Source organism: Amblyomma maculatum, chromosome 6 (assembly GCF_055883805.1).
Source record: "Amblyomma maculatum isolate TAMU_Amacu chromosome 6, ASM5588380v1, whole genome shotgun sequence".
Taxonomy (NCBI): Eukaryota; Metazoa; Arthropoda; class Arachnida; order Ixodida; family Ixodidae; genus Amblyomma; species Amblyomma maculatum.
This window is the reverse complement of record NC_139349.1, coordinates 111358764-111482286: the sequence shown is the minus strand read 5'-3', so window position 1 is coordinate 111482286 and position 123523 is coordinate 111358764. Positions and strand designations below refer to the sequence as shown.

The 123523-nt window shown below is 44.3% G+C and overlaps 3 protein-coding genes and 1 long non-coding RNA gene across 7 annotated transcripts; 1 reads left to right on the top strand and 3 right to left on the bottom strand.

Annotated features, from left to right (window-relative positions):
- The first annotated feature begins 1525 nt into the window (after positions 1-1525).
- Positions 1526-39722, top strand: Esyt2 (extended synaptotagmin-like protein 2). 4 transcript variants are annotated; one of them, XM_084607310.1, is made up of 23 exons: positions 1526-2282; positions 4581-4622; positions 6454-6591; positions 10766-10842; positions 13252-13318; positions 14190-14279; positions 15245-15300; positions 15426-15546; positions 16922-17021; positions 18769-18839; positions 19103-19188; positions 19639-19687; positions 20189-20278; positions 21706-21795; positions 27534-27695; positions 28599-28771; positions 29104-29169; positions 30488-30614; positions 31977-32080; positions 32761-32856; positions 37071-37205; positions 38366-38524; positions 39644-39722. In XM_084607310.1, the coding sequence occupies exons 1-23, from the start codon at positions 1890-1892 to the stop codon at positions 39666-39668; spliced, it is 2517 nt and encodes an 838-aa protein (XP_084463436.1). In that variant the 5' UTR covers positions 1526-1889; the 3' UTR covers positions 39669-39722. The 4 variants fall into 4 exon arrangements, with proteins under 4 accessions (XP_084463436.1, XP_084463434.1, XP_084463438.1 ...); XM_084607308.1 differs by having other exon boundaries at positions 31962-32080; XM_084607312.1 differs by lacking the exon at positions 29104-29169 and adding an exon at positions 25198-25257 and having other exon boundaries at positions 31962-32080.
- A 10451-nt stretch (positions 39723-50173) lies between these two features.
- On the bottom strand, positions 50174-66240 carry LOC146186583 (mitochondrial import receptor subunit TOM70-like). Its single transcript, XM_084607313.1, has 11 exons — positions 65816-66240; positions 65388-65561; positions 65194-65320; positions 63540-63649; positions 63146-63285; positions 60198-60405; positions 57842-58009; positions 57232-57423; positions 55950-56047; positions 52617-52739; positions 50174-51748 (listed from the first exon to the last, which is right to left on the bottom strand). The coding sequence occupies exons 1-11, from the start codon at positions 66056-66058 to the stop codon at positions 51589-51591; spliced, it is 1743 nt and encodes a 580-aa protein (XP_084463439.1). The 5' UTR covers positions 66059-66240; the 3' UTR covers positions 50174-51588.
- A 10431-nt stretch (positions 66241-76671) lies between these two features.
- On the bottom strand, positions 76672-78585 carry LOC146186582 (uncharacterized). The gene is made up of 4 exons (XR_014707863.1): positions 78335-78585; positions 78164-78266; positions 76853-76894; positions 76672-76757 (listed from the first exon to the last, which is right to left on the bottom strand). It is a non-coding gene; the product is annotated as an uncharacterized LOC146186582 (long non-coding RNA).
- A 17045-nt stretch (positions 78586-95630) lies between these two features.
- Positions 95631-106477, bottom strand: LOC146186581 (uncharacterized). Its single transcript, XM_084608065.1, has 4 exons — positions 106145-106477; positions 102842-103167; positions 98439-98590; positions 95631-95952 (listed from the first exon to the last, which is right to left on the bottom strand). Exons 1-4 carry the CDS (start codon positions 106475-106477, stop codon positions 95768-95770), a joined length of 996 nt encoding a protein of 331 aa, XP_084464191.1. The 3' UTR covers positions 95631-95767.
- Positions 106478-123523: the final 17046 nt, after the last annotated feature.

Below are 123523 nucleotides of genomic sequence, written 5' to 3'. Positions count from 1 at the left end.
GAGTAAAAGAACCGCGACGAAAAATCGCGACTTTGGCCGATAAGCTAACACGCAGAGAATTCACAGCGCCAGGCTACGCAGACGACGGTTCTAATTCAAAACGAGCGGAGTCGTAACGGTTGCAGCGGTTCACGCGAGGACAAAGCCACGCAGCGCAGTCGGCGGCGCCGTCAGTGCGAGGAGAAAATTTAGGCGCGAAAGAGAAGTCCTCCTCCCAGCTTTTTCTTTCCTTTCCTCCTTTCGCCCCCGCTTGGGAGAATTAGACGGGACGGAAGTGCCCCTGAGTTTCCGCGGCCTGATATAACCCCTACCACACTTGTAATTAACGAACAAGAATTTAGAAATTGAAGAAGAAGGCATGGCTGTTTGAGTTAGGCATGATAGTTCGCTGCTTTAGCGCCGTCTGGTCGCGTTGTCTGCTTCCTCCATGTGCGGTGGGACCACTTTACTTCATTCGGTTACAACCCGCGTAGCCCATAGTGAAGTCATATGGTGGAACGACCAACCAGTCAACGTAAGGGCAGTGTTCTGGATAAGGGTCTTTGGTTCTTTTAGAGAGCTTATGAGCAGAATTACTGCACCATACAAATATGCGATCGTCAGTTTCGGTTTTGCTGCGCATGTGTTCAATGTTTTTTTTTTTTGTTTTTTTTTTTGCGTAGTCGTCTTCAGCATGTGCCGGCTTACAAAAAAAAAAATGTTTTGCAATTAATTCATTCATTCATAAACCTTTATTTATGAGGATGACCTACACCATGCATTCATTCCTTTAGAATGATCCTTTAGAATGAATGAGTGCATGGTGTAGGTCATGGAGGAAAGAAAACTTAGGAGAGGCCCTGACGTCATTTTTTTGACGCCGGCGCGGCCGCGCCGCGACCGGACGCTGCAACGTGTCTCCTCCTCCTTTACCCTCCGCATTTTCCTTCTCCGCGACGCTCACATACCTAGGGCCCTTAGCAACGCTGTTGCTAGTGGCCCGAGTTTTCATAGCAACAGTGTCGCCGTTGCTAATGGCCCGACTTGCCTAACCCTACATTTTGACGTCACTTCCGCCACACTTTCTCCAATGCATTGGGAATGGCAAGGTGGCAAGGCCAAGGGCCGCCCCGCCCCTCCTAAGTTGTTTCCTTCCTCCATGGCGTAGGATCCTCATGAATAAAGGTTTATGAATGAATGAATGAATGAATGAATTGCAAAACATTTTTTTTTGCATCCAGCACACGCTGAAGACGACTACGCAAAAAAAAAAAAAAAAAAAACAGCAACAACCATGGGATTTATTCATTCATTCAAAAACCTTTATTCAGAAGGATGACCTGATATTCTAGTTCATTTTTGCATTCATAGGTAGCGCCACTATTGGTAACGTTTTCTTTTATTTACGAGGAAATATGATAAATGTTTTTGTAAAGAACTGTCTTGATCTAAAACTATAGTTCAAAATATAAAATAGGTCTAACCTTGCTATTTTAGCATAAAAAAAAAGGGAGCATTTTTTATGTTTGTTTTGCTAGCTCTTCGCTAGGTTCACCATCCATCGCATATTCGGACGCATGTCGCCGCGCATGTCGTCTGCGCCGTGAGGGTTGAGAAGCACTTCGTAGCCTTGCGCGTTTATTCCACGATCAGTGTTCACAGCTGGCTCCATAACTTTAGATATAGACAGCCTTGTATGTCATAGCCTTTTATTATCACTGTTTCATGCGAAAAATCGTGCCACCGCCCGTAAACAAGGCCGAGGTTGCGCATTACTCAGGTGTGATCGAGGTGTGTACTATCATCAAGCGCGCGCCTATCGAAGGTGTGGCCGTAAGCTAGCATCAGGCATCTGATTTCTGTGCCTGTGACTCCAGTGAACGAAGTCGTCGGCGAATACAGCATTAACCATGGAATCGTCGGCACCGTCCCAAGAAGCATCCCATAAATCAACCGTCGAACCTCTCTTGCCTCAACAGGACTCGCAGGAACGTCCTCCTACTCCTCCGGTGCTGCAAGAGCGACCCGCATCGAAGCCGCAAGAACCGGCGAAACAAGCTCGCGAAATATTGCGGACTACGCTGGGATCGCTCGTGTACAAATTCGCCAAGGGTATCCTGATCGCGGGGAGCCTGTACCTTATGGGCTGGCTGAACCTGAGCCCTGCGTGGCTCCTCATAGGGGTAGGCTCTTACGTTGCGCAGAAAAATTACATCGAGCAGAAGCGGATCCGAAGCGGCATCATCAGTGCACCACAGGAGAAGGCCAGCATCCTAGCCACGATCGAAGACCTGCCCGCATGGGTGAGTCAGTCTTGCTATTATTGCATGCATGCCTGCTTGCGTGCACCGTGCTGTCAGTATTCAGGGCTGTGCCGGTGGGTGTGTTTGTATGCGGTGATGCAAGGGAAAACCTGCGGGCGGCCGAGAGACAGATTGATGCTGCGTCGACAATAGCATGCTCTCTGCTCGTCTGTCATATCCGCTAGCCGACGTTACCAGACTCGTTGTTTATATGTAGCACTGCGATGCTTGCTATGTGCACCTGACTAAGCGCACAATGAGCGTTTTGAGCAGTTGTGTGCATTTATGCATTTATGTTTATTTGTGTTTCTCTGCATTCTTTATGGTAGTTCGATCAGATCAGTGAGCTGTGCTTCATTGCAGAAAACTGCAGTTTTTTTAGGTATGTAGTAAAATAGCTTGCATAACATTTAATTCTGAATCTGGAAGTGTTTGCGATGGCACATAATGCTGAGTAGTGTCAATGATTAAATACCCTTTATTGCCATTCTGCAGTCAATCATCAGTGTACAGAGCAAAAGTTGAAACCATATTTCAAGGAAGGAAAGATTGTCTCGTATATAAATTTCAGTATTTTCCAATACCTGCAGAACAGCCCCCATCAACTGTATTAGCTTTCTTGGTTTTATCATTGTTGGGCCTTTTGAATTTCACATGAATGAAGAAACACACCTTCCAATTATATCTTATTAGAGATAATGTTTGACAACAAGAATCTAACAGGCAATCTGTATTTGACACCATAATGCTTTCAGTTTCGAACTTTCTGATCAGGGTCTGAAACTTACTGCCTCATATTCTGTGCAGCATCTGAATTCAGTAAGTTTCTATGCATTTGGGCAGGTCTTTCTTAAGGCATATCTTTTACTTCCACAAGCGCTGTATATCTATGCAAAGTTGGATGGGTACGTAGGACCTTATTTCATGGTAAATGGTATCGACATGATATATCACAGCCCTCATAGTCATAGCTGAAAAATCCTGCATCTATGTCTGTAAGACTGTTGTAACTTTGTTAGACTGCTATTCAGATGGAATAGAGAGGGGTATGTCCTGAATGGCCAGGTGATATAGATATACCTGGTGAGCCCTATGATACCATAAAGACCATACCCTATGGTACCATAGGGTGTGATCCTGCAATACAGATAGGGCAGGCACTCTCAATGGATGTGGGCTACAGTATAGCAGTTGCTATGGCCCCTTTTCAATGCAATTCAATAAGTATGTATGAGGTAACACAGATTTATCTCCCATGATTTACCATGTTGGTGGCAAGTCGCAGACTTGACCCTGTTAGACAACATATTTTGCACGCACAGAATCAAGAAAAAATTTGAGAAAATCTCGAATACAACATATTCATCATATACTTCTATCAATTTGTACTCTGAGTGTGTTAAGTAGGTCCTCTTCAATTCAATTGCACAAAATTGAAATGAACCCTTCAGGTTCAAATTATCAAGACTCGGGTGCATGAGGCTTTTTGGTAGGAAAGGCCGCTTCTAATCTAGGCATGCCCTATCAAATCTGTCGTTTAAACACGCGGTCAATCCAGTGTAGTAGTGTTCTTGTGGTTTCCAGCTCACATGCATGTTCTGTTCGCTCTTTACATTCTCTTTGTATTAACTCTGCCTTCATTGCATAAACTTGGTTGTTATAAGCTGCCTAAATGTGACCTGCAATAGGTGGTTATTATTCAAGAGGTGAGATCATCTTTATATCCATGTCCAGTTCATACAACCATTATATTTCAGTTGTGAGATTTTCTTGCGGAAATAAAAAACGATTGCTGTGAATGCTAATACGGGTCTATCTTTTGCTACTTGGTACAGCACAGTACAAATGCAACTGACTGCAGAATGCTTTGCTGCAGTCTGGTGCTCCCAGTCTAATATTTAGAAATAGTTGCATTAGTGTAATGTTGTCTGTATCATTCATTTCTTGATGCATGCATCAGATGATTCATTGTGTTTGTGAGCTCCCTTGTTTTGCAAATTTTTGCAGCTTACTGTCCACTTGCTAGCATTTCAGGGGTAGCCACTCTGCCTCTGTGATTTAACTTCCTGTGCATAGACCGTGAATTGTTTCAGAATATAGGTGTCACCTTGCTCTTTCTTATGATGCAAATTAAGTTATTGTATAAGATTGTAAAAGGCCTTAAACCCACACTTTTGAGAGTGTGGCTCTTAAGGTACCAAGTCATAGCTGCAGTGTTTATGACAAGCAAGCTTTACTGCAATCCACGCATCATGCATCAGGTATTTTCATTAATTGATATGACACTCTGTTTTTCAGGTGTTCTTCCCCGACACGGAGCGAGCTGAATGGGTCAACAAGGTTAGTGCGAGCCACATAACACTTAGAAACTTTAACTTGGTTGCAGGTTGCAGCGTTAAATCATTTTTTCGAAGAGTGCTGTGTTTTTTAATGTCACACTTCAACCTTTTTTTTCTTGCTTTTGCATCAGCAACTGTTTTTTCCAACTCTAGTGAGAAAAACTGTTAAAGAACAAATATTTCCACTGTAGCCAACACTACTCTTGGTTTGTTACAGTTATGGCTAAACCAGTGGCTGTATGAATAAATTAAGGTAAAATTTTGAATTGTGGTACAGGTGTTCTTTAGGTTAGGCTGTTTGGGCAGCATGCTTGCACTGAATATTTTTTCATGGTTTGTACAAATTAGTTAATTTTTAACTGATCAGAACTTGGTACTTTGTTTTATGGGGCCGCTTATAATAAGATCACTTTCTAATATACCGCTGGTACTCCAACTATCTATGAAAAATGTCACGTGTGATGTTCTTAACATTTAGATATCCATTTAATTTAGTCTCAGTTTGGGTAGCAGTTTAATGAATTAGTTTGTTCTAATTGCATAACAGCACTAGATGTGCATATGAAGTCTCTCTCTGCATGCATAGCAGTGTATACTGCTTTCAGTTTCTGCTGTGGAACTATGTCGTACAATGTCTCTGAGACTGCAGTGCCAACATAAGGTGTATTATACAAGCTCCATTTTTTTTTTCTTGGCACAGAGTAAATAATGAAAATTGCCCTCTAATGGACGCACAAATTTTCTGCTATAATTTTTTTTTTTTTTGAGGATAGCGTAATGGCAATGGCATTCGGCTTCTGTGCCCAAGGACACATGATCGAACCCCAGCCTTGTCAGCCTGTTTTCATTGAGGCAAAATGTGAAAATTTCTGTGTGCTGTGTGATATTGGCACATGTTAAAAAAGATATCCAGGTGGTAAAAAGAAATGCTGGTTCTTAATTACCATTATGCAATGGCAGTGTGTTAGCCTGAGTCCTTTTCCCTTGCCTAATTGCGTTTCTTAAGCTTCTTATCTTCGCATATTTTTTATATACTTATCCATTCATGTCTTTGCTTGTTAAAGGTCCTTTGCTAAACTTTGCTGAGCAGCTTTGTTGAGCACTGTGCTGAGTGTTGGTCATTTCTATTTTTGCTGTGTCATTCATAACCATTTTAATTTTCTCTGAGCCACACTCTGGCTTCTTCTTTCCATTGCCTATGGTACCCGCCAACTATGGCAGGGTGATGTTCACAGCACTAGACAATAGCTTTTTTTCACGATGAGGCTTCTAAAGCTGACACGTTAAAATTAATCCAGCCCCCCTCACCCCCCCCCCCCCCCACCCATCCCTCGAGAGCGAATGACAGCAAATGACTCAGCAAAAATGAAAAGGACTATGAACGACTCCCCAAAGTTGCTCAACAGTTTGTTCTGCAAAGTTGAGCAAAGAACCTTTAATGGACAAAAAATAGATTGTGGTCTGTGCAAGGAAATATGAAGGAAAAGTGAGAAGTGGAAAAGAAGCAATTAATACCATGAGGCCTAATGCCAACACATTAATTGCCTTCATAAGTTTTTGGCCTGTGCTCACCATCTCCCCATTTTCCTTATTCTTTTTGTTTCGGTTTTGTAACTGCTTTTGACGGTATATCTTTGCGATTACAGCATTTAAAGCATCCACTTGTTTTATGAGAACATCAGCCTTTGTCTCACAGATTTCTTTCAGCTTTGACTTCCCACTGGCACGTGTGCGCCGCATAAAGTTGCACAGTAAATGAGTGTCATTTTCATATCCCATGCCTCTGGGAAGAAAAATGTAGAGTAAATTTGCCAAACGTTTTACTTCCCTAGATCTTGTGCCAGCTTTGGCCATTTGTTGGGCACTACGTGAAGGACCTGATTCTCGAGACTATTGAGCCGAGCGTGCGCTCTTCTCTCCCTGCATATCTGAGCAGCTTCAAGTTTGAGAAGATTGATCTGGGCGATGTGGTAAGTTTTTCTCATTAAACTGGCTTCTGGCTGTCATGACAGTTTTCATACCATTCAAACATACATGCCTAGGTCTCTCGCCAAATGGTCCTTTGTCATATACTACTTGTGTGCAAGGATCACATCTCCATTCACTAGTGGTGTCTCTCATAGGCTGAGTTGCTTTGGAACATTAAACCCCATGAACCAACCAACCGTTCACTATTAGTCCTCATTAGGTCAGGCAACCCTGTTTTCTTTTAATAATGCCTAAGCATTGTATGGCTATGCAGGCCTGTTTCGCATGGGTGACTGTCGGAGCTGTAAAAGAGGAACGAGTCGGTATATCGAAGAAAGAATGGTACCATCGGATAGAGCATCAAGGAAAGGTGTGCAGGTGACAAAATGGTTGATGGGGGTGATTAGGTAATTAACTAGAGCCAATTAAGTGTTTAATTGCGAACCAAGATGGCCACCAGTCAACTTCCGGTACATCGGGTGCCCTTTGTCGAACACAACCAGCATTTCGTTGAACGCATCAAAGTTCACCGGCATTCTATAATTGGTTTACAGGAAAGGAAAAGTGCAGTATCTGTCACTCGCAGAATCCCACTGACGCATCTCGTAGGCAACACAGCAAAGCTCAGGCTTACGCATTTCTTCAGTTCAGATCCTCCAGTGATCTTGGCAAATTTTTTGAACATTCTTTTCTTTCATTCACTATTACATACTCCCTTTATGCAGTAATGCTATTTATACTTTCTTGCTCTTTTTACAGTTCCTTGCCTTTGTAATAGATAGAATGCTAGCTAAGTAAAATCGTAACCTTCTTCCTTTAAGCATCAGCATACTCCCTTTATGCCCTGAAGCAATAAAATTTACCTAGGAAAAACATGCTTTCTTGTTTTTTTACACTTTCTTGCTCTTTTTACAGTTGATTGCCTTTTTTTAGCATAGAGAATGCTGTCTAAGTCAAGCTGCAACCTTCCTCCTTTGAGCTTCAATGGAATTAGGTTTGAGATTCTAAAGTGCGAAAACTGTAGACACATCACACACCTCCTGCGATCCAGTGCAAAGGTGAATGGTGCTTTGGGTGTGTGTATAGCAAATTGGATGGTAGGTATTATATTGAAGGAACCGATTGCACTCTATAGCAGGAATTGTAAAAGGCATGGTTGCTTTTGCCATTTGCTAATTATCATTTGTGCCATTAGGGCTTCAGAAAAAAATATTTCACCTAATCTTAACTGTAGTATCAGTTTTGTCAAAACATTTTTTGTCAATGAAGTGCAGATATATTCGTTCCGTGAGATGTATACACAGCCTGGTCACAGAAGACAAGACTAAAAGCATGTTGTTTTGTGTGCATTGTGATTGGTGCACAGATTGCTCCAGATAAATAGTGGGAAATGATAAGGGCACTGCAGATAACTGCTACTGCAGAGGGTTTTCAGCATTACCACTGTCGAGCGTACAGGGACTCTTGGGGTTCACCAATTCTGTTGCGATATTTCACGAGTACTGTTGAACAATGAGATGTAATTTATTCAAGTCAGAAATGTATGCGCTAAGTGATGAAATCCCCACTTAAATGTAAGATTTAACATATCAGTATTGTAAAAACATTTTAATGATTTGCAGTTAACGTAGTATTATTTGAGTCTTGTTTGAATAGGTCAGCTGATGCAATATTAATAGTGAAGGTCTGGGTGTATCATGTTGTCAGAGCTATTTTTTAATTATAAATATCCTAGCAAACACTAGTTCAAATTTTTTTAGCTTCAGATATAGAGTGACCTGATCTGTGGGGACTTGTCTGCAATTTCATGAAGGGCAGCCTTTTTTCAATCATCGTGCTTGATCATTTGGGCAGTCATGTATTGTTAAGAGGTCACTCTTTTGTGTTGGAGCAGTTCTCCTCTGGTTTTAAAGGAACCTGGACATGCAGGCTTATTGATGCTTATTTTCAGGAAGAAACTCATTATCGAGGTGCATTTCAGAAACCAGCATGCACTAGCAAATGCTTTTAACTTTTATCTCACCACTATGCTAAGAGCAGTTATTTTGCCATGCTCGACAGCTTTTCGATTGTGTGCAACCAAAGGTATTTAGTCGATTCTTTTCTTTTAATTTTTATTCTTATGACTCTTCCTAGCAGCTGCTGGCCTTGACACCTCCTTCCCATTGTGTTGGGGCTGTGTAAATAATATCGCCCACCTGCTTGTGCCGACTGACTCTGAATTTGTTTGTTGAGGTAAATTATGCAAACGTGCTGCACTTGTTGGTGCCCTCCTTGTTAACTTTTATGGCTGGGACGGCTCCATTTCTTTTTTATTAAAATTTCTCACTGCAGTTCAAACGAGCATGTGAACAGGGGAGAAATGTAGGAATGCTAGTTTACAGATGTGGGGCTGTGAGTGTGATTACCACGTGTTTAGTTATACTTAGCTTTTATTGAACTCACTGTTGATGTCAGCTGGTGGTGTCACGTCATTAGTTGCAGACCTGTGTCAATATACTATGGTACTTCTTGCTTTGACAAAATTTTAAGATATTGGGTTTGCAAATAATAAGCAGTCAAAATTTGCATTGTTTGGTTTAGCGGTAACTACAAGGGTTGGAATGAAAAGATTCATACCTGAATGTTGATGGCTCCTGTCTATGGCTTCCCTTTCTATGCGTACATGCATTTTTCTTTTCACTTAACTAGTAATAACTACGAACCCCTTCATTTCTACCTCTATTATCTCACACATATTCATTAGGCCACAGTTATGAGTTACCACATTCTGGAGACACACCAGACATAGATATAAAGCTCTGCTTTAACCCATTCGTACAACACACCTGCTTGGCATAAGGGCAGCATGTCTGATATGGCATCCAAGTGTTCCAGCGGGTTCGATTCCCATCTCACCCTCCCATCTCAAAGGACATACCCAAATTGTCAGCTCCAGTCAACTTGCTATTATGTGGTCTTATGACGTCACACAACGAGCTGACCAATCAGTGCTGGCCATGCAACTTACCAACTATAACCTGCCAGAGGCATGCTTGTGATTTTTTATTCACAGCACGAATACTGCCAGATTTCCTGTTGAATGACGCCTTTAACACTATTGCATTAATATAGTATAGCTCTCCATCACTGTAAAATATCTATCGGCAGGTGTCTGTGAGAAAGGTAATGGCCTTCCACTTCTGAGACTCTGAAGGAGTCGTGATGGTGTCTACCACCAGAAATGCCAAACGGTCGATGCCAAGCTTTACTCACACCTTACTGAAAGAGTTGAGAGCAGCCATTGGCAGGAAAAATCAAAAGCTGGAGCCCAGTGTCATTTTCTACTGAGACAACGCACCCTGTCACAAAGCACACTCTTCCCTAGAAGCAGCCAATGCTTCTGGTTTTGAACTAATACTGCATCCACTGTATTCACCTCACTTTATACCACCAGATTTTCACTTGTTTCGTGGTGTGAAGGAAAGCCTGAATGGAAAGCATTTTCCAAATTATGATGCAGCTGTTGATATATAGTGCAACTCCTAGGAGGGATTCCTTAAAAAGTTTGACTTGTGCCAAAGGGTGTATGCCTCGTACGCTCGTCTTCTTTGTTGACACTTAGCTTGTAGTTTTGTTTTGCAAGTGTGAGTCCACCAAATAAATTTTTAGTGGTTTCTTTTCAAGCTCGCCAACTTTTCATTTTAGGCACAATATTGTGACAGTATAACAGATATGTGAATTAGGTGAGAAAAGCATAACATTGTTTCTATGGTGTTATGCTCTTATGACAGCAACAATCTCTGTCAAGCCGAAGAATTTTTGTTGTACTGTTATTTTTTTTATATATGTGTCATAAGAGGTCAACTAGTGCTTGCACGGGGAATAGGTGGAAGCAGGAGGCACAGGACCGGGTTAATTGGAGGTTTGTGAGCGGGCTCTTCGCCCCTGCAGTGGGTGCAGGCAGGCCTGTGATGGCTGCAAATGCGATTTGATCACCTTTACAAATATTGGATTTTACGATGAAATTTTAAAAGTTGTTTCGAATTGTTTCTCGTCCATTTTTGCTTAAATGCCGCATCCTGTCCCAGCTTGCAGTGCATGCTTTTAGAGGAGGTTCTACACATTTGGTTGGATTGAAGCACAGATGTAAAGCACGTAATCTGTATGTAATCCCTCCATTTTTGTACTTTACAGCCTCCTAGGATTGGAGGGGTGAAAGTGTACAAGGAGAATGTGTCCAGAAATGAAATCATCATGGACATGGAGCTGTTGTAAGCTTCTTTGCTGTTGCATCATAAGCGCAAAGTGTGGAATGGTAGCGTTCTGAACATTTTAAGTGACAGATTTAATGCAACCAAAGTGAACTTTGTGTGATATGTTTGCCGCTATGGTTGCCACACACACAAAAAAAATTAAAGCTGTGAGTGTAGATTAAGCAGAGTACAGACTCTATGTGTTAAATGGTTGAGTAGTGCATGGATGCAGCTGCGGAATCTAGCAGTGATGATGAATATTAATGCTGTAGATTTTATTTGCTTAGAAAGGTGTAGTTTTAGCATAGAACTCCAAAGCATTTTATGCTTGCACTTGCTCTGAGCTGCAATACAGACTGGAACCTTTTGCATTTTTTTTTTCTTTTTTTCTGTGGAACGAATACTGTGTGTCAGGCTACCTGATCAGTTGCATAATGCCAGGTGCCTGTCAGCTAGATGCATGGTCAGAAACCCAGATGGCCTACGAGACTGTTTTCATATTTTTGTGTTGACGTGATGGAAATCGTGGCATTGTTTGCTCATGCAGAGCAAGAGTTATTTCTGATTTAACTTAGGCATTCTAAAAGCATATATGCATTCGGGGTTGGTGCTTGGAGGCTGACAAGAAAACTTGAAAAAGCATAGAGGATGGTTCATTAGTGTAGTGATGAAAAGAAAAAGCAGTAATGCGAGGTTAAGAGACAGAATGGGATTGACATGAATCAGAAATCAACTGTGATTTGGTGATGCTACATCTAAATTGAAAATAAATAAATAGAATTAGGCTGACAGTGCAAAGTGTGGAACAGATGATCAGCAGTCTGTCAGAGTAAAGAAAAAGCAGAAGTTTGGTTAGCATGGCTCACGAAAGACGGGAGTTATTAGGGGTCACTGGAGAAGCCTCTTTTTTGTGTGTGTTAGGCTTTATGGTAGTTGGCAACTAAGGCCATCATGGCTGGGGGTTCAGTCGTAATCCGCAAATCTGCGCATACCTGCTAAAGTTTAGGGCTCACACACTAAATACTAAATGGTGTATATTTACATTGAAGCGCTCACACGGGTCATTTGCTGGACAAGCGCTAGGAAAATGCAAGGTTAGGCTCGGGAGTCAGTTGCAGTTGCTCGCGCTTGGCTGTGGAGGAGGCGAGGCAGAGATGGTGGGGGCTCGGATGCTATGCACAAGCTAGTGAAGCCCATTCGAATTGCTTTGGGTTTTGCAATGATGGGACTGAAGTGGCGACGATGCATTCTTTCGTGCGCTGGTCGTGGCCAGATTGAACTTAGTTTTGCAAAAATGCTTTACCAGCTGAAAATAATTAAGTCTGTCTAACACGCGCATATAACTGTAGTCAAGAGTTGAAAAAGTTTTGTCTGCTCCTATAGTGTCGCAAGGTGTGCTCTTGTGTCAGCGTATGCTTGTTTGATTTTCCTTTTAGTTTTTGGACTGAAAGAGCGATGGGCGATAGCTCAGCAATCGGCAACACAATGCTAACCCCTCCCCCTTTTCGATGTGCACATGGTGGAAGGGAACGTTGGACATGTACCTTTTTTTTTATGTGGGAGTGCTTGTTGCTTAAACGAGCTAACTCTCATAATGTACGAATAATGCTTCTGATTGTATGCTTAAATAATACAGCATGAGCCCATCAATTTCGGCCTCTTCGACAATCTCTAGACAGAAGCACAAAACAAGTCTAAGGATCACTAAGGGTGCATATTATAGGGAAGGCTTCTCAAAGAAAAAAGACAGTATGTAAATAAAGTCATTTCAGTGAAGAAAGAAAAAAGCTCTCAGTGACCACATTCCACAGCATGCATGCAAGAGTGCAGCCGACACCACGGATAGCAGACGGCATTTGGATGAGATGTTGTTTTGATGTCAGCGGCCAATGGTTGCCATACCAGGAAGCTCCTTTCGATTTAATAGAAAAACTTCATTTTAAAAATATCTACCACACCGAATAAGCTCAAATTTCAAGGAATTATAATTTAAGGTATGTGGAGTGAAATGCAATAATCAGTTTATGCTCAAATGTTAGCTGTAATGGCCCCTTTAAGGACTCTGTGCCCCTGTAACCGTCCCTTCACTGCTAAGAAAAACTGTTACCTAGTGTAGTGCAATTGGTTGTGTCATATCCGCCGAACATTGCCTCAGGATGTGCAGACAGGTTGAAAGGTTTTATATGACTGTACAAGCGCATGAATTAAGGTGATGATGTAATCACTAGGAAATTCAAGAGTGGTTGCCTTAAAGCTAAGGTTTGGTAAGCTTTGAGAGTTCGAATCTTGTCACTCCCACTACCTGTCTTCATGCTTATCACAGATTTGAGACCAATGATGCGTGCTGGTGACACTGATTGTTATATGCCTAAAGCAGATCCATGTATAAGGGATATGCATTTGTTTTTTGTTTTGCTTTCCTTGCAGCTACTCAGGTGACTGCAAGTTCAGCATCAAGGTGAAAGGGTTCAAAGCTGGAATTCGCAACCTTCAGGTACACATGCATACAGCCACTTACGGCCGTATTCAACCGGTTTACTTACCATAAGTAATTTAGAATCTACTTTTGTTTGTGAAACACACATTTTTGATGACATAGGAATAAATATTTTAGAGCAAACTTACATAGTTTTGCTGGTGATGAGTAAAACATCGTAAGACTTGTGTGTGGGTTAGTTGGTGGCGCGATTCGCTGAACTGCAGTTCAGAAAACCACAGCCTGGTTTAATAACTATGCATGGTTCTAGCTACAGTAACATGTTTCCTGAAGCAGTATATTCACATATATGTTTATACTGCAGTGTATGGAGAACAGCAGTTTTGTCATTTTGTTGTGCACAGGGATATTCCCAGCTGTATAACAGAGCTTAGAAATCTTTCTTTCTTTGCTTACATTTTTTAACAGTCTGTCCTCAAGCCTAGCTGAATTGCATATTCAGGCAATTTCAGTAGTTGAAATGGCTGTTTGGCTGCTCTGGCTCACTTATAACCACTCCTGGTTGCACTTTGCAGTAGGAATGGACCGTGTAGATGCTATACGTTGGTATCTTTCAATAGTTGTTCAGTGTCTGAGGCAACCGTTTGCTGGAATCTTTCTTTGCTTGGAATCTTTGCATTGCCATGCTTCTGTTTTTTAATCTCACTTTGAAGAGTTTATTATTCAGATCTACCAGAAGCATAATTTCTGTAGTTAGTTGTATTCGTTTAAATATACGTTTTAGTATGCGATATAGGCAGCAAATATTCATTCTACATTTGCTTTGACAAACTGTGCTAGCCTCTTGATGCCAAATATTTATGAAGTGACAAAATGGTCCTTTACTCAAGCCTAAGCATCCTTATAATTTTTTCTCCATGCCTCCCAGATACATGGCCACTTGCGAGTTGTGATGCGGCCCCTCACCAAGCAGATACCCCTGGTCGGTGGTGTCACCGTCTTTTTCCTCAGACCTCCCGTGAGTAGAAAACAAAAAGGAAAGAAATAGATCCGCGTTTTAACCCTTGTTGCTGCCGTCTGTCCATATGCACCTGCATAGGATTTCTGCCACGCTTTCTTTGCTTGTTGCCTGTTCATACCCGTTATTTCTAGTAAAGCTGGCAAGACACGTTGCTCTCTTGGCGAGTGCATTCTTGATCAACAAATTATGAACATGACTTTGAGACTCGAGGCTACATGCTGGATAGAGCACTCAAACCATACTCGGCAGAAAAATTTATGGATGGGCTCTGATTGTGTCAGCAACAGTTTGATATGGTTTATCTGAAGGCGTGGACATGTAAACTGGAGAAGAAAAAAAAGTTGCTATTCACTGGACTCCTTTAGAAAAAAATCAAACAGCCACCTTTCCACTGACCATGAGTGCTGATTTGTTGCTGCATTGGCTTCATTTATAGAAAACAAATTAGTGATTGAAACTGGTCATACGAAGAAACAGGATTGATCTGATGCCTGTTCAAGGCATGCATGCATGCCGAGAACATAGATTACGCATGGTGAGATGTCGATTTTACATATGCGTTAAGAAATGCCAGGTGCATCTTGTGCAAGGAAATTAATTAATTAATTGGAATTAATTAATGCTGTCTGTAGCATCAAGACCCTGTGCTGGATGCTGCACATGGATTGAAAGTGAAAGCCTCTCTGAAAGTGAGATCTCAGAATGTGAAAACAGCGTGAATAGCACGAATCACATTAAAAATGAGCATGTTAAACGGAAATGAACAGAAAATGCATCAAAAGATTAGGCCATGATAACAGCACTGTAAAGAGCCAGAAAATATATTTAAGAAGGATATAGTGATTAGTAGTGTTACTTTCATGCCATCCCTGATTTATCACGCACATTTTCGGCACTCGTTTTGTGAGCCTTTAACTGGCCGGAGATTCTTAATGGGCGCTTTGTATTGGTGCCCATTGCAGGCTATTGATTTCACCTTGACCAACCTAGGACAAGTCCTTGAAGTTCCCGGCCTCAAGTGAGCCTTTCCCACTTTGCCTTATACATAACATGCAGCCATAGTTATTGCACCTTACTTTTGGTACATTTTACTGAATCAGTATGCTCACCCCAAGTGGCACATGTGCCTTTCTTGTTTCCCAGTGACCTCCTCAAGAAGGCAGTTTCAGACCAGGTGGCAGCCATGATGGTGCTTCCAAACAAGCACTCGATAAAACTCCAAGAGCATGTTTCAACCCAGTCACTGCGGTACTCTCTGCCCTGTGTAAGCTGCCAGAACTTTGCTTGATATTTTTTTCCCATTGGAATGCTCAAGCTGACGTGAAGTCTTAATGTATTTGTTACCGCCAAAGGCTGCACATTTAGATTTTTTTAAACAAAAATGATTTGTTAAATTCAGTCATATGCAGTATCTTTTTTATTTATGTGACTTATCTTCAGCAGAATATCATTGACACATTCTCAGTTCTTATGATTTCCCAATTCATATGTTCAATATGTGGACTGTAAAAATTTCCTATAAAGTTGCACAGTGAAATCTGCGCGTTCAAAATTTCCACTCATTGTGGTAGTGTAATATGTTCAGCGATCAACCGCGCATGTTCCAACACACGAGCGAGCCGAGTCCGGGAGCACGCAGCTGAAAAGCTAAATAAAAAATGCGGCGCTCACCCACTGTGATTAGCTTCTCTGTAGTGCCTTAGGGCGGGGGAAAGGGGGGGGGGAGCTAACGTAACAAGGCTCTTCTCGTTGAGATGCAGCGTGGAGAGGCGCAGTGATTTCTTCGCAATACCTGACGGCCATTGCGCGAAGCATTGAGAACAACTATGCACTTACATACTACGAGGCCAGATTCGGGGAAGGCAGCGTAAAGATAAAAATACAAGAATCGGTCGGCGCAGTGAATTCTCCACGGTGCATTGGTGTGAAGGGGCAAAGCACCCGGTAACCACGATTTCAATTGTCATTGCCATCGAGGTACCGGATGGGTTGCAAATCTCTTCCACACCAAGAACAATGCAAATGCGAACTGAATGTTATGAGAATTAAAACAGATGTCTTCATCTCTCTAGAAAGGAAGTGCTACATTTTTATGAAGTAAAAGTGTTAATAAATGCTTCTGTACCGAATTCAGCAGTTACATTTTTCAGAATCATGCAGTTCGGATTATACATTTTCCCGCGTAGTACATTTTCCACTGGTATTTCTTTTAAAAAAAAACATATTGACGGGGTTTTTGTGTATATAAGTGATTACCCTAGAGGACGGTATCTTTTGATCCGAGTTTTTTTCTGCAGAGTACAAGCTTGTGGGCTCTACTTGTTTTTAGTAGGATAAATGAGAATATTTGCTTGAAAAAACAACATTTTAGTGGCTACCGCACAAGGAAGACTCGCACAGAAAGAAGGGGGACAGGACACGCGTGCCACATTAAAAGTGTGGTTCAATAGCGACATGCAGTGTGCTCCCTGCACAAACACTCGTCGCTATATAGTCAGAAGATAACACTGCGAATGCTTTTAGCTTGCTTGCGATTTTGTTAACCATGAGCGTAAAAGAAAGGAGGCCTAAGAAAACATGATCAGTGTTGCCTTCGTATGTGCAGTTTTAAATTTTACAACATGATTTCATGCGCACAGGGCGTCCTTCGTATTGAGGTCGTGGCAGCAAAGGACTTGATCAAGGCAGATGTTGGTATGCTGGGCCTGGGAAAATCAGATCCTTACGCCATTATCACCAGTGAGTAAACAGTTTCTGGATTTATTTTTCTTCTTTTTCTTTCTTTATACCTCTCATGCCCCAGGTATGGAATATTATACGAAGGGCTGGTAAAGCGTACAGCATGCAGATATTTCTGATTTTCTTGGTTTCCTGCCATTTTAGTTTCGAGATGTCCTGTCAGTAGAATATGTCACAGCGGCAGATTTTAGACTGGTACATACTATGTCAACATTTTTTGGGAAAAAAAAGTGCTCCTTTTTTTTAATGACAGGATTGTTTTCGATAGCTGCATTCTTTGGCTTGTATGCTCATCTTTCACCCCACAAATATGAAAAAAAAATTGCTATTTACTGAGTGGAGACGAAAGGCGTGAGGGTACTTGGGCCTTTCAGCTCAATTGTGCTGTGAGGGGAAGTGTAAAAAAGAGAGGAAAAGCGCATCACTACGGTACTCATAGTGGGGGGGAGGGGATGATTGCAAGATTTTTTTTTTAGCCTTTTTACTTTTGTCTTGTTACCGGGCTGTCTGACCAATTAACAGAGGCTTACAGTCATTGATACTTAGGAAAGCACAAGAAAATTGTCTGGATTAAAATTCTAATGTGAGAGCCATTTTCGTGCATAGATGATTTGATAGAGAAATGGGTTTCACACCAGCAGTGAGGTCTGAACTCACAAACTGTACCTGGTCATGTGCTGTGCTCTACCAGTTGGACAGCAGCCGCTGTCTTGGCTGCCTTCTCCTCTAGCTTTCTGAGCACATATGTGCATGTGTGTGTGTAATGCAGTCATGAGGGTGTTTACGAGCAGCCTGCTAGCCTCAAAAAGTTTTTGGTACTGTTTGCTTGGCTACCACTTGTGTTGCCTTTGAATTCCTTACCCTCCTTTGTTGCTTCCACATGATGCATGTAAAGGGGGCAGACATCAAACTTTCTTTATGCACTGATTCTTTGAAATTAGGTTCAAGACATTAGCAGCCAAGTGAAATTTAGCCTGTATTTGTTAAATAATTTATAATCAAATTTTTTCTGTCATGATGTTTTGGTTTCAGTTTCAATAACCAAACGTTGGTTGTGACGTCAGAGTTGACTTCGGGTCATGGAAGGCATGAAAAACTGTGGTATCATAGCTGCTTGTTCATTGGCTGTCACGTTAGCTCTTTGAGCAGGCTGGTTGAAGAAAAACTATGAAGCAAGGGATTGTGTTGCGGTTTTTTTGGGCCTCACGTGACCTGCAGTCTTCTTTGACATCATAGTCACTGTTTGGTTGGTGAAAGTGGAATTAAAGCAACGTGAGAAGAAATTATAAATTATTTACTTGGCACAGAGAAGTACCACATGATATTTTATGTAAACAAGTGTCTTATGAATTATTCCAGATGAAAAAAAAAGTTCACATCCAAAAATTTGATATCTATACTGCTGTGTCTAAATCTAACATCACCATTTCCTTTCTTTTTTTGTGTAAAAGATTCAGTTAAAAAAAAAAAAAAAAAAGATTCAGCTTGTGATTGTGGGTTTGTAGCTGAGTAATGTGCCTGGCTTGCCTGTAGCCATGCCATCGTCAAGCATGCTTTTAGAGCAAAGGAGGGGAGTTAGAGCCTCAGATACTGGAAAATAAAGAGCGCAATACCTTCTGACTCGATGCACACATGTCGAGGCATTTCTGATGAACAAAATTCTCTGAGTGCTTTTCTTTTCTATATTTATTACTGCTATCCTTTTGCATTATCATTGCACATAATGTTTTCATGTTTCTGCTTTCAGTTGGTGCCCATGAATTCCGAACACAGGTCATTCCCAACACTGTGAATCCCAAGTGGAACTACTACTGCGAGGCAAGTCTGTGAGTTTGGTAGAGTGGTTAACAGCTAGCTTAATTCTCAGGCACAGTGAAGAAGATGCAAACAGGGAACGAGCACAAACACTGTCCTCATTGATGTTTTCGGCAATACCTTTTGTTGTCCTGTTTGCGTGCTGCCCACTGCATTTGAGATAGCATGCACCAACAGGCCCAGTTAACCACGCTTCCCTTCATTGCAACAACCCTAGTGTGAGTAGCTGCTTTTATTTGGACTGATGATGAGATCTGTCGTTTCAGACTGTTGTCTACCAGATTCCTGGAGCAAGCTTGGATATTGAAGTGATGGATGAGGACCAAAGTAGCAAGGATGACTTCCTGGGCAGGTGTGAAAAAGTTTCGGGCTAGAAATATAATTCTGTGGGTTCTTGACTTTAAGCTGTGAACCTGACTGGACCAAAGCAGTGAAATTGAATTTCCTGTGGCTCTGTGTCCTGTTCGGTGGAAACGGCATGCATTGCATGGTTAAGCTACAGAGAAGCACAGGTATGGGAGTTTCTGAAGAAATGTTCCTGTAATGTCAGTTACGACAGAACAGTGTTTTCTTTACATGACTTCAGGTGCAACATAACTGACTACAAGCATGTAACTACTGGCTACTGAAAGTCAGCAATGGAATAAATTGAGATCATGGGAGACCTTACAGGTCTTGACCTAGCAGGCTTTATGTTATACAAGGAAGAATGATGTGTTGTAGGCGTTTTTGGCTAATATGCTTTGCGATTTGCTGGAAGCCGTGGAAGAGCTGACTGAGTGGGCTGCTGATGTCTCTCCAGGGTGTCTGTTGCTGTTAGCGACATCGAGAGCCAAGGCCAAGGAGACATGGCAAGTGTTTACCACTCCTTGACCTCTTATTATGTTTGCTCCATGTGACGCTATTTCATTCTACTTTCAAACCTGGGCATACTGAATGTGAAATGGATCCTGACAGGTATCGTGGAAGTAAATGTCTTGTCACTATATGCATATTTAAACGATATGAGATTGTATGTACAATCTTACACTTTCTGTTGACTGGTATGGCTTGATCTCTTCTCGTATACTGATGTTTGAGATTAAAAATTATATTTCATTAAAAAACCGCAACATGTAAAAACAAATTAAAAAATTGTTGGTTTTGCAATTATGCTTTTAATATATATATTTTTTTTTACTAGCTAACAAGGTAAATTCTTTCAGGTAAATGCCATCTTGACTGAAGCTCTGCCTAGTCTGCAGCTCTTCTTTTTTTGCCTTCATGACAGCAATGTGACCATAATCCTGTGCAAGTGTTCTGATGAAATGTCATGTGAGATTGTGGATGATGGTCTGCTGTTTTGAGTGCAGTGGTTGACCCTGAACGACACCAAGTCGGGCAAGATCCACCTGCGGACGACCTGGCTCAGCTTATCAAGCAATACGGACGACCTGGCTTTGGTTAGCTTCCTTCTCCTTTGGTCACCCTTTTAAGTGTAATGCGGTAAACTGGCACTGTGTGATTTCTTTTTGTTGTGGCTACCACCCTCTTTCCTTGCTCCTATTGTTCTTATGTGTCCATTCACTCAGTCCAGTAAAATCTTGTTAATTCACCCTTGTTAATTTGAAAATTCTGATAATTCGAACAAAGACCGTGGTCCCAGCCGGCTCCCAACTAAATCTCTGCCATCGGGCGCTCATTAATTCAAACACGGGCTGGCTGGCTCCATTAAATTCGAGCAGGGGATTACGACAGGGGATCACGTGCGTTCAGCGATCACCGATATAGACCTCTTCGAACCTGAATTGTATAGAACAGCAAAGCAGCACGAAACCCTGTCAGTTCCTAAAAGCAGACTAGAGATGCATGGTCATGCATGGCTCACTGATTTCTGCTGGGGGCATTGGAGCACGCTGCTTGGCTTGGGTTTGTTAACCGGCACAAATTCTTTCCTACGGCAGACTTTCTCAACACTGACTAAAATTGCCATCTTTTTTTTTTTTCTTTTTAGTTGATATTTATTGCCTCAGGGCATCAGTAAAGTATGAGATGAAGGATGAATAAATGATTAAATGAATGGAAAAAGGTGCTTGACTGGCTGATACATTCTAAAGCTGTGCTTGATGTCTCCTGAATTCTGGAGAAAACATTCAAGCAACAAACAGCGAAATTTGCTGACTAACCAGTGCAACTTACTCATTCAGCGCTTTGACATTGAAAAATTCTTGAGCATAGAATTTAAGAAACAGACATGATCTGTTCCAAACATAGTGTCAGTGATTTGTCTGCAGAAGATACTGTGCAGACACTGCCATTTTTATTATACTGCCGTATAGCCACCAAAAATACTCGAGTATTCCTATATGGGAGAGGCCTTCGCCCTGCAGTGGGTATAATCAGGCTGATGATGATGATGATGATGATTCCTGGCATAATATACAAGCCTTCAGTCCAGATTAAAATTGCTGCCATTGTTTTAAGTATTGGCTGACTATGTTGGACTGAAGGTAAATTGCTTGGACAAATTATAGCATGGTCCTAGCAACAAGCCGATAAATTGCTGCTTAACTTTCACTGCTCAGCTTGCGCGCACGCGCGAGCTAATCGGTGAGTGTGCGTGTGTGTGTGTGCATGTGCGCGTGCCAAAGATAGAAAAGTAAGTCTTTTGTGTTGTTGTAGGAATTCAGCAGGCTGTTTTCCGTTACATAACCATGTGGATGTGTTTTGATCACATGTTTTGGCAGATTTTCAAGGCGAAATTTGGATTTTTGGAAAAGTGAAGTCATGGAGCTGCAGCATTTGGCTGCTTTGTTGTGCTGCTACATTGTATCTGCATGCAGCTTTTAAGTGCAACCATTGATTTGTTGCTCTTTTCACCTTTCTGCAGCAAATGGAAGAAGTCAGGGCCATCTCAACAAAGACGCCTCTGTCATCGGCTGTGCTAATTGTATTCCTTGATTCAGCAAAGCATCTTCCGGTCAGTATGCTTATAGCATTCATCAGCATCTTTGAAAAATCACACACAGTGAAGTGGGTAATATAGCATTACAGGATATTCAGCAGTGGTCCCACCCTCGCCATCTGTAATTAACTTCAGTTAAGCAGCATGTAAATCTGCAAAAGGACTTCTGTTCATGCATGCATTGTTACAGTAGTTGCCCTCAGTGGGGCCCTGAGAACAAAGTGAAGTTGACCTGTATTGGTAGATCATTTCATTCTGATTACAAATAGAGTGCGCTCGCTAAGAAATTAATCACTTCCGATTACATGTTACAGTGCAATAGCATAGTCCCTCCCAGTAGAAATCTATGCCATGGAGACAACCATTGTGTGATCCGCTTCCATAGGCACCCTTGCATGTGTTGTTTAATGGGTTCTACATCTGACCAATGACTGGTGGAGTTCGCAACTTACAGTTGAGTTGTAGCTCTCGCGCAGATTCGAACGCAATCATTCCTGCACTTGTGCAAATAATTTGAATGCGCACGATTTTCGCCTTATACTGGTATGACAGTGACCACAATACCAGGAAAGCACGTCAATGGGCCCTTCATGCTACTGCATAAAAGCGGAGATTTTATAAGCTGGGAGAGGTCCATGGTTGAAATACAGGCATTGTTACCATCTGCCATTTTCACAAGAAAACTGCTGCGATGTCAGCATAGTTCTTTTTTCTCATGGATTTTTGAGGGTAGGCTTCAGTGCTATCCTCTTCTAATCTCTGATTGTGGAGCCCCTTTCAGTCTCTTACTGTCACTAGTTTGAATCAAGTTGTGACAAAAAAAAAAGTGGTCCATTTCGGTATTCATTTTTTTTTTCTTGGCAACAGAAGCATACCTTCCTGCCTGACAAACTTAACAGCAAAGAGCCACAGTATTGAGATTTCTCAAATTTGAGAATTGAATAGTGTTGTTCTCAGTGCCCCTTTAACTTGCTGTGGAGGAAAGCAGCAGGCACTTAGTTTTCCCATATGGTTTAGAGCATGCCTGCTGTTTTGAAAAATAACATGGGCAAGCTTTCAGTGATAACTGCATGAAAGGTCACAAGGGTCGCTAAGTGCAGGAAATGCGTGCGGCTTCAGTTCAGGCTGTCATAACACTGGGTGAGTAAGTAGTACGTTTTACTTAGTTATCTAGTAACATCTTATTGTCTTATAAAAGACCAAGCAGATGGATAGTATGCTTTTTAGTCTGCTGCTCATCCAGCGGAGTGGCAGGTAGCCTGTCACTGAAATTTTTTACTTTATTTTATTTATTTTATTTTAGTGGTTGTGGCTTTGTTTTGTGCATGTTTTGCTGAATTTCCATGTTGAGTCCTAAATGCTACCTTCATCCTGTGTGCATGTGCAACAATTATCTAGTAGTGTGATCTGTGATTCATTAGACAGATTTGTGCGTAGATGACTGCATTCATGCATGAAAATTGACGGTGTGACTCAGCCAATACCATTGTGATGCTTGCTATGTCATTCTCAAGAATCTGTTGCTGCAAATCATGTCAACCTACTACTGTATCATTTATTGCATGCTTTTTCAATGTTAATAATACATTATTGCCCATTGCATAATTTGTGATAGGCTCATATGTAAAGTTGCATGAGCTGGCAGATGACTTATCACAATAGTTCTTGCTTATCATAGTACATACTTATTGCAATGAAAGAAAAATTATAACATTCAACTCATGTTAGCTACAGTACCGGTTTCAATGTTATAATTTATGTTTCTAAATTTACTTGGCACATCAGTAGCTTATGTCTGTATTGTGACATTTACTTCTAGATCCGGTCTGCATATACTTGCACCTCGTATTGTCTGCTCATTTGTGGTATGCAGTCAAGCCCACTTATAATGACTACACTTATAATGTACGCTCACCTATTAGGAATGACGTTGCTACTATGGCCAAAACATGTACAATGACAGTGACACTGCGTCTCAGATAAAATGAACTGTGGCCGCTTGACTCAGAACAAAGGAGACGGCGTCATGAGCTCATCTCTAAAGGAAAAAAAAAGGATACTTCTAGAGCCAATGCAGAGACCGAAAAGCACCTAAATCTCTGTGTTTTCTGTCCCCCTCAGAAAAAAAAAGATATATAAGGGACGACCCCAGAAAAACTAAAAAAAATTCGGAATTAAAATAGCATATAACCGCCAGCAAAATGTGTCAACGGCTACACAGTCAAGGAGCGTAATGGGCAACATTGAAAAGGGGCAACGTTGAAATGGGCAACGTGAAAATAAAGGTACTACTGCACTAAGTCGGTGATTGACAACTGGGAGTGATTTGGGAAATTTGAAGGTCAGTTGTGGCATGTCATCATAAATACTCCATGATAAAGTCTACTTACGGACAGAACTGAATTATTGAACTAATTAACGCTGCTTTTTTGTGGGGGATTATATATTTGGCTGTAGCATGGGAGTCCGCTTACGATGACCCTTGGACACAATTGTAGCCTGCATGGCCGTCAAGTTTATCCTGTAGGGGCTCAGATGCATATACACAACAGTAATAATTTACTCTATACGGTGTGCAGTCATACTTTAATATATTACAGTAAGCACTAAAGTAGGGACTTATAAAACCGAACCAGGTAGTTCTAAATATTTGCTAGTCACACTTTATTTCAGTTGGGTTTTTCTCTAATGGAATGACAGAATCAGTTATGCACGATCCGTCGTCATAAAAGTCAGGGCAAAGCAATTTTTGTTTGAACGCACTCTTTGCAAATTATAAATGCATCTGCACAAACATTTGAGTTTGTACAACATGCAGGAGTATGCAGGCTGCTTGAAATTCCACCTCACCTTTTTTATCGTCACTAAGGTACGAGGGCAAGCATGCATGTTTGTGTACTGAGATGCGAGTTTCACATCACTTGTTCAACGAACGCTTGTAAATTTCTTTTTCATGGCCATAGTTAGTTACTAGTTAGTCACTTTTTGTGGCTGCATTTATAGCAAACAGTGGATGCATTTGGCCTAGTGGTTATTCCATTATATAGTGATGTTATATTAGTGCAGCACAAATTACTAACTCAGCATTGCACAGCATTCGTAATTTATCCAGCAACTGGTGATGAGCAAAAAGTGCATGAAAACTGTGCATAAAGGCATTGGGCAACTTTACTATTATTATTATTATTTTTATCAGAACACAGTAGTGTCCTGTCACATGTGTAACCTTGTGTGCAGTTGCGTAGTGTCCTGTAGTTTAGTAGCGTCTTTGCTTGTGCCCGACTTGACGTTTCTGTCACTTAACTGTGCCTGTTGACTTTTGCACTGGTGTTGTGCGTTTTCTGTTCACTTCAGTGTGACAGACAAGACTCCCGCTTGTGACAGCAGTGTTTGTGAATAACTGTCTTGGCCCTGCAGAGTGTCAGTTTGATCCCTTCCAACCCTACTTACCCGAGGAATCGGTTTGCCAAGACTCGTGTAAGTGCATGTCCAGGAAGTGAGTAAAGTCGTGTGAGGAGAGTAATGCGTGCTTTGTGTTGACGTTGTTGTGGTGCTTGTTGCGTGGGGTCGCTGCCGCTGTAGCGTGGTGAAAGCCTTGCAGCATCTTGTGTCGTATTGTGCCTGAGGTTGAGTGGTGTTGCTGTTGCCTGGTGCTGGCAGTATGGCTCAGGTGGGATGATAAACACTGCTTCTCAATGTGTTTCATACTTTTCATTTTGCTTACTCTTATTCACCTGTCTTCTTTTTATACATATGTATCATCTTTTGTTGTTGTTCTTTTTTTACTTGTTCGGTTTTCGAGAGAGTCAGGCAGTTTGGCAAGCATATTTTGGGGCCCAGAAGCTAACTTTATAGCATCCCCGAAGCATTGCTTTCGTGCTAACTGCATGTGCCTGTATGCTATTTTTAGTTGTTTCTTCTTTTTACTAGCCTATTGTTTCTGTTTTTAAACACGAGCATAAGTGTCATGTACCTCGCTACTAACTCCTCATGTACAGTGATCGTGGCCGTTATTGTAAGTGCAAGATTCCCTGACAGAGCTCGAGGCATTTATCTAGGCATTCAAGTAGAGGGAAAACTGTTGTAATGGCTTTTATTTACTGTGCTACTTTGCTGAAAAAGGATGCAGTACTGCTTGGATGAATGGTGAACTGTGAAAGAATCAGAATGGTGTGGATCTTGAACTGTAATTAATTTACATGTTAATTCGGCCAAGCAGGTTATATATATATTGTGACTTCTAATTTTCTTCCTGCAAGACATTTGATGCCATCTAGTGCCCTTTGCACGCGCAGTGCAACTAAGTCATCAGTGCAGAGGTAAATTAATAAGTTAGGCAGAGGGATGAGCTGCAAAGATCAATCAGCCAAATTGTCTCATGGCTGAGCACTGCAACGTATAAGAGCTTAACGCAGTAATTTGACTTTGTGGCAATAGTTATAAGCTTGTGTATTTGTAGAATCAATGCAAGCAGAGGCATACATCTTTGCTGTTTGGCTACTCTACCATAGCTAAAAGAAGAAAAAAAAAAAAACTAAGCTATTATACTTGTTCTTTGGTCGTGGCTCTGGATCACAGTGCTAGCAAGCTGCTTTGAAAAAGTTTTGTATATAAAAGGGGTGTGACTTCATTGTAGGTAGATGCATGTAAATGTCAATAACAGGCTAAGTGAGAAATCCTAACCAGTATTAAGTGGTCAAACTAGTTTATGGAACAACTTTCATAGGGTTCTATCTCAAACCAGTTGATACCAATTGGAAATAATTCAGAATTTCTCTATAAACCAGTTCAACCAGTTCGGATTTTGAGTAGTATGCTTTTCATTCATGGCTGCATATGATATGTTACTCTGGTCTATCAGCATGTTGAAGCTTCTGAGCTTTAAAGAGGTGCTGAAGCAGCTGACTCATTGGCATTTACGCTTTTTTTTTTTTTCTGTACCAAGGAAACTTTAAAGCTGTTATGATTATGTCACCCGTACTGAATTTAGAAAATCTCATGCAATCTCCCCTCACAGTAATGCAGATCAAAGAATCCTGCCATCTAAAGTTTTTTTAGTAAGCGCACACAGGTCACTCTATGCATATTCAGGGCACCTATGAGACCTTGCTGTGGCACTCAAGAGTTTAGGCTGTTTACAGACTGTGCAAAATAAAAAGGATGGCCCTGCTTGCTATCTAGTGTTTCGGAGCTCTTTGGAAACGCAATATGGATAGAACTCAGCTGCTCTTCATGAATTTAATGACATCTCTGGTCACTGTCTAAGATGGGCTGTGTGCCTTTGGGGAATTAGAGGTCAGGGCTATTAGGATTTTGCCATCACCATCACTGGCTGAGTTAAGTCCAGGGCAGAACTAAGATCTCTGCCATTGACCTCGCACAACCCATGTCAGGCAGCAGCCATGGTCACTGTATCCAAGAAATATTCTAAACCTCATATTTGTTTCCAATGCAATTCTTTGCTGCCTTCGGCTAAACTTTTCCACCCTTGGTCACCACTCTGACAGCCTAGTTGGCCATCCGCTTTGTATTCTGTACATCTCCAAGTCCTTTTCTCCTTCCTAACGTTATCATGCCACCAGCTTGTTTCTATTCAGTCTTAACCATGCTTATCTCTTACTGTCCTTCATCGTTACTCCTGTCCTGCGATGATGATCTGTGGCACGTTCGTGTGTGGCATTGCAGTGCATTATTACAAACTGAAATGACTTGACCACCTCCTCTCCTGGTCTTGGTGGTGGCCTTGGGTGCAGAATGCTACCAAGGCAGCTGGCGAGCCCAGCCCCCAGGTGCAGCTTGCGATTGGCCACCAGGAGCGCTGGAGCTCTATCAAGCACAGCACCAACGACCCTGTCTGGGAGGAGATCTTCTACCTGCTGCTCAGCAACCCTGAGGTCCAGGAGATGGAGGTCAAGGTAAGCCATAGCTTTGGAGCTCTGTGCATCATCTCCTCCACTTTGACGTGCCTGATGGCCTTGAATGTAGCCTTGCCATGTGGAAGTTTTTATATGAAGCATATACGGCTCTTTCGGTCGTAAGGCTGTCAAAAGTGCTCAGAATGCGGCAGTAAAAATGGAGATTTGTAGTTGATCAATACTTGCTAGGCAGTGGAGGGGAAGTGTAATGGGCAATTGATAGTTAATACTAAAGCCATAATTGAATAATAATTGTTTATAATTAAAAACTAAATAATGAAAAAATTGAATACAAAGTAAAATATAGAAGTAATAAAAAATGGTTAATATTTAAAATAACAGAAACAAGAAGTGCTGAATTATTGTATTATATATATAGTCTGTCGTAGCTAAAAAAAATAGGAGAAGCAAACAAATGCGCACTATCGCTTCTAAGGCGAAGCTTAAATGTCCTCCTAATCTTTTTTTCACTAATTTTATTTAGTTCCATTCGTGACACTAGCCGTTGATTGGAAGATGCTTGGTCAATGTGCTTGTGTTGTTATTGTACTCACCAAAAAGCAATCTTGGAGCCAAACAAGGCCAGGAGAAAGGAAGCTGGGAGAGGTTGGGTGCCCTCACGGGCTCACATTTGTGTGACCATCCCTTGTGCTTAGCCTTGCGCCTCGCATTAACTATCCCAAATCAAACTGAAAGAGAGTTCTTGGGAAAGGATTGTTTTTGTTTGCTGTCATTTAGCGTCCATGCATGCAGCAGAGCATAATTCACTGAAAGAGGGGCAGGGGGCTGTTGGGACCCAGCACGGACATTCTGCATGGGCTGTGCATTTTTTGTGTATGTAATCATTATTGCATCGTCACCTTCATTGCCATTTGTACAGCCACCTTTCGGTCTTCCTCACAGGTGCTTGACAACAAGTTTGGGCAGGTGTTGGGCCACTTGAGCTTCCGACTGTCGCGCCTCCTGAAAGAAGAAGGGCTCAAAGTTGACGAGCCCCTCATCCTGCTGGGCACAGGGCACCAGGCAAAGCTGCTCATGACCTTGCAGCTGCGCATCCTTGTCAGCAACAAGCGCAGGTACCTCAGGCTGCTGCAGCATGCATTCATTCCATTAACCCTGAGCCAGTGCGAACGATGGCTGCTGCTCGTGCTGCTGCATACAAAGTATGGCTCCAGAGCACCTTTATCCCCCCCCCTACTAAATCCTGCACCAGTGTTCGCAGCTTCTGCTGTGCTCGAATGGCTTCTGTTGCTTCTTCAAAAGTAACACATTGCCAGTAGCCAGTTTACTCGGGCGAAAAAATAAAAAAAGTGTGTTCATCCTTTGAAAAGAATGTAGAAAGGTGCAGAGTGGTGACATATGATCGGACGAACATGAGGAGCATCAGAACCTCTGTGCTGCCTTCCAGCACGCCAGCAGAGCCAGTAGAAGAGGGAGAAGATGAGAGGCAAAGAAACGGCAGCGTCAACAAAAGGTATTTCTGTGCCCCTTTAAAGAAAGCAGCTGCTGGGTTTCGTGACGCTCTTTTGTAGTAGTTTTATTGCCACATACAATTTGATTATTTTAATACAATGCCATTTAGAAGCCTCATTGGATAAATATGTGGAGATGATCACATAATTTCCAAGATCGAAAATAACATCACAAGACCAGAAGTGGCGGCTCTACGCTCTTGTGTACCTTCACTGCGTCCACTACTAGACACCTTGGGGAAAACATCTAACCACCAGCTAGGTGACCCAAAGAGATGTCTGGTTTTGTGTAGTCCGACATGTAGGGTTCTATAAGTACGATCCCATAAAAGAATGACATGCCAATTCATGTAAGGGCATCAACAGCTTGTAACGCTATTGTGTCGCCAGCGCATAAAGTGATTAGGGGTGCCTGCAATGTTTCTGATTGACCGGCAAGATATCTTAGCAATAAATTTGTTAATTGTTAGGGTGAGGACATTAGGCTGTTTGGCACTAAATCTAAAAACTGAAGCTGCATTCAGGGTGTGTTTTGTAGAATGATGTGTGCTCACATTTTTATAGTATGAGATTGCAAAAATAAATTGCACGAAGTCGTGGAGTGATCCCACTGTGTGACATCACTGACAAATAATATCACCTGTTTGATAAGTGTGAGTGGCAGTGCCCGAAATTTAGCCTGTTGCATTAATCGTCTTGTGTTTGTATCATGTGTTTCCAGTTCTCATCATTAGCTACCAAGTAAGCCATTGTAAAGTGTAGCTATATAATACCTAATAGAAGTCAGTTGTTTGTTTCATGTTACAATTTTCATGTGACTTCTCATGCCTCATGTAGTGTTAAGTCAGGTCATCCAAAGTGCTGTAGCAAAGACAATGTGAAAAAAAAATTAAACTCTAGGTTGGCTGTATAGTAGACGGGATGACATGATTGATGGTTGCTTTTTTGTTGACCACTAGTTAACATGATGACATATTCTGTGGGCAACTGCCTGCTGCACTTGACTGGTGCAGAATTTTAAACTGCTGTTTATTGTCTCGAACAAGTGAGACATTGATGGCATCAATGATCCTTGATGTCGCGTATAATGTGCAATGTAGCTCGGTGCATACATTATGTGACGTAGCAAATGATTTGAAAGCATCCCATGCTGGTGTTTTAAATTGACCATAAATATTTGATTAGCCATGCAGTTTACTGGAAAAGGCTGCTGACAGTGGTTTGATGTGGAGAGGGAAGGTTGTGCCGTTGAATGTGGCGAAATGCAGTAGTTGACTGTGATATATACTGAGCAAATTGATGCTATGTTTGGTGTAACAGGACATCCACCTCGGAGCCAATGACCTGGCCAAACCGTGGCAGCGTGCGAATTCCAGAGCGCGAGAATGCTGCTCTGTCAGACAGGCCATCTGGCGACGAACGGACCAGTCCCCAGTCTCCACGCAAGGTGATAGCTGCTTGCTCTTTTCAGCCAGTGGAGCTGATGCATACTCTGCGCAGATATTCTCTCTATGCCTTTTTCTTTTATCATCAAATAATGGCAGTTTCCCGTTCAGACTTCCAAGCAACCTTCAGCATGGCTTTCGTCATTGATTCAGTGCCATCACACAATTGGCTGAATTTTTATATCTCCCACTTCCATTCTCTTGATTGGGGTTAATGGTTGGACTTTAGATTCATCGCCTTATTGAAGGCATTTGTCTGTGTCCCTGACTGAAAACTCTTGTAAAAGTTTAACTTATGTAGAAGCCTCGCTCTTGTTTGCTCATTGTCTTGTGTTCTTTCCCATTGGTCACTGTAAGTATATTTAAGTTTAACGGAATCATCAGTCATTCCACAGGATTTGGTTCTGGATCTAATTATAAGCAGAGGTCTACTGCTTCATGTAGTTACAGTCATATGCATGCATGGTGACGATTTTGCACTTTGTGGTACAGTTGAATTAACTCTGGGTAAGAACAAGTCTTCCTCAAACTTCGTAACGAATGTGCTACATGCCAAATGAACATTAATTTCTCCCAAACTTGTCACATCATTCTCCAGGAATGCTTTTAATTTCTTGTTAACATATTCATTCAAAGTATGTTACCTAAGAAAGAATTTTCACAATCTGCGATGTGTAGCGCTTATGTTTTTTTTTTTTTTTCATTTGCTTATGCTTTGTAGTATTTCGTATGGTGTTAATTAGTATGATTGTGCTTTGTATTTTTTTATCCCCTCATGCCGTAATCTGATCTGGGGCTGTAGTACGTGAAAAGATAAAGTACTAAACAGACATGCTTTGACTGAAGTAACTGTTGCATATTTTTTCTTAGAGCAATTTACATCTCATGGTCAATAGTTGCTGGGCTCTGACAGCACACCAGCATTTTGGATATGGTCTACTATGAAGCTGATGCCATTTAAAATGGAGAAAGTGCTGCACACCATTACCACTTTATTTTTTATATTTTGCTTTTGCTCTGGAACTGAGCACTACCCTAGATTACATAAATACTATGCTCCAGAGAGGCAGCAGGTGTGAACAGTGGTGCCATTTAAATTAGAAAGCCGCAGAATTACTAGTATAAGTGCATTGTCCATGGTGCGAGGGCTTCTTCAGTTATGACCGACGATTGCAATTTGTACTGTTTTATATCCTCCAGTAATCACTGTTTAAAACAACCCTTGGCCCAGAGTTTTATGAGAACGGGAATGATGGAACTGATGGTTCCCTGAGTGAGAAAATGTGTAAAGAATGTTCGAGTTGTGCATGGCTACATAGACAAGCACGGCCGCTTCCTGCATGGTGCAGCCACAACCGCAACAGGTGCCATCACTGGATGAGGTGGTACACTCGACGGTGACACCCATCTTGGACAGCATGGCCATGGGAGAGAAACCACTTGAAGCTGGCCACAGAGACCCCCAGAGGTCAGCACAACTTTTCGTTTATACTGTACAGCCAAACTTTGAGGCTTGGCAATTATCTTCATTGTATACACGGTTGATTGTATTGATCTTGTTTGATGCCTTCTCATCACATGTTTAGTCATAATCAGCTTATTTGGCTCGTTGATCTGCAAGCAGTAATGTTCTCTGAAGTAAAATACATTAGTAAAGTTATGTGTGATCAAGCTTCGACTTACAATGATGGTATGCCATACTTGATGCCTTCTATGGCCTGAATGACCTCAGTGATGCCCTTTTGCTTCCTACTGTCAGTCTTCATCTGTGTTTCCCTCATATGACAGATAGACGCTTTTTTTCTTTTTATCACCTGATAGGCTGCGTAAAAAGCATACCTACTTAATCGTAAGAAAGCAAAACGCCAATCTCCTGTTCATAACAGCTGTCAGAAATTTCCAAGAAATATTTACAACTAACACTCAGGGGCATGTTTAATTGGCAGATCTGGCCTGGTTCAGTCCGCTTCTGCAGTGCGCAATGTCTTCTGTGCTTCTACATTTTGTATGCTTTGAGTATAGATTGCATTTCTTTTTCTGTGTTATGATTTAAAGGTCAGAGAGTTGCCATTAAGCGGGCGTGTCAGTCAATGAGAAAATTATTGTCAGACTTGCTCAAATCCATTCTGACTCAATCCTTTTTCACAGGGAGGTGTTGGGAGACCCGGGTGCTGGCAAGATACAACTGACGCTTCGTTACAGTGCTCAAAGGAGCCGCATGATGGTAGTTGTGCACAGAGCAGTGTAAGTGCATTTCCTGCCAATCTGCATAACACTTGCATTTGTACGCTGCTGTTTCCTCTACTGTGGGGTTAAAATGAGTAGGTTAGGCCAAACATAGCTCATGCCTTGTTGTAATATAACAACAGTAGTCAAAAGATACATTATTTCGGCGGCCCTCAAAATGCTACTGAGAAAATGAAGCTGAGCTTGGCAGCAGTAGCAGCAGTGGTAAGATGCCCAACTACTGTGCCGGAGTACCCGGGCAGGGTGTCTAGCAACTGGGGAAACCGGGAATTATCAGAGAAATTTATTGTACCGGGAAAAATCAGGAAAATGTCAGGGAAACCATCAAAAGTTTCGCCAAGTCAGGGAAAATGGCACGATATATTCTGCGGTGCATTTTCATTTTAAGCTGGCGCACAGCAAGTATGGTATTCATGCAGACTTTTTTTGTGTGTATGTGTGGGCTGAGCGCGCGGCCGCGCCGCAAGGCGAGGCACGATATATTACTTTGACGCCAGCGCATGGCTGAGCTGTCACAGTAGAAAAACCAGTATGCACGTGAGTTGGGTACTGAATAAAATATGCGGAAGCACTACGTGAAAGTAGTACGCGACAAAAAGCAGGAATAATCGCGCCGGCAGCGGCTAGCAGCGTGAAAGCGACCGACGAGCTGAGCTACAGCTGAGGTCCTTTGTGACACTCCAGCGGTTGACCACTCAAGTCTTCACGATCTCGCCACAGGTTCCGCGCTTCGTGTGCACGATAAAATTGCTTAACACTTTCGTGTCCACAATCACAAACTCGGTACCGGCATCGCATTCCGCGCTAACGCCGAGGTGAAACTTGCATTGGATCGTGGACTTAACCTGACAGAACGGACTTCTGCCATAGAGTAGTACGCGGCGGCGGCTTCAACTGGCAGTTCCTGGCCCTACGGGACTGGGACGGTAGGTCAACGCCGCTTGCGGCGGGGGCTAGCCAGCCACCGAATTCTTATCTGTTGTAGGCCGTCATTGCATCCGCCACCGCTTAGGTGGTGAACGACGGCTGTTGTTGCGGCGCGTATTTTTCTCCCTCTTCTTTTCCTTTCTTCTCTATTTTCTCTTCTGTCCGCACAAGGCAGTGGAGGTGGCTCAGCTACAGAGCCAGTAGCAGGCGCATGGATTTTCTTTTCCTTCTTTCTACAGCCACAACAACAACAACTCAGTGTACCGTGATCTGGGATGCAATTCGCGCTGTAATTTGGACCCGCGGTGTCGTTATCGGGCAGTGTGGTTGATGTTTTTTGCACATCTAACAAGTCTGTCGGCTGTAACTCAGGTCCTGACGGCACACTTGTGACCGGCGTCTTCTCGTTTTTGTTCCACGCCCGTTTCTTACGGCTTACAAAGGTTCATTGCGTGCACTGTTGCAATCTACTATTTTCGCGCATCTCGATCGCAAAGAAAAACTCTGCACAAAGCTGTGCATCGCGAAACACGAGCGCAAATGGAAACGTGCATGAAGCAGTGGCCAAGGCGGCGAACGCAAGACAGCAAGAAAAACAAATGACGCGCCAATCATGCCAGCCAATGGGAGACGCGTGAGAGCTAATCAGAGACCATAGCGCAAATTGCGCACAAAGAAAAGTTTTAAACCAAGCCCAAGATGGCGGTGATCTGCCGGCTGCAACTCCCACGGCGCGGGGGAATTTTGACCAAAATTCCTCTTTCCGGGGGCATTTCGTGGCTGCCATGACGTTTTGAAAGCTGATTTTATCGCATTTCTTGACCGAATTCAGCTTTGATAATTCGAATACAGGTGCTCAAAAGGGTAAATGTTCAGTGTTTTTTTCGAAATCGATTTTTGAACATTTTCGACCGAACTCTACGGCTGTTATTTTTAAGAATTTTCTCTACTGCAAGTCTTCAACTAATTTTATTTTCCTGCTCATTGTGTGTTTATCAACAATCTGAAAGTTTGCAACTTAGATGCAGTTTTTTTTAATGGCCGCGCGGCTACTATTATACACATAGGCACGGCCGGTCTCAGCGCGCTCTCCCTCGAGTCTGGCCGAGGCGCCCTATATACACCCTAATTTTGACCAATCAAAACTGCCGTTTTTTGATACATGGGGCCTATAGGAAATTTCGCAACTGTTAGTATCAAAGAGCTCTGCTGAGGCTGCCATCAGTGCGCTTTTAATTTTCAGTAAACTTGCGATGTTTTTACTTGCCATTAAAACTAATAACAGCCTTTCACTATTGTAAATTCGAGAATATGATGAATAAATAGCTTCTTATTGGGAATTATTCGTCTATGCTCATTATCATCAGCAGCTACATTTTTGAGCCTCTTCACTCGTCAGGGAATTTGACTTGAAATAATCAGGGAAAACCTGGAAAAGTCGGGGATTTTGGAAATAGTAGTCTGCTAGACACCTTGCCGGGTGCGATCCCGACTGCCGGCGGCTGTGTTTCGATGAAGGCGAAATGAAGTGGCTTCTGTGTGCTGTGCGATGTCAGTGCACTTTAAAGATCCCCAGGTGGTCGAAAATAATCCGGAGCCCTCCACTATCGCACCCCTTTCTCTCTTTTCACTTTCAATCCCACCTTCCTCCCTTCCCTTACGGTGTGCTTCAGATGTCCACAGAACAAGTGTGACAGATATTGCACCTTTCGTCTCCTGTGAACCAATTATTATTATTATTGACAGCAGAATACTAATACATGCATACTACTGTCAAATGGATCAGACTGCTTGCCTTTCTCCTTTCTCTAGCATATTCAGTTAAAGTGACAGGGAACTTTTAAGACACGGTGCCCAGAGCACTTGTAACAATCGCAGATATCACAGAAACTGGCTAACATTCCTAATACCGTTCCAGAAAATTCTGGCAGCTTTTCACTTAGCGAAGCTACTGATAATGCTATATGCCACCTGCATTAACAAAAGAACCTTTGGGCCCTGCCACTATGATTCAGAGGTCAGGATGATGAACTCCTGAGCTTGGAAATCCGGCCTTGAGGTGATATGCAGAGTGTTTGTGTAGTGTGCGATGGTGGTGCATGTTAAAGAACCCCAGGTGATCAAAATTATCCAGAGCCCTCCACTATGGTGTCTCTCATACCCTGAGTCATTTTGGGATTTTTATAAGTTTATGTTAAAGCCGTGGAGTGAAAGTATATGGCATGGGGAACCATCGGTCGGCACTGCTGAGGCAGACAGCCACGTAACCTTGCATAAAAAGAAAAGAAAAGGTGTTGAGTGATGCATTGACTACTCCAGCCGAACTGTGCCACCATTGTTGTGTCACGAGCCAAAGAGAATATGTCAGAAGAAGAGCCACAAGGGGCTCTACGCTGCTCGTTCGTGGCTCTTCTTTCTCTTCTTGTGAGAAAAATAAAGTATGCTTTGTAATTGCACAGACATTACAAAAATCTCTCAAATTCTTTGCTTCAAGAACGCTTAAACAGCTGCGCTCAAAATTTGCGTCAGAGAGTATCGTAATAGTCATTAGAATTTTTCTGGCTGCTAGATTTCAGCAGCAAACAAATGGCCCCCAGTTACTCGTGACACCGTCACGTTACATCACAAGGCAGAGTCCCCAGTCCTGTATATTGTTGTTCCGAAGCCATGGTGGATTCCCACTCATTGACTAAGGCAAAAGCACTGTCAAAAGAAAGGCCGAGAAGAATGCCCCTTTCTGAGCATACTGCTTGTCACTGTTATCATGTGCTATTTTTAAGGCCTCGCTCTCTTCAAAAAATTGGTTGGCAGGTTTTGTGACATCACGGGACAACATGACATGGCCAGTTTGGCTTCTGCCAGCTCGGGCTACTCCTGCGAGGTGGGAGTCAAGCCCAGGACCCTTGGATCCCAAGTCACACTGCCCTTAGATCATGCAGGGAACGCTCGTACGCCTTGTTTTAAAACAGTGGTTTTTATGTATATCTGGTGGTCGTACACACAATATGGTAACTTGCCACTGTATGCTAAATAGTATGTGTGAGATGACAGAGGCACAGATTAAGGCATTAGTGAATAAGCGAGTAGCAAAAATGTATGTACGCAAACTAGGACCCTCAGTAGCTATTAACACTCTCGCGTCGCACCCTTAAAAGCAGCGCTTAAATGTTCCTGTAATTTATTTCCTTTTTTTATTTTTAACATTATTTTTCTTTGCGTGTTGTGTATGACTAGACCAAAATAGAGCTATGTTTTTGGAAAGCTGATATCCCATACCATTTTAGGAATTTGGTGCACAAAGAAGGTGAAGACCTGCCCGACCCGTATGTCAAACTACAGCTGCTGCCCGACCGATCTAAGGAAAACAAGCGCAAAACGCAGGTCTGCAGGAACACATGCAACCCTGTCTTTGATGAAACGTAAGCACCCTGCCTACCCTTGTCATTGACAATCTCTATCTGACTGTGCGAGTCACTGTCAGCATAGTAGTGTCATTGAGTTGTGTGAGTAATCTTTAATAATCAATGGAGCTGGCACGAAGGCCTGTTCAAGGGAGAGGGGTACTAGTAGGGTCAGGGAAGTCACAATTTGGCATCAATGCCTGCCTCACGTGCAAACTCCTGTGGGTAGGGCCCGAGCGTCGTCGTTGCTCGGTGTTGTATAAGCACTAAATGTGGTGATGTGGCCTGGAAGGTGTGTTTTTCTGGTGTCGTGGTAACCAGGGCAGTCCCACAACATGTATTGCACCGTTGGGCGGGCGTCTATGTGGTGGTAAATGAGATTGAAGGTTCAATAACTTGATGCTCATTACTTCAGTGGAGTCTGTTTCTTCATTTGTTTTCAAACACATTTCCGGGCCCCTTTGAGTTTGTATTTGTATTATTGAGAATTGACTGTAGTGTGTGTTTAGTAATGCTGGACTTCAAGACTTGTACTGGTTTACAGTGCATGAAGGAAACAAGGTTTCTCATGTGTCCATTGTTTTCATTACCATAGCAACCATAGCACAGTTTCACAGACCTTTATGATGATACTGGTTTTCTTTGTACTAATTGGTTAACTGCTTTAGGTATATAAGTTTTAATGTGGTTCGCTACAACTCTACCTTAAAGAAATGTGGTTAATTGTATAATAGCATGGGAACCATTAGTGGCACTGATGATGGCTGTCTTGTACAAGCATTGGTAATTGACTTGCCAAGCTCCCAGGGTGTCGCAGATGTCTCTACACTGCATTTTTGCATCAATAGGCTTCAGTGGACTAAAGACCTGCTGCTTTTCTTTTAGGTAACTAAAAGCATAAAATATTCCAGCTTGAGGTAATGCAAGCTTACTGAATTTGCAACAGCCATGATGTCTATCACCGTTGTTGACAGTAAAGCTGAACCTGTTGCATGAAAGAGCCCTCTTAATGGCCGCTGTGGCCACATACTGTCCCTGTGGATTGCTGAATTTCGTTATTCCTCTTGATACAATTACCTGCCTCCATTAAAGCATGATTAATCCTAATGCACTGTTAGCTTAGTCCTTCCTAGTTCTTTTTGTATGGTTACTTCTTTTCTCCTTCATGCGCACACCAGAATGGAGTATGAAGCTGCACTGTCGGACCTTGAAGGCAGCATACTACAGGTGCTGGTCAACTCCAAAAGTGGCTCATCCATGTTTTCACGAGGCAAGACACTGGGACGCACTCAGGTCAGCTTGGCGAACTTGGACCTCACCAAGGCACTCACAGACTGGTATGTTGTACAGCTACCTTCTTGATCCCATCTCCTATCTCTCTGCTTCATGCATGCATCTGGAAGATGGTTAATTCGATGCAAAAGTTGGCTAAGTGCACAGTCAGTCTTTTTTGTCATCAACATTACATGAAATAATTTATGGGGAGGTTTGCATTTAGAAATGCCATATTTAATCGAATGTAGCTTTTCAAGATTTGTGTCTCTCAAAGTCTGCCTTCGCATTATAATCGAATACTGCTATTTGGTTGGCCTAAAGCAGCGCCGGAGTGCAGCCATATTGAATCTGTCACCACTCTGAGGTGCGAAAAGCACTGCATTCTTTTGGGGACATGAGCGCTTTACAGTTTTACTGCTTTTTAATGTGCTGAGAGGTATTCAGTCATAGGATCGCCCAAGCCAAGCATTGGAATTTCATACGCCATTGCTTTAATTGGCTAAGCTGTTCCATGACATCATTAAGATTAATGATATCATTAGCCATTGCCACAGCAACTTACACTCTCATAGCAACCACCTCCTAGATCGCTGCCTAAAAAATACCAGCATGTATCTGGCATGCAGTAGCTGGCAGGGGACAAGGCCAGGCACTGATTGGTTGGCAGGCTGTGGGACGTCACAATATTAGATTTCATGGTCAAGTGGAATGATCTGCCAGCTCAGGCAGCTCCTTCCTTATGGAAGGGTGAGATGAGAATCAAATACTGCTGGGCATCGTGTTGCTATTGCTTTGATTGGCTAAGCTGTTTCAGGGCGTCACAACCGTGTGGCCTCACATTGGTAATTCAAGCTATAAGGCTGGTATAGCTTGTCATGTAGCTGACTTATGACTGACCATAATGTGAACATTTACCATGACTTGACCTTTGATTTAACCTTTGGCTTTTATGCTTACTATATAAAATGGGGGAAGTTTGAATCCCTTGTGGCTTCATCAAAAAGCTGTGAAACATCATTACTAAACTTGGGGACGGACAGCAGCAAGCCACTCTGTCACCTGTTTTCAGCAAACTTGAGGCATTTCACTGACAAGTCTTTAATAATGCCTCAAACTCAATTTTATCTGAGTTAGCTGTGTGTATTACTGACTTTTATTTATTCATTTATTTTTTTTTCCAGGTATGAGTTGGAGCCGGACACATAAGCCAGCAGTGTCTAGGCTGTGAGTCTTCTGCCTCAGAATGTTGAAGGCAGGGATCCATCACAGGCTATGAGGCTTCCACAGATGAAAACCACATCTTCTTCACCGTGTGAATTTCAAATGCCTTTTCTTTTTTTTTTGCTTGTGCTAGCTTGACACAGGTGCTTATGAATAGAAATCTGCAGTGACTCCTTAGGGGTACGCTATTTGGTTATCACGTAGGTGAAGCTCAAACCTAGTAGCTTTTGAACTTGCCATGTGCTTTCATAGTAATTGTAAGTAAGATGAGAACTGTTGACTGTTACACTGAAGATACACAGAGTTGACCTGAGAAAGCTTTAATTGCAGCTTTGGATGTTATTATGTCTTTAGTACATTGAGTGGATATCAAGTGAGGCACAGCCTCTCTGCTGAGGATACCTCTCAAAAGTCTTTTACGAAGCTACAGAAGAGTTATGCTTCGTGAGATTTTACACTTTATTACTATAATTATATGAACATGTAAACTAGGGACGCACAAAATGTGTAAATGTTCCAGTGTGTATAAAGGCTTATTACAAAATGTATTTACTCTGATAGTAAGGAGTCCTGAGAGAGGCATACTGTGCAAGAATCACGTTGCTGAAAAGGCTGTTAATTGCAGAGCTACTTAGTTATGAGACGAACACTCTTAAAAAACGATCTTTAGCTTCTTCAGTCTCTTAAGATTGTAGATCTGTGTTTATAAAGTTCTAACTGCTGTACTTTTCTTTTTTGTACTTAATACCAGGCATGCTCTAAGTGCCGATATTTAATTAGGATACACATTAAGAAGCAACATAAAAAGGAGTATTTTGCCCTCCTTTTAGGACTGCATTCCAAAAACCTGGTATTATTTGCAGGCTGGCACTTAATTATACAGTTATGTGGTTCTGAAATCGTAACATGTCCTTCTTTGCAACTCGTATCGTTCTTACCAAAGGACTTTTTTTTCTTTAATTTTTTTTTCTTAGAGGATGTGTTGACTGTGTTAAATAGATTGTTAATCTGGCTGTGTGATTAGCAAGCTGCTATGAACCCGAATTGCTTATGCAGGTTAGCGAATAGCTTTTATGGATTTTTTTTTAGCTTGCGCATTTCAAGTGACCCCAGTGAAGAATTCTTTTCTAGGTGAACTTTTTACATGACTTTGAGATTTAGTCCTTTCACCATAATAAAGGCCACCCAAACCACCTTTTTCCTCGTGTGCTGTGCGCCTTCCCTTAAGGTAACTGCAAGAAAATAGATGATATAAATATAAAAAGTAAGAAAGAATGTGCCAATTGTTGCTTCTTGTAGACATATAATGCGCCATATATGCTGTTGTGCTTTATAAAAGCTCTTTGGCAGCAAAGTTTCAGAATGGGGCAGCAGCTTTGGTGAAAGGTGGTTCAGGGGCCCTCTTAATCAACTAGCCTGCATCGCACTGCACTGCATCGCAACCATTTATCAGGACTTGGTTCCTCACAGCGGTGATTTCTAAAATTTTTTGTTGTTGCTGTTTTGTTCTTACAATTGTTTTTTTTATCTCTGCGCTGAATGTGTCCGGTATGGTCATCTCACGCTATTCTGTTTCTTTGTCACTGCAGACTCTTGTCTGATTTATCAAAGGTTGTAATCATCTTAGATTCGACAAGCTATGGGAGAGAGGCAGAATAATGATTTACTCTGTGAAACACTTCATCTTTGTCAATGGCACCTGGTTTGTATTTTCTGTGGCAGCCAGGTTTTCTTTAATGGAGAATACTCCTGTACTACCTGCAGATTAAGGTCACAAGTTGAGCAAACCTGGACTAGGTTTGGTCATTGGAGTGGCTTATCAGTCAATGCTTGCCATGAAATGGCTGGATGCTTGTCCTGGCTGCATTGTTAGAGCTGAAATGGTGATCACTGCATTACACCAAATTTTTTCAGTTCTTTTATGCTTAATTATGATACCCTGCATTGTTTTATATGAATATCTTTTTTTTTTGTTGGAGTGAAACGGACAATGTCAGTCGTATTGCTCAAACACCATGTTGCCAGAGCGAGCAATACGTCAAAAATGGCTGATAACGTTGTTTGAATTAAGCAGTTTATAATGCTCTCAAAGTGCAGTTGCTCATTTAAAATATTGAAACTTTTCTGCCCTAACCAGAGGCATAAGTCGTCAGTGACAGTCATTATGAGCCGGCTGTACCCGATTCATTCTTGTGCTTTTTTTTTAAATTGGCCATCATGCACTACTGGCGCAGTGGCTACTCTTATTTTGCTTTACAATCTTTTCTGCTTTTTACCGATGTCGACTGCTGGCATTTTTTTCTAGTCATTCGTTTTATGACATTTTTGTTTTGTATGTGCTGTGCTCGTGTCTAACATGACGTGACTAAAACTGAAGGCACAAACTAAGGAGACGTTAAAGATAACGAATTGAATGGTGTTTGCTCTTGAGGCTAGCTCTATGCGAAGCCGACATGTGCAAAGAGAAAAAGCACTGCCTTCTTTTTTATAACTTTAAGGACGGTGTTGAATGGATGTACTTTCTACTTGATTCACTTTATTTCACACACTTTTGCACTTCTTGCAGTGTTAGATTCAGTATTCATACTATATTCATACCTCCGTAAGCAAAATTTGCAGTGGGTATTGTTCTGTTGTATATACATGCATAGCAGAGGTTTGTGGAGACTGAAAGAGAGAGATTTACTCTTAAGCTGAGAATTTAGTCAGGTAAATTTAGACATGATCAAGTGCTTAGTTTTTGCTAAAAGGAAGACAGAAACAAAAGGAGAAGTGAAAAACAATGCACTGAAGACAATGATTGGTGTATGCACAGAAAATGTAAGGTTGTCTTAGGTTCTTAAAGGGGCTTTGTGATCTAAATCAGGCATAGAATTTTACATTTTTTTCTTTGCGCAGCGTAGAACGTAGTAATGCATGGACTCCCAATCTGAGTCCAGGAATTGTTTTTTGTTTACTCAATTCTAGAAATGCTAGTTTTGGGTCAGTGGGGTTGAAACAGTACACCAATCTGGCAGGAGCTGTGGAGTGGCAAATGTCATTGATTGCTGAATTTTTTATTGGTTAGGAGTCAAACTTGCACTCCCCTTCCTTGCACCTCACAAATGGGAAATGTCTGTAAATTTTATATTATTTCTGCACAAAACCGGACGCAAAAGAAACAATGCAATTGAATGAGAGAGTACAAATGCTGCTACAGATGTTTGCAACTTTGCACATCGGGGAGGTGTGGCGGTACCCGATTTTGTCACTGCACAAGCGTAATTCAGTTTCTTTTCAGTCTTTTGATATGCTTGTACTTTTAAATAAGTAGAAAAGTTTTGTTTGTCTGTGCCATTTTCTGTGTTTTTATTGTAGGTGAGGAACCCTTTGAGACATGATGGTTAAAAGTAAAAGAAATGTATTTTTGAGCCCCTTTAAGTTCATACTCCATAAAACTAAGCATAACTCTATAAAACTATGGAGTTATGCTTTAGGTTTCCTTGCCATGATCAGTTTCAGGATACTTTGTACAGCATCTTTCTTTGTGCAGAAAAAGAAAGTGTTCACAAAGCTTGAAATCGTGCATATTGTTTCAGAAAAATTTCTCCATCCAGTGTCTGTTACATTAATTCCATTATCCTTCTGAGCTCGTGTTTTTATTTCCAGATGGCTAGGACAGAGTCATTGCCTACTGCATACCTCCCAAAGTTCCCTTTGTTTCCACAGTTTGTGCAGAACTCATCACTGAAACATGTTAAAGCTGCAGTTTTACTCAACTGTTTGACGCCGTGCAAATTAGTACACCGTCCTGGCCAAGTAGCCCAGAGTGTGTTCCCGTCATTGTTGGCACAGCAGTAGCACGCACAGGCTTCGTAGGCTGAAAATATTACCTCCATTCTTCCCTCGTGATCTTTGATGTCTGTTGCACTATATAGTATGTTATACTACTAGAGTAGGTGATTATTTACCCTAGACAGTTGTCGCTGTTATCTGTGGAACTGTGCTTGCACCTAACATTTTATCATGCCTTGGCTGTGCCTTTAGTTCTTGCTGGTGCGCCATACTCTTTGATATGATGCGGCCACTGCCACTACTTGCAGCACTTGTGCCATGCTTTTTATATGATGATGATGATAGTATGGCCCAAACCCTTTTCAATGGGTGATCACAGTGGGTTCTGGATCAGACCTATAAAAAAACGTTCCATACAGCGCCAGTGCGTTGTGCACAAGAATTTCATTGTTGCCAGAGGAACAGAAGGCTACTGGAAGAAGAGAGAGAGAGAGAATTTTTTGCATAACCAGGAAATTTCTTTGTTAATGGCAGCAGCTTGCACTAATCGTCCAGGTTGTGAATAGACAAGCTGCCCCCCACTAATGCCACATCCCCTCTTGAAGCTTATTCCTCCATTTGCATGGTTTATTCACTTGGAATCTCTTTGGCTTTGGTAAGATAAGTGCGGAATTGCAATCAGTGTAAGCTCTGATTTCTTCTCATGACTACGCTAACAGGGCGATGTCCCATCATCGAAAATCTGCAAAATCCTTGATGCACAGAGACCATTAGAAGCGCGATTCACTCACAATTTTTATGTGAGTGAATCGTGAAAAAAAAATGCATTTTCTAAATTTTTGCAGCATATTTCGTTGTAATTTATCATCATGAGAAAGAGAGGAAGACCTGAAGATTACAAAAAAAAAATAGAGAAATAGAAAATTTTGACTAAGTTGACTGTTTAATTTGCTTTGTCCCTGCTTTTAGTGTGCCGTCACTGAAGCTCGGCTATACGTTAATGCTGCGGATAGCATGTATCTTCTGCTTCCCTTTGCCTTTTGGCTACTTTTATTGTTGTCATTGTCGCTCTTTCTGTGTTTATTTTTTAAACTCTGCCTTGAGAAGCAGTGAAAAATTATGTAGAGCACAAGGATTGAAAGGGTGATTTTGCCTTATGCAAGTCATTGCCATAAAAGATTGCCCTATGATAAGATTGTGCTATGGTGTGTGTCACTCTGAAGTGACCAAGCATCTGTCTATTTAAAAGCACAAAATGGTCAACTTGAACTTCTCAATTTTATTTGCGAAGGTTTAGATAATGCAAGATTAAGAACCTCATTTCTTTTGATGAGCAGAAGCAGGCTCACTGAAAAGTTCCAATTGCAAAATAAAGTTGGTGCTAGTAGTGGCATTAACAGAGCATTATATGCATGGCGCACAATTTTATTCCTTTTCAAGTTCACCTGGTCTCGAATCTTAAGTGTTTTATGTCTGTGAATTCATAGTCTGGTGTTTTTAACAAATCTCTGTGTTTTCCAAGTTTTACCCACATCCTGGGCAATGTTGCAGCCCTGGTGATCTGTGCCATACTGGTTCCCTCAGCATACTGCATGCCGGAACAGGCTTGCAGTTGAAGCATGTTGGTTGGTTGTACTTCTTGCCACTGCTTTGCTGTAAATGGCTAATCTTTGTTGTCGCGCTTTATTGTTGTTGCATTGCAGTGAGTGGACGTCTACACAAAAGCTGTTGCACAATCAAAATGCAGGAATTTATTGTAGCCCACCTAAAGGCGGCTAGTGGTCGCTATTGTTATCGGTTCACTGTTACTGTTCCTTGCCAGTATTTTGCATGGCAGGCTTTGTTGTTAATTTGGCCCTTGCTGTGAAATATTGGCCCCAAGTGTTTTCCAATAAAAAAAAAAAGGCTTTAAAATTTGCTGGCTTTTTGTGTGCTGTGAATGTATTGAATGGTACTGGCACAACTATGCATAATGTTGATTGCAAGGACCAAAATAGATGGGGCAATTCTTTCAATGTTAACGCTTTTTTATTTTCTCAACCCAACGAGCATTCAAATGTGTGTGCCAGGTTGTGGACACTAGCTTACCTCCAATTTTGATGACATTCAGTTCTGCAGTATAATCTTGCAACTTGCCATGGTGGTTAGGGGGGTGGTCGACTGCTGGGTAGTAGGCATCCCGTCCACTGAATCCCAGCTACGGTGATTGCTTATCAATAGAGACAAAAAGCAAGGCACCTGTGTGCTGTGCGATGTCAGTGCAGGTAGAACCCCAGCTGGTTGAAATTTCCTGAGCACTTCACTACAGCATCGCTTTGGGACGTTAAACCCCATAAACTAGTATAACCTTACCCCTTAAAATCAAACATAAGAAATTGAATAATATAACACTGCTGAACATGGATATTGAGCGTTAGTTGACTGCGGTGGCATACACGTTCGTCATAACAGAGGACACATGTTCTTTATATCTGAAGTCACGTGGTATGCATGCATCTTCATTGAAACTGAGGTTATGTGTTCATTATATCCAAGATCATGTGGTATGCATTGCACCTGCATTATTACAGGTTGCGTGTTTGGTACACACGTGTTCGAGGTCGCATGTTCTTTATATCCGAAGTCACACAGTATGCATCTTCCTAATGTAGAGCTTCAACTATCCTTGAACCAGGTTTCATGAGCGTAAGCCATCAGCCACAGCCGCAGTCCCTGCTAACGCTTCGGCCTTGGCTCGCTTCCGTGCTTTGAAAGCTTCTTGGCAACGGGCTACTCTGGCTTCTCATTCGATGATTTCGGCAACCTGTCTGGCACAGCTGTGGTCTCTTTCTTTAGCGAGACGGAGTAATTTACAGCGTATTTACCTAGGTTAAACGAAGGAAAGATGGCACTTCACCAAGATGACTATGTCCAATGCACAACGCAAGAGTTTTTTGCAGTTGGAACTTGATGGAGAAGACTATGTTTACTGCACAATGCGAGGTGAGACAACATGTGGTGCTGTGCATGATTATGTGGCACCATCTGTTGAATATATGAGGTACTAAACCCAGGAATAATGTGAAACTCTCAAATGAACGCAGTAGAGATAGTAGTCCAAAATAAAATTATTGATTACTTAAATTTGCTTAACTACTCGTACATGGTGTCCACCTTGTTGTATAGTCCACTTGTGCAGACCTACTGACGTGCATCTCGCAGGTTTTGAAATTGCAATCTGCGAAAGTTTTAAAAATCACCCCGCATGTGTAATAAATCGGGAGGGACCGCTACTACAATGTACTATAAAGTTGAATGCAGCTAACTGGTTCAGATAACCTTGGTGTTATCAGACCACACGTAGAGCGAGTTGCAGATTTGAACAAAGGCATTAAAGTCGACCTGTAACGAGTGTCCAAGCATTCACACTAATGTGGCAGACAACTTGCCTACTGTATTTATATACAGGTTTGAATGAATGCAGTTTCACTGTTGTGCAATTTCTTAATTTCAGAAGAATTAAATATGGTGTTCGTGCAAGCTGTGAATAAACGCAAACATACGTACAAAATGCTCGGTATTCATCAGGATAGTACATTACACTTTCGAAGTAATATTGGAACGAAATATGCACAGTGCAGAAAGAAGATTGCCAGCAATTCTCAAAACCTGAGCACCTTCAGGTTGCTCAAATAACTAGGAGTGCTTGCTCATACCCTGCTTTGTATTCATGACCTTGGCAATTTCTGATAGATCAAAAAGAAAAGGTGCATGGTGAATGATGGAAAACCAAGTTGCTTGGGATATTGCGGCCTGAGTTCATCCATAATAGCCATGAAGATATTACCGATTCTTTAATAGCTTTTCTTCTAGATCGAGGGAAGTTTTGTACGGAGACAGAGGAGGCTGCTACTAAATGTGCTGGCATTATTCGGGCACAAAGCTCCCGCCGAATAACTCCACTTTGGAACCTTTGCACGAAAAGAGAAATCAATAGAATATACTTACGAAGCTCATTTATATTTTTTTTTTTGCACAAAGAAGCACTAATTTAGGCTCAAGTTCTCTGCTCTTATGGTGCATTCGCATAAATTCTGCACGACAATGAAAATTGCTGTAAAAGTCCTACTCGGCATATTGTGCGTGTAAGCACTTCCATCAGAAAACTGGCACCAATGGATATGGTGCAACCATGCTATTTGCCGTACAAAGTTCTTCGATAGCATCACAGAGAAGCAATGAATTTAGATATCGGCTTTGCAATTGGTTCTGCCTGCAGACTTACAAGTACAGTGTAAAGGCGCAGTTTTGAGAGATGTAGAGGTAAGCGGAAAGGTTCGATGCAGTGACCACAGGATGGTAAGGCTTTGAATTAAATCTGGATTTGAAGAGGGAACGAAACAGATTAGTGAGGAAGAAGTCTATCAACGAATTAGTGGCAAATAAAAAAGTAGAAACATTCAGCCCCTCATTGCAGAATAGATGTTCAGTCCTAGCAGAAGAAGCTGACCTTAGCCTAGAAGCAATGAACAATAATCTCAGAGGTATTATTACTGAGTGCACAGTAGAAGTAAGCGGTACAATTCTTAGTATACCAATAAACTATATAAGGAGAGAAAAGATCTACGAAATGCCAATGTATGAAAGCCTCCAACCCAACAAACTGGATAGAACTGGCAGGGATGGCAAGGCTAATCAATAAGCACAAAGTGGCCGACACAAGGGAGTATAACATGGGGAAGACTGAGCATGCTCTAAAGAATGGTTGTAGCCTGAAAGTGGCAAAGAGGAAATTAGGCATAGGCAAAATTCAGATGTATGCACTGAGGGACAAGGTAGGCAATGTCATTACTAACATGGATAAGATAAATCTGCCAGTAACGAAGGATGAGGTTAAGAAAGCCTTAAAGCCATGAAAAGGGGGAAAGCAGCTGGGGAGGATAAGGTAACAACGCAATTTTTGAAGGACGGAGGAGATATCGTGCTATAAAAACTGGCCGCCCTGTATATGCAGTGCCTGATGACATCAAAAGTACCGGAATCATGGAAATATGCAAACTTTATCTAAATTCATAAGAAAGGGGACACTAAGGACTTGAAAAATTGGAGACCAATCAACTGTCAGTTATGTACAAGTTCTTTACCAAGGTAATTGCTAATAGGATCAGGACAACCTTAGACTTTAATAAGCCAATTGATGAAGCAGGATTTCAGAAAGGGTACTCTGCTATTGATCATATCCACACTATCAACCAGGTGATAGAAAAGTGCTAGGAACATAACCACATAACCAGCCCCTATACATAGCACTCATTGATTACGAAAAAGCATTTGACTCGGTCGAAACCTCAGCAGTCATACAGGCATTGAAAGATCAGGGTATAGGTGTGGCATATGTGAAAGCACTGGAAGATATCTATAGTGGCTGCATAGCCACCACAGTTCTGCATAAAGTGACAAAGTTCTAATGAAGAAAGGGGTTAGACAGGGAAACACGATATCCCCAGTGCTATTTACAGCTTGTTTAGAGGGTGTATTCAAAGACATGGAATGGGAGCAGTTAGGCGTCAAGGTCAATGGAGAATATCTCGGTAATCTGCAATTTGCTGATGACATTGCCTAGGGGACCAATTGCAACTAACGATTAATGATCTAGACAGAAGAAGCAGAAAGGTAGGCCTAAAGATTAATGTGCAGAAGACTAAGGTAATGTTGAACAGCCTGGGAAGGGAAAAGCAGTTTAAAATAGGCAGCGAAGCACTGGAAGTGGTAGGCAAATATGTCTACTTAGGACAGGTAGTAACCGCTGATCCGTACCATGAAAGGAACTATGAGAATAAGATTGGGATGGAGCGCATTTGGAAGGTACTCACACATTTACTAGAAGCTTACTGGTATCACTCAAGAGGAAAGTGTGTAATAGTCGCATCCAACTGGTACTCACCCATGAGGCTGAAACATGGAGGTTAATGAAAAGGGTTCTACTTAAGTTGACGACAATGCAGAGGGCTATAAAACTGAGAATGGTAGGTGTAACATTAGAAGATAGGAAGCGTGCAGAGTGGATCAGGAGTTATTGATATTATAGTGGAAATCGAAAAGAAATGGGCATGGGTAGGACATGTAGTGTAAAGAGAGGATAAATAATGGTCTCTAGTAATCAATTGGATTCCAAGGGAAGGAAACCATAGCAGGGGGCAGCAGAAAATTAGGTTGTGGATGAGGTTAAGAAGTATGCAAGGGTTAAGTGGATGCAGCTAGCATAGGACCAGGCTAATTGGAGAAAAATAAGAGAGGACTTCGTTCCACAGTGGGTATAGTCCGACTGATTATGATTATGATGATTGAGAGAGATACAAGTCCAGTGCAATGCCTTTGTCGTGAAACGTTAATGAATACTGAAGTCCTAAGCATCACGAGAATAATGCTGCACCACTATATGATAGCCATGCTACGCATTTACACATTCCAAAATGACAGAAGAGTCTCAATCAAGAGAGCACTACACACGTGTGTATACTCTTCTCATCATGTTCAGAAAGCAGCGAAATCACTGTTGTCCAGTATGTGTGAAATGTGCGAAATGAATTGGCACAAGTGATCAATTACCAAAGCGTACCATATAGCGCTGTGCACAAAAACACAAAGGCAGAGGCTAGCTGGGCCATTCTGACCTTTCTTATGGGGAGAAAGTGTGATGGCAGCCACCTTCAGTAAAAATATTAAAAAGAAGTGGCTCACTTTACAATGCTGAGCAACATGTTGGCTAGCACTTTAATGGCATTATGACATGCAAGCATTCCAGGTGATGCCAGTAAATACAATGGCATGCTGCTTTAGATCAACACTGCCTGCATCAACATAGCATCACTAACAGTTACAGCAATGGAGAAAGCAGCAAGGCAATGTTGAGCCCTACAAGCTGGTACAAAGTAAGCTCAGCACTGGTAAGCAACAAGTGCAGAGGAGCGGCGATGCAATATACGCTGGCGACCAGCTATGTTTTACTGATCAGTGCACTACAGTATTTCCATCCTATACCATTAAAGCCTTGCTTCTAGCAATTTCTTTGCATATGCGCAGCACACTTTTGCATTTCGTTATAACACTCAGCAACAGGGATACACAATAAAATGTACATAACTGCAGATAAGGCTAGTTCCTAATTTTGCTTCAAATACACAAATAAAGTGGAAGCATTGGGGAGCGACAAACAAAATCATTTATTTTGTTGCACAGACTAGAAAACATTACACATATCTTGAGGTAAGAAAAATTCTACAGTAACTCGAAAACAAGATGGAAGGTGTAAAATAGAGCCGAGACCAAAAGTAGAGCTGAAGACACTTTAAAAAAAGAGAAGCAAAAAGTGGTATCGCAACACTGCTCTTTGTTGTTCGGGAAGGCAACAACTGCATGTTGCCTGACGTGGCACCGTACTGAATAAGCAGTGCTGACTCGTGCATACAGGAGAGCAAAATGAAGGCACACACAATGCAGACAAGCTCCTAAAACTTTCTTACTGCTCCACTGTGCCTTCACGTTTAACCTCGCGTCTCGCACCTCGAAGTCCCTGGAACAATGTAGTGCCCCGAAACACGTAGTCGGTAATGCAGCACGTCACTCAAACATCAAATGTTGTTCTTGCATACCTCTTCCAGACAGCTGCAAACCTCAGCTTCCTTTTTTCCAAATATCCTAGCTGGCATTGAGAAGGTATTTTCTAACTCTAGCTCAGTGAAAACAATTGCTGGTCCCTAGCTATGTTTAACTGCATACAGGCACCAGACAAAAGGTAAAAGAAAACAAAAACAAAACAATGGAACACATAACGCAGAAGCTGCACCGCTTGGGCTTGCCACACCCAAACAATCACATTCTGCCACAAAAAGAGCCAAACATGGCACTACTCTTCACCCCTCTAACCCTGGCTGCTATATGCTACCCATTCCATGGTAGATTGTGTGAGTGCCGACGCATCTCGCATTGTTCCACATGGTGTTCGACAGCATCAGCCCAGGAAGGAGACAGTGTGCAAACAGACAATCTGGCTCTTTAAGGAGAGGAACCGAGGATCCTCAATGAACAATCTGTCCTCCCCCACACCCCTCCTCTCCTTCAGCATGGCAGGCGCCGTGGCTTCAGACAAGTCCTAGCTGTACCCAGGGTGCAGTGCAAAGCCTAGCCGCTCAGCCACTTGACCTTGTGCAGCGGCAGCATCCCGAAGGGAAAGCAGGTGGGCCAGCTCGGTTTCCGTCTGGGCAAGTCCTATGGCCTTCTCAAAGAGTTCCAGGCCCTCCTTCAGGTATCCCCTGGAGACAGAGTCCAACCGTCACATGACAGTGACCATAAAAGTGCCGGTTTACATTATTCCAAAGAGTAGCTACACGGATAAAATGCACCGCATTTGTCACCATACCGCAGTACTGTGCACAGAAGAATATTGATGATACCAAACTCACAGGGTTGTGGAAAATGTTCATATCCAAGAACGAACAAACTCCACACTTCGAAACATGGAAAATGCATCAACACAAAGCTGTTTACAGCTGATAGGATTTATTTGCAACCACGCATCACAGTTCCGCGAATTTGTATCATCCCAAAATTAGTATCAGCTGGGACCGTGCCAGAGATTCTACTACACCTTCAACAGTAATGCCTTGTTTTGTGCACTACATCTACCTAGCAAAATGGAAAGAAACCTGTCTGTGCTATATTTAGTGTCATTACTACCACATTTATGCTCCAGTTAAAGCATCTGGATGAACACCCATCGATGGCTTCATTATCGCATTGTTTTTACTCTACAGGTAACCAAATCGATGTCACGTTATGGAATTTGCATAGCATCAACTTGGGAAGTTTAATGCAATGCTTGCTTATATTTTTCACCAGCCACTCTTCTAAACCTCCGAAATGCACCACTACTAAGTGCCTAAGGCTTAAAAGCAATCCACATAGCCAAGCAGTCCTCGTCAAAGTGCCCTCTAGATTTTGAGCAAGGATGCCTTGTTTAGGTTTTTGAAATACTAAGTACATAATTTTGTGCATAGGAAAGTCATTCTGCATACAATTGCACACATAGTGCATCCACAACTTTTTCCGAACACAGCCGCATACCAATGGTTAATTTACTTTGAAAGGGTAACAGTTGCATTATCAACAAGTCTAACTCACCTCTGCACCTGAATGGATCCAAGTGTCTCGTAAGCAAACTGGCACTTCTCATCCATGGTGATAGCTTTGTTCATCAACTCCACTGCCTTATCAGAGTCCTGCCTCCACTGCAGGTACAGAATGCTGAAAATGGATTGACCCACAGATTCAACAAACTGACCTCTGCAAAAATACGCATACATACATGCATGACTACCAAGAACACCATACTAGCAATTCAAACAAAACATTCCACAATGCCAATAAAGACCTCTAAGTCTTGTTTCATTTTCTGAAAAGGTAGCACGCACACACACGTGATGGGCTGTGAGAAATGGTGGTCATTTCGGTTCTAACAGAACAGCACTTTAAAAGGGAATAAAACAGTTTTCGCACGCACGCACGCACATGCGCGCACGCACGCACACACACACGCACGCACATGCGCGCACGCACGCACGCACACACACACACACACACACACACACACACACACACACACACACACACACACACACACACACACACACACACACACACACACACACACACACACACACACACACACACACACACACACACACACACACACACACACAGTAAAGAAAGTTGAATGATGCTTAGGCATTTTCCAAACTCATACTTTTTAGCCCACAAGGCCAACATGCAAAAAAAAAAAAGGAAAGAGTGCATTGAAGCTTTGACACAGTCATTGCAACTTTGCCAACCTTTTGCTACAACGGCCATCAGAAATCGAAAGAGTGTACCTAAGTGCAGAGCCAGCATAGCTGTGGCCTGCAAATTAATTGGGAGACCACCAACAACCAGACCTTGCTGCAATTTTGTTGTTCTGAGACTGCTGGTTTAGAGCAGTGACTCCATGTCAGGTACCAGAAAGGGGCATCCATTTCCACGTGCCTCATTTTATCCCTCGCTTGTGTTCACATCATCACGTTTACTGGAAAATGTTTTTCCAAGGAGAAAAGGCAACAAAGACTTATGTCCTCTGATCGGTGCATGGCTCCATGCCACTGCTGGAGCATGTGCAATGCGGGTAGAATTGTTCATAGATTTTAACATAATTTAATGTTCAATTTCTGCCATATTAGCAAATTTGTTTCAAATTTTGTTATAGGAGGTCCCCCTGACAGCTTCGCTTTGGGACCTCCTTCTGTACCAAATAAATCACACTAATTTGTCTAATACACTTCTGACAATAAAAAAATCTGAAACCTGAATGGGCACACACACCAGCAGGTACAGCCTCGTCCACTTCTAGCTAGAACACGGTCACTGCTTTCAAGGTGTCATTGCATCTGACCCGGCCACGCAGTAATCTAAAGTGGCTGGCCATGTGAAGCAGCACATCCGTGTCTCTGTGTGCTTGCATCGCTTTGCATCGATATCTGCCTGCGTCAGATACAATGTTGCTTTAAAAGCAGTGACCGTGTTCTAGCTAGAAGTGGACGACCCTGTACATATCTAGGTGAACCTCACACAATGGCTCACGTCTGTTGCCGCGCGCACTAGCAGCCTGGCTCTGTCATATGTATATGCATGTGGCGCTAACGCCTAGGAGGTGTCCATCGAGTCAAGGCTTTGGCTATGGTGCACTACACACTACTTTAGCTGTGCGCATGCCGTGGTCTGTCCTAGAGAAGTATGGTGAACAGAGCAAGCATGCCAAAAACTTTACTGGCTTGAGATGAATACGTTAAGATTTTGAATACCAAACAGATCAAATCGAATACTTTATTGGTTATGTTTATAGAGTTTAATTCCTAAAGTGACTCAGACTATGAAGGATGCCATGGTAGAGGGCTGAGGATAATTTCGACCACTAGGGTTTCTTTAATGTGCAGTGCTATCGTATAGTAAAAAGGCACCTCAAGTTTTGATAGAAGCGAAGTGCACCCACAGCAGCCGGGATCAAACTCTGGTACCCTGGCTTAGTATCAGAGTGTCCTAGCTAGCCACCAGAGTGAGGTGGATACACTACTATTTAATTAAATATTTGAAATTACTTTTACACAAAAGCTCTGCTCTTTGTTATACTGAAGGACTAACGCTTCAGATGGGGCCCAAGAAATAGAAGAAAGAATGCATGTTAGTATATTAGCACACATCATATATTTTATTTCTTGTCTGTGCCTAAACCTCCGGTCTTTTGATACAATCTACGCCCATTATAACAGATCTGGATATAACGAATGATGTCATGAGTTTTGATTGATCTGCATATAATATAAATCCAGCATGCTTCAGACTTAACATACACGGTTATAGCAGACTATCAGCCACAGTGGACTAAATTTTGGGCAAAATATGGTCCAGAGCGACTTTTACAGCAGGCATTTGCGGAGTGTTGCAGGTCAAGACCCGAGTTCAGTTTGGAAATGGCCATTGTAAACAACCAAGTATAAACATCTTTATTTATAAATACCTGACTTTGTCGTTGTTGCAGAGAATGTGGACAAGTGCAGAAACTAGTAATTCTGGAGCATATGGGTAAATTTTGGCTGTAAGGAAAGCTACAATTCTTCCAGAGCCAAAAAAATTTGAGGATTGCATTACCAAAAGTCACTAAGCTCAAGTGTTTTCATTAAAGTGTAACCAAGAGATTGGAAGTTAAGAGTATGAATGTGCCCATATTCCAAGAAACTGAAACCAAACCCCAAAGGTCTGCCAGCAAGTACTAATAAAGATTCACATAAGGCATAAGGGAAGAAGAATTCTGGTGGATAGCAGGGATGCTTGGATGAGAGATGGCAGCTGTCATTACAAGCTTTTAGCTGAACAGCTAGAAGAGAGAACCCAAAGTTACTGATACACAGCTAGCAGGAGTTCCTTGAGAAGTTAAGGTCATAGCATTAATAAGCATTACATCATAATTTTAGAGCACACACTGATCGCATTACATTTATTCAACAAATCCTCTTTTAGGCTACCATTCTTTTGAGAATATGTAATAGCTGAAAAGAAACACCCAGGAATTTGAATCGTTATTGTCCTGTTAATTTTTATGAGTGCAACTTCACTCTATGCTACTACCTGTCTGAGAGTACACAAGGATAGTGTATGTGCACAAGAAAAATACTAAGCTATCTGCTACAGTCTAAATGTAGACCTTTCCAAACTTAGTTGCACTAGGGCCTTTGGATTCTTTTACAGCTCTCTGAGAATACAAACCAATGCATACTAAGCCACAAAGCAATGAAGCATTAACAAAAGTCCATTGCACGCACTTTCCAATTCGTAGACATGCCTCAGTTGATATTGCCCCTCCAAAAGGTTATAGCCATGCCTCAAGCCTGCGTACACTTAAGTCAAAAGCTCTGTATAACAGACACTCACCCAAGGTGGACAGAAACGTTTGGGTCTGTTGGATCTGCCTTTTCAGCCTTGAGGAAGTAATCTTCAGCCTTTTCAAATTCTTTCATTTCTGAGAGGAGCTGCGCAGACAACACAAAGAAATGTGTAAACATACATGTAAACGAAGCAGTGTGTAAACAGGCTCTAGCTGTGCATATATAGAAGTATGACGCTCTTTACCACAAAACTAAAATGCCTAAAGATCTGCGCTCAACTTTCACATTACCAGGTACTGTTTCGGCCAATTCTTTACTGCGGAGTTTAACATCCCAAAGTGACATTTTGGCTATGAGGGGCACTGTAATGAAGGGCTCCGGATTATTCCAGGCCACCTGGGGTTCTTTTAACATGCGTATACGCCAATAATATGAAAGAGGTCATGCAAAGGATGGCAGAAAATAGAACAGGGTATGAAAGCAGCCAAGGGATGCTTCAAAGGCCAACAGCACAAGCTGCGTGCCTCACTGCAACGCAGCCCTCTGTGAAGTTATGGAAGTGTGGCTAATACCCCAGTCAAGTGTGCAAGTTAAAGTGCACTTCCGCGGAGTGCACTTCGCAGCTTGAAAGAGACTTTACGCTACGCAGTGCTAAACGGGAAAGCGAAGTGCACTCGCATAAGCACTCATTGGTACGAAACTAGCAACTGAAAAACATGTTTTAAAAGAGAAATTGGAAACTCTAAGCGCGAAGTTCAGGGAACTGCTTTTTAAAGTAGTAAAACATTTAAAAAATGCTTAAAATTTGACACCGGGCCATGATTTATAGACCCCTTATCAACGAACACCGTGAACAATAACAACCGCCTACTACTGAAAATGGCGTAGCCGCAGTGGCGCAGCACTTATAATGTGGAAGTTGCGTAAGCGGCTACATCACGTTTTTGTTATTTGATATTTTGCCCGTCGCTATTATAAAACATTTCATCAAATGAAAATATGTACAAAACACGTAAAATCAACTTGTGTACATATCTTATTACATAATACATTTGTGACGAAATTTCTGCCAGTGAGGCTACGTGCTCAGCTCAGCCCTCGAAGTCTGTTTTGCGAACGCACTCCGACCTGAGTGCACACTTTGGCAAGTGCACTTATGTTACGCTGTTTAGCAGCGGTAGAGTGCACTTTTCGTAAGTGACAATCGCCGTAAGTGCACTTTATTTTGCGGGCTTGACAGGGGTATAACAATACCCACTCAAGCATGCGCCTGTACGCAGACGAAGTGGGCACGGCACAGGAGGAAAGGGTGAAAAGATGCACCCTACCTGTGCATGAAGGAAGTAACATTCAGGGCAGTTGGGGAACCGCTTCTGCACTTCCTGGAAGCTGGAGAGTGCCTCCTGCTGCTGCTGGACGTCCTTGGTGGCCATTCCACACCTGTACTGCACGTAACAACGCTGGGCAGCAGCTGATGGGAAGTCGGGCCGCAACTGCACACTCCGCTCCATGTCCTGCAGGTCACAACACCAGTCAGAAAGAGCAAGCGCATGCAGCATCAGTAGCAGCAGCCTGATGACTAATATGGGTTGCCACAATTCAGCACAGCACGCCTCTCCTTTAGCACACTTTAACTCAACCATGCCAGAGAAATTTGAATGGCACAGCTTGCATGAAAAAACAATTATTAAGCTCCGCCTTTAAGGATATGACGCAGTAGCGTAGGCTATTTGAGAATCCCATTCACACAGCAGCCCATTTCTGCTTGAATAAGTGGTATTTACCCAAATTTGATGAGTTACAAAATTCATCAGTACCAACTAATTACTAGGCACACTACATTGCATGGTCTGACTCTCAACTCTGAAATTAAAACTTTAGTTCAGACCGGCAAACAGACTAATAATACACAAAGAAAAAAGCAAGACCTGCCTTCAGTGTGTCTTCTAGCCTGTCCAGCAGCAACAACACCTGGCCTCTGTGCAAAAACACATCAGCATTACTAGGGTCCAACTGAGCGGCTTGCTCAAAGTCCTGAAGTGCTTCCTCCAATTGTTCAGCGTGAACTTTCAGAGTTCCCAGCTTGATGAGAGCATTCACACGGACCTGAAAATTAGAAAATAAAAATGAAAGTGGGACAGGGATTTTTAGGGCCAGAAAACGGGAAAAAATATAAATTTTTTTGAAAATAGCATTTTTGAATCCTGCAGCCTATATTCAACCAATCTATGAGGTTTTTCACTTGTTGAATCAAATATATTCCAATTTATAATTCCAATTTGTACCCATCATTATTCATTTTCCCTCATTTTCTCTAAACACATCCTTTAAGTCTTTGCAGAAGGATACCTCAGCCTCTAGAGCATATGGATCTATAACCTTCTGCATCATGCTGCTAAATAATTAAAGTATGCAATGTTTGGAGGCAATTTCTCAGTTTATGCTTAGACATTTTGGAGGGCCCTATAATTTCACACCAGAACATGAACATTTGGGCAAAGATCTGCCTGTTCAGAAGGAATTGCAGGTTGTCTCAGAAATTCCTTGCAAAAATATAGCTTCTCGAGATTTCTTAATCTGCACCAACATCAGAAACTGATACAAGAAAACAAGGTCACACAACGGATTCCCTGAGATTGTTTGAAGTGTCAGTCGGGCCTCAACACTGCACCTACCCTCATTCGCTTCCCTTCCATCATGTGTGAAGACCCGAAATTTCAGCACACACAGAGCCACAAACCTGGCACATATGACCTCAGCCGCCACTCAGGAAGCAAGAGAAAAAGTTTGAACTAAGCAAGAAAAACTGTGGCACAAATCAGGAGGCTTTAAAATTCATTGAATATATATCTTTCCAATCAAAACTTTGAACTCCTGTGGCTCCGCCAATGGTTCCATGCTCGTCAACTGTATTTCTGCCTCCCTCCATGCAATAGTACTCACGCACAAGGGCCCTTAGGAGTATTTAGATAAATATAAATAAATGCGCACACAAAGCCTGCGCTAACCCTCCAAATCTTCAATTTTTGAAATAAAGAGAGGAGTGCTGGGGTCACTGTTGGACAACTAAAACAAATGACGAAGTGTAAACACAGCAGCTCCATGCTTTGGACGAATGGACCTATTTGGATGAATTGACCGTGCCTAGCAGCAATTCTAGCCATCGGCCGCGCTGTCCAAGATTTTCACAACCGGACTACAAATATGACTGCACGGCCCAAAAATTTTACTGAATAGTGCGGAACGTTGTGTACATGTCGTTGCACCACCCACAGCATTAATGCTGGCTCTCTCCATATACTACGGATCATCGGTGCACCCTTCCTATCCTTTAATTTGCCTCCCAACGTTAGCCTCTTGTCGGCATTCGTTGCAGTGCTACATATAATTTAATTGGTTTACAGGAAAGGGAAGACGCAGTATCTGTCATTAACGATGTATCGATGACGAGATTGAGGACAACGACTGCAAGGCTTTCTTGCTACCAAATTTACAGAACTGTCCGCTGTCAACGCCATGAATAAATGACCTTGATGAAAGTTGCAATGAGTACTGCAATGAAAACATCTGCCACACTTATGCAGTAAAAATTGCATCCTGGCAGATAGTGTGCCATAAAAGCAGAAATCACACTATTTATGCATGTGAACTACGCCACCTGTAACAATTAAATGCAACTTTCGACCGGATGACTCATGCAAGGCCTAACCAGCTGGCTTGGCAAGTCAGATTCAAAGACAAGAAAGCCTGAGAATGTCAATTTGCCTCCATCTCGATGCATGCAGTGCTCGTTTTTTAAATGAAAGAGAAAAAGGCAGCTACTAAAAACAGGTGCCATAGCTTTGCGAAATCAACGACGGCATGTGTATGGACACAAAAACTACACCCTGCAAGCCCGCGTTGGCGCAAAAAAGCCATACATAAGTGCGCTTCAACCGAGGCTAATATTTTGAACAGGCGGCGACCATCAAAGTTATGATTGCTGGGACACAGCACCACTCAATTCCAGAGCAGTGAGTTTTGAGCAATCTGGCACAATTATCACAGTTTTTCGCATGCTGGCTGAACTCCTCTGGTTTGGTGCAGTTTTGTGCATTAGGCGCAAGCATGGCGGCACCGCTAACCCCAGGAATGATGACAGGGATTGGAAGCAGTCAGAAAAGGTATCAAAAAGGCTCTTTGAGACTGGTATAGGCAAGCTCAATTACAGCAGTTTTGCTAAAAGGAAGCAACTAAGCTGTTTGTTGTAAATAAATGCTCGTAAAGTTTCGACAAGCTCTAGCTGAATCCCCACCTTGATATCCACGTTGTCCATGGAGAGTAGCCGGTTGAGGTCATCCAGCGTAGCCTGTGCCAGCCCCTGCAGCATGTGCAGCGTGCCTCGCAGCAGGAGAGCTTCAGGCACTGCTTTTCCTTCGCTGTCCACCTCCGCGTTGCAGTGAGCAATCACATCTTCGTACTGCTCGCGGGCTAAACACTCCACGGCCAGCGCATAGCCGGTCCTGCCAGCAAGTCAGTCCACCAGTCAGTATGCTCAGGCATGGATTAAACTAAAGCCAGATTTCATTAATGGAACAAGTAGAACAAATAAAAAGCAGGCGTATGTCCCACTGATGGCACGCTTTCAGTTACTTGCACAGCATGTCATCGCTTCTAGTGTACTACATGACGGCTTTCCTAGCCGATATTTACATTATCTAGATAAGATGATGGGCAGTCAATAAAGACTCATTACAGGTCACAAAACGACAAGTGAATAGAGGAGCAGGAATTTTTTCTAGGTGTGTGCGAATATTAAAATCTCTAATATAAATCGAATACAAATATAGAAAAAAATCCTTCGAATATCGAATCAAATAACTCATCTGTGAAAAAAAAAGATGATGAAAACTAAAAATACAGCAAACACTGTTTGTCTTGTTTATTTCATAATTGAAATAAATTTAAACTAGAACTGCAGAGAAGTGAAACATCCAGTATAAACTTTATGCACAATTCCATATACCTGTTTTGTGTAAAGGAAGGACATGCATAAAATCGAATGGAGCTGTCATATCGCGGCTGAATGCAGTGAAGTCTCCTTAATTCGGCCTTCAAAGTGCCGTAAAAAATGTCCGACGTAAATGAAATCCTGATGTGCTCTTACGAGTTCAGTTCAATTTTCCCACCCGTGCACCACCTTCATCTGGAAACACTGCGCTTTCTAGTCCTTCTCCCCATGTGCCGTCTCTCAGTCTGAAACCTTCCAGCCAGATTTCTCCTGCATGATTGCAGAAGCAGCACATTTTTACAAGTTTTAGAATGAAGAAAAAATTTATTTTCCTAGTGTTTTTCAACCAGTCATCTATGGAGAAGTAGCCACAGCCCATACACGTGCCATGGGGTAAGAATAATCGAATTATCGACTGGACCTGAAGAAACTGCCGGAAACCATTTGCATCATAGTAATTTTATCTGATGAACACCTGCACACAATAGTTGTCAATTTTTCTTGGTTTGGTCAAGTGTTTTGTTTTGCACAAACTGTCGAGAAGGCCCAGGCCCTATTCACAAAAGAGAGGGTCTCTCTTCACAAAACGACGCCGTCGCTTTTTGAGAATACTTCACTGCATAGTCCATGTGGTCAAGCATTGTGGTGAAGCATGCAGTGTGGTGCAACTGCGCTGATCTCGTGAAATTTCTCGGTAAGTTTTGAATTATTTGAAAATTCCGACTAACAATTTTCAAATACAAATCAAATAACAAACCTATTCGATTCGTATTCAAAATTTATATTTGCACGCTCCTATTTCTTTTTTTTTTTTTACTCCCTTCCACTAAGTTCCATTACACTATTTCCCAACTTGTTGAAAGTTCCCAGCTCATAATTAATGACTGCTGCCTACAATACCCTTTTTGCTCTCATGCACAAGGAAAATCACCTTGAAGCTCTGTTCCCACAGTTGTGCTTATAATAAGACACATCACAAAAATGAACAGAAAAGTAATGATGCTATATTGAAGAAAATTAAAAAGCAAATTTGCAGCAGAAGTCAGTGAACCATATACGACCATACATTTTTGTTATAATCTGCTTTACTCTAACAAATCTTTGACATTCAGGTCTTACTCTATCCTACTGTAATTGACAGTGAGGTCCAACATTTTCTATTCATATGTATACAACGGTTACACCAGAAGTAATGCAAAAGTTGTCATAACTCCTTTATCACCAGACAGTCATTGTTCTGATTCTATGTGTTTGCAGAGCAGCTCCTCTATAGTTCTTTACTTAACGGTAACTAACTGACCTTTCTTGTTATACCTGGCTAATGAACACCAAAAAAGAATCAAGGGACCTTCATGGAGTATTTGATGGAGGAAGGATACAGGCTGTCTGACATCCACAGAAAAGCAAATTAATGTTTACGGAGGTGACATCATTGACAAGAACAATGTGTTGAGATGGATAAAGAGGTTTAAACAAGTAATAAACAAGTAATAAAGGGCACTAAAAAAAGACTAAAACACAGAAGGAGTTGGACAGGGCCGGTGCTATCTGTGCTCGTCCTCCCTTTAGTCTAAGTGCACCAACTAGCTTAACAATTGGTTTTACTCAAACAAGAAAAACCAGCTCTGAAAACAAACCACACATTGGGAGAAGCTCAACCATGCCCATTAACATAAATCGTCAGAGAGTAGACGAAATCTCGCTGACCCAAACACATTGCTTGTGATGGAAACTACACTCAGTGGTACCTCTGTATTGGGAAGAGTTGTTGTACAAGCATGTAGAACTTGAATGATATATGTCAGTAAAAAAAGAATTATTGTAATACTTATGGTACAACCATCACCCAAAATGCACGACAGAGACTATAAAATGCTTATGTTGCATTAACTTGAGTGCCAAAATGAGCAAATGTATTTTTGTTCTGTTCAAGATTCAACACAGTACCAGTTATCTAATCAGCACAGTGTGAGTAATGGCACTAACCCATTATTTCAAATTAATTATTTGTTAAATGATATGATGTTTACTGATTACGGTTTCATTTGATCTGATTTTCTCACTGCCTTATTAGTTTAAATAACTGCTTACGTTGGAGCTTGTTATATGTTTTCTAACCATCCTGCCCAGGATGTAGTAATTATTACTGATTAAGAAAGCATATCCCAATTTCAACACAAAATGAAGAATGTGAAAAAAAAAAAAAAAAGATTTTGTTTGCACCAAAAATGTGAAATTTGAATTAATTTCACCTTGGTTTGTCTTTGTCGCCTCCCTTGGGAAATGGCCGGTCTTCACGACATGCCTGTACAGCCTGAATGATGGGGTCTTCGCAGAAAGACACAAAGTAGTTGCGAATAAAGTGCTTTGATGGTAAAGCTGGCTTTCGCTTCTGAAAAGAAAAGTAAAAGACCACTGTTGTGGATGGGGTTGGGCCTCAACATGAAAGCAGTAATACTGTAAGTGCATATAATGCAGCAGCAAATAATGTACATGCATATAATACAGTTAAGAAGTGCTTGTGACTGGGCTAGTTGGAACATCTTCTCATAAATGCTGCGCTCCTTTGTCTGTGTACAACTAAGCAGCGCAGCATTTATGAGAAGCATATAATACAACCACTTCGCATGTTCATGAAATCATTACCTTGATGTATTCCTTGGCACTTGCTTTCCCAATCTTCTTTAGCACCCTGTCAGTTACAAGTAGTGAGTTCTGGTTCTGGAATCCCTCTAGTATACACACTGCTGTGATGTCTGTTGAAAACAAAGTTATTCATTTCAAAACAATACACCATACAATAATCAGACTAAACAAACTTTATGTTAAAACAGCGCTAGAACACGGACAGATAGAAAGAGACAAACACACATTTCTACCTATCTGTCTGTCCGTGGTTTTAACATAATGTTCAACCAACTCGCCCAACAAGACATCTGCATAAAAAGCCTATTATGTATTTATTCAGATCTCTCCTAAGCCATCAAAAGCTTCTTTGCATTTTTATGATATCGTCTATAAGGAATAAGCGTTCATATGAACATAATGTCTAACTTGTATAGATCACTGATTGCTATCTTTGCCCACTGTCTAAAGGCAACAGAAGAAGAGTTATTTTCTAGCATTCTGTAATAACCATGCTTCTGATTATAGTTATTTTTCAATATATGAATGCATTGCAGTTTTTTTTTTCTTTCTTTTGCAATAAGGCACAAAAAGCACAACTGGTACACTTTATCATTTAGAATGGGTATAAAAAGCCCTGCATTTTTTTAGCCTGCTTGGTGTATTTGATGAACTGAATTGTGAACTATTTTCATAAAACCATTTATAATTTGCTAAAATAGCAACAGAAGAGGATAGAATAGCTCAGTGTATGGTTAAAACTAAAATCAGAAGCAAATATTGCACTTCGTACCAGTAATGTGTACTAGCAGCTTTTAAACTGACTACAGAAACAGGTAGGTTATTTGCATTTAAGGCTTTGTAATACTATACATCTTTGATGCCACTTCTAGGAAGGCTCCTGTATTTTTTGCCTTGCAGTGTGCACGCTACAGCACTCCTGTAACATTCTGTGAGGTTCACTATCAGACACTACACAATAGAGGCTGTGAATTCAATAAGTAGATGTCTCCCTGTCACTCCCATTGCAAGCAGTTTTTTTTTTCTTTTATGTAACATTCAAAATACCAAGCTTGACAGAAGTGACTAAACGAATTCAACAGCTTCGCCTATGCTCAACATAAATGAATATAGTTTTTTACTGGGTGATATACTGCCAAAGAAAGATTAAAGAATGAAATGTGTTTGCAAGCTATGAGGATGAGAGGTTGCAGGGGCAGGCAATGAAATGTCTAAAAAGTATAGGATGTATATTCTGGCACATTTTTTTAAATGTGGTCATGGTCTGTCAAGCAAACTTTTTCAAGCATTTAGTGTGCAATATGTAAGGATTTAGATTTCTATTAAAAGCAAGAAATAAAATAAACTTTGGAAAAGAGTTTAATACACCTGCAATATCAGGACCATATTTTCAATAGTTTTTTGCTAAAATGCAGTCATTATGATAAGTAAAGGGTATCTGAGTGGAAAAACCAAGCCTGATAACTGAGGTTTCCGTTATGCTTGTCTTTATGATTTGACAGCCACAAAAGACGCTTGAAGTGCAGCATAGTCAGGCAAGCTTAGACAAATGCATTCTGATATCTCTTAAAACCTAGTATTGGTGTTTTTCATTTCATTACCTAAATTCATTTCTTTACACATGCTTTTCAATTTCAAGCGGTATGATGCTCACCTTCCAGACATTTCTTCAGTTCATCAAGAAGCTCGTAAGCCTTTGCTCTTCGATGAAGTGCCTTGACATATACCTTGTTCAGTTCTATAGCTTTGGAACAGTCAGTGATAACTTCCGTGTAGTTTTTCTGCACAATAGATGAGCAGCACTCAGACATCAGAAGACACAAAATCGCAATGTGAGCTAGAGCTTACCAAGTTTTCATAGGCGGCAGCACGATTTTGGTAGAACGTAGCCAGTTCAGTCGTGTTCTGCTGCGGACAAACAGCAATAGCCTCAGTATAACACTCGATGGCTTTATCGAATTTGCCGTCCTTGAAGTACTTGTTTCCTTGATTCTTGAAAGCCTTCGCTTTTTCAAATGGGTCCTGTGCAAATACAGAGACGCCGATCAGTTGCCACAGCACGTGATAAGAGTTGCAAATCACGTCTACCGGCCATGCTGCACACGCACTGCAACGCGTGTGGAAAACGGAAACATAAGTGCTCGTATTACAACCAGGTGTCCCGCCAGCTAACTGCCTATGACTGCAAGACGCGGTCTTGCATTGCAACACGGGCACCTGTAGATTGTGGGCACATTGCCCGGAGCTGCTAGAGTTGTTTGGCATCGGTTACTCACCCTGACATCGGCTGCACTACGCGAGTGATTAGACTGAGACTTGTCCGCTGGCTTGGACTCTTTTTCTGCGCCGGCGCTGGGACTAGGCGGTTTCTTCGCTCTGCCGCGACCCTTTCTGTAATACCAGTAGGCGAGGCCGGCAGCAACTGGCGTTGCGAAAATCAACGCATACTGCCACTTAGAAAGGCCCGCTTCAGAAGCGGCCTCGCTACCGGCACTTCTGGCCATCCCACTGGGAGCCATCTTGGTTTGGAATGAGCCTTCAGGAGGTTGCCAAGCGATGACAAACCTTTCGGACAATGACAGCCCTGAGGCAACCTAATGAAACCGGAACGTTTCAACCGCTCGCAAACATTTAACTCTATCATTCAGTTTGCAATGAAAAACATTAAAAAGCGAAAAAAAAAAATAAATACGACGATCACGCTCGAACAACACGCATGGCAGTGCTGTGCGTGGCGGGAACTTCGACATGGTAGAAGAACAAATGGTAGCGTAACTCCCATAGAAGCCTGCGTGTCGACTCTGAGCGAGGCTTTAGTTTCCCAGCGCCCCCTGCGAACTGTGAGGCACATCAAACACGTGACGTTGCTTGTGACGTCAGTGACGTACTTTTGGCGGGGAATTTGATTGTCTTTTTACTTATGAACGAAAAACAAGGCCAACAACGACGGAGGCAGAACGATGCTCGGATAAGGCAGAAAAATGGACACCGTAACTGTTCAGCCAACTTTACTTGACATGGATTTCTACTGTCAAGTTTTACGTTAACTGAAATGTTACGGCATCTTTAACCACCTTATCATAGCATCGTTCTGCCTCCGTCGTCGTTAGCCTAGTCTTTCGTCGCGCGTCATGTAAACGCATTCTGGGGCTTATTTCTTCGGGCACGTTTGTGAACAAGGGCCTTCAAGTGAATTCGGAGAGCACATGGATAGAACCACATGGCTTGAGGCATTTCACTAAGGGCATAAATGAGTGAAGCTGCGCTGCACAGAAAGCTAGGCTTTATTAATTCACGATTACTTACATAGACGTTTCACGACAATGAAATCTAAGTGTAGGAGAGCGACCACCGCTCATTCGTCACGGTCTTCATGAAATCCTCGTGATAACAAAATGACCTGAGCGTAGGTCTCCAAACGAGACGCGGTGAGATTATAAAAGGGTAAAAGATCTTGCTAACAAAGTATACATATCAGCTTCAAAGAACAACAAAAACAAACGAACGGAATAACTAACGCTAGCGCTAGAACGCCAACCTGTAAGAGCTTAGGTAAGCAATTCAAATTGGGATTGCTAGTATTTAGAAGTTAATGCGTCTGAGAAGTGAAAATATCTACGATATAGCTTCGCTCCAATAAATCTTGTCCTGTTCATGATTCCCATATTTTACTCGCGCTTCATTTGCCACTGAAAGGAGTCAATGTGAGGTTACAAATTTACAACTTAAGCATTTAACATGTTCATGAGAAAGATCCCATTGACAATAGGAACATCACTGTAATAACAGCTAAAGCACGTTCAGCGAACGTTGGTGCGGTAATACGACGCAGTAAGCAAAACACGCAGCAAGGGGAGCGGAACGGAAGGCTTTGAGCAATGTGACACGCTTCTTGGGGGCAATAAAATCTCACCTTCACCGCTCAATTAAAACATGCAGCGATACGCCGCTCATGCAGACGTGTATCCGTAAAACAAGCCACCACTTTTGCGACGTGCCTGGGAGGCCGAGCCGAGCCGCCGAGCTGTGACGCAGCATTGTCCCATCGTCCGGAAATGCGCACATGCAGCGGCAATCAGTTTCTCATCGAGCACAGACAGTCTTCGCCTTGCAGTAAAGCTCTACCAAAACCAGCAGAATGAAATACTGACTGTTTGTTACAGATAACCCACTCTGTACGCAGCACGCAACGATGAACGTTGAACCGGGGCCGACGACGCACCCATTCCGCGGATGAAAAAGGCTTTGGTCTGAACAGTCTGAACCATATCTGAGCTTTGGGCAACTACAACTACGCAGCGGATAATAAGTGGCCGAGAGAGGCCGTTAGAAACAAGTTAAAATATTATTAAAAACGTGACACGTTTTTTCTTACGCAAGAAACAAAAACTGCATTCATTCCTGAGCGCGAATATTATGTTTACTTTCTAGTTCTTTGGAGTTCTGGCAGATCTTATTTTCTGTGCGTTAGTAATTTGCCCCACAGTTCGCAGGAGCCCTCATCATCGAGTTGATGCCGCTGGCAGTAGGCAGCTGCACGCGTTTTCTTCCGAGTTGCGCGACCAGTTGTACATTGACCTTGACTTCGATGCAAAGAAAACAACGGATGAGCGTCCGCGAGAACATAGCGCAATTTCGGAATGCATGAAAAGAAGCGACAATGAATATGAGGACGTAAAGATCTGCTCCCATTGTAGACGCAGTGTGTACAGGTGTTTCTATGCAGCATTTCCGCATGGTGATAAAGAGAGTCTTCCACTGCCACATCGGTGTTATAAATTGTGGTTGAAGTTCGTTGCAAGCTACTGGCGAGACCCGCCCTGTTGCCTACAACAAATCCCGAGTCTACTGAGGATGTTCCTGATAAAAGCATATACAAATTAAAAAACAAAAGTTGGCTGTGGTTTAGCTCTTAACCCTAGTTGAATTGCGAAAGCAACGGCTGCATGGCTACGCTTGTGGCCAAATGAAGAGTTGGATGCATAAGTCCACTCACCGGTGTTAGATCATTTTTATGCCACAGCCGGTCGCACACAGACAGACAGAAAAACTTTAATAACGTAGAAATTCAGGGCTCGCAGGCCCCTGGGTCCCTGCACGACCTCACTGAAATTCAAGTTTTATGTCCCCCAGGGTCATAACACTGGCAGCGCAGCCGGTGGCGAGGGTCTGCATGGCCGGATCCTTTGAACGCAGCAGGGTCTCCCAATCCTTCCAGGACTTCAAGTGCTTTAGGCAACGCGGGGGAGTTCCCGCCGGGCAGAGGGAGAGGATGTGGAGGGAAGATGCAAAGGGTTCTGGGCACGGTGTAAGTATTCTTGCACCGTGGCTCCGGTCAAATGGTACAGGAAGGAGTGGGTAAGGAGGGATAGCAGTGGGAAAAGGTAAGGGCAGTAAGGGGTGAAGGAAGAGTGAGTGTTTTCAGTCTGCGCCATTGTGTTGTTTTATTACGATACCGTAGTAATATTGCGCCAGGTTTCGAGCCATCGCGTGGTCCCGGCGGATGCCACGCTTGACCTTGAACAGCCGAGGAGGAGGAGCAGAAGAAGAAGAAGAAAAAGATGAAGATGAAAAAGAAGGAAACGAAGAAGAAGAAGAGAAAGGAAAAGAAGAAGACTGGTAACTTACTGTTGTGTATAGAGGGCGCTATTTCATCACGAGCACAACCTACTGTCATCTGTATATAAACATTGTCATGAGAATAAACGGGGTCATTTGGTGGCACGCGCCGCCCCGAAATCTTGTCTTTCCTGGGCACCGACGCGCGGCGTCACCACATACTGGCGCAGTCGACAGGATCTGCGGCTTGACATTTGGCCATCTCGACTACAGGATTGCGGCTAGTCACGCGCGGGAGGCGTGTCAGGCGATGGATTCGATTGCGCTACCGCCAGTGGGCCTTTTCCTGGAAGTACCTGGACAACCGCCTGTACCATGGCACCAATGGAAGGAGGACTTCGAAAATTTTCTACAAGCAACCGGACTCGACGAGAAATCGCAGGTACGGAAGAGGGCCATTCTATTGCAATGCCTAGGCGTTGAAGGCCGTGGGGTTTTCCGCACGCTTACTCCGGGACCGGTCACGAGCAAAGCTTCTGCGGACGTTTACCAAGAAGCGCTCGCCTTGCTGGAACGCCATTTCACAAGCGCTGTGAATGTTCTTGTTGAGCGTCGCCGATTCACGCTGCGGCGACAACTTCCGGACGAACCGATACGGGACTACGTCACTGCTCTCCGGCAACTGGCGAAGAATTGCGATTTTGGTGATTTTCTTGAGACAGCTTTGCGTGATAAGGTTGTGGATGGCATTCAAAGTGTAGAACTGCGACAGAAGCTGTTACTGAAAGGGTCGACGCTTACGTTGGATCAGGCCGTTGACATCCTGCGGGCGTATGAAGAGGCGGTAAACGGTGCTCGACTGTATGAAGACAGTTACGACGCTTACCCGGTCCAGCGAGTGACGGAGGCAAGAGGTCAGCCGCTGAGGGGCGGTTCTTCGTCTGCCTCGGTGCGCAAGTGCTACCGATGCGGCTCAGCAGGACACTTAGCCAACTCGCGGGAATGTAAGGCGCGAGGGAAGCGTTGTGCAAGGTGCCACAAGATTGGGCATTTCCAAGTAGTGTGTGAAAGTTGCGGAGAAGCAGAAGTGCGCGCTATTCGAGATGAAGACTGCACGGAGGTGTTGGGCGTGCTGACAGTGACGCAGGTGAAACGGGGGATTTTGGCCGTTGATGTGTGCATCGAGGACGAATTAGTCCAGCTGCTGGTAGACACGGGCTCAGCTGTGTCCATTTTACCTCACCATCTATACCAAGAAAAGTTCGCCTGCCGGTTTGACTTGGGTCCCTACGTGGCGACGCTGCGGGACTTCTCTGGCCAAACAATTCCGGTCATGGGGTGTTTTGTGGCCAAGACTGTGTACGGGAGTGTATCTGCCAATGTTCGTTTTCACGTGGTTCCGCAGGGCATGGCATTGTTGGGTTTAGATGCAGTCAAGCAGCTGCGGTTGCGCATTGATGGAGCATCTTTGGCATGTTTGCAGACGGCTGTGAGCACCGAGTCGCTGCCCCCAGAATTATGTGAGTTTTCTTCCCTTTTCTCTGATAAATTGGGTTTGGCAAAAGACTTTGTGCATGAAGTGAAGCTGCGCGCCGATGTGAAGCCCGTGGCAGCGAAGGTTGGGCGCCTGCCCTTGGCACTCAGAGAACAACTGGAACAGGAAGGCATCATAGAGCGTGTAAACGCGTCACAGTGGGTGTCGCCGATAGTTGTAGTGAAGAAAAAGGATGGAAGGATCCGCCTCTGCGTAGATTTGCGGGAAGCAAACAAAGCAGTGGTGGCTGATGGATTTCCACTGCCTCGTACTGAGGAACTTTTGAACGAGCTGAATGGGGCAGCATGGTTTTCAAAATTAGACTTGGCATCCGCATACTACCAAGTGGAGCTGGCTGAAGGCAGTCGAGAAATAACGTTCGTGACGCATGAAGGGCTGTTCCGTTTCCGCAGAGTATGTTTTGGCCTCGCTTCGGCCCCTGCTGCATTTCAGCGGATGATGCAGGAGATATTGATGGGTTGTAATGGCGTTCTGTTCTATATTGATGACATCATTGTCTTCGGCAGGACAAAAGGGGAACACATCAACCACTTGCGTGAGGTATTGCGACGTATTGCTAAAGCCGGCTTGCAACTAAACAAGAAATGTGTGTTTGAAGTGCAAGAACTGTCATTTTTGGGCCACCATGTCAGTGCTGAAGGGCTCAGGCCCCTCAAGTCGAAAGTCGAGGCGATTCTTCACGCGCAGCCACCGACTGATGTGGTTGGTCTGCGTTCTTTTTTGGGACTTCTTGGCTATTATTCTCGCTTCATTCCACATTATGCAGAGGAAGTGGAGCCATTGCGGCGGCTTCTTCGCAAGGGCCAGGAGTTCTGCTGGGACCAGAGCGCGGAAGACAGTTTCTGCAAGGCCAAGTCTCTGCTGGCATCGTGCGGCGCTGTGGCCATGTTCGACAGCGCGCTACCGGTACAGGTGACTGCTGATGCTTCAGCCTACGGGTTAGGGGCTGTGTTGCAACAAGTTGTTGATGGGGAGTCACGCACGGTGGCATTCACGTCCAGGACCTTGTCACCACAAGAGCGCAAGTATTCTACCGGAGAACGGGAAGCATTAGCGTGCCTATGGGCTTGCGAGCATTGGCATGTGTATTTGTGGGGCCGAAAATTTATTTTAAGGACTGAACATCAGGCGCTAGTGACCTTGCTATCCAGCAATGACACAGGTCGGCGTCCCCTTCGAATTGAAAGGTGGTGTGCAAGACTCATGCAGTATAACTTCTCCGTACAGTACACAAAGGGAGAAACCAACGTGGTGGCTGATGCCCTATCCCGGTTGCCCGTGCCATCAATGGAAGGTGAGCCTTTGGAGGAGGTAGTTGCTGCAATATCAAGTGTCGTTATGAAGAATCAGCTACAGGAAGCAACACAGAATGACCCGCTGCTGCAACAAGTGATGCAGCATGTCGTATCTGGGTGGCCAGAAAAAAAGGAGCTCGTAGGAAAACTGTTGTTGTTCGCACGCATTCGAGATGAACTGTCTGTTGTGGAGGGGTTGTTGTTTCGTGCAGAGCGTATAGTGCCTCCAGCAGATCTAACATCCAAGTTTGTTGCACTTGCTCATGAATCTCATCCGGGCATTGTCAGAACAAAGCAACGGATACGAGAGTTGTACTGGTGGCCCAGGATGGATGACGATGTGGAAAATGCCATCAGGAACTGTGCAGTTTGTAAAGCCGCAGATAAGTCTGCAAAAACTATGACAGCACCATTGCAGCCAGTAGAATGGCCTGAGAAGCCATGGTATAAGTTAGGAATAGATATTGTGGGGCCAATGGAACGTGCACCGCCTGACTGCAGGTTTGCGGTAACAATCGTGGATTATCGCAGCAAGTGGCCTGAAGTGGTTTTTGTTTCATCTATGACCGCACAGTCAGTAGTCAAGGTCTTGCTTGAGCTTTTTGCACGGGAAGGGTACCCAGGAAGTGTGGTCACAGACAGTGGCCGTCAATTCATGTCCACATACTTTCAGGAATTTTTGAGGGCCAGGGGTATTGACCATTGTGTGACATCATTGTATTACCCTCAGTGCAATGGCCAGGTCGAAAGGTTTAATCGCGTTCTGAAGGAGTACCTGCAGACTGCGTCACTGGAGCGCAGGCCATTGAAGGAAGCCATCTTGGAGTACCTGAGTGTCTACAGGGCTACACCACACGCCACAACAGGGGTGTCTCCAGCATTCTTGCTACACGGAAGGAGACCTCGTACTCGCTTAGATGTGGTTGGCCTTCCAGGAGAAGGATTCTTCGATGAGTCAGTGGCGCACATGGCAGACTTACGACAGCGGGTCAAGAACCGGCAACAGCAAGTGAAAAGCTACACGGATGAGAAACGGGGTGCCAGAGATTCCACCATCAACGTGGGGGATTTTGTGAAGGTACGACGAGGTTTTGGCGTAAAAAGCGAGCAGAAGTTTTCCTTGCCCCTGGAGGTGAAGAAGCGTATAGGCAGGAATTCATTTTTGCTGGCAGATGGGAAGAAATGGAATGCGTCGAAGTTGTCAGTAGTTGCCCGGGGAGGTCAACAAGATGCACCGCTGTTGGTTGAGAAAGTGAAGGGGCATCGTGCTGTAGCAGTCGGGTTGGAGATGCATGTGCCTTACTTTGAGTCTCCTGCAGGCCTTGATACTCGGGACACGGCTTTGGCAACAGCAGACACTGCAACATCGGGTGATGATCGTCAGGAGTCTGTGCAGGATGCGGCAGAGGCAGACACACTGCATGAAGAACTTTCTCAGACTTCTGGTGCAGAGTGTGTTGTGCTTGTTGGGCAGCAAATGGAACATTCTCAACAGCAAGGAACCACTGGGCGGACGGAAAATGTGGCTGCAGGGGTGCCGCGTAGATCTCGGCGACAACGGACAGCGCCCACGTGGTACCGGGATTACGTAACCTAAATATACTAGTTAGTGTTCTGGTTTGTTTCGTTTTTGCCTGCTTGCAGCAATCTTGAGTTTTAGCATGCATTTTTGTTGTTTATCTAAGGGGGGAAAGATGTTGTGTATAGAGGGCGCTATTTCATCACGAGCACAACCTGCTGTCATCTGTATATAAACATTGTCATGAGAATAAACGGGGTCATTTGGTGGCACGCGCCGCCCCGAAATATTGTCTTTCCTGGGCACCGACGCGCGGCGTCACCACACTTACGCTCTCGCGACATACTCTTATGTAGCACATTACACTGATAGGCCGTGATAGGGAAATAATGTAGCAGAAAAAAGAAGCTTCCGCCGTTGCTATCGCAATTCAACTAGGGTTAGCCAGAGTTAAACCACAAATAATTTTTATTTTTTTAGGGAGGGGTGAGGGTGTGGGGTTGAGCTGGCGTGAGGCTCTGTAGGCCTGCGTCAGCTCACTTAACGAGTACATGCATTCCTTCATAAATCCCGGTTTAGAGGCCATCTGAGCCCGGTTTAAAGAACCTCGAGCTAAAAGGTTGGCAGCCTCGTTTCCGGGATTCCCGGAGTGCGCAGGCACCCATATCAGCTCCACGTGGCGGGGCGGGGGCGCATCTGGCCGCCCAATATGCTAAAATCAGGAACATGTGCATCGGCCTCGTTCAAATTTTAGAATAGCTGTTCTTGAATCTGTTAAAATATACTGGGCTTCTGAGCGGCTTATGGCTAATACAATGGCAGCTTCCTCTGCAGCTTCTGGGGAGGTGTCTGCGGGGGGGAGAGGTAATGTAATGAGAGGGGATGAGGAGGAATCCGCCAGGGCTGCAGTCGCTTCATTACCCGTGCATGCAGCATCCGACTCACCGTCGTAATATCGATGGAGGCGCCTTTGCACGGGCTCTGCGGCACTGATCATGGTAGGATGGATGCATATTTTTCGGGGGTGGCTTGATGAGTAGTTCTCGGTGAATGTGTCGAGGCATGGAGAGAAGGATTGGATCGTTAGCCGGTATCCTGATTCCAAGGGAGTCTAGGATATACCATCTAGTGTATGTTTGCATGAGTCTGAAGTATTGGGCCTGTCGGTGGGCCTCCACGAGCCCCCAAGACGTGTTGTGTAGACCCAGGCCTAGCAATCTGTATGATCTGTCTGTGGGTGTGTTGAGGGGCAAGTGAAGTATGACCTTGTATGCCTTGAGGATCAAGGCATCCAAAGCGTTTATGTCATGTTTGGACAGCTGTAGGTGTCCGGTTCTAGGGGTTAAGACTGGATTTATTGCTTCAAACGAAAAACACGCCAGTATCGCAAAACGTCACTCCCACACTCATAAATCCGCTCCGCTGACCAACGGCTCAGTTCAAACACCGCACCACACCGCACCACAGATCACACACGCTACTTCCGTTGCATGGAGGACGCCATCTTCCCTCCTCCCTGCGCACACCTAGCCTGGACCCCAAACCACCACCTCGCTATTCTCTAACGACCGCGTCGCGGCGCTAGTTTACTTGCTGTGCCCTTGGTGGCATTGCTGAGGGTGTGGCAGTCACGGAGGACCATGTCCCCGACTTCAAACTCGTAGGGCTAGCGTCGTTTGTTGTACTGTCTCTTGCACTTCCTTCATCTTCTTCTGGTGATCCCGAGCGAACTCCAGAGCATCTTGAAGGTTTTTTTTGACATTTCTGCATTACTAGCGTGCAATCGCTATCTTCATTCATATCAGAAGTAGATCATTTAACAAATTCATGATAGCGCTGCAAGAGCCGTACCTGCTACCTGTTGATAGTAATACGGTAACGTGTACAATTTTGTGATTTACGGGATGTAGACTGCATTGTGAAGTTTTTTTTTATTGCTGATCATTTTGCTCTGTATGTGATTTTAGCCCATGTAATGTTCCCTCTTTTCGCGTACGTGTACTTTTATGTCCTGTTGTGCTGCCCGTGAAAGATATGTACATATGTTCTACTCAAAGTGTACTAAAAGCCCCCTGCTGTGGTCTTGGAAGAAGACCGGCAGTATTGTAAATAAATAAAAAAATATTCGTGGGTGGATGGTCCCCGACTTCCGGGAGGGGACAACAATACCCATGGGGTGCGTAGCTCTCTTCCGAAGCAGAGGTAAGCTGGTGTGTACCCTGTGACTACCTTTTCTGAAGCGCGCATGACGAAGGCGATCTCCGGGAGAAGTCTGTCCTTATTGCGGTGGTTATCGCAGTATGCCATGATGCCCTGCTTCACAACAGCATTGTGCCTCTCCCTCGCTGCCCCGAGAAGTTTGAGTGGCGCCCTCTGGCGGTCAGCCCGACGTGACGTCACGGCAAGGACTGCCTGCGCCGATCGCTCTGGCTTCTCCGGGTTGCCGCGTAGCTTCGAGTCTGCGGCCTCGGTTGTTCACATAACAAAGCGTTATGAACAACGCAGACAGCACCGATCGAGTGTCAGGGAAAAAAAGTATTTAATAATGATTCCTCTTGCTTTCAAAACACGAAACATGGGCTCGTCGCGGTGAGCGCAAGTCTCGCGACTGCCCGAGCGCTCGCCGCGACGGGCGCAGCTGGTGCCATCGCCGCGGCAGGAGCATTTCGTGCGTCGTCCCTTAAAACTGATGATGTGCGTGGAGTCACTATCTTCATGATTGTATTACGAATGTAATACAACCATGAAGATAGGTCTATATGCCTGCGACGCGATAAATTTGTACCGTTTTGCTGTGGACGTTGCTTAGAGCGCGCATTATGGACTGCGCGCTGTGAAATTAGTGCACGGATATTTATTTAAAAGAGGCTACAGATTAAAACTTTACTAGAATCATCTTACTTGTCGAGCATTTTTGAAAAGCAATTACGCATGATTTGCCAAGAGCAACGCGCATTTTGATGGCCAGAAAAATGAGTTATTAACCGTGTCTTCGTAAACATTTCCGTCATTCCGTTCGCCTCTGCCTATTGCGCCGCAGCCGTGCGCGCATGGGATGTCTTGGGGGCACTGCTAATTTGCAAATTTCTTTCCAGTCTCCCTTTCACCGAGGAGCATAAATTCCTATGTGGACAAAGCGTGCGAAACAAGTCGCTGCCTTAATGAAGAAAAGAAACCACTTTCATCAATGATCTTTGCAACCGTTATTAGCTGTTTTTGCTTGAAGATGTCATTCGCACTGAGCTGAATCCCTGCGTCCTTGAAAAGCTTCTGAACCTTCACGGTAACTCCTGAAAAGAGAAAAGCGCAAACTCTGTCAAAAAAAAAAAAAAAAAAACAGTTGCAGGTGAAACAGGCAAACAGTGTATAAAACTGTATTACATACCTTCAGAACTTCCTGTGCTTTGGTTAGCGCTGTGTGTTGGTCCTTGAGAAAAAAAAACGACAGAATTATTATGCCATCTAAACCACTCTTTACAGATACAGAGATATCACTAAATTTCCGTCACGCATTGAAAACTTTTTCGTTTTGTTAAATACTACAAACAGCTCATTGAATCCATATGTGAAGAGGATGAAAAATGGGTCTTGTTTAAACAGGCCAGTCCTTCTCTGTTCTTAGGGTAACATTATGCTTAGAGTGATAAGGTTGAAATGCAGTATTTTCATGTACATTTGGTGACGTGGCTAGATAAAAGAAAATTCCTCGTGTATCTACGAATGACTTGCGGTTTTATTACTTCATTTTTATGTTGTAACAAGCTCTCCACTCGAATTTACTGCAGTAATATAGAGATTGTTTAAGGTATTAATTGTTTGTTTTGATCGATAGTAGTGCTGAGGAAGCAAAAGCCGATAATTTATCACGAATATAGCTTACTCATGTATTTCAGTTTCATGGTCAGAACTAAAGACAATGCGGGATATATAAATGTTGTTCTTTTTCCTGAATGCTTGATAAAAATCATTCACGTCAATGTGAATCATCACAAAGGAATAGTGGCCGCATAGCGTATCCATAGGTAGACATACCGTCTCAATCTATAACTTCCACCTCCTCTTCTAGTTGTGCAGCATCGTCCATTGGAACGGCGCTCGAATTTTCACTACTGTCCCCATTCTTGTGTGTTGTCAAAGCCTCTACGTGTGCGCAGAACTGGTACGACTTTGCGGGAACGCCTCTTTCACCTCGAATCAGATAGAGAGATTCAGGCTACAACCTCAAAAAACACTGAAACAAGGCCTTAACGAAGTTTGGGCATTACCTTAGAAAAGCGCAGAGCAGCTGCACATCACGTGCACTTTAAAGCCACGCTTGTTGCATAGCACACAAATCTGAGACGTAGCTAAGGCAGGGCTTCACGGAGCCCGAAAAAAAAAAAAATCCCTATCACAACCGTTACTGAAGTGCTGTTTTTAGGGACGCGTTGCATTGAATCTGCGCCTCATATCTTGGAAAACTTGGAAAATATCAGCATTCAAACAAAAAGACCAGCACAGCTGTGCGGACTGGGTCAAATTTCGCGGCATGAATGCACACGAGAACACCACTGCCGTGAGACACATTTTAAACAAAAACTTAAGCAGGGTCACAGTTGATTCAGCTTGGACATTCCGCTACTGAGCAAAATGTCTGAGCACTCACTGACACAAAGATCGAGGAAACGAAAGTTTGAGCAATGGCTGATTTACTTACGCCGCCGCTTCGTCGATCCCGGGAGCGATCGCCTTGCATCGCTAGGACGCACGGGAATGTTGACGGATGGAACAGCGTCTGGCAATAGTTTTGTTCTTGTACACTAATAATTAAAAAAAAAAGACTAGTTGACAAACAGCCCGTAAAAGCGTCGCTACACGTACGGCTTACCTAGTATCTTGTACACCGGCTACACAGTCTTCCTTTTTGAAGTGCTTACTTCACACTAGTGGCAATGCCGACGGTTGCTTCCCCATTCTTAACTTTATCAATCTAACCTCCTTCATTTTGAACAACTTTGGGTAAAGTGGAAGCTTACACCGGCTTTCTTCAGTGATTTTCACTGCGCACTGAGCAATAAGTTACCATCATGATTATTCGTGAGCGAATACGAACGAAAGGAGCCGGCATCGGCCGGGAGGAGCAGCAGCCCGGCATAGCCCGGCTGGCGGAGTCCTTGCCGTGACGTCAGACTGCGGCGATCGCAGCGGCGCCAGTGTTCGCTCTCGGGGCTAATACGTCTATACGGGACTGTATGGCGATTAGTGATGCCTCAGTGGCGCATCACTTGCTTCCACATCTTGCTAACGAATGACTTGCCATTGTCGCTGGAGATGCTGTGTGGGACCCCATGTCTGCAGAAAACTTCAATAAGTTTGTCGACTATGGCTTGTGAGGTTTGAGCACGAAGGGGGAACAAATTTGACCAGCACAACGAGGATAAACCTGTGGCGGCGAGGTGTGATGGGAAGAGGTCCAATGATGTCCAATTCTTGTGTGGGTCCTGTTGCCCATGAGCTGCACATCAGACTCTTCGGCTTCTGTCGTCGTGGCTTTAGTCTCTGTCATGACTGACAGGCACGGACATACCGGCGAACATCCGCCCGAATTCCAAGCCAAAGTATTGCTCACAGATGCGTGTGTAGGTTTTCAAGTAGCCTGTATGGCCGCTGAGAGGATGTTCATGTCCCAAACGCAAGGCCTCTGTTTGGAGCTGCTGAGGGATCCACAGTGCCCTCACATTGCCACCAACATACCCAAGGGCACCGTGTGCGTCAACCTCACTTTCGCCTGCTAGGTCTTTTAGTACTAAATTAGCCGTTTTGTTGCCCTTGGGGAGGCAGTTTCTGTCAATGTAGCCGAAGATGTCCCTCAGCAGTTTGTCCTTCATCTGTTCTGCTGCCATTGCCTGAAGGTCAGAAAAGTTGCTACAGCAGACTGTGTAGATCAAATTAGGGACAGGTATGTGATAGCATCGCCAGAAAACTATCCACCAAACACGTATGTCAGCTTCTCCGACATCTCACTGACCCTACAGGCACCAAGCCCACAACACAACACCAAGTGACACGCCTCCATACATAAACATATTGAAGGTCCCGACACCCTCTTAGACACACTTCAAAACACATACACCTCTCCGGAAGCCCCAACACCTTTAACCCCTTGACAGCCCAATTCGACACTGGACACGAAGTTCACGGAGACGGTAGTCAGAGCAGCCCTCCTTAATTAGTATTCGAACAAACTCCACACCTGGTCTGGACCAAATCACTAACACCATGCTCCGTAATCTGGAAGACCAGGCGATCACCAAAATTACGGCATACTTTAACCAGTGCTGGAAGGGAAGGTGTCCTCCCGCAGTCCTGGCGTCATGCGAAGGTTATATTTATACCCAAACCTAACGAATTACTTACATTCAAAAACCTGCGCCCGATTTCGCTAACCTCGTGCCTCGGGAAGCTCTTCGAGCATGTTGTGTTAGCGAGGCTTACAACACATATGGCAGACAACAATCTATATCCGCACAGCATGGTGGGATTCCGACCCCATCTATCCTCACAGGACGCCATGCTGCAACTCACCCACGACATTTTTGACCCACTACTTCCTTGTCACACCAAGGCAGTCTTAGCTTTGGATCTTTCCAAAGCTTTTGATCGCATCGAAAATCAGGTAATAATGACTGCCCTATCCACACTAATGTAGGTGCGCGAACGTACACCTACATTCGAGCGTTCCTCGCTGAGCGCACGGCGGAGATACACTTCGGCCCTCTTTCTTCCTCCTCCTACACGCTTCAGAGTGCCGGCGCCCCGCAAGGGTCCGTATACTCTCCCCCTTCTTGTTTAACGTCATCCAAATCCCCCTCGCCCGAAAACTGTCAGACATTCCCCATCTGAAACACACCCTCTATGCCGACATGACATCACGCTGTGGACCACTCACGGCAGTAACGGCGGTATGGAATACACTTTACAGAAAGCAGCCACCGGGACCGAAAATTAAGCAAGGAGCATTGGACTGCCCTGCTCCCCAGATAACCGAACTGCTGCTCATCCGCCCCAAGAACCGCCATTCCCTGCTCCCCTATTACTGTTGAACTGAATAGGAACCCAGTACCGGAGGTTGAAACCCTCCGCGTATTGGGCCTAGACATCCAGAGCAATGATAAAAGCACCACCAGCCTAAAAAAAAGAAAAACTCAGATCGGTTGCAGGCGCGATATCGTACCTCATCCGCAGTGTTTCGGGCCACCATAGGAGCATGAAGAAGCGAGCGACCTTTGTCGCCTCATCCATGTCTTCATCCTCAGCCGTGTGCTTTACACTACTCCGTACCTATGTGAGGTGTCTGGTGGTTACGAGGGTAGCGAGGCGGTGTTTTGGGGCCGAGGCTAGGTGTGCGCGGGGAGGAAGATGGCGTCGGGACAACGGAAGAAGCGTGTGTAATCTGTGGTGCGGTGTGGTGCGGTGTTTGAACTGAGCCATTGGTCAACGGAGCGGACTTAGGGACTTATGGAGCGGAGTGCGGGACTGACGTTTTGCGGCACGGAAGTGTTTTTCGTTTGAAGCAATAAACCCAGTTTTAAGCCCTAGAACCTGACAAAATTGGGGGCTCGTCCTAAGCGTCAACATGGACACCGGTGCGGAACAAGGCGACGAGTAGCCGCGTCCAGTCGTGGCTCACTGTGTAATTCAGGACCTGCTGTCGCAGACCGACGGTTTGACTCTGGCACGGGAGGGAATTGCAGAGGAGGTTCCTCTCCAGACACCGGTGGACTCGGGCCTGGTAGGCCAGGCCGCAGAGCTAGGCCTACATCCGACCGAGGCCGCGGCACTGACCGAGGCGGCAGCGGTGCCGCCCGCGCCTTGGAGATCAAGCAGCGCGTACTCGGAGGTGCCAAAGGTTTCGGGCTACGAAGACCGCCAAACGCCGGATAAATGCTTGTAGTGGTTAAGGGAGTTTTGTGACATCTCGGGTATCACAGCGCCTGTGCCAAGTGGTTTCAGCGGCCTTGGAAGGCAGTCGAAAACTGTGGCTGCGCTTCACAGGCAAGTTTGATACTCGGACAGCGTTCGTGCAGCTATTTCAGACTGAGTTTGTGTCCGTCGACTATAAAGAGCGCTCGAAAAATGAGCTGCAGCGGCGCACGCAGCAGCTGCAGGAGAATCTCCGCCACTTCATTCACGTGATAGCGGAATATTATGAGAGAATTGGTGAGCCGGTATCTGAAGATGAAAAAGTTCATACATTCAGGAAACTCATGCACCCACACTTCCAACTACTAGCGGAAAACAGGCAGTTTAAGGATCTGCGCGATATAGCGAAAGGCGGTGGGAACATTGATGGAGAAGACGTGGAGCTGCCTCAACTACGTGTCACCCCCTCCTCGAAGTAACTAAGTGGCCCGAGATCTAGCCTTTGTCGACCACGTTGCAGAAGCTCAAGGATGTGGACAAAGCAACCAGAGCTCTTTAAATGTCCCTGCGTATGAGTGGGCTTTGCTCCCATCAGCTTTGCAAACTACCCATTTCGCAAGCATGCCTGCGCCAAGTGACTGCTGGCCGGGGACAGTGGATAATGGAAGTGGCAAAATCGACGTTACAAATTCGGCCATATTGCCTCCCAGCAGTATGCGGCGGCATCCACTAAGTAGCGCCCCCGAGGCACCTCGACAGGACTCGTCTGCCATCGTTGGAGCTGCAGGCCACTTTGCTAGACATTGTGCTACGAGGCAGTCAAGAGGACAGCCCCGTTGCTTTCGGTGCAACAGGGCTGGGCATACTAAAGCCAACTGGCCGGGGAACGCTCTGTTGTAGGTGCTTCTGCAGCCGGCACCTACGCCGCAACGCTGCAAGTGGCAGCGACGGCTGGAAGGAAAGCCCCCGCCTGAAATAGCGGTTGGCGATCGTGTATTCTTAGCACTCCTGGATACCGGATCAAGTGTAAGCCTTTTTGATGACTCTGCTATGGCAGCAGCAGAGTTGGTAGGTGCCATTCCTAGAGAAAATATCATTCCCTCCATCTAGCGACAGGGTGGACTGGCACAACTCGGTCGGTGCGATGCAGGATTCGTTGGGCAGGGGCCAGTCGCAAGCAACGCTTCTTGCACATGCCGGGACTGTGTAGGGATGTGGTTCTAGGAAGAGACTTACTTGTAGCATCAGACATGTGTATCCATATGGGCCGTGGTTGGTGGACAGTTGGCACAGACGCGTATTCTCTCGTCAAGTTCGTGCGTCCGCAAGTGGTAGGCCTACACAATCTGCACTGACCGATGATGTGTATGCCCACACCTTCTTTCAAGAGCCAGTGCCACAGCACACCGAAAGCAGAGTAAGCAGCCAGCCTGAGGACTTGGACAGGCGTGTGTTAACAGTGCTGGATGATTTTAGGCCGTCTTTAGTGCAAAGCCGGGACTCACCACCCTAGTGGAGCTTAAGATTGTCACGGAAGACAACGTACCAACACGTTGCACGCTTCGCCCAGTGAATGCCAAGAAAAGAGAGGTTATCTATCAGTGCCTTCAAGAGCTGCTCAACGAGGGACTTATAGAACCGAGTACAAGCCCTTGGACGAGTGCACCTGTCTTTGTCCAAGAAACTTCAGGCTGAAGTTTCTTGGACATATTATCTCCCCTGGCAACTGCTGCTCCGGCCCAGGAAAAGTACAGGTAATGCAGAGATCTCCCCCATCCGCAGAACACTAAGGATTTACAAGCTTTCCTTGGACTGACAGGGTATTACCGTATGTTCTGTCGAATTTCTCTGTCCCAGCCAAGCCCTTAACATCACTTATCCGGAAGGATATGCCATGGAGCTGGGGCCCGCACCAGGAAGCTGCTTTCACCATTCTTAAGCACCAGCTTTCTGTGGGAGAAGTACTCAGCTTGCCTGACCTCGATCGCCCTTTTATCATTGAGACTGATGCTAGTGGAGTTGGCATTGCAGCTATCCTGCTTCAAGGAGCCAACGGAGTTCTGCGTCCAGTATCGTTCATCAGCTGGGCGTTATCTGCTGCTGAAAAGAAGTATACTGTGCAGGAATGGGAGTGCCTGGCTGTAGTGTGGGCCCTCGGCAAATTTCGACCCTACGTTTAATTTACAGAGTTCGATGTTCATTGTGACCATGCTTCACTCGCATGAATGTTCCGCACCGAGCAAGTATGAAGCAGAGTAAGATGATGGGTTCTTCAGCTCCATGGGTTTCAACTGCGCTATTAAACATTAGAAAGGCAAATTTAACATCCCAGCAGGTGCGTTAAGCCGTTTTTTTCTGAAACAGAAGCTCATCACATATTGCCATCAGTGGCTGAGGAGCTCTTCCCCATGGTAGTGGCAGAGCCCGACAGTTTTATTGATTTTGAAGAGACAGTTCTACACGATATTGTTCTATTTGTGTCTGAAGTGCGGCCAGCCGCTTTTTAAGTCGTCTGTATAGTTTATTGTTTTTCCAGCGTCCCAGGATGCTATGATAAGCCTCTCGATGTGGGCTAGGCGTGAGTCAAGGGTAGGAGTTTCGCAGAACACACATTTCCAAAGGGGTTGTTTATGAAGCGGCGGTGAAACTCTCGCGTGGCCGACTCGTTCTCGCCAACTCTTTGTGCAGAGCCTGCGCGCCGACCATCTTCTACGTCTCTAGGCCCCGCCGAGGTGGCGCAGTGGTTAAGGCGCTCGACTACTGTTCCCAAGGACGAAAAGCAAGGCGCCCGTGTTCTGTGCGATGTCAGTGCGCGTTAAAGAACTCCAGGTGGCCTAAATTTCCGTAGTCCTCCACTACGGCGTCTCTCATAGCCTGAGTCGCTTTGGGACGTTAAACTCGACAAACCAAGCCAATCAACGATTAAACCGGCTAAAGCCCTCTTCCTCCTTTTCTCAAGATGTGCAGCGCACTCCTCATCCGTTTCTTCTGCCGCCGTCTCCTCATAGTTTTGTTGCGCCTGCCATTTGTGGCTACGGCATACGAGTGTGGAGCAAAAGCTTTGGCTGCGGGTGACCGAGCGTTGCATCAAATACAACCAGCGTTCCGTTGAATGCATCAAATTTTACAGGCGTTTTAGGCGGTCGTGGTAAAGGAGTTTATTGCAACTAAATATGGGGACAATTAAGCTCCGCCTTTAAGGGTCTGACGCGATAGCGTAGGATACCATCCCACATATAAAGCCCCGCCGTATGAACCAAGCCATACGAACGTGCCTTAAGGCAACCTGCAGTGGCAAGGCGGCGCTAGTGGAGCGCATTGTGCAGCGCCGCCAGCGGCGGCGCCGAGTTATTTGAAGCGGCCGGCGCGGTCAGGTTGCATTCGCGTAGTACGGCGGCGAGCATGTCGGCTCTCACTTTCTGCGGATGTAAGGCAACCGAATCTTGAAAGCTACTTCTGAACGACAATACTGGCGGAAGGACACTGCCTGTTCGGGAATGGTCATGTTTAGAACGTGAAGTGTGCGCCGCTCGCGACGGAACAACCACGCGCACGACGTTGAGTAGAAGGTGCGGTTTTATTTCGAAACGATATTTATTGCCTCAGGGCACCAGTGGGATATGTGATGAAGAATTAAGAAATGATTAAATCAATGGAAATTGTTGGCTGATGTAAACGGAGCTTTTCATTTATCTATACGTTCACACTTCATACCCAAACATTGAAAGTGCAGAAAGAACCCGAGAAGGGATTGATCACCTGTTTTTATTTTTGTTCTTGCTGTTTGATTGCAGCAGAATAATAATTTACCCGCGGTTTCACTTTACAGTTATATACCATGACGAATATTTTTGTTCGTGGTGCGCAGCTGTTGACAGGGCCGCGGATCGAGGTTACTGGAACGCAGGTGCGGTTCCCTCTATGGATATCGTGACGACTGCAAGCACTGTGCGGTTGTAGCGTGCGTCATGAACGAAAACAGGTATGCATTTTCGTGCCTATAACCTCGATCCGCGGCCCTATCAACAGCTGCGCACCACGAACAAAAATATTCGTCATGGTATTAAACTGTAAAGTGAAACTTTGGGTACATTATTATTCTGCTATAATCAAACAGCAAGAACAAAAATAAAAACAGGCGATCAATCTTTTCTCGGGTTCTTTCTGCACTTTCAAGCGTGGGGAAAGCCGGTGCGCAATGCTGTGGCACTCAACCAGAAAGCTCCCATAAGTGACGTCGTTAGAATTGTGATTTTTGACTGTTGCTACTAATGATGGAACGGTCTATCGTCTGGGTCAAGAAACTCTTGAGCAGCTTGAGCAGCCAGCGCAAGAAATGTTTGGCGCGAAACTGCAGAAAAAAGTTCCTGCTCCGCGTACACGGTATCACGGGTCTCCACAAACCGCCAGTCCGACTTTTTCAGCACCTTAAGACCTAATTTACAGATAATCATGCTTATCCAAATCTGTAATTGGAAATTCTGAACGTATTTTGGCTCTAAGGTTCCGAATAGACACCGCAGTAGACGTCCGGTTCAGATAGCCCACGAACATTTTTTTTTTCTTTCCCCTCCGATGAAATGCAGCTGGAATTTGATGCTGCGCCTTTGCGGCTTTGTTGCTTTTCTGGACCATACGTCCTTTAAAAGAAGGACAATGCTACTCGATCCTGCACAGAATATACCAGTACACGCCAAATTTTACAGTGCGGAGCACGTACTAAGGAGAGTGCTCCAACCAGCGTACGGCGCCCCGAGTAGAAGTTTATACCGTTTCCTCCGCTCAAGAGGCAATCGCCTTATTTTAACCTCTTGGCGTCAGTACGCCATTTATCCCATAAGAAAATGAATTTCAGTTACATTATTTACTCACAGCTATTATCCTCTTCTCTCATTTTCCCAGGTTCTCCCCAGCAAGCGGTGCGATTGGGTCACCTTCGCGATTGTGGCAGTCTTTCTCGCCGCCCCTGCGCTTATTTTTATTCTTGTTCGCATCTGTAGTAGTCCAAGCATCGCACGACACCGCTGAAGCCACTAAATGAATAAATCACACTCAATGGGATAAAAAAAATAAAAAAAACAAACCGGAACGCAAAAGGAGACAGCGGCCGCAACATACACAGCGTCTGCTTCTGAGCCGCCTCATTGTTAGAGCCCGTCAACTGCTAGGTGGCGCCACATGTATCAGCAAACTCCATGGGTACGCCCTCACTCGGCTCAAAAACACCAGTCTGCAGGTTGCACGTATGATAGCCAGGGTCACTACCAACAACAAGGGTATGCTCGAACAAGACACCCTGCGCCTGGTTCAAGCATTCATCATTAACAGAATTGTGTATCACCTCAAAACGGAAGATTATAAGAAAATTGACGTCATTATACGAAACGCAGTTAAAAAGGCACTAGGCCTGCCCCAAAGCACTCCCACAGAGCGCCTTTTGCAATTAGGGATGCGCAATACAGCCGAAGAACTCCTTACCGCCCAACGCGTCACCCAGATTAATCGACTAGCAGCAACCCGCACGGGCCAGACCGTTCTTATGGACCTTAGCCTGACTAGCCCGCAAGGTCTCGTACAAAAACAGGCTATACAGCCCGGGTGATCAAACTCGTTCATAGCTAATCCCCTACACCGAAATATGCATCCTCCGTTCCACCAAGGGCGTGTTACGACCGTGCATCATCCGCACTTGCGCGCTCTATTGTTCGCCTGTGGGCATGGATAAGTGCTGTGGATATGTGGTGTTGGTACAATGGCTCTAAGTGAGCCTGTTTCCAGGAATCCTGTTTTGTAAGCCTGTTTTGCTTTGTGGACACCCTGCAAATGCCAAATTGACCCTGTCAAGAGAACGTCTAGAAAAACACAAAGAAATGTCCCCCTGCGGAAAATAGCCGGAAGTGCTTTGGTTCAATTGTTCACCTTTCCCGTCGAGAAGCCTTATCGTCCAGTGAGGAATGCCTACTGTCCAAAGGAGACGACAGAGTGACACGTCCGCTGACGTGCAGGACAAGAAAGGAGCATGACGCATACGGCCATTAAATGATTTCCCGGGAATGCAGGAAAGATTTGCAATTGTCGAAAACGGACAATGCTGGGAGCGTATGCGGCGCGCACGTGCACTTGGGTTTCTGAGAAGTAAATCCACTTGCCGGAACCAGCCTATCGATTCTTGGCTGAAGAATAGAAATGTACCTCCTCGCCGTTCCCAAGCTTTTCCCGCCAACAAGTGACCAGGCTCAACGAAACAATGCCGGGCCAGTCAGTGCTTCAGACCATCAGTGCAGTGATGTGTTCGATTGGATGCCGATATCTGAGGGGCGTGCCCTGGATTTGGTTGGTCAGCATCTTCAGAGAGGGGCTGGACATAGGGGGTTTTAAGGACGCTGCAGAGCACAAAATGTCGCTCTGAGCCCTGGGTAAACGGCTCATCCAGTCGCTTCTCGCTATGAACTCTTAACACTTGCCATTTTGCTGTTGTACCCTTCTTTTTCGTGTAAATAATCATGTAAATAAGTTTTCTCAAAGTGCCATTAAACCTGCTTGTATATATTTTACCAACTTCGAAGATTCAGTCCTTCTTCAACCCCGAGTCTCTGCACGCTACCAAGTGAAGGCCGGGTCAACTTAGTCCCAGCGTCACGACAACTGGTGACCAGCGTTGGGATCTGGATCTACAAGCTACAACATCTGGTGATTCGAGGTGGATCAGAATCTACAAGCCACAACATCTGGTGATCGGAGGTGGCATCTCAAGCAACAAGCAGGAGCAACAATCGGCCAACAAGAGGGCAGCTCGGAACATCGATCGCATGTGTGGGTGAGTGCTTGGCTTTTCTTCTGATGTGGACCAGGTTCTAGAACAGGGTTAGATTTTAGAACTGGTAAAGAGAGTGTGGAAACGCCTTTAGGTTTGGTAGTTTGCACAGTTGTTTTGGAAGTAGCCGACACTCGGAGCGATCATGGACCTACAAAAGCTGCAGAAACCGGACCTGTTGCTGTTGTGTGAGGAATTAGGAATTGATACAAGTGGTTTGGCACGAAAACCCTTGATTTTAAAGGCAATCACTGATTTGGGAGCCGATGATGAGGAGCTCAGTGAAGCCTGGAACCTCATCGCCCAAAAAAAGGAGGAGCAGCTCAGACAGCAGAAAGAGCGGGAAAAAGAGGAAAAGAGGCGTGAGCGTGAACTTGAGAGGGAAAAAGAGGAAAGGGAGCGCGAACGTGAGAGGGGAAAAGAGGAAAAGAAGCTAGACATTGAGCTCCGGAAATTAGAACTAGAGTTGAGCAAGAGGTCGGGCGATTGTCCCCAGCTAGCGGTACCTCGTCTCAACAAGGAGGCAGATTTCAAGATGTCAAAGTACATGCAGCCATATGTGATATCAGGGGATATCGGTCTGTATCTGGCTAACTTTGAGCGAACCTGCGAAAAACTGTCCTTCCAGCGAGACACTTGGTCTCAGAGATTATTGACGGTTCTGCCCTGCGAGGCAGCGGAGGTTGTCGCGCGGCTAAGCAAGGAGGACGCGGACAACTACGAGAAGGTCAAAGCTTGCCTTCTGAGAAAGTATAGGCTTAGCGCCGAGGCGTTCAGACAACGTTTTCGGAACGCTACTAAGTCCAGGGACGAGAGTTACCCTGAATTCCTGTACAATTTAAGAGTTAATTTGGGCGAGTGGCTAAAGAGCACTGATTCCTACAGTGATAGGGACGCTGTAGTCGAGCGAATTCTTTTGGAGCAGTTTTATAACTGCCTCCCAGAAAAAGAAAGAAATTGGTTACAGGACCGAGGCGAAATTAAGTCGGCAACTGAAGCTGCCGAACTTATTGAGGAGTATGCTTCGCGCCGACAATTCAGCAACCCAGCAGTGGATAGGCCCCGCAATCCCAAGTTCAGTGTGAACAACCGTCAGAAAAGGCACTTTGCTAGATTTGCAAACGAAGAAAGGAAGGCTTCTTCAGGCAAACGGCCTAGAAAGGACGGCAGTGAGAAAAGTGGGGAAGTGACCAACGCGCAGAACACAAAGAACAAGCTTGGAGCTAGGAAGCCGCTCACATATGCTTTAGGTGTAATGAGCAGGGTCACATTGCCGTCAACTGTCGGAAAGAAAAGATTGCTTTCTCGTATGTCAGTGACTGCGATGAAAATATGCAGCTTTTGGAACCCTACCTGCATGACCTAGTAGTCAACGGGAAGCCCTGCAAGGTACTGCGCGATTCGGCCGCAACGATGGATGTAGTTCATCCGGCGTATGTGTCGCCTTCCGACTATACAGGACAGTGTGCATGGATCCGCCAGGTAGTGGAGGAACAGAGTGTGTGCTTGCCAATCGCGAACGTGGTCATCGAGGGCCCTTTCGGCAAGTTAACAACCGAGGCTGCCGTTTCAGGAAAGCTTCCTAAGTGCTATCCGTATTTGTTTTCCAACAAATCGGACATGCTACTGCGAAAGAGGGGCATCCTTTTCGGAGAAAGAGTTGTGCAAGCCTTAACACGTTCAAAGGCGCGAGAACTAGCTACACTGCTCATTCCAGAAAAAGCCACAGCGGAGGAAACGGCTGTTAAAACAGTGGTCGATGCGGAAGATAGCAGGTCAGAAAACTTTGAGAGCGAGGCATCTCAAATAAGTCAACTTGAAAGTGAGCTTGATGAGACGCGGAATGAGGACGTTCTCGAGAATAACCTCTTGCCGCCAGTGTCTAGTAATCTCACGAGACTTTTAAGTGGAACCCGAGAGGACTTGGCTATGGAGCAAGCCAATGATCCTAAGATACAGGAGCTTCTCAAAAGGACGGAGCAGATAGGAGAACTAAAGAAATCTCAGCTGTCCGATCTGGGCGAGATAATAACAGAGTTTGAGGCCTGCTTCGTGGACAGGCCAGGCAGGACTGATTTGACTGAGCACGATATTGAGCTGACTTCAGACGTGCCAGTGCGATCAAGGTGCTACCGATTTTCTCCAAGGCAAAGAGAAATTCTGGATAGGGAAGTAACTCGCATGCTGGAATTGGGAGTAATAAAACCCCCGGAAAGCGATTATGCTTCGCCTATGATCTTAGTAGAAGCTCCAGACCCTAGGCCTGTGGTAGACTACCGAAAGCTAAATTCTCTCACCAGGGATCAAGTGTATCCTATTCCGAATATTGAGGAGAGAGTAGAACAGGTCAGTAGAGCGGCATATGTGACTACGCTGGACCTTACTCGAGGATACTGGCAAGTACCGCTCACTGAACGCGCCAGCAGATACGCGGCTTTCGTCACTCCGACGGGCAGCTACCAGCCAACAATGATGAGTTTCGGGCTCAAAAATGCTCCATTTTGTTTTTCCCGACTCATGGATAGGGTTTTAAAGGGGTGTGAAACATTCGCGGTGCCTTATTTAGATGACATTGCGGTTTTTTCCGACTCATGGGCGGACCATATGGTACATCTAAGAGCTGTACTGAGCCTTTTGCGTCAAGCTGGACTAACCGTAAAGGCCGAGAAATGTTGCCTGGCAAGGGCGACCGTGGACTACTTGGGTCACAATGTAGGTCAAGGTTTCAGGAAACCCAGCGAGATTAAGATTTCTGCGGTAGCAGACTACCCGCGGCCGAGCACGAAGACGGAAATTCGAGCATTCCTGGGTCTGACTGGGTACTACAATCACTACATCCCTAACTATTCAGCTTTGGCTAGCCTTCTGACCGACGCTCTCCGCAGGACAGAACCGACAAATGTAGTCTGGGACGAACAAAAGGAAGCCTCCTTCGTAAACCTGAAGGCTGTGCTGATTAGCCGTCCGGTATTGCGAGCTCCAGACTATGGCCGAGAATTCACGGTCCAGTGTGATGCCAGTGATCGAGGGTTAGGTGCTGTTCTCTGCCAGAGAGATGACGACGGTAATGAGCACCCCGTGCTCTACCTGAGCAGAAAACTGAGTTCTAGAGAGAGGGCTTATTGCGCGTCAGAGAAAGAGTGCGCTTGCATTGTATGGGCCATTCAAAAATTGCAGTGCTATCTTGGAGGGGCCAAATTCCTCGTAGAGACGGACCATTGTCCCCTGGCTTGGCTGCAAACTGCGACATCGAAGAACAGTCGCCTTCTTAGGTGGAGCTTGATTTTACAGCAGTACAATTTTGAAATAAGATACAAAAAGGGGAAGTTAAATGGGAATGCGGACGCGCTTAGCCGCTCTTTCTAAGTGGTCCGAGGTGTTCCTCACCATGTATCCAAATTGATAATCAGGTTTTTTTTTTTTTTTCTCGTGCACTTGTACATGTGTGACTATGTAAAGCAGCACATTTGGTTTTCTAGGAATATGTGGGTCCTGAACGTCTTGAGAGTGGGCTTTTCTCGAACAACAATGACAGTTTTCTTTTAACCTGGTCTCTTCAGACGGGAGCCGAGTGCTTGCTTCGACATGTGGCTGAGTTTCAGACAGCTCGAGCAATTTGGCCTACGACAATCAAGACAACGCGACAAGCAACAGCGAGCTTCAAGCGTTCATGTGCAGGCCATTAAGTCGTCTCTTCATGCAGCAGCTGCGACTGCTGCCCTCCGAGACTCTTCTGGCGGGGGAGGAGGCTGTTACGACCGTGCATCATCCGCACTTGCGCGCTCTATTGTTCGCCTGTGGGCATGGATAAGTGCTGTGGATATGTGGTGTTGGTACAATGGCTCTAAGTGAGCCTGTTTCCAGGAATCCTGTTTTGTAAGCCTGTTTTGCTTTGTGGACACCCTGCAAATGCCAAATTGACCCTGTCAAGAGAACGTCTAGAAAAACACAAAGAAATGTCCCCCTGCGGGAAATAGCCGGAAGTGCTTTGGTTCAATTGTTCACCCTTCCCGTCGAGAAGCCTTATCGTCCAGTGAGGAATGCCTACTGTCCAAAGGAGACGACAGAGTGACACGTCCGCTGACGTGCAGGACAAGAAAGGAGCATGACGCATACGGCCATTAAATGATTTCCCGGGAATGCAGGAAAGATTTGCAATTGTCGAAAACGGACAATGCTGGGAGCGTATGCGGCGCGCACGTGCACTTGGGTTTCTGAGAAGTAAATCCACTTGCCGGAACCAGCCTATCGATTCTTGGCTGAAGAATAGAAATGTACCTCCTCGCCGTTCCCAAGCTTTTCCCGCCAACAAGTGACCAGGCTCAACGAAACAATGCCGGGCCAGTCAGTGCTTCAGGCCATCAGTGCAGTGATGTGTTCGATTGGATGCCGATATCTGAGGGGCGTGCCCTGGATTTGGTTGATCAGCATCTTCAGAGAGGGGCTGGACATAGGGGGTTTTAAGGACGCTGCAGAGCACAAAATGTCGCTCTGAGCCCTGGGTAAACGGCTCATCCAGTCGCTTCTCGCTATGAACTCTTAACACTTGCCATTTTGCTGTTGTACCCTTCTTTTTCGTGTAAATAATCATGTAAATAAGTTTTCTCAAAGTGCCATTAAACCTGCTTGTATATATTTTACCAACTTCGAAGATTCAGTCCTTCTTCAACCCCGAGTCTCTGCACGCTACCAAGTGAAGGCCGGGTCAACTTAGTCCCAGCGTCACGACAGGCGCCGGAAGGCGCGGGCCAAATGCATATCCAGGAAAAGTACGGGACAGACACTGAATCCTACTACGTAGACGCAGAAAAGTCAGAAGCGGGGCACACGGTAGTGGTTGTGATTCACCAACAACAACTGGTTGCTGCCCTCACTGTCTGCGATGACAATATAGAAATGGTGGAGGAGGGGACCATTGCTTTAGTCGCCACGCATTCCACCTGCGCCTATATAATAACAGACTCTATGGCTGCCTACCGCAACTGCATCAAAGGACGAATATGTCCCGAGGCTGCCAGAATATTGAAAAATCGTGGACACCCCGAACAAGACAAATGCCTTGTCTGGACACCGGGACATCAAGGCGTGGAAGGGAACGAGTGCACCCATGCCGCTGCCCGAGCTCTGCTAAGGCGGGACTCGACCCCTCAATCTCCTATCCCGGCCCTCTGGCGACGTACGCGGAGAGATTACATCACTGCAGACTCTCTCGCAGAGGCCGGGATTCGATCCCGCGTCCTTGGGAACAGTAGTCGAGCACCGTAACCGCTGTGCCACCCCGGCGAGGCAGTACGGGAAGCTGAGGAACGCCTGAAGAAATTGGACAGTAACAGATGGGCAGCAAAAGTATTTAAATAATCATCATCATCATCACCATCAGCCTGACTATACCAACTGCAGGGCGAAGGACTCTCCCATATTTCTCCAATCAAACCGGTTCTGTGCTAGCTGCATCCACTTGACCCCTGCGAACGTCTTAACCTCATCCGCCCACCTAACTTTCTGCCACCCCTTGCTACGCTTTCCTTCCCTTGGAATCCAGCTTGTTACCCTAAGTATTTAAATACCTGTACATAAAAAGCGTTGACTCACAATGGAGGAAAAGAACTAGGAAACTAACCAGTAAGTATGCTGGTGACAAGGACGAATAAATAAAGAGCGTTAAGCAACAGGTGAAAAACACAGAAGGTAAAAATTGGATAAATTAGATGGAAAAGAAACAATGTGTGGAATTATACCGAAAATGGAAAAGGCAGATCGGGAAGGGTGCTTTCCTTGGTAACTCAAGAGGCAGTGCCCTACTTTTTGAAGCTAGATCAGTGTGCCTTAGAACGCGCAGCTACAAAAAGAACTTTAACAATGAAGATGACGCATGTGCAGTATGTGGTAACTCAACTGAAACAATTGACCATATTATACTCGAATGTAATGGTATCCATCCGGAAGTCGATGCAGGCGCTGTCACTCTTCCTGAAGCTCTGGGGTTTAGAGATATCAGTGGCCGGGTGAATAAACCTGAGGTGGAAGCTAGCAAAAAACAACTGGAAGATTGGTGGCTTAAAAGCAGAAAAGTGACAATGTTAATAATGTAGAAACAAAAATTTAGTAAATAGAATGATGGTATAGTTAACCAATCTAAAACAATAATTAAGATATAGGGAGGAAAATGAGCATGATAGCAACTGCTTCCACCCCGTTTTAAAGGGGACGCTCCTATATTCCATCCATCCATCCACCCAGGAGCGCGCTAGCAGCCTGCGGGCGAGGGTAAAAAAAAAGTCTGGTCTAGAGAATCCTAAGATTGGTCAACCAAGATTGTGACGCCATCACACCGAGGGCCAATCAGGGCCCATCGTCAAATTCGAAAGAGTCTTTTAGCCCAACCAAAAAATTTAGGGGTCCTACCGTACCAGACGGTGGTTTGATTAGCTCAGGATATGGGAATCCACCTCAAAAATTTGATGGTCGACCTCAAAATATCAAGTTTTCTAAATAAAAACATTGCTCAATGATTTTCAACGACATTTTTAAGTGCTCCCAATAAATTTCTTTAATGCCTCCAGGCGTGAGGCAACGGCTCATCAAGAATGAACACCGGCACTCGAGGGGCATAATCCGCAGCGCGGCTGAGCGACTGGATGAACATTCGTTTTTACGGCGTCAGGTCAGCGTGGTGATGGAGTGCAGGGCTCTACGCTTATCATCATATCAGCCTTATCAGATAATTTTATGCGCGGCTTTCTTGGCAAAGATAAGACACCTGAAACTCTTGCGATGAGGGTGGCAGCTTCCGCACCGGTGTGAGACATGGGGCGCCCGCTAGGCGACCACTCTCAGCCGTATTATTAGTCTGTATCGTTCTCCCCTTTAATTTTCTGTGTTTGTAGCCGAGTTCGAGCCATGCCCTGGAAGTAGTTCGCATATCGGTTGCGAATCCGCCTATTCCGTCTCCTGCTCGTTTCACAACCCCTTCTTCTGGCACCTGAAGCCACGAATCTCCATCGCACAATTATATGTGACCCAGGAGAAGATTAGCCAGTGGATGCCTGATACGCAAAAAACAAAAAAATTTCGCTAGCGGAAAGGAAGAATGCATTTACATGAAGCAGAAGCCGAATCTTAATGAACGTGCAATCCACGAAAGCAGTTAAAGCGGCGTGGTAACCAAGCGAGCTAGTTGGTGTGATTCGGACCTGATGAGACCAGCGATAACAAACGGGTTGCCCAATGCTGCCCTGGCTGTGCACTTCATCTTTTGTTTGTTGCTGGTCTCATCCCTTTTAAAGCGCACTATAGCAAATAGGCATGCGCACCCGGTCTCTTGTTGCGCGCTGCCGCCCACATGGGCACACTGAATTCCATGCGCCATTTGTTTTAACTGGGCTCACTACGCAACGAGGGTGCAACTCGTGTAAGAGCCGGTTTCACACAACTCATGGGAGCCTTTTTGTTTTTTATTTCGCTTGGATCGCCGTAGCCAGATATAGGTGGCCGATTTTGTCGCGTAGCTCGTCCTAGCGTATGCTGCTTCATAGTGACCGAGTCGCCTGGGGAGGTTTCTCTGCAACCACTGATCTTCCCTCTTTATGGAACAGTGACGGCGACCTTGTGGAAGGATGCAGTGGCATTGGGACAGCCTAGTTCACGGTCGGTGATCCAGTTCAGGTGGTGGCCTCGGAGCGACTCCGGTGTGAAGCAGCGGTTGTGGCGCCAGTTCTTTATGTGGCCGCGCAGGAACCGAAGCTTGCAGTCACAGTGCAGAGGGTTACCTGCGATGAAAGATACAGAGAGGGCAAATAATTGTTTTCAAGCAACCAGATAAACACCCAGAAGATACTGCACAAGGAGCATCGGGATCGAGATGACTACGATAAGATGAAAGGAGTTCTAACGCTGGGGGGTCGACACCTTAAACACCCCAATAACGAAGGGAGAAAGGAAGATGGGGTTATTCGGGCAGGCAATAAAAATGAATGCATCCGCATCTACTCAATCAGTTCGCATCGAGCGGTGCCGTATGAGAAATGACCGTACGCTTATTTGGTGAGCTAAGCGACGAATGGACTTAACGCGGCTCAAAACATCCGCTTATATTCTTAGTGAGAAAGCACTCCTATCCTGGCATGATGATATCACCGACTTCCGTCTTCCGCCCGCCTAGCCGTCCCTTGACATGACAACAACAAAGCTTAGCTTCGATGTACTGTACATGATTACTGTGACTTGTAATGAATAACCGTGACTATACCATGAGTGCCAGCCCCAAGGTCAAGGTCAAAACTCTTCAGGTCTAATTAGCACTATAATTAGCAGGTCTATATAAGCCCGTGTCACGATACATATTTGCACAATTACACCACCTTACGCCTAATTGAGCCTGTTAGGCTTAGTTAAGCGTAATAGGTCTAGCTAAGCCCAAAGTTATGTAAGGTCACATTACAGTAGTATGTTGCTGTATGAACACCTTAACTATACATCATCCACCCTAAGCGTAATTAAGCTTTATTAGGCTCTGAGCTTAAATGCCTAATTATGTCTTATCGGCGCGAAAGGCTTCTAGTTTTCGCACCTAAAACATACACTTAACGTCATTTTTTTTTTATGTCACTACCACAATTAACTACTGGCTGCATCATGCGTTCACTAGTCTCACCTTTATTCAGCTGGTTCTAACGAGCCTTCGTGGCCTTCGCAGCACGTCACAAGTTTGTTCTAAATTGACACAATGTGCGATGCCTTGTTTAACTACTCAAACTGATTGCAAACCCCATGACACGATTTTCTTGATTGGGCTCAATAACCAGTGAACAACGTTCGTGCCGCGCTTCAACGTCAAATCTGTTGTTCCCGCCAGAATTAATTTTAGCTGAATGATCCGATTAAAACATATTTATGAGATAAATATGTCTTTGAACTAGAGAGCCTTCTGCTGTTGGCAAGATGTCTATCTTTGCCGGCTTATTAGTTGTCTTTCCTGTCAAAATAATGCAGCTCACCCTTTGGCTGGGTGTTTTGTAAATAGTTTGCATATATAACGATTCCAGTGTATAACTTCGTGTTAATATCATGTATATAAAGAGATCCCTTATGACCTGTGGCTATAAACATTCAAACAATCCTTCTAGGCCTGTGGTCTGCATACCCGGCAGTCACGCAAATGTTTAGGGCGTGGGCTCGATTCCCGCTGTATCCAAATTTAACACTCCTCTTTTTAGTCCAGTTACCTTGCTTTCTATACAGAAAGCTTCCTCAGTATTCGTCAGTTATACAAATATTTTGGCATTATTTCTGACCGATTACATAACGTGGGCGACCGAGAAGCCTTTTCGAATTCGACCCCGGTTGCCTAGTAGTCTCCGGGGTGATCACTTCACAGTCCTGCTTGACCGATCTGAGGTTTTCGGAACTCCATTGTTTGCAACAAGGCCGGCGACAACATCAGGGCCCGTATTCCGAGTTTGCGTCGTTATCGAAGTGTCACTATCTCACGTGACCTCGAGTCATCTGATTGGTGGAAACGTCGGAACCGGGTGTTGCCACTACGGAACCGGAAGAGGTGTCAACATTATGTTCCGGCGTTTCCACCAATCAGATGACTCGAGGTCACGTGAGATAGCGACACTTTGACAACGACGCAAACTCTGAATACGGGCCCAGGTTTCTTTATGAGGCATATAACGAGTTACTGCCGACAGTGTGACAAGATGACGTCAACGGCTACGCCACGATGCTCAGAATCGTGCCCAAGGCATCAAAAATTTATAAGTGTCACAGCACCTTGTGATTAGAATTAGTTGTCGCTTTGTTTTCCTGTCACGAGGCACTAAATACTGCCCGAGGTAATTTGAGACGCAAATACGTAGTGCTTCCTCTATGACTCAAGCTCAATTAACGACTAATTTGCATGTGCGCGTTATGCGATATCACAAGGTTTCTGTAAGTGTCTAATATATTTCCTTTCGCCTCAACTTAACCGCCCGCTTTACCCTTTTGATTATTGCTTTATAAGTTTAAATTATGTGAAATTAAATAGTTAATTACACTGTCAGTTAAATTTTTTCGTTATTGGCCCATTTCACTCCGCCTACGATACAGTAGTGATGGCTGTAGTGTGCATACATTTTGAGGCTCCGTCTTTACCGACTGTTTGCCTGTTACGAAGCCAATCGCTGTTTGCACTGAAGTTTTTCGTGCCAAAACGCTATTAAGTTTGTAGGGATAAAGCTGAATTTTAAAAGCCTTTGTTGATGCGTACCTGCAATTATTAGGTCATACAATGGCTGCTTGAAGATTGGAGCGATGCTCTCTTCCTCGAAACTCCGGATCAAGTTTTCACCAAGGTCGATAGCAATTAACTTGGGTATGTCTTCACAGAGGTCCTTCGGAACGCTGGTCAGGGTGTTGTTGCTGAAAAGGGAGAAGTTGGTATAGGTCCGGTTCATTCTTTCGAGGCCCTTGAAACTGAACCGCTAATCTCCAGTATTTCTTTTACTCACATGCCCTTACCTGAAAGCTTTATGAGTCTTAAATGACGACCTACATATACGTAAATTCAATCATATCCAGCATATTCAAGGTGGCAAAAAGATGGGTATTGGAGATGTATTGCTAAGTACTGGTTGTTGTGAAAAAGATCTCGGGATGATTGGAGGAACGATTGTTGTCGCTCTGTGCGAAGCTAGGGCATTCTTTCACTATTTATTTTTTTGTCTAATTTAATAAGAACAATCATCCTCCTTTCATCCTAGGTGAACGTGCCTGGTTTAATTTTAAAGTCACACGGATAGGAGAACCGGACAAAAGATCCCCACTGCAACACTGTTTTCACCACCGACATGTTAGGTTTACGGTGAAGCCAACTTTTAGCAAGCTTGCTCCACATCATTGCAGATATGACAAGCACAAAACACCACCTTTCCCGACTTGAGATAAAAAAAAGAGCTTGGAGATACATACCTTTGTACTAACACTGGTGGGGTGAAGGAGGTAAGGGCAGGCAATAATACCAGCAATAGGGCGATAATAAAAAAAAATCCAATATGGTATTGACATTGACACGGATTAGGCAGAGCTTGTCATGATTAGAGGGTGAAATAAGCTTATCGCAGGAATGTTGTCTCACCATTTACGCGCATGGTTAGGAAATATACACGAACAAATGCAACAGCTGTTTAAAATATTACGGCATTATGTAATCCAGAACTAGCTCCGGAACACTCTTTGGCTTGCCGACACTGACAGCATCAGTGAAAATATTTGTTTATAATGTAAGCTGGGCGACCGAGCTTTATTGGCACTGCCAACAATGACATCGAAGAACGGCCGCAGAACGTTGATGATTATGATTCACAAATGAGGATGAAGTTCACGTGAAACGGAGGGTGATGACGAGTAATCGCAGATGCGGATGAAGTTCACGATAAGTGCTTACAATAAACCTATTTCGCGGCTTCAAAGACTGGCGTTAATAAGAAAATCTGCGGCTCCTTCGCTTTATTTTCCAATATTTGGCGTGTTTTCTAGAAAAATAATAACAATAAAGTGAGGATGGGGATTTATTTCTAAAAGCTTGGAAACTCGGGTAGGCGTAACACCTGCCCGAGATCTGCGAGGCCAGCCAGGCGCGAGCACCAGGCGACGACCATGCGGCTCGAGCGTAAGCCCGTCTTCTTCTTTACAAAATAGTAATTACGTTACAATTACGATACTCGGTAATACGAAATTAGAGCTCAGCTCTTGGGGTGTTTTGGTTTTGCCATATGCTGAAGTAAATAATTTGAGAGAGATATGCATAGACGTTCAGCTAGAGGCTATTCTTCATTTCCCTACGCATAATCGTCCTTCGACTGACCCTCCTTTAAATAATGTTGTGCAAACTGCGAAGAACAGCTAATCTGAGAAATGGGAGTAATTATTTTTAATGCGAAGGCATTTCTTGTCTCTTGAGTGGCATTGGCAGGAATTGTGGGACAGAGCGTGCTCGAACGAACTACGCATAGAAAAAAGGGTATTGAAGCAACTGGGTGTCGAATCCGCGCTGGAATGAACAGATCAGCATCCCTGGCCCAGGCAAGGGAGCACCATATTATCACTCTGTGAAGTGAACATCGCCGTGTTCATAAAGTTCCATTTGCGCCACCCCTTCATTTAATCTTCGTAAATACACCATACATGTACGTCACCTGGGCTAGTGCGGGCGAGGTCCGCGAGCGTAGTGTCGGGCGAATCCAGCAGGCGGCGGGACGGAACTCGCAATGGCTTCGCATTTCAGCACGTAGGAAGACTTAAGTGTGCCCCTGGAATTTTCCAGCTACTGGATCAACGCCTGGTTGTGCCGAAGTCTATCGTGAGTTACGTGAGGTCGTCCCAGCAGGGGAAGGAGTCGCCGGGCCTCATCGACCTCGCCTCGTGCGGCGAGTGCATATGTGGGCGCGCTTATTTTTCACTATTTCACTACTTTACGCATACAATTTATATTACCCCTATTTCACATTACGCAACAGCCGGTAAGAACTGAACACGACCGTAGTCGCCTGGCGCCGACGTACCTTCCTCCTCCACTTTCCGCCTTGCATTTCCGTCTTTTACGCTTTCGTCATTCATCTCCTCACACTCCAACCGCATACACCACCTTCACTTTTCATTCTCTCCCTCTCTTTGAGCCATTCTTCCTACGTTCTCACCATAAACTTAGCTGTTTACTCACCCTTCTGCTCCTTCTCGTAGCGTCACCCTGTGATTGCACATTACTCTGCACTCGGCGTAGCTTCCTCTTTCTACGGTAGCCACTCTCCGGGTTCTTTCCGTGCAGGCGGTTGCGCATTCATTCACTCTTGCCGTACCCTCCAGCCACCCATCACCACTCCCCTTCTTTTTATATCTCTCTTTCTTAACGTGGGGTGGGAATTTCCAACTCCTCACTTTGCGACCTGCTAGCCTTGACAGGTGGCAGGTGGCGCTCCGTTCTGCCACTAACTGCCAAGGCTGGCTGGTGGAGAGCCGCGCTATAAATCTATGGGCGTAACTCAAGGCGCGGAAATTCGAACAATAACCCAAATAACCCACTAAGGCACAGTCTACTCCAATGAGAAACACGTAACTTGATTTGCTGGGTTAGGATTAGCAATCTTAGAAACGCTGAGATTGCACCTCAGGATTAATCATTTTGGTGTGCCTAAAGAAAAAAAAAAAAAACGAGCTAAAAATCAATTCGCAGTCGTCTACTTGCGGCGTATCTTGAGGCTGGCGGCTGATACCTACCTCGGGTGTGAGGCGAAAAACCCAGTAATTTGTAACCGGCTTCGCGAAGCGACGTTCGCCATGCACACGCGGCGACTTGCGTTGACCTTGAAGCAATATGCAATACATAGTTTCATTAATTTTGTCGCGTTCTATTGAAACTGCTGCGAGTCCCTTATAGTTCATTTTTAACCATTAAGAGTCATACATGAAAGATCTAAGCCGTCCGTCCATTTCATGCACTTCACTTCTTTAGGTTGGCGTTGAGAGTATAGCGAATGTTTTCGAACCACTAAGGTTCGAAAACCACGTCGCTGGAACAAAAACGTGAAGATATCGTTTTACGAGACATTGTTCCCGGACACAAGCTGCGAGGTAAAGACACGAGAGGTAGCGGATGAAAATTAGCGCTCAAGTGGCCGCGCCTTTGCTCTGGTTTTGCAAACGCGACATATACTATATTGAAACTATGAACCATCTAACCAATCCTCAGGTTCTCTTTAATGGTATTCTCCTTTTCCTCAGTTATTTTATTTACAAAGAAGGGCATCAGACCGTCTGGGTAATAAAAATTCTAAATAGAAGTAGTTTGAGCAATTCCTATAAGTAAGTATAGTACCACTAATTAAACTACTACACTTCGCCAAGTGATCGTCTCTACTAAATGTCAAAGTCAGACCAAATTCTGATTCAATAATTGTTGATGTGACTTTAGATTGTTCAAGTATGCGTCGAAGACAATCCATTCATAACATGGTGTTAAGATTGAAATAAGGCCGAGCTCGGAATCTCATTTATATTCTCAATTTTGGTCTCAGGCTTCCATTGCTGACACACTGCTCGCAAGTCTAACTATAGTTGTTGACTACACCTTATTACGTACCAGCCGCGAGTTTTAGTTGTAACCCAGGCTAAATTTGAAAAAGACGTGCGGTTTGGGGTTTGCTAAATGACATCAAACAAATCAGCTCATGAACATTTTTGCGTACACTCTGAGTGACGAAGCAGACTTTCTAAAATATTCCGCAACGGTTGACGTCAGTCAAGCAAACCGAAGAGCCGTTTGACGTAGGTCAACTTAGCTTCATAGATATTTATAATTATTCCAAAATTGTATCGAAATGTAAGATGTTCCTCTTTGGTAGCCGATTTCTTCCACTGAGCGCGATCGGTGGTCTATAAATTTGTTGCACATTTACTTCAAGTAATTTATCTCTATTACCTATATATATATATATATATATATATATATATATATATATATATATATATATATATATATATATATATATATATATATATATATATATATATATATATATATATATATATATATATATATATATATATATATCTACTGGCTCTCGCTCGTGATCGACTGGGCAAAACGCATAATGCTGATCGCAATGACGTACTCACTGGAACATGAGGCGCCATAGGTTCGGCGCTGGTCTTGGCAGCATGGACCTCTTGAGAGACTTCAAGGTTGTATCGACCACCGCGACCACCTCGAGGTTGGTGAGCGGAGCGAGCCAGTCGTCGTCAACGTAATCGACATGCGACGAGGTGACGCCTATGACTCGTAGACTCTTGGGAAGCATGTGAAAATCTCTGGTCAGGTTGACTGAGCTCATGTCCGATATCGCCAGCACACGCAGCATGTGCAGCTCCTTTAGCACGGCCCAGGACTCGGGAAGGGTGGTGTCATCGCTGAAGGTGAGCTCGGTGAGCGTGTCCTCGAAGCCCTGCGCATGCGTATGTATAAAAAATTACGTGGCTACACTTAAGTACGAGCGGAAATGATGAAAGCCACTTTACAAGACTATTTTCACAAACTGCATCATTATTGTTATTCCTAGTATCATCTCTTTCGCTACTATCATCATTATCAACTAAATGTACCGTCACTGTCACCGCTACTACCATCATTATCATTAACTGCAGCGTCATTATCATTACTAATACCGTTATTGACATTGCCACTGACTGCATCATGATTGTCATCGCTACTGTCATCCTCACGCTACACAAGGATCGGTTTCTCGCGAACCCCGCATGGAGTAACAAAAAAAAAAAGCCCAGTGTGGAGTAGTGGTTTGCGCGCTCGGCTGGGTGTTAGAGGGATAGTGGTTCGATTCCTGGTCGAGAGAGATTTTTTCTTTAGTGTCAGTTCGTGTGAACATTACCTAAAAACACCTCCTGCGATCATTTCCGCAGCCAATGAGCCAGGAAAGGCGTTCTCCTTAATAAAGTGGAAACGCAGGTATGACCGCCACGTAACGTTATTAGATAGAACATTGCCACCACGTTAAAATCTGGGAGAAGTACGCTGGAGCAAATGGGACACAAATACAAGTACAAATACAAATACCTTCATTGAGCAGCATCAAGGATGTTAGGGGTACATCCAAAAAGCCGTAGTCTGGCTTGGCAAAGGGATGCACAGCAGAACGCGGGCGTAACAAGAGGAGAAACATAATGCCAACAAAATAATTATACATAGCTAAGCATTAAAGAAGAAAAAACCTTTAGCAAGAAAAACACGTAAGATATGACTGTGAAAAATACTAAAGTATAAATAAATACAGAAGAAATCATTGAAGAAAGTGTAGAGCAAGTAAAAACCACAAAAACTACTTCAAATCTCATTACGTGAGTTAAGATAGCTTGGGATTATCACACATTTAGGGACATTCTTTCCACCCTTGCCCTGCTCCTCTCTCTCTCTCTTCTTTTTCGTCAGAAACAAAGCTACATTTAAACCCACGCCAGTGGTGATCGCGCTGCCCAAAACGAAGACAGCTCCCCTTGTCGAAACGTTGGCTCGGCTTGCGAACTGAGACTCCCCGTCAACCCTTGTTCGTTTCTCTTGCATGCTGTGGCTCCTTTAGAGTTATGTAGATGCGAACATTGACTCGAATAGAAGTCGAACGTCCTCTGCTCAGCGCTATGATCAAAGCATGCCATATAACTCGTGTGCTGATGGTTATACGTAGATCCAGCGGGCGATGCCATGGTCTTAAACAGCTTTCCGCACTCTATATGGAGTAGAAAGGCTGAAAGCATGATTACTCTGAATTTTTGAGCGGCAGCTCCACTACGCATGTTTCGCCAAGGTCGTCGGCCGTGGTAATATGACCTCAGGTGCGCCGCGATGAGCCAGCGGCCCTCCCATGCTGCTGGGACCTCCCCCTTCAAAACGCCCTCAACACCTTCGTGTCGTCTAGACTCGGCTTTGGTGTCCTCGGGGTTCGCACACGGCTATGGAGGAATAAACTACAACAAACCACGTTTGACCATGCACAATCGAGCTTTCGCTCTGTAAACCAGACTCAGCTGGGTTGAACCCCAACCATTTCCCCTCCTATTTGCGTGTCTCGTTTAACAATTGCCAATGAGCGCAGGCGAAGGCGAGATGTTATCAATGTCGACGTTGTCGTTCAGCTACATTTGCCTAAACAAATAAACTCTTCTCTTCCATTCATTCCTTTCTCTGCCGGCTCCGGCCAGACATAAACATAACATAGAGATGGATAAGGGATATAATGCAGGGCAAGACGGTGAAGAAATTGTGGCTTTCAAATACATATTAAAAAAAAGAAGAAGAATGGAAAGCTTTATGTTTTTGCCTGTAATGTCGCCGGGAGAAACGGAGAAAAAGAGCAAATGCAATAACCAAAATTGCGAAACTTTTGCCTTTCATGTGGTGAAGACTTTGTTTTCCTGTACTGAGCGCGACCACTTCAGACCTTCTTGCAAGGATCACGTAAGCAGAGATCGTGCAACCTCGGTCAGCTGGCCCTATGCTCTGCAATAGAACCCTGTAGTGGACCTCTTACAAACCATCTGAAGACAAAAAAGTTTTAGCGAGATGAGAAAGAGGGTCCTCCTCCTCAGACAGGAGTTTAGGGCCTCACAGGTGCCACACAAGCTCCCCGTTACGCCGTAACTAATCGAACCATATATAGCCAGAATACTTACGACCGAATGAGCGCGACGCAATACGGGAAGGACTGCCGCACTAGCACACACTCAACCATCACTACTTCAATCTGGGTGAAATCCTTGATTTTTTTGTTTCACCGTTTATCAAAAAAAAAAAAACAGAGTATTCTGTTCTGTTTGATTTCGTTGTAAAAATAAAAAGTATGCTTGCTCGGTGAATACGAACTTAGAGTTCAGCTCGTATTGGATAGCATGCTCGTAGTAAGAGTCGGGATTGAAGCCAATTTCTACGGTTGTCCAAGCCGCCATGGTTTACTGTCTAGGAAATTATTTACACACTTGTAACTGTGAAATGACGTCGTGGATTTTCCGTTAGTAGTTTCCATGAGCTGCTTAGAGAGCTCAGGTAGGCCTGGTGAAAACTGCAAATACCCACTCGCCCGTGTCACTGTGTAGTCAGCTGATCCTCTACCTTCTGGTGCAATCAGGAACGCAAATAGAATAATGATCAGGCTTTTGGAGCTGGAACACAAGTTAGAAAACCGCAGGTGGTCGAAATTTACCGGAGCTCTCCACTACGGCGTCCCGCATGGCATATGTCGCCGTGAAACTTTTTTACTGATCAAACCAAACCAAACCAAACCAGAATTGAGTGTATGAAAACCTGGCGTTTATAAGCCTTATAATTTTCTTCAGCACTAAAAAAAAAAAAAAAAAAAAAGAAAAAAAGAAAAAAGAAACAGACAAAATGTTACAGCCTCCTCGCTCGTATACTACCTCGAAAGGATGCTGCTCAGCCAGTGTGAAGGTGTCCACCGTGACGTTGCTCAGCTCTAGCACGGACACGTCGAGGTGCGCGAAGGCGCTCGAGGGCAGGTGCTCGAGCCGGCTGTCCTTGAGCGTCAGCCGGATGGGTGCGCCGGCGCGCAGCAGCTGGATCTCCTCTTCCAGCTCAGAGGCATTGCTGAAGCCGAGGCACGTGTAGTCGTGGTCGGTGAAGTGGCGCGGGTAGCGGCATGTGGGCAGCGCCACGGCACACGCCACCACCCATGCCACTAGAAGCAGCGATGGTGTCTGCCTCAAGAGGCACGCAGCACTTCCCTTGGTCATCTGCGTTGTTCCGCTGTCGATCGCGCCTCGGAGAGCAAGAGTTTCCGGACGTTGAAAACTGCAGAATCTTGCAACCTCTGAGACAAGTGCGGACCCGGCAGTCGAGTGTCCCAGCACCCGAACGGTGTTTTTAAACGGGTTGGCGGTGCTGGACTTTACTACTCTTCAAAAGTGTTAAGATAAGTTGCTGTGGAGTGTTTGTGAGGCTTCGAGGTGGCTTTCAGTGGAAAAGTTGGCCTGAGATTACTTTCCTCGCTAACCTTTAGGTTTTGAAAGCTTTCGCTTCGTCATTACTTGGTTCTTCGACGGGGCGTGTAATTATGCTTATTCACTTGCTCAGCAACAGAGAGCCACAACGTCTAAGAAAGTACCTATTGCATTGCGCATTTGTTTAGTTTTATAATTGCAATGTCGATGCACTGAAAAATACATTTACCTTATGACAAAATATATAGACAGAAACATTTCAAAAGTTTCATTGTACATGAAGTACATTGAAACTTCTGACGGAATATAATACGATCCTTATTACTGCTTGCAGCAACGAAGAGGACTGGACTGCGCGGAAACCAAACGTCTTGATGAAAGACAATTTTTCTAGAAATACACTTTCAGTAAAATGGGCCATTTCTTTTTTGGCCAATAACTTTCGACTCATTCATTATTTCGTTCATTGAGAAATGGGCGCCTGTGGAGCCGGAAGTTTTACAAATTGTTTTCGAAAACTAGGTGACACCTCAACGAGTGTTCATGGTTGAAACTACACAAAAATAGTACTGTGCTAGAAGTTATCGGTTCATCGATGTTCATACACTAATCTTACGAATAAAAAAAAAACAAAAAAAGCCGTGTGTATATATATATATATATATATATATATATATATATATATATATATATATATATATATATATATATATATATATATATATATATATATATATATATATACGTAGGTACGTATCCAAGCCCTAAAAATATCTTGGCTACGTGCCTCATGTGCACACAAGATTTTCTCAGGATACATAAATTACCCTTGTCCCCTAGAAATGTCAACAGAGCCTTTATTTGCACGCAACACTCAGGCACGCAACCGTACACAAGACCATTAATTGATACTGTCCTCGAGTGGATACAGCCTAATTCAGCCATCAAAGTGCTGTGGCGTGACGTGAAACGACAGCAACTGTAGATTAAATGTTCAAGGTCCTCCTGAAAGTCGCACGCTGACCTCGTTGGGTTGCTGGATTGTCAGAGTCTGCATAGAAAGCAGAATTCGCTACGTAAGACGGCTATTGTAGAGAAATATGTGTGGCCACGCCTGTCCATACGACACAGTATGTGGAGCAAGCATTTCATAAACGGGGTACCTAACGCAACAGAGACCGATGGATAATAGTAAAAAGAATAGTTAATTGAAAGCGCAATCATTCACGCCTGCTCAGAGCGATCGAGCAGCTGTATGTTAACGTTAAAATTATTTATTGTGGCAACTAACGAGGTCTTAAGCCGTTAGAAATGCGCGGATATATATGTAGTCAGCATGAAGGTTGTAAAGGGCTAGAAGGAAGCCCAAAAGAGGCTAGTTATGAAAGGCTAAATTTATTAAGAGAGTTTCTTCCACTCTCCTGGAGCACAAAGCACGAGATTGTACATGCGCTTTGGCTGTGAGTCATTGCTGTGGCGCCAACCAGGTTCAGCCATGTGGACGGCTGGGCTCCAACCTGAGAAACTGGCATAAACACCCGTATTAACACCATCGGAGTTATCTGTCTTGTGAAATAAATAATTTAAATCATGCTGTTAGATCGCAATAATGTTTGTTTGTTTGTTTTTTCTCTAAGATGTTTCTCTGCCACCTGTCCACAAATATTTAAGGGAGGCCAAGGACAGCTCAAGAAGCTGCGAACAAGCATTTTTTACCTAAGCTCCTTAAATTTACTTGTAGATGGGCCCATATAAACTGAATGAAATAAATCTTCATATTTCTTGCTGTTTTCCTATCACCAAAACACTTGCACAGTTGCACTGCTATTGTGAGCTTTGGGACCATGCGCTCTACATCCGACCTGATTAAAGCTCTGACCGACTAGGAGTGCGAAAGTTTGGGATTAAGAAAAGCAAAGATGCCGTTTGCACTGAAGAAAATCAGCCACGTATCGAAAACGAAACGACAGCTTACATTTCTTATACATGCAAGGAACCCCTGAAGCGCATCTGTCTACGTCGAACTTGGAGGATTTCACCATTGTTGAAACCTGTGTATCAAACTTCAGGTTCCTCTATCCCGATCTGTGCTGTCAACGTCGCGTCCAAACTGCGGAGGCACAAACCTCCAGTCGTCGAAATTTTGCAGATAATCAATTAGCCTTGGGACGTTTTAGTGTTAATAAAATGATGGTCGTATGACTAGGCATTAAAGGGCTTGCTTGATGTAAACACTGGAGGTAACTGCAAGTCATCGTGACCGGCACTTGAAATTATTCCGCTATAATTATTCCCAACCAGACAGCAGTCCGTCAAACCCCCGATTTCTTCAGACAAGAATCTGTCTAATATGGCGCAGCAAAAGAAGGAGTAGATCAGCCTGGTTGTGAACTATACTTATAAAGAGGGGCGTTATGAGCTTAGTCTCAGTGTCACAACCATCACCACTGTTTAAAAAAAAACAAAAAAAAAAAAACGACGTGTGTCTTGTGATCCGGGAAACCTAGGTATTCTAGTGTCATATTCTACAGGATCCATTGATCTGGTGGATTTTGTGCTGGCTGAGCTTCTTGTAGCCACTCTTCGAAAGCAGCACACATAGTGCGGAACAAAGTATATGCGCCAACACGCAGCAATCATTGCCGGGATCAGTGAGCTGAGTCTCATTTATCCCAACTGACAGTGGCGCACCTGGCACCATCGGTGCTATTATATAATTCCGCGATGCGCTTCGATCTGCTCGCAGCGACGCATGCCCTCGTGAAGTGACCCTCGTGGCCTTGCTGAGCACAGGTTTGGGTTCGCCTTCCGCCTCACTGATTTCTAATGTCTGCGACCGAAGAAACAAAACAAAAAAGCAATAAAAAGGAGATACACTTTGGATGAAGGTCAAGCGCACCACGACGCCGCCATTCAGCTCGGAGCAAACTTATTTAATATTCCAGATAGATCGTGGTCCAACTATATACTCTCCGTGATATTGCCCTGTGCACGCGCACCTTGATCCGGGTGAAGAAAAATGAACAACTTTCGGTTACGCGTGTCCTTTTGCCCGTTCGAACAATGAGCGATTGTGAAAGAAGAAATGAAAGCCCATTGTGCTCGTCACGACCCGCCCCCACAGAGAAAGAAAGTACCACAGGCGAAGTTTGTTCATTCAGGCAGAGAGAGAAACAGTGGAACATTATTTTCTTGACCAACCTCAAGCGTGAAATGCAGATATGCGAACTGAAGGTGTGTGTGTTAAATGAATCTGAACGGAAAACATGACCCTTCAATCAGCCTCTCCTTCTCTAACTCCGTCCCTTTTCGCCCTCGCCAGAATATACACTTTCAGTAGCCGCCATGCCTCGTCGGATACTTGCAGTAGTCTCAGGATAAAAAATTTAGGAAAAGCTTATTTTTGTCTCGGGCCCACGTCGGTAAATTACAGAGTATTTCTTAACGTGTAAAATTAACCCAGATAACAGGCACCCTAATAAATTATGTCAACAAAAGATATTCTTTTTTTTTTTTAAGGAAAATCAGATCAACATCGACGTATGCAGTGTCGGTGATTTCAAACCTACTCCCTAACATTCTCGTTTCCCTGGCGCCAGCATGATGCCAATGCAAAACGCATGTGCTGTCAAGGACTGCTGGCAGCTACCCTTTCCCCTACTAATACAACTATTGACGCGCGAACCATTGGTGTACATACAGTTAAAAGCAACCCTGCTCATTTCTTGTCTCTTCATGTTACACCTACCATTTTCATTCATATCTCTCTCTGGAATTTATACCTCCCTGGCTGGTTGCTAGCCTGCAATAGAGCTGGAACCCTGCAGCTTCTACAACAGTTGAAGTTGACTTGGAAGCTGCTGCAGTAGAAGTTTGTTTAGAAAGTTTCATGTGATTTACATTTACATCCTCACCGGGAGCACCCCGCCGGGGAGGCGCAGTGGTTACGGCGCTCGACTACTGTTCCCAGGGACGCGGGATCGAATACCGGCCTCGGCGGCAGCTTTTCGATGGAGGCGAAAAGCAAGGCGCCCGTGTGCTGTGCGATGTCAGTGCACGTTAAAGAATCCCAGGTGGTCGAAATTTCCGGAGTCCTCCACTACGGCGTCTCTCATAGCCTGAGTCGCTTTGGGACGTTAAACCCCACAAACCAACCAACCAATCACCGGGAGCCTATCGCAGTTTTAAGCACATTGGGAAAAAAAATCAATCGGGGAGGAAAAGAGGCAATAAACAAACAGATTTATTCCTGCGTGTGCCCGTTTCAAATATTCAGCATTCACCAATACAGTGGTTTATTTTTCAGGGACACATATATGATACTGTATACAGTTTACTGTGCGTATTCGGCACCAAAGAGCAGGGATGTGGAACGTGCGTATGTAAAGGCGTCAGAAAATATATATTAGGACTGCATATCGTTCATCGTCTTCCACAGGAAAAGCGCTAAAAAATTAGGGCACTAACTTGCCTATATCTTGCCAACCAGGATCAGGCCCACACACCCTTAATTAGGGCGTCGTCAGAATGACGTTCAGTGGTGTACGATATTCACATTAAGGTAAGCTGTCCAACGTATAGAATTGACACGAAATAAGATAGCATGCCTCATCTCACCGCCCGTACTATCCACACCAAAGCTTTTCTGAACTAAAACAGCCAATAAACCTCTCGCTTATCATCTTTTTTTTTTTTTTCATTCGCATTACTGCAGCTGATTATCGTTCGAGTCCATGCATATCATAGCAGCACATTATGCATCATTTCTACTGATCGGCGCAAAAAATTCAACTAACTCTGCCGCACAAATAAATACCAAAATATATCGTCACTTTTGTCATTAAAGAAATAGAGTGCCGCCGGAACTACGACAGTTACCGAATCATCTTTCTGCCCATCTCCACTAACGTTTCTTGATAAGATGTAACCTTTCAGTTTTTTTGACCTGTTGCCATTGGAAATGTGGTATTCCTTCGCGTGTTTCTGATTACATATTTCATTGAGATTTATCCCACCTTAGCTTAAATAAATAAATAAATAAATAAATAAATAAATAAATAAATAAATAAATAAATAAATAAATATGGTCCGCATTTGTAGTATCGTGAGCTCAGTGCGTCAACGTGATAATGCACCTTGTGTCCTTTCTTTCTTTTTCTTTAAGATTTCCTTCCATATAACAGGAAACTTCGTGCATTAATGTAACGGTTTTTCCCTCTGGATATTATGTTATCCGCTCATTCCCCATGCAGTGCCTAGCGGGGCCATTTAGGTGCTTAAACAAACAAACAAACAAACAAACAAACAAACAAACAAACAAACAAACAAACAAACAAACAAACAAACAAAAACGAACAAAGAACAAAATTTTAGGCATCTTTTTTTTATATTGTGCGAGAGTAGTGTTGTATGGGTTTTGTTCTTTTGTCGGCTAGTTTTGTGTATATAGTTGGTTGGAACGAGACACACATTTGTCACCAATTAAATGTCTCCTTTTATTGATTGGTTTCACAAATGCGGCGCTATACTGCGGGACCTGCCGTTGCATCGGCAGCATGTTGCCATACCACAACTGCTCCACAGGCTAGATAAGATATTGCTCGGGGTATCTGTCTCCGGATAAGTGATTTTGCACTCATAAATAAAACTAGTAAGTGAATCTTACTCAAGGATATGACTGAGGAATATAGGCAATAAACTTTCAACATTCTGAGAAGGGAAGTCATTTTAGGGAAGGGAAGTCAAACTCAAACATGAAGGGAACCAGCGAACTAACTGCGGACCCAGGGCATAAGATTGAAACAGGGCAGACGATTGAAAGATTTAAACAGGCAGCAGATGGTCAGGTGTGTATGTACATGAGATTGAGAAGGCTGTGGGGATAGGCTGGTTTTAGCTCGAACTGTAGGGTATTAAGTTAATAGGAGAGTCATTTTTTCTATGTTGAGCGCAGATGGGCTGCTGGTGATATCGACGACGACACTGACATACGCACATAATTTGTACGTACAGTCTTCGTCAAAATTCCCAAGGCCAAAGGATGTTTCGTCTAAGCTGCAAAATGGAGCCGTCACGTCATCATTAAAGGTTAAGGGGCATTTAAAATGCTACGACATGATTTCTTATCACAACAAGAAACTATCTCATAGCATTTCACGGTCCTTTAGTTTTTAAGTCTTTAATGCCACCATGGCGGCTTCAATTTGCGGCAGGGACAAAATCCTTTGACTTCGGGACTTTTGACTATTGCCTTTTTTTTCGGGACTTTTCCTAACAGAGCCTGTTGCCAAGGTATCTGAGGAGGTTGCCGCTTTTAACTAGAGGCATATGTCACTACGCATGGTACAAACCCCTGTTGCTCCCACCAGAACATATATGTTTGTATATACCTAATGCAATAGTTATCTAGTGCGGGTCTGTAGGCATTGTGTATAAATGTAAGTGATTAAATATAATATTCCGCGCAAGTGCATATGCGCTCCTCTGACTCTACACGATTTTCGTATGGTTTATAATTTAAGTAAAATATTGACGGCTTAGGCAATTCTCTTCAGCCACAGTGTTCCGAACTTGATTTTTTTTTTGTTTATAAAATGATAACTTGCATGCACATATTCTACAAGGAAATGTAGAGTAATATAGGAGGCGGATATGTTTGATAACAAAAAATAACTTATTATAAAGCTAGCTATGTTCTCATTCCCGGATATTTCCCAGCCTGCCAAACCAATCCAAAAGGAATGTAAGCTTGGGTCAGCTCAAACAACGTTATGCGCTCAGGGCGAGCAACTAGCTAATATGACGAGTACTCATGTTTTGTTTGTGGTCAAGCCTTAGCTCAGCTTCAGTGGTTTCCAGAGCGCACGGTCGGTGCATTGCACAATACAGGAAATAAAGTCTGGCGGCAGCTTTTAGGAATGCATGGCTTCCTTTCTAGTGGTCTGCAAGTATGTTTGCTAGTACTTCTATGAGACGCATGAAGCATGAGCCCGAATCCCGAAGGCTGCGGTTAGGAAAAGTCATCAATTATTGTGGGCAGGCAAAAAAAGAAAGTCGGTAAGAACGGCTTTTGTTTGGGAATCAGTTGAATATACGAGAAGTTCGGTCACCTGAGGTGATGCTCTCCCGGTGTTGCCTTTCTGTGACATGTCCATTTCGGTCGCGTCTACTATGGCCCGCGTTGGCACTACCCGAGCTATATATATACAGCCAACCGATGCATCCAACATTCCTGTACTCGATAGCTAACCAGCCGGATTAGCCGGTACTAAAGCGGAAGGGCTTATTATACAGGTCGATATATCATTTCGAGTCACTAAACCGGAGCTAATGTGAGTAATAGGCCTGCACTGAGTCGTCCGTTCTCTTAGCGCGGCGCCAGCCGACGACCAATATCAGATTATAAAGCCTAACTTTACATACCTAGCAACGAATAGGAGTGCTGATTGCGCGCTAGATAATTAATGTTCCGTTGCTCGACTGTCCGACCTTCTCTGTGTGCGGTCGCAACAAAGCGAGAAGGCATAGGCGCCTGTTGCGGAGCCGATAGGCAAGTCTGATGGTGTGAGAATGATAACTGAATGTGCTCGCCGTGCACGTCAGGCGTACACGTGGAAAAAGCGAGCTCAGAAAGTGGACGCAATGACGCGTGAGGGACATAAAATGTTTCAGACAATCAAAATGAATCTCAACTTTTTCATGCCAGTAGAGGCGGTCTTCCATAACGGAGAGAAACGTGGTACGGCATTCACAATATAAGCATTTAGTTTTCAATACCCACGTTTTTTGTCCAACTTATATTTAAAGAAAAAACTAAAAGAACGTACTGAGCGTGATCACGCACCCTCACCGATTTCTAGGTTACCTATAAAAAAATGTGGCCATTTTATGGCGACAATGTAAATGTCTTGGGTACAGTACAGACATGGCTGTTGCGATGTGTTGATGGGGAACAAAGTAGAACTTCATCCAATTACTATTAACAAAAATATCAACTATGGGACTATTCGCAGATCTTCTGACGCCCGTTTGACACACAATACGCATCTATTTATAAGAAAAAAAAATATTTTTTGAATGTTTTCGGCCAGATCATTAAAAAAGAAGAAAATTCGTTATGGGTACATCGAAAAAGACTCTGTGATCATCGTATTGAAGTGAATGGTCATGTAATCTAACCACCGTGATTCGCCCGCGCACACGCACACGCACGCACGCACGCACGCAAGCGCGCGCACACACACGCACACGCACGCACGCACGCAAGCGCGCGCGCGCACACACACACACACACACACACACACACACACACACACACACACACACACACACACACACACACACACACACACACACACACACACACACACACACACACACACACACACACACACACACACACACACACACACACACACACACACACACACACACACACACACACACACACACACACACACACACACACACACACACACACACACACACACACACACACACACACACACACACACGCACACGCACACACACACACGCACACACACAACCTCGAGGTCTCCTGCCACGTCACAGTCACGTCCCTCAAGACAACAGTTCAGCATTTAATGTCTCAAATAAATAAGCAGCAAATAAGCCCACAGGAAAACAGGACAACAGCAAAACTTTGCTGCTTTATTGCATATATGTATTTTGGTCCCCCTATTCTGCCTTTACTTAGGACCTGTGCGATTTGCACCTCTGCTGCCACCAGCCGGTAAAGGCGCTCCATTTCTACCGAAAACTTTTTATTACACCGTGCTCATTCGCTCGAGCACGCCAATGTACGTAAGCGTCGAGGTTGCAAGAGGAAGAGTGTATCTCACATATTCCGTATCGGTTGCGAGCTCCACTTGAAATGACACATAGATCTCATTTCTCTTTCGTCATCTTACTAAGGCACTAAGGTGCTTCGGCTGGTGTCAAAACTGTCTCGATAATTGTTCTTCTTAAAGTGGCGTACGTGTTTAGCCAACGTGAAAGCACACGTAAGAGTCGGACAATCGGACTTGAAAGTTAAGCGATGTCAGGTGAGTCAAGCTTTTCCAAATACACGCGATAAACTGGCTACGATCCTTCAGCGCCCGTCTTTTGCGTCGCCTATAATCTCAAGTGCGAGAGAAATCCCACAGCTCGTCACTGTTTCCTGTAAACGCGAAGAAGAAATGTTCGGCAAGGCACCCCCGTCAGCCTCGCCAAACGCTCGGACGAACCCGCAAACTGGGACAATGGAAGGAAACCAGATTCCGCTCTCCAACTCAGCTGGCGCTTTCGTGATTTGAAGCCGAGGAGCCCGATACCATCGCCGCCTCCTCTTGGCGGGGTGCTCTTGTGCAAGTGGCCCGTGGTCAGCGCGTTTAGTGTTGGCTCTGCGGCACATGGGGGCATCTCAAGGGAGGAGGGATCGCAGATCGTTGTCTGACGGCGTGATTTAGTGGGCACTGTGCCGCGGCTTGCACGAAGAATTCAGCGCTGTATTGCAAATGATAGATAAAAACTCCGCGGCGTCATAACGTAAGAGGCTCGCGTGCCGGCTGGACGTGACCCGGGGCTTGACATTTGCCCTTGTTTGACGTGTACTCACGCGAAAGCGATCTGGGTGGCACGAATGAAAAGGCAATGAATGCTTCTCGTGCGGGGCACTCCACGCTGCGTTCAGGGTGCGACACGTGGAGACTGATTCGCTCGCTTCCGATCCCCGAATGAAATCGGGCATCGCAAGTTTCGGCTCCTCTCACGCCCTTTACGCGGGAAATTATGTGACGTCATTCGAAATGGGGCAGGTCTATGTACCGAACCATCGCTGGTAGATGGATGGGCTTCGGTTCCACTTTTTTGAAGCATACAAATACTCATGAAGAACGCACGACAGCATTATATACGAGCTTTATTTGTAGTTGAGACCAGAACAATATAAAGATGGTTCGGCATTTATCTGTTCTATTGGTTACGTAGAGAAAATTTGAAGGTTTTTTGCATTTAGTCGCGAGCATGTCGGCCGTATTTTTCTGCATTAGCGTCGTTTCACTTAATTTTCTACTTGCGAGAAGAGTTTAATTACTGAAGCCTGCTTACTATCATTACGCCGCATTTGATAATCCTTGAGGATGAGACAAAGGGAGAAAAATAATCTTACATTAAGTTGTAGGTGAAGCATTTAGTACAGCTATAGCACGGACCGAAGGGTAGTAATGTCGGTAATACTCACTTAGTGTCAACAAGGCAGAAAGTTGACCTTGTCAGTGAACATCCATTTCTGAAACATTCATTTGCGCACTGTTGTTTTGTAAGACAAGTGCTATATTGACTCACATGGACTGAGTAACGCGGGGGAGTTCTGCTAGCGGATCTGGAAGATAGCTAATTGTTTTTTTAGAGCGTTTGCTATACTGCGTTCATTTGCGAGTTTCGCATTATTCCGCGTTATTCCATGCGTTCCACAGATGGGGCAACATACCCGTGCGCCGCATGTTATTGCTGTTGTGCCTTCGGATAATGGCACATACCCACGAATAGGATTGACCACACATGAATCTTCTTCTTCTTCTCCCTCGTTGTAATGGCACATACCCACATACCCACAGGCCAGAATTCGTTGCAGGTGACATAATATTTTTGATAATGTCGATTTGACTGTATGATATTGATACCCTAATAATTAGGAGCTAGTGTTGCTGAAATAACTTGAAATTTTGAGGCGATGTAATAAAAAGCAATGAAAAAAGGAATAAATTTGTAAATTACTAAAATTAATAATAATAAGAAAAAATACAATTCAGACAGATCAGCGCTAATCTGTTTCATATCGTGTCGTGCAGCAAACATCGTCGTCTTCATCGTCGTGCCCAGGCACGCGAGCACTATGCTATCGTCGCAGCCGATCACGCCTCATGTAAAAGTGCACCACGCTCTAGCGTTGCACAGTTAATATCGCCGTCCTCATCAGGTAAAAACTGCAAAAGACTCCTTCGCTATGCACTGAACATCGTCGTATTCATGAAGTTGCATCCGCGCCGGTCCTTCTTTTAGCCACGGCTGGTCCCGAGGGAGAGCGCGCGCTCTCGAGACCGACCGAGTTTTACCCTTGGTAGTTTTTTAGTTTACTTTAGGTAGCGAAACACTGGAAGTAGTAGGCGAATATGTCTACTTAGGACAGGTAGTAACCGCAGATCCGGACCATGAAAAGGAAATAACAAGAAGAATACGATTGGGATAGAGAGCATTTGGCAAACACTCGCAGATTATGACTACCAGCTTACCGGTATCGCTCAAGGGGATGGTATACAACAGTTGCATCTTACCTGTACTCACCTATGGGGCTGAAACGTGGAGGCTAACAAAGAGGGTTCTACTTAAGTTGAGGACAATGCAGAGGGCCATGGAACGAAAAATGGTAGGGTAAGTTAAGAGATAGGAAGCGTGCAGAGTGGATCAGAGAAATAACTCAAGTTACTGACATTATAGTGGAAATCAAAAAGAGGAAATGTGCGTGGGCAGGACATGTAGTTCGAAGAGAGAATAACCGATGGTCGCTTAGGGTAACAAACTGGATTCCAAGGGAAGGAAAGCGTAGCAGGGGGTGGCAGCAAATTAAGTGGGAGGATGAGATTAAGAAGTTCGCAGGGGCCAAGTGGATGCAGCTAGCCTAGAACCGGGTTAAATGGAGGAATATGGGATAGGCCTTCGCCCTGCAGTGGGTATAGTCAGGCTAATGATGATGATGATGATGATAAATACGTCATACGCATAATGCATCAAGCTAAAGACAGAGACCGCAGTCGTGCCAGGCAGGCTGCCGAGGCTATCGAATAAAGAGAACATACACTTTCGCGTTGCCGAGGAGCTTACCAAGCGCGGAATTAGTGAGCCACTGGGTCGAAGCGGCAGCAAGTGGCTGCGACCGATGGCGAACACCCGTGAAACTTGCCTCAACGATGGTTAAACCTCTACAATAATTTTGAATATCGTATGAGATTTGCGTGGTGATGTTTCGCTCCTGAAATCTCACAAGTAGAGTGTATTGGTTCAGGGCTAATGTTTTTCTTGCACGCGTTGTAGAAAAAATCCTCCGAATAGAGAACGAGCCAGTTTCTAGTACTGATATCATGAGGCCTTTGTATAGCGCAGGTAGCGCTTTTTTATGTACGAATTAAGGGCCTTTGAAAATTATCCAACCAGATATAACATCTCCGAAACGTATATGTCTCTGCTTTCTATCTCCTTTAGCCACCCGCCAGTTGAAATAGGACAGTTTCCTCGATACACAGCTCTCGTTTTCGTGTTTCATCCACTGAATCGGCGCTATAGATACTATTGAAGGAGGTGCAGTACAGCATTGGTGACGTAATCACAGCACTATAGCGACTTTATCAGCGCATTTTTTATATGACTCTTGTTTGGTCATTCCTCCTCGGTAGGATCTCAATTCTTCTCCCATAGTCTGAGTCGCTTTAGGACATAAAACCCCATAAATCAACCAACCAATCAATCAATGCGTTTGCAAATCTTTCGGCGAGTTATTCATGCGAGCAACGCAAATTAAATTCGGGCAGCGCAACTTATGGCTGAAGTGATCCTGGAAATGGCACCCGCTGCAGGACGCCTTCCGATTCTGCCTCCCCTCCCGCCAGAAAAAAAAAAAAAAGAAAGAAAGAAAAAGAAAGTAAACTGTCGAAGGCTGCAATGACCGGAAACTGCCCACTGACAGTGAGATATCTAGGCTGCGATTCAGTAAAGAAACCCAGGAAAGCCTGTAACTTGTTACTGCTTTCTATGCACTTGAAGATGGAGCGGAGAAAACGTAGCAATTTTCTTAAGTCACGGCGGTGTTGTCCTTTAAATGCACTACCATTCAGGACAAGCAGTAAACAAGGCGAACAGTGCTTTATAACTCTGGGGCCGTATTCCATAAGCTTCCATTTCCAACTCAAGAATCAATTTTTGGGGATGGGCTAAGTTATTTATAAATTTTAGTTTAATGACACTGAATATCAACTTCAGATGCACACATATATACAAGTGAATACATGACGATCCAAGAGATCTATACATAAAGCAGTACGTACAATACTATGTATGTATTGTCGGCCACATGGGACGAGTGTTCTTGGCCCAAACTTTATTTTAGCCCAGCTTCGCGACTCAGTCGCGTGTTATTGTTACCAGCAGACAGAACACGCAGTGGATTCTTGAAACCATTCACAAATTCGTATACCAAAAAATACAATACACATATCTGTGCGGTCTGTGCAGGTTTCTCTCGTTTTTTTTTTCTTTATTACAGCAAGGCGGGTATTAAATATGCAATTGAGATTTTAGACGATAAATTAACTAGAATTCAATAAATTTTTTATTTTTATTTTAAAGACGAATATTATAATGAGAATTTGAGGGATATCGACAGCAAATGTCAGCTCCATCTTTAAATTTTCCCAATCGACCGGGTGGTCCAAGTTACCGAATGTCAGAAATACGAATTTTAAAGCTCGTTGAGTTGGTTTCCCGGCATTGCACGTTTATAAAATGGCCTCTGTCGCAATTAATACTCCTCAAATACAGACGCATTTTTATGTATTTGCTAATAATGTAGAAGCGGCGAAGTTACCTCGCTTAACGCAGTCATATAATTATACAATGCGGGAAAGCCAACTCAGCGGCTTTCATGCGCGCATACTTGAAATTCGACATTTCGACCCACAGTGCCGATTAGGAAAATTTAAAATGGGCTGATATTTGATGCTCATGACCTCTTTTCGTTTTGAAATGCAATATGTCTCTTAAAATAAAATAAAAGAGCCCATTAGTTTTTTAGTTCATTATTCGTCTAATCCATTCCTCTATATTACGTGTACGTGATGTCCGCTTTTCTGTAAAACTTACTTGCACAAAGAGCTCGGCCGTATTTCTTGTAGTTTTTGAAAATAAAGCTTGTAAGCGGTTAAAATGTGCCGTATATGTCCCGTAATACAACGGCACATTTCAGGTGGCCCTATACCTCGTGACTGCGCCGAAATAAATATTATACCACACACACGCTTTCATTAAACATTTATAATCAGTAGTAAGTATGCCTCCTCTCTTGGGAAATACGAAATCATACATGGAAATGAAAGAACTACACGTGAACAAATAACACGGATGCACGTACACATCCGCATCTGAATACAGTCGTGCCTATACGGACTGAAATACGCGGTGCGTTGCATAGACACCATTTTCTCGTTTTCCCCAGGGCGGAGCCAGGGTGCTGTCGCTAGGCACTAGGCCTCCCCAAAACAGTGTTGGGCTTCTGAATGCGCCTCTAAAATGCCTTACGTGACATGATAGTCTGCAGTTTTCAAGACATGAAAAAGAGTAAGAAAATTCGCGTTCGCTTTTAGCAGGTCTCAGGCCCGCATGAGCTCTGCTAAGCGTTTAGCCGTTGCATAAAAGAGTAAATGAACTTGACAGGATTGGGATCTATTCGCTAGATGTGCTAGAAGGGGAAGAACTACTCCGCGCTTCTTTTACTTCCCGATCGTATTCAGCATTCACAGCATTACATTGCAGCATTACCTATTCAGCAACTTAAAATGTCCATTAACACGAAGGAATCAATTGAATGAAAGCCTGACATTTCCAAATTCCTTACCACATGTAACTTGACATATTACTCTATAAGTTAGGAAGACGGATGCTTTGTCCTTGTAGCTTGGCTTTCTGGAGACAGATGGCGTCACGGTGCTTTTCTAGGTATCTCTAGGTCCTCTAAAAACGAACTGCATTCTTCTCGCGGTTGGAAGAGGAGTGAAGAGCAGTGTACAAGGAGCTGCTGGGTGCTTGAAAGAATGTACAGATTTCTCACCACACTGAGCAGGCCGGTGCACATCACTGAAGGTTGAGGTTGGAAGTTCTGCCCCTTGTGAGCTCCGAAATGGATTGCAAGGCAGGATATGTCAGGCCAGCGAAGGAAGAAAAGAAAACAAGACTAGGCATTTGCAGAATGCAGTTGGAAATTCAATTATGTTTCGAAAAGTTGTAGCAACGCTTAGACAAGTGCTTTTAATTCGAAGTGGGCGAACTTTGAGGCTGATAAGATGGTCTTGTCCTATATACGCTTCTGACCATCATATACGCAAAACAAAAAGTCAGGTACTTTTCAGACAGCCAAAGCACTTTGTCTCCTGGCTATTAACCGAACGACCCAACAAAAAATGTATGCTACCGCGATAATAACTACGGAAGCGGCAACAGCCGCAACTGCATAACGCCAAGTCATCGACCCACTACACCTGAATGAGACGAAGCGCGGTCTCGCGAAGCATCTATGCCTACTACGTTCAAAAGAAGACGGCAGCTATGAAAATGCGCTAATGATTTTGGTCATTACCACACACTCGAGGAGCGCACAATTCCTAGTCTTTCATATGAGACGTGTTTATTTATGCAGCATTGTTCTACTCCACCCATGTCATTAACATGCTCGTGTCTAAAGTGGCACAAAAGACTATTCGTGTCCGATCATTAAATAATGAGGCAAGCACTCCGGTGTTTTGTTTCAACGCATCCGAATGTATGAGCCTCCAGCAGCGTAGAACAAGCTTGAAAATACATCGTTCTCGAGTCGCTGACCTCGACAATGGCTTAATAAAGCCCTTATCCTGTCAGGTCCAGAATAAAAAAAAAAATAGTTATACGAGGAGCCTACTGACCTTCAACAAAAGAAATCGGCCGACAGTAATTGAGCCCGCTCCTCTGCTTAGACGCATCAGTTAGCTCTCCTCATTACCGGTGAGATACCGCGGCATACTGCCAAGTATTCATCCACTCTTCCTACATAACGACCAGTCTCTGTCCTTATCCAAAGTGTTTCTGTGTTTTTGTTCTATCGCAGGTGAAACGCTGACCTTCCTTCGAAGGGATCTACTGCAAGCCTCCATCAAACGTTGGCTGGCATCCGTGACTTCGCACTTCTTAGTACGTGAAGAGGCGAAGAAAGGGGGCTGGACAAGCGGGCTTTCATCGCGAACGTGCGGAACCCGCCAGCGGAACCGGCAGTACTCTTTACGCGCGTTCCAAACAAGAGTTCCTCGTCTCTTCACACGCTCATGTGGGAGGATCGTTCCTCGGTCCTTTCAGAGCGACGCGAAACTTCGGTCGCGCGATGCTTCGATCGAGCTCGCTCCCTGCACACGGGGCAGCGCATTAAGCCGTCCGCTCAGAAGCTGCAGCGCAGAAGCCGCGAGGTCGTCCCGGTTGCGACACGGCGGCTCATCATCGCGTCTCTCCCCCGACGCGCCTCTCGGTGCCTCTGAAGTGCGGTAACAGGACTATACTTTGGCGTTTCTTTGTTTCTTATTCTTTCCTTGTTTTTTTTTTTTTCCCCATTCAGACTGAGCATCCATGGGAGCCTCGGGAACGCGTACGTCGAGGGAGGGCGGAGAGCGGGAGGTGATCGGGTAATCCGAAATCCGTGAGACGTCCACAATGGCTGAGCCCATTGTCGCGTGAGACCCCTATACTGGAGCACCCTCTCTCTCCGAAAAGGACAGTGGTTCCGGAGCAGAGCGGAGACAAGGCATCACCCATCTCTGCCGTGGCTGGGATGTGCGCGGGGCGGCTTTGTTCGTCTGGCCGGTCAGCACGCGAGGAAGGTCCCAGGGTCAAGCACTCGCGCGAGGCCAGCAGCGCAATCCAGCGGCCACGGGAAGGGAGAGGCGAAGAACTGTGTCAGGACAGTCAATCGCTCGCTGTGGCCGGTTCGCTCTTTCGTTTCTCCGATCAGCGACTCTGCTCCAACTGCACACCCTCCACTGGTTGCTTTGG

Bases quoted from the DNA above. Each gene is read 5' to 3' on its own strand.
- LOC146186581 (XM_084608065.1), bottom strand. From the start codon at position 106,477: ATGACCAAGGGAAGTGCTGCGTGCCTCTTGAGGCAGACACCATCGCTG. The intron at 98,591-102,841 runs GTGAGTACGTCA...CTCCCTTTTCAG, and splicing joins CTATGGCGCCTCATGTTCCA to CAACAACACCCTGACCAGCG. The intron at 95,953-98,438 runs GTACGCATCAAC...CTTTCATCGCAG, and splicing joins GTATGACCTAATAATTGCAG to GTAACCCTCTGCACTGTGAC.
- LOC146186583 (XM_084607313.1), bottom strand. From the start codon at position 66,058: ATGGCTCCCAGTGGGATGGCCAGAAGTGCCGGTAGCGAGGCCGCTTCT. The intron at 65,321-65,387 runs GTAAGCTCTAGC...TCTATTGTGCAG, and splicing joins CTGCCGCCTATGAAAACTTG to AAAAACTACACGGAAGTTAT. The intron at 57,424-57,841 runs CTGAAGGCAGGT...TGGTGTTGTGAC, and splicing joins TGGACAGGCTAGAAGACACA to CTGCAGGACATGGAGCGGAG.
- Esyt2 (XM_084607308.1), top strand. From the start codon at position 1,890: ATGGAATCGTCGGCACCGTCCCAAGAAGCATCCCATAAATCAACCGTC. The intron at 27,696-28,598 runs GTAAGCCATAGC...TCTTCCTCACAG, and splicing joins TCCAGGAGATGGAGGTCAAG to GTGCTTGACAACAAGTTTGG. The intron at 37,206-38,365 runs GTAAGCACCCTG...TGCGCACACCAG, and splicing joins AACCCTGTCTTTGATGAAAC to AATGGAGTATGAAGCTGCAC.